The sequence below is a fragment of the Bos indicus x Bos taurus genome, chromosome 4 (assembly GCF_003369695.1).
Source record: "Bos indicus x Bos taurus breed Angus x Brahman F1 hybrid chromosome 4, Bos_hybrid_MaternalHap_v2.0, whole genome shotgun sequence".
Classification (NCBI taxonomy): domain Eukaryota; kingdom Metazoa; phylum Chordata; class Mammalia; order Artiodactyla; family Bovidae; genus Bos; species Bos indicus x Bos taurus.
The window spans coordinates 25989683-26110586 of NC_040079.1; the positions used below are offsets into that span (position 1 = coordinate 25989683).

Sequence of the window (120904 nt, forward strand, 5' to 3'; positions counted from 1 at the left end):
ACCTTCGGAGATAGAGAAGCTTCTGGGCTAGGTTCTTTTACATACTCTGCTGAATGATGGGTTCATCTTACTCCGTCTGAATGTCTTGCTCAAAGCAGTATATTCTCTGCAAACTTGTTTTCTTGCCTTTGAGAAGCTGCTCCTTAGATCAGAGGCTCCTTTGGTCAAGCTTGGCCCTGCCCTGGGGAGAGATAAACAGGCCTGAATACATTTCCCAGATTGCAAAAGTGGCGAGTCAGTCAGGGCTGAACAGCTGTGCCCTCGTAGCGCCACTGGTTGTCCCTGATAAGGAAGAACATGGCTCATTCTAGCGCACTGCCATGAGTGCACACACATAAACAGACACTCCCAGGCCCTGGTGTTATTTTAGAGTAAATTATTGACATTCTGAATAGCTGAAACCTTGGGGGGAAAGGTGAGCACAAACTTACTCTGCTCAAGAGGAGCTCCAGGTCCAGAAGCCAAAAGATGTCAAACCAGGGCTGTCACTTGGCACCATTTTGGAGCCACTTTTTGAACCTATGTGGTCAGGGGCGGGTTCAGAAGCCCTCTGAAGCTCCAGAAGGAGGAGGGAATGGAGAAGAAGTCAGAAAGGGAGCGGTGGATTTATGAAGGAGCAGATGGCAAAATGCCCAGAGAGAAACTCAGTAAAAATGTGAACATACCTTCACCGCAAAGATGGACCCTATGACATCCTTAAAACAATACCAGAAAAGGGAATTCCCTGGCGATCCAGTGGTTAGAACTCCATGCTTCCACTGCAGGGGCCACAGTTTCGATCACTGGTTGGGGAACTAAGATCCTGCATGCCGTGCATGACCAAATAAATAAATAAATATTAATAAAATTAAAAATACCCCGAAAGTGAATGCTTTTCTTCTTATATGACTTACATCATATAAGGAGTGGGGCAATGGGAGACTGATATTAATAATACCACCAGTAATATCGTCACACTTATAATCATGAAAAGCAATTTATAGTTTACAAGGGGCTTTCACATTAATCTTTTCCATTGATTCCACCAACCCACTCAAGTGGGTAGGGCATTATGAGCCACATTTTACAGATGAGAAAACTGAGGCTCAGGGAGGATATAAGCAATTAACTGAGGCATAATTATGGTCTGGGGAGGGGCAGGTTTGTCCTAAGTAACCCAGAGCTAAGATGCTTACTATGAAGGGTGATTCCTTTTCAAGGATTGCTCAGAGGCTAAATGCATTCTTAGGTAGAGCAGCCCCACCTTCCCTAGAGTGATCCAGAGCAAGCCTCTCTAATCACTCCCCTGATGATTTTTACTTAGTACTTAGGTCACAGCAGCATAACATCTGTGAAGATTAAAGCATCAGGGAAAATGTCTAGATCCACCCTATGCCCTTCTTTCTCAAATGTTCTACCTTTGACCAGCTCTTAGGAAAAAATACCTTCAGGTCCTCTATAAGCTTGCTAACTTGATCTCAGGTGGGGAAGAAAACATCCTTATTTACATAGGACATTATGGAAGCACAGGACCCACCTAGAGGGTCAGGCAGGTGTTTTGATAGTGCTGATGCCTATTGGAATCTTCCAGCAGTGGTTCTCAAACTTTGGCCTGCATCAGCATCATCTGGGGAGATTGTTAAAGACTTGGATGTCCAAGCCCCATCCCAGACCTTTGGAATCAGAATCCCCATGGGTGGGCTCTGGACATTTGTGAGCTTAACAAGCTCCCCAGGTGATTCTGAAGCACACCAAAGCTTGGGAATCACTCAGGTGAAGGGGAACAGGGAACCAGGTGGGGAGGGGAGGGAGCAGCAACGGGAGCCTGGAGAGCCTAAAGGAGACACAGTCATGAACAATTCCCTGCTCTAGCCTTATCTCCCTTTAACAAAGTGGTCAAATAAAGGGGGTTAGAAATCTCGTCATTCAAACATGTGTTCCTTCTGACAGAACTGCAATGTGCAATAGGAAAGAGCAATACAGCCCTTTTAAAAGCAATTAAAATAGCCTGTATTTGTCAGACAGAATAGAGGTGACCAGGCACTGCGGAGAGTGAGAAATAAGTAAGAAATGATTGTTTGATGGATACAGAGTTTCTGTTTAGAGTGATAGTTCTGGAGATAGGTAGTGATGATGATTGTAGTACACTGTGAATGTACTTAATACCATTGAATTTTACATTTTAAAATGGTTAAAATGGCAAATTTTGTGTTATGTATAATTAACACACACACGCAACAATAACGGGTCTTTTGGGGGATGAAATGATAGGCACACACAACATTCAATTTTAAGTGCTGCTGCTCCAGGTTCACGTGTGTGTGTGTATGTTTATGTGTGTGTGCATGCGAGCGTGCATAGGAGGTTACATAAGGGGACCCAACTCACAGCACGTGGTTTGACAGACTACAAGCGTGTTCATGGGGACAAGGGAATAGATAAAAATTTTGAAAATAGATGGCAGCGAAAATGTGATATAAATACAGGAGCTGCCTGGAACATTCCTTCCTGGCCCCTTTGCCTGGTTGACTCCAGGATTCCACATCAGTTCTTTTGGAGTGCCTTGTAGAGCTGCTGCTGCTGCTGCTGCTAAGTCGCTTCAGTCGTGTCCGACTCTGTGCGACCCCATAGACTCCCCCGTCCCTGGGATTCTCCAGGCAAGAACACTGGAGTGGGTTGCCATTTCCTTCTCCAATGCATGAAAGTGAAAAGTGAAAGTCAAGTCGCTTAGTCGTGTCCGACTCCTAGCGATCCCATGGACTGCAGCCCACCAGGCCCCTCTGTCCATGGGATTTTCCAGGCAATAGTACTAGAGTGGGTTGCCATTGCCTTCTCCGCCTTGTAGAGCTGTGTCTCTCAAACTTTACTGCACAAAGGAATCACCGGGGGACCTTGTTAAACTGCAAATTCTAATTCAGTAGGTCTGAGGTGAAGCTCTAGCCTGTGTTTCTAACAAGTTCCCAGGTGATGCTGACAGTCTAGATCTAGACCACACTGGGAGGGCTGTGTAAATTTAAAGTTCACCATGATATCCTTATGTCCACCAGAGTGATTACCACACAATGGGTGATCAATAAATGCTTACTGAATGAATGATGAAGTTATAGGTTTGCTCTAGGAGTTTGGAAGGCAGAACAAACTGTCCTAAACAACAGTATATTTGGGGTACTTCTGCTTCTTTCAGTCATTCACTTTGTGAAATCACCTCATACTGTGTAGATTAGAGATGTTACAACCAAATTGCCATCATGCTGTCTCAACTCTAATCATTGAAAAAATGACCCTATACACATGAAGGATAGCAAACCCTGGTTTGCAAGCTTGAAGAAGCCTGGGTATTCTCTCCTTTCAAGGTGGGAGCAGAGGGCAGGGAACCTGCTGGTTTAGGAATTTCTAGATTTTGGTGCCTGTTTGGGTTAATTGCCACCTTGGCTTCCTTAAATCAAATAAACAGACTTTTTAACAGTGTATGTGGGAAGGAGGTTCATTACCCTGAAACATGAATATGATGATACTGCCATTATTTAACCATTATCGTTTTTGATGATGACAACGACGCTGACAGTTGAGCGATTAAGTGTGTGAGGGAGTTGGGGGAGGGGGCAGAAAGCTGGGCAGGCAGGAAAAAGAGGAACTACAACTCCCAGAATCCCCTGCTAAAGCCCACGCCTCCGCCGCCGCGGCACCCCACCCCTTTCGCCAGCTGGGCCCGCCCCGCCGATGACGTCACAGAGGTGACGTCACGGCGCCCAGAGCGAGGCTGGGGTAGAGAGGCCGATTGAGCAGGAGTCGTCCGCTTGTCGTGGAGGCGGCTTGGGAGCCGGCGAGAGGGTGAGCGGGCGAGCAGGCGAGAGAGCTAGAGCAGGCAGGAGGGAGCGACGCGCGGCGCAGAGGAGCGCCAGGTCCGGGCCGCGGCGGAACCCACAGCCGGAGAGGGGCAGCCCGAGCCGTGCGCCGCGGGGTCCCCACCCCCACTCGGCCGGACAGTGCCCGGTGTTCCCCCCCGTGCGGGGGGCGGCGGCGGCGGCGGCGGCGGCGGCGGCTGACGGGACCAAACAGGACCGCGGGGGTGTTGCCACCTCCATCGAGGAGCCGGCGCGGCCGCGGGCTCCTCAGAGCCGGGGCCCGGGGCCCGTGACAGGCGGGCTGAGGAAGGGCGAGAGGCGGCGGCGGCGCAGGCGACGGGGAGGCAGCGGCGACACCATGTCATCCCCTAGTCCGGGCAAGAGGCGGATGGACACGGACGTGGTCAAGCTGTATCCTTCGTGGAGGGGGAGGAATTCGGGTTCTACGTGGGGGACGATATGGGGATGCCCGGGGCACCCCCTGAAACCTAAGCAGGGGCCCAGTGGCACTCCAGCCCACTGTCCAAGGCTTCCTCCCACCCCTCCCTCCTCCCAGTGCCTACGGAGGCTCCTTGGCACCTCCCAGGAGCCGAGATCCTTCTCAGCTCCCCCTTTATCTGCAGCACCCCGAAATGTGCGTTGTTCCACGCTCTTTCCGCACCCCTAGTCCCCGTGACTTTTCTCCACGACGTTTGGACTCCCAAATGGGTCTTTTTTTTTTTTTTTTTTTTGCAGTACCAGCCCTCTCTCTTCACCACCAAGCCCACCTTCTTTTTCCTGTTTGCTCGCTCTGAATTTGGGGACTCGAGATAGAAATTCCCTAGAGCGAAGCCTTTCTCCTTTTCTTGAGATGCTTTCATTCCCTCCTCTCACAGTGCTTCTTGAACTGGGGTAACTCAAGTGACCTCCTTTATCCCTAATTCCTTTCTATATTAGGAAGAGAGTAGTCTGCTCAGTGCCCCCCTCTTGTATTAAAGAGCTCTGAATATTTTAGATCAGCTACCCCTATTAAGCTTTCTGGTCCTTAGAAGAACCCCACTCTTTTCTTCCTACCGACAAGGCCTATCCCACCCATAGTATGTGGTGAGGACCCCCAGGCCCTCCAGCAAGCCACCCTCCATATTGTGGCTATGACAGCTGAGGGGGAAGGAGAAAAAGAGGATCTCCTTGACCAAATAGCCCCTGCACTAGCCAGTTAAGCAAACTCCCTGTATGAGAATAAGGTGCTCATAATAACTGCCCTGTTCTTGCCAAGTGACACCCTTTATTTTCCTACTCCCCCCACCCCCAACTTTATGTACTTTGGAGGTAGCAGTGGGAAAGCTCTAACTGATAAGAGTCCTTCAGGCAGTGGTTTTGGTTGGAGTCCAGACCGATTATTTCATGACCAGCTAGAGAAATTCGCGAAGGTTCCTGTGACAAATCGAGACATATTTTGAGGGGTAATTTAGAGAGTGATGAGAGAGAGGAGCCCAGGGTTCCAAAAGACTAAATCCCTCGGAAGAGGGGGAACCCAGGGCTGGAGAGTGGTAGTGTGTGAAACGCAGTTTAAAAAGTCCTGTCTCCTGCTTCTGTTTCTCCTTTACCCCCATCCCCCCACCATTTCCCCCTGTTGCTGGGTTTTGTTTATATAACTCAAGTTGTTTGGCTAGATTCTTCAGGTGAATTCCTTCTTTCTTCCTTTTATTGTTACTGTTTTTGATTGGATGTTTTACCCGTTTGTAGAGATCGATGATTATTGTTGAACAGTCACTTAAACAATTCGCTGAAGTTTTAAAAAAGTAGTTTTTTTCATTTGGTTTAGAAGTGGGGGATGGAAGGGAAGTTGCCTGGGCAAGTGATTCTTCTCCCCCACCCCCCCCAACTCCATAATCTTTTCAGGAATAAGATGTTTTTCTCTTCACTCAGTAAAACTTGATTAGAAATTAGAAACAGTACATGAACGTCTCAGTTTAGGGTTAGAAGTTTAGAATTTGGGGGAGGTGGGAGTGGGAATTAGAGGAGCAAGTAATAAAGTATATATTATGTACCAAATATATGTTTAGGCACAAGTGAAACTGACTCTTTATGAGCTGTTTGTGGCTATGATTGAGTTTTGTAAATGTGTGAATGATAGCCGTAATGTTGGCTTTTCATAAGGTGGCAGGAAAACTTGTAACTATGGCTGTGTGTACATTTTACACAAAGCAGTTTCGGGTTTTATTTTTGTTTAGAAACTAGGAAATGACATGGTGGCAGAATCTTGAGTTATTTTTATCTTGAATTGAGACTTACTGTCACACCTAATGCAAATTTCTGCCTAATGTTTAATTGGGATGGGGGTGAGAGAGAATTCCAGCTGTCTTTGATCAGTGTCAGATTCTCAGATTATATACTTCCATATATTTTTTTAGAAGGCTGAGGATAAAGAGGGTGAGGCCTTACTTGACCTGATGCCTTTTCCATACAGTGCCTTTTGTTCATTTAGTAGTTGTGGCATCTAGAATGATTACCGTATTTAGGAGTCGGGGTGTGGGGGGTGGAGAGGGGGAAGAAAACAGACAAAGAACAGCAGGGTGTCTTTCTTTTTTTTCTTCCCCTAAGTGGCTTATTTCATAGCTTATTTTTAGTAGAAGATGAAGAAAGGCAAAGATGCATTGGCCTTCTGTTCTTTCCCCACCTTCCTCCTCTCTGACAAAAGAAAGCAGAGGCGCTTTAAAATTGTACATGTCTGAGATAGGAGGACAACAGTCTCGGGATTTAAAAGCCAGAGGTTATCTTTGTTTCATGTTTGTTATTTTCTGGTCTGAGTTAAATTTTTTGTATTTCCTTTTGTTGTGCATGTGTGTTGGGGTGGGTGTGTGAGAGATTTTGTGGCCTCGTTTCTCTGTTGAATTCACATTAGTAGGCCCAAATGGAGACAACAGTTTTTTGAGCAAGGTATATTTACCATGAAATTTAAGCAAGGTGTATTTACCAGGACACTGCTAAAATGAATACAATTGTGTGAAACAGTTGAGGGTTGAAAATGAAAGATGGTGTGGAGGAAGTAGGAAAGGTCTGGAGGAATGTACTTGCTTTTTGCCCCTCAGTGCCCCCTTGATTTCTTTGGTGTGTAGGCTGATAGCTGGTTTTGTTGAAATCTCCTGTTTCAGCCCATTTTTGGATGTCTCCTGAGCATAATTATGCCACCAGGATTTACAGCCTGGCAGGGAATCTATATAGTAGGAAAGTAGTGCGTGGGGGTAGGGAAAGAAGAGGATGTGTAACTAATTGGCCACTGCCTTCCAGCACCTCGTTAGGTCCTTTCAGAGACACCGTCTCTGGTTGTTGTTTGGAGTCGGTTATATTTCTTTTGTGACGGGTTGGTAGGAGGAGAGCTGACTTCCAAGTTATGGAGGGAGTGAGTGTTTTGCACCAATGCACTTAATAGTCTGCTGGGCGATTATGTTCTGAAACTCTGACTCATTCATTGTTTCTCTTCTGATCCTTTGCTGAGGGTTGTGCAAACCTCTCCAGGAGCCTAGAAACTGATGTACATGACTTGAGCCCTGTAGGAATGTGTCCCAATCAAAAAACTTGCAAAAAGCCCAAATCCTGTGGAATGGTGGTTGAATAATAGTGTTGCCATTTGTTTTGCAAAGTGAGGTGGGTGGGTGATACTGTGCTGTTCTCAGCCTGGCAAGCTTTGAGGTTTCTATCTCGAACCGGCTGATTATTTAGATTGTCTGAGACCTGGGACTCTGGTGACCTTAAAGCGTGATTTGCCCTAAAGGAATATCGGTTTAAGTTCTCCTGGGTAGAGGAACAAACAAGCTCAGATTACATGGGTTTCCTTGTTGGTGGGGGTTACTCGTCTCACCCTGTTGCACAGCCTGGTGATCCTTTTATCTGTGAACCAGTGGCCCCTGCTGAAGGCTGGAACTGCTTGTTTTGGAAAAGCCTATGCAGGCAAAAGGCCGTAGGCACAGCTCCTCACAGCTTATTGGCTGCTCTGTTACTACCCGGAAAAGGAGGAGGGGCGGAGCTACCAAACAGCTGATGGGAATGTGTGACCAGTGTGTTTATATACAAAAGAAGTTGGAGCTGGGGAGGCCTTGTGAGTGGTGTCACAGGATCAAGTGTATTTTCAAGGGGTAAAAAGAGGAGAGGAAAACCTGACCTGTTAAGAGTACAAGAAATATTCAGGGTTAAATCAGAAAAGTGGATTGATGGTAACGAGAACTTGGCAAGCACTGTGTTTGTTACTGGTGTGAAATTTTGGAACTTAATTTTATAATACCAAGAGTTTTCAAAGAGTCCCTTTTTCAGAGGGAGTGTGGTAGCTAAAAACGGATAGTCACGACTTTAAATGTAATTAACCGACTCCTGCAGGGATTCAAAAGTATAGTAGAAAAGTAAGCTTCCCTTGTAAAAGCTTTAAGAGCAGTGATCAGAAAGGGCCAGTGTCCTATACTAAATTCATTATCAGCATTAGTGAATCTTATAGAATCCTAGTTGTCTGCCTTAGGGTTTCAGAAGCTTTCAGTAACAGGTTCATCCCCTCAGTCATTTCTGCACTTTTCTCACGCCAGCCTTGGGGCTAGATGCTGGGGGTTTCGTAGTGAAAAATTTGGTGTGTGCTTATGTAACTAAAACAGAAAAAATCAAAGTACGTGTTGTGTTATAGCAAGTGAGGACTGTATGTGTCACCTTTTTTTTTTTAATTTTAATAACTCATATTTACTTTCAGAATTGACTTTTCAAGGAATAGAAAGTTTAAAGCGAATTTTATATGATGGGATATATGGGGATCTCTCTCCCTGTTATTTAAAAGATTGATGTTAAAAACTGAAAAACAAATATTAAAATGTGTAGCCATTTGTCTTCAACTTGGGTGTTTTGCTGTTGATCCATAGTTATTCTGTCCCTAAGTTAGTAGTGTTTGTTGCTCTTTTATTTGTGCTAAAAGTGTAGACGGTTCTATTATCTTTTAACTAACTCCAGTGTCATTGGAAAAGTGTGGTTTGCCTTTTACTTCCTGTGATCTCTGTTTTAGTGAGATGAAAAGATGGAAGGTGGAACAGTTTTATGGTCTTCAAGCTAAAAGTTAAAGCTTTGGCAACTCTCAGTGTTCTGAATTTGTCTTCTCTGCCTAGATTTTGGTGACAAATATAACATACTGGCACTTTGGTTAAGCAGGAACCTGCATGAGTAAGCATTCACAGCTTCAGAACATCTGATTCCTGCACTGCAGTTCTAGTAAATTACACACAAGCCTAAAAATTCAGCTTTTAGGGGAAAACAATCTTTGCAGATGTGACCCATAAAAATCCCTTACCTGTTTGCGTGTGTGTATGAGTGTGTTAAAGGAACCTGGATTTGTTGGTTTTCTAGTATTGTGCAGTTTCCCCAGCACCTTGACCTGTACATATCTACATATATTATAGATATATAATTATATGTAATTTAGTATCTTGTCTCAGTCTTACCAGATTTTAATGGTTCCAAGAATCACTGGATTTTTTTGGCATATGATTCAGACCTGCGAAAGTGCTTATAGTGGAATAGCTTTTTAACTGTAGACCTGCAGTGTACATTTTAGTAAAATACTTAAATGAAAAAACTTTAATTGGATTATACGAGTAGTAAGATAATTGAGGAAAATACAGGTTACAAAAAGGGAAAGAAAACCATCTCCCATAAGCCTATCCTTTAAATAAATACTGGTTCTCAAACTTCAGTGTGATCTTAAGGACTTGGTGGTGGTGGTGGTTTAGTCGCTAGGTCGCGTCTGACTCTTGGGATCCCATGGATTGTAGCCCACCAGGCTCCTCTGTCCATGGCATTCTCCAGGCAAGAAAACTGGAGTGTGTTGCCATTTCCTTCTCCAGGAGATCTTCCTGACCCAGGAATCAAACTCAGGTCTCCTGCATTGCAGGCAGTTTCTTTACCGACTGAGCCATGGGGGAAGCCTACTTGGAGGGTTTGTTAAAATGGGTCCCACCGCTGAAATAGTGTGATTCACTCAGTCTAGAGTGGGGCCTGTGAACATACATTTCTGAGAAGTTCCCAGATGATGGTGATGCTGTTCTGTCCAGCAACCACAGTTTGAGAACCATTGTCCTGAAATGTTAACATTATATAGTTTTTTCTTATCAGTGCTTCCCCCCCCCTCCCAGGATATATTATTTTCAATCTGTTGATCATACTGTATGTGCCATGTTTTTGCTTAATATTTTTGCAGCTGTTTTTCCCATTTATAAATATCGGATATAATAGCTCATGTAATGGGCTATTATAAGAGCTAAACCATAACCTAAAGCATGCCTGTGCCATTGATTTAATTCTTTGCCTTTTTCCTGTGATAAATAAGATTGAAATTAACATGCATAAGGCTTTTCTTACATTTTTGGATTATTTCTCTTTTCTAGAAATGATATTCTAGATCAGAGAAGGTAAGCTTTTGAGTTAGAATATTTATTTAAAATCTTGAGGTCCCACACCCAGTGGATTCTCACTTTGTTATATTGTGTTTTAGCTGGTGTCCTTTCAGCACTGAAGCAGTCAGCCTGGCATAGTAATGAAAAATGAGTTCTGATCTCTTTGTTTAAACTTTCATGTTGTTTTGTGTGTGTTTGAAAATAGTGATTCTTACATTAGGGATACTTTTGTACTTCTCAAAGTGCCTTCTCTGAGTTGGTAGGTTGCACATAATATATTCATGAGCTGTCTGAGTGGTAAGAGCTGTAGAGTTTTGGTGACTTGATTATTTTTCCTTTTGTTTTTTATTGAGGTATAATTGACATAAAATAACTATACATGTTTAAAGTGATAGATTTGGTAGGTTTTCACATAAGTATCACTCATGAAGCCCATTGCCACAGTCAAGATCGTGAACATACTCATTTTCCCACAGTTTCTCTTGTCACTGTAGATTATTTTGCATTTTCTAGAATTTTATATGAATGGAATCATATACTGTATTGTGTGAATTCTTTCCTCATATTTTTTAGATCCCCCCTTGTTATCATGTAGTTTTTTTTAAACCACTGAGTAGTATTTCACTGTATGGCTGTACCATAATTTGTTTACGCGTTCACCCCTTTGTGGACATTTGGGTTGTTTTCCGCTTGGGGTTATTACAAGTAAAGCTGCTCTGGACATATGCTTCCTTTTCTTTTGGGTAAATATATTAGAGTGGAATAGCTGGATCATGTGGTAGATACAGATTTAACTTTATAATAGGTTGCTTGAATTTAAAAACGTAAATGAGGATGGTTGTGGCATTGAACTCTTGTTTCAGTTGTGTGTTTTAAAGGAGTCCCATTAAATAACATAAGTCTAAACACTGACTTCTGACCTAACTGTCAAAGCTAGTTCTGTGGCTGCCCTTCCCTTTCCCTCATTCAAAGTTAGTTAAATTTTCGTTGTGAAATATTTTTGTTTTGTGGCCCTTTGAAATGGTACTTCAAGAAATATGGTCACAAATAACTTTTATTTTTGCATTTGCTAATAAGACTGTATTTTTGTGAGATGGTAAGCACCCTCTTTGTTGATGGTACCTTTTTCTTGCTTTTTGTAAAGTATTGATAAGAATTTTTTTAACATTAGTTTTACTTAGCACCTCCAGTTTACAAATAATCACATAGGACCCTGTTAAGGTCTAAATTGGTCATATGGACTGTGTATGCGTTTAGTCGCTCAGTGGCGTCAGACTCTTTGTGACTGCATGGACTGCAGCTCACCAGGCTCCTCTGTCCATGAACTTTTCCAGGCAAGAATACTGGAGTGGGTTACCATTTCCTACTCCAGGAGACCTCGACCCAGGGATTGAACCTGCATCTCCTGCATTGGCAGGTGGATTCTTTACCAGTAGCGCCACCTGGGAAGCCCCTTCCTATGGACTAAAAACTCAGATAAAAAGAACCAAGAGGAACCTAGTGGCAGAACTGGAAACAGATTCTAAGAGGGTATCCCTTAATATGTTTTCCTGGAATCTTTTTTTAAAAAGTTAATATTTAGCAAAATAGTGGGGTTTTTTGTTTTGCTTTTTAACTTCTGGCATCCTATATAAGTGATTTGATAAGTTAATTAATAGACATTGCTATAATAATAAATCAAATGTTGCTTTACTAGCACATTTTTATACATTACCAACGTTTGAATGTATACTAGTTTATATGCATGTTGCTTAAAAAATTAACATCTTAGCTACTGACAACTGGAATTTTTAGCTTAGCTAACAAGAATAAAGACAGCCTGTTTTATGTTGGAGTCAGTGACAGTTTATTCACTGGGTGGACTTTGGTTCAGTCCTCAAACATGAGGATGGTGCTCTGAGCATATATGTTAGTATTATTTCCAGATTGCCAAAGTGTAATTTAAGTGCAATGTAGAAATCTATGGAAACATAGGCAAGTCAGTGTGTACTTTTGATAGGCTATTGTTACCTTGGTAATTCTCAGGTGTATGAGAAGAATTGTTATATTTTTATGGGGGTGGAAATGGCAACCCACTCCAGTATTCTTGCTTGGAGAATCCCATGGACAGAGGAGCCTGGCGGGCTACAGTCCCCAGGGTCGCAAAGAGTTGGACACGACTGAGCGACTTCACTTCACTTCACTTCATGGTTATTATAATTTCTTCTCTGTACCTCATCGGATGCTTGGGAACCTGGCAGGTTGTTCGCAGGCTGGTGCCTGTGGTGGCACCTGCCCATGCCCGACAGAACCCAAATCCTTAAGACCCAGGTGGTGGAAAGTCCCACGGGGCAGTTACATGCTCATGAGGGGTGAAGGATCCTTTCCGCCTTACCCTGCCTTTTAGGTATCTGGGGCATCAAGTGGGTGGTTTGAATAGGTGCTTACTGATCTTTTGACCTGTCCTGCAGAGCAGCCAGGAGGCATAGGAAAGCCATGTGATGTGAAGACGCTTGGCTGCACTTTGTCAGGACAGGCATGACTGGTGGGTCTGTCTTTGGGCTCTCAAAAGATACCTGGGCTGTTGCACTTGGAGGAACCATATTTAGGGATTCAGAATATTATTTAATTGATAGGAAATTGAATTGATAGGAAATGGAATGGCTTTGTTCAGCTTCCTGGTTTCCAACTTGTAAACCACTTTTAAGAAGGCGTATTATGTATCAGAGTAAGAGATACTCCCTATATGAGAAATTGTTATTAATATTGTAAATTGTGCATTTTGGCTTTAGTATTAGGCAAAATGTTTCTTTTTCTGTGTATTATGTTTTTATCATGCATGCTTTTCAAGGCTTCTTGGATGATAAAATCTTAGTTGATCAGTAATATAAACAGAAAATTAGATACAGTGTGTGCCTGGTTCATGTTACTTCAGAAGCAATTGGGTTACTACTCAGCTTAGTGAATATAGATTTAGTTGTTTCATTCAGATGGTTCAGTATAACTTTGGTTATCTGAATTTTGCTTTTTAATCAGTTGACTTTCTGTTGTGTAGATTAATTTGAAGGATTGATTAGTTCAAAGATTTGAGTAAACCTTTCTGTTGTAGTGTCTGTCTGTAGAAAGTTGACTTGGTGAGAACTGTGTTCATAAGAGATCACTAGGTATAATATAGTTAGATACATTGTTTTATGGTTTTACAGACTACTGAATGTTTAGTACCCTTTTGCTAATCTATTAATCTAAATCTGTAAATAAATTAATAAGTCTCCTTGGCAACAAAGCTTAAAACTAGGTCATACTTTTTATTTCATTCCAAAGGAAAGAGACTGAATTTGCTTTTTTCACTAACAAATGGTCACCTTGAGAGTCCTACAAGTGGGATTTGGAACTTGGTCACATTGTTAATGCAGATTAAGGCTCCGACAATGAAATCATCCCATGAATTTCTTGTACATTTTGGGTCTTTATTACAAACTTACATGAAATGGATAAAAACAGAAGAGAAATGCATTTTAAATGCTTGTGGTGTTTTCTTATGAGAGGAGTTTTAACTGTTTATCTTAATTTGGTGACCCATCTCAATGTTGCTTTTGAGTATATTTAAGTAAGTATATTAAAATGTAGAACATAATGTGTATTTGATAACAGAATCACTGATCTTGACAACTTGATTTTGGCATTATTAGCATCTGTTGATTTTACCAATTAATTCATTCAGTTCACCAGAGCCACCACCATCTTGATAATAAGAAAAAAACAAACCCTGTATTTTGCTTTTCTATTCATTTGTATCCTCAGAAATTAAAAAACATAATACTTTTCTTTTAAGTCAGGTTTATTTTATGAATGGAAGGAGGAGAGGAAGTAGACCTTTAAGTGTGTTCTTTAGTCTAATTACCTGGATTGCTGCCCATTTCTTCTGGTAGTGAAGAAAGGCCACCCTTGAATGCTGCCTTTGATTATCACAAGATGTATATTTGAGTATACCTGTATTGACTCATTCACCTTCTTGTGAACATTTACTTGCTTTCTTCTTTCTATAGGCTCTTAGAGTAGACAGATTCTATCAATCTTTGAGTAATTAACGTGGCTTTTCCTTTGAGTTTTAGCCAAGAGTTTTATAATATGTTAACAATGACATATCGGGAAGACTATTGGTGACTCAAAAAGACTAAATTCTTTTCATATATTTCATTCTGTATGTCTGTTTTCTATTAGTGTGCCTCTCTTATACTGTGACTAATTTCTAGAAATCAGACAAAAGAGTTGAATGTACTGGCAGGAAAATACACAAATAAACCTTTGGAGAGAAGGTATTTCCTTAATTAAAAGTAGAAGTAAAGTCAGATTATTTTTTCTAGAAGTTAGAAACTCAGAATATGCTTGGCCTATTTCAGTTTGTGCAATTTGGCATTTATTTATCAAACTTGAACTTACTTATGCTAAAAACATATAGTAGTAGTTTACAACTTTGATACCCATTCTCCAAAGGTAAAAATAGGCTGTGCCTTAGATTTGCCCTAACTCTGTTCAGTGAAGTTGAGACATGGTGGAACTTGGCACCTGAATCTTGAGTTCTTACACTTTAAAGATCTTCATCTCTCATCGCTATAGAGAATTTGGTTTTTCTAACTGGTTTTATGCAATCTGGCCAGTGTTGGAGATTGAAGAGCTGCTATTTTCTTTAAGTCCTCAAGGTAGGGAGTCTAGAGGTCTCTCTCAGCATCCTCCTGTGCTCTTCAGGCAAGGTATATGGGAGTCTCCTGCCCCTTGGGAGCTTACTCCCAGGTTTAAATTTTAGCCCTTTTACATTTTTTTCTTTTTTGGCCACACCACACAGACATGCAGGACCTTAGTTCCCCAACCAGGGATCAAACCCATGCCCCATGCAGTGAAAGCATGGAATCCTAACCACTGAACCTCCAGGGGGTTCCCCCCTTTGCATCTTGTAACTCAAAGAATGACTAACAAAATACCTATCTACTTGTGCTTATTCTCCATTTTGGGGGTTGATCTGATCTGTGTGCTTAAGCCTTTGAACTGGATTATCTTAGTTGACAAGAGATACATGTCTTATCTTTCTGCTTAATGGGAAATAGAAATCTTTTTTATAGAATCAAAAATTAGTGTATGATTTATGCTTTTAAATTGGGGCTTATTATTTGAAAGAATTGGGAAAAATGTAACAGTTTTAGTCTGTCAGTTCTGGCTGGTTTAGTTCTCACATGTCATTCTTAGAGTGTTTTGTCAGCTCTGATGAAGTTTGATGGCATTTTATTATTTGAAGTTAAATTTTAGTAGATGTTACACTTTCATAGATATTTTAACCTGTTGTTCTACTTGGAGTAAACTTGGAATGCAGATAATAGTATTACAGAGCCCTTTTTAAATATGAGGGCTCCTTGTAATTGAAAGTTGAAAGTAACAATTGTATTCTTTTTAGGGAATATCATTTGTGGCCTTAGGTAACACTTTGAGAAATACTAATGCTTGGCTGTACTACTTCAGATTTGGAGAGTAAACTCTGGTAACTTTGTTTTTGTTATTGATAGAAAAAATAGAACCCAAAGTTGATATAGGAATCTGTTTTTCATCTGTGACTTATAAAATCAGTTTTGCTACTTATAGTCACATTTATTACGTGAAAAATAGAGTTAAAGCTGTATATAGCCCAATGCGTCAGTTAATCCTATTTATGAATGTATCATAAAGAAAAAAATTGACTTAAATAGCTTTTAATATAAATGTTCTGATATCTCTTTATAACAGTAGATTAGATGGCATTGAATTTGGTATTCTTGAGATGTCTGAATTGTATGTGCCCTGTCAATAATTTTAGAAGAAAGTAAGCCTTGTAAAAGTACCTGATTTATGGAAGCTTTTATCAAGATAGAATGGCAGCATGCTGTTCCTTTCAAAATTTTATGTATTTAATTACCTGAATTATATTTCAGGTTTTAAAAGGTAAACTTAGGGAATGTGGGTATAATTGAGTAAAAGAATATGCCCAGCCGCAACAGGATCCCATAAGAGTTTGAGACAGTTCAGTATTTAAGCATCTAAATATTTTTTTACCTTTGTCCTTTTTTTTTTTCAGATCATAGTTTAAATTTTGACACAGAGATATTTCTGTTATAATGCCACAAATGCATTACTGAAATACCTTGCATTCTGCAAATCATGAAGTGGAAATAATAGTGCTTAGACACCTTTATGTCTTAATACTCTCCAGATATTGAAGATATATCTGTTGAAGAAAATTTAATTGCCAGCATTTTTATTGATATTTAAACTGAGTGTCTGTAGTGATTCAGTTTTGCTTTGTGTTATGGTAATTTTAATTATTAGTCTCAAGATGGTCAAGGATGTACAAACACTTTAGATGCTTAATTTTTTAAAAGTTGGGGTGATTTTAACAGAAGGCTTGGGATGTAAGCTGCCCTTCTTATTTTCTACTGATTTGCCTTAATGTTTTGATAGCTTTTATTTTTAAAGATAAACTTATAATTTTAGATTTACAGTACTTTACAGGTACTGCAAAGATCAGAGAGTTCTTATGCCCCACCTAATTCTCATTACCCCTGTGTTATTTATGTTACTGAGGCACGTGTTTCAAAACTAAGAAATCAGTGTTGGTATGTTACTATAAACTAAACTCCAGGCTTTATTCAGATTTCACCGGTTTTTCCATGAACATGTTTTTTCTGTTGCAGGTTTTCCGTGTTAGTGGTCACGTCTCCTTAGCCTTCTCTAGTCTGTGACAGTTTCTCTTTGTTTTGCGTGACCTTGACTGTTCTGGAGCACTGGTCAGGCAGTTTTTGGAGTGCTCAATTCCAGTCTATCTGATTTTTCCCCCCTCATGATTAGGCCTCATAATAGTGAGGTATTAAAATCTAGCCAAACTTCTTGTGGGTATTGGAAAGAATACTGCAGAGATGAAGTGCCCTTTTTATCACAAGTGGGGTGTGTATTGGGGGGAGTACCTATGTCCTCGTAACCTCACTGGTGATGTTAACTTTGATCCACTTGGCTTAGGTTGCACTTGCCAAGTTTCTCCACTGTAAAGTTACTGTTTTTCCCTTCTGTGTTCTGTTCTTCAAAAGCTAGTCATCAAGTGTGAAAGTGAAAGTTGCTCAGCCGTGTCCGACTTTTTGCGACCCCATGGAGAATGCAATGCATGGAATTCTCCAGGCCAGAATACTGGAGTGGGCAGCCTTTCCCTTCTCCAGGGGATCTTCCCAACCCAGGGATCGAACCAGGTCTCCCGCATTGCAGGTTGATTCTTTACCAGCTGAACCACAAGGGAAGCCCAAGAATACTGGTGTGGATAGCCTATCCCTTCTCCAGCTGGTCTTCTCAACCCAGGAATTGAACCAGGGTCTCCTGCATTGCAGGCAGATTCTTTACCAAGTGTTAGCTGACTTGCATGGAGAAAGCAATGGCACCCCACTCCAGTACTCTTGCCTGGAAAATCCCATGGACGGAGGAGCCTGGTAGGCTGCAGTCCATGGGGTCGCAAAGAGTCGGACACGACTGAGTGATTTCACTTTCACTTTTCAGTTTCATGCATTGGAGAAGGAAATGGCAACCCACTCCATTGTGCTTGCCTGAAGAATCCCAGGGACGGGGGAGCCTGGTGGGCTGCTGTCTATGGAGTCGCACAGAGTCGGACATGACTGAAGCGACGTAGCAGCAGCAGCAGCAGCTGACTGTCAAGGAGGCCAGAGGAGGTAGGCTTCACCTCCCGGAGGGAGTAATTGTTTTTGACTTCTGATTGTAACACAGTAGTGCATTAATCTTAGTTATTAGTGGATTTTGTACAGAACTTACTCTTGAGTGTAAATGGTACTGCCTTTTTTTAAAAATGGGATGTAGATATATGAGAATGTGGTCTTGGAGCACACAGATTTAGTGTGTTTGGTTATTTAGCAATTTGCATGGCAAATTTACCTTTCAGCATTTGGCTGTTTTTAGATCTAGAATAACATGTGGAAATGAAGATAAACTTAGGATGAGTTGCAACCTTAGTGTTAGTTAAAACCTTATAGTTCAAGAAATTCTATCATCTTGAGTTTTAGATCAGAAAGAGAACTTGGGTGTGAGATAGTGATAAAAGTTATTACATTCTGTATATCTTTCTGTTATTAACTAGTTATGTAGTTAACTTATAACAGAAAAAAATATATTATTAGCTGTGAATTCTAGCAAAGGGTCCTTATTTTGACCCATTGAAACATTTTATTCTATCTTAAAGGGGTGTATTTTTCACCATTTCAATATCTTTTTCTCTTGTTTTTTTGGCAGTTCTATTTGTAGTTTCAATGAAAACTTTGATATAATTATAGTTGACAGTTTTAACCCAGGAATTCAATTATTATGTAAAGATAAACTGCATAGAACTTCTTGAGAATTTTCAAAGCAAGTCTTCTTTAATTAAGAGAACTTGTTTACTCTGACAGTTTTTGGTGTATTTTATTTTGACTCTTCTTTTTTTGCTGTTTTCTCCTTTCTCCCTAGGAATAACACTGATTTTCATATGATAAAAGTCTTAAAGTATTTACAATACATTGTTTTCTTGAGCAGAGTATATTTATAATTGAGGTTATTGGGTAGGTGACTTCTGAAAAAGTAATAATGAGATATTAAAATTTGACCAAACCCATTTGATTTCTAGGCTCAAAAGTTAAGCTAAAATATTTAGCTCTCAGGGGCTTCCTTGAAGATAGTGAGGAAGAACAGTAGAAACTGAATGTTAATGGTAAATATCTTGCTAGTTATAAATATTATAATATTTGTAGTGGTAATAAATTGTTTAAGACTGTAGAGAATAGTTCAGAATTTGTGTTTTCAACTCATGAGGACACCTGGGTTTTTGGTATGTAAGTCAGAAGTGTTTGTAACCAGCTGTTTATTGTTTTAGTAACTCTGGTGGTGCATTTTTAGACCTTTGACCTCACGCCAGCACCTGCTTGTCAGGCCAGTGCTAAGAGTCAGTGGTGTAGCGCTTAGTGACATCTTACTGGTTTGATGACTCTGGGCAGATGTTCAGCTGGTTTTTTCTTTTGTACTCCTTTTTTCTTTGCTCACTTTCTCAAGTTTGAGTACCCTGGAAGGCCTTTTTTTTTTTTTTTTTTAAGTTAGTTTGTTTATTCATTCATTTTGGTCATGCTGAGTGGCTTGTGGGATCTTAGTTTCCTGACCAGGAATTGAACCCTCACCCTTGGCAGTGAAGGTGCAGAGTCCCAACCACTGGACCAGCAGGGAATTCCCAAGAATACTTTTTTAGAGCAGTTTTAGGTTCACAGCAAAATTGAAGGGAAGGTACAAAGATTTCCTGTATCCCCTTGCCCCACTCATAAACAGCCTCCCCTCTACCAGTATCCCCTTCCAGAGTGGGGCATTTGTTACAGTTGATGAGCCTACACTGACACATCATTATCACCCGGAGTCCAAAGTTTATACTAGGGTGCACTCAGTGTTGTGCATCTGTGGGTTTGGACATGTGTATAACAACATGTATCTGTCACTGTGGTATCATACAGAGTATTTGCACTGTCCTAAAAATTCTCTTACCTTGGCCACCTCATGCGAAGAGTTGACTCATTGGAAAAGACTCTGATGCAGGGAGGGATTGAGGGCAGGAGGAGAAGGGGACAACAGAGGATGAGATGGCTGGATGGCATCACCGACTCGATGAATGTGAGTCTGGGTGAACTCCGGGAGTTGGTGATGGACGGGGAGGCCTGGCGTGCTGTGATTCATGGGGTCGCAAAGAGTCGGACACGACTGAGCGACTGAACTGAACTGAAAAATTCTCTGTGCTCTTCCTGTTCACTCTTCCCTTCCCTATCACAGCCCCTGGCAAGTCCTTATCTTTTTTACAGTCTTAGTTTTATCTTTTCCAGAATCATACAGTAGGTAGGCTTTTCAGATTGGCTTACTTCACCTAACAATTTGCATTTAAGTTTCCTTCATGTCTTTTTTTGGCCCAATAACCGTTTCTTTTTAGAGGTGAATAATAATCCGTTGTCTAGATGTGCCACAGTTTATCCATTCACCTTGGTGAGCCATTTTTTTGTGACCAGAGCTAATAATAACTCTTTTAATTGTTTTTCCAGATTTGCTTTTGTGCTTAAAAACAATAACAACAAAAAATTAGTAGCAAGTAGCTGAATTTTATACAGCTGCCCTGTTCTATCCTCAGTTCTACCTTTCTTATCCCCTGATACTTGTTTTATAATGTGCTACTTCTCATTCTAGTCTGTTTCACATTTAGTCTGTTAGAAGCCTTGTGTTTTGAGATGTTATGACCCACTTTTTATGAGCTGCACAGATTGGTTGAAAGTGCTGAGATGATAGCATTAAGTCCTTCTAGTGACAGGTCTGGAGCCTGTGAGAGTTTCTTATGCTTCCGTCCCTTCTAGCACATATTCAGCTTTGCATATGAAGTAGGTGCTCAGGAAACACCTGCTCAATGAATTCTGATAAATAATATACCACAGGTTTCCACCAAGTCCTCGCTTAGATCAGTTTTAGACTAAACATTGTTTCTCCAAAGAAGCAATATGGAAATCTCGAGGAGAGAGGCGGATCCCCCTAACTTGAAGAGGACTGGAGTTCCTTTACGTGCAGGAGCCATCTGCCGTTTCTGCACATTGTTCATTTGTCCACATGTAATATGTATTTGTGTTCTGAGATTGTCCCAAATGGTAATACTTTCGTTTATTAAATGGCATTTTCAGGGGAGTTCTTCTTAAAGATTCTTTGATTGCTGGTTTTATTTAAGATCAAGGGAAATTTTTAAGATTGGGAAAAGAAACAGCTGAAACTTTGGTTATTCCATTTGTAAAATTGAATACCTTAAACTCATCATATCATTTAGCTTATTAATACTCTCATTTTGTACTTTATAAACTGTTTCACGTTCTCCCTTACAAATTAGTAGTTCTAGAGATGACTTTTACTGTCTTAATATTTGATACCGTGAACTTATTGGTCTGTTCAGGATTTCATTGAGGACCTTCATTTTGTATTTATTTTTACCTTTTACCCATACTCTGTGAGGAAAGAGAAGATTTTAAGAAGTGCTTTAACAGCTCACACATGCTATAAAAGTTATACGTGGCCTATTTTTAGTTAGGCAGAATCATGGAAGGAATACTTTGTAATAGGTGGATTTTAAAAGAATACTTTTTATTGAAGTATAGTTGATTTAAAATGTTGTGTTAGTTTCTGTTATACAGTAGAGTGATTCAGTTACATATTATGTGTGTGTGTGCTTTTTCATATTCTTTTCCCTTATGGTTTATCCCAAGGTACTGAATATAGTTTTCCATGCTCTACATAGAACCTCGTTGTTTATCCATACTATATATTGATATGGTAGTTTGTATCTGCTAATCCAAGCTCCTAATCTGTCCCTTTCCCCTTGGGTAACCTTGTTTTCTATGTCTGTGAGTCTGTTTCTGTTTTGGAAATAAGTTTGTTTGTGTCACACTTTAGATTCCACCTGTTAAGTGATGTCATGTATGCGTACGTCTTAGTGTCATTCTTCTTCTGTATGATGATCCCTAGGTCCATCCATGTTGTTGCAAATGTCATTCCATTCTTTTTTGTGGCTGAGTAGTAGTGTATTATGTGTGCCACATCTTTATCCATTCATCTGTCACTGGTGTTTGCTTCCATGTCTTTGTTATAGTGAGATATTTAAAATCTCATTTTGCAAATGCAGAACTTTAATGATATGTTTAAACTGTATATACACATGAGTATACTTTTTTCTTTCTGTGTGCATGCACAGGCTCTTAGGGAAGAACAAATTTTTGCTCCTTAGGTTTTTGGTAAGTTCTTCAGTCGTTTGAATTCTCTAATGCAGAGGTTCCAGAGTTGCCTGCAGGCCCCTGGGGATCCCCAGGATACTTTTAGGGAGATGATAAAGCAAAAACTTGTTTCATAGTTACATTAATTTTTTTCCCCTTTTCTGCTTTTTTTCAGTAGTGATGTTTTGTACTGATGATGCAAGGCCAAAACCAATAATGGATTAAACTATGAAAGCCTTGGGACTTCTCTAGCGATCCAGTGGGGCGCAGATTCAGTCCCTGGTGGAGAAACTAAGATCTTGCAGGCCACAAGCCACCAGCCCCCCACCCCCCACCCCACCACAAAGTACACCATCGAACCCGTAGCACACCAAAACCATATTAGTGGTTGTCATATTTTTTGCCACCATACATCTACAGTTTTTAAAAAAGGCAGTTTCACTTGAACATGCTCTTGATAAGGAGTAACTTATCAAGACAGGTACTCGAAATTTTGACAATTACTCAGAATTTTAATTCTCAAGTACCTGTCTCCTTACTATATTCTGTGTGTTAAAATGGGGAGCACTTTTCCTGCATACTGAAAGTATGGTGGTGGTTTCCAGAAAAAGCACATAGGTGACTTGCTGGCCAAACTAGCTGCTTTTTTTTTTTTTATTAATGGAACACCATTTGAACTTGAAAGTGTGACTGGCTGACAAACTGGTTATTCAGACTTTGATGTGTGGCAGATGTTTTCTCACAAAGGAACAAAGTGAGCCCATCACTTTAAGCAAAACTGATAATGTATGTTGCCAGTGATAATAATATAAGCTTTAAAGTGAATATCAGAATTTGGAAAAACTTTTATCTGCACCACATGCTTGACAGTTGTCTAATACCTAGACATTTCTGATGAGATCAGTGATGATAGTAATGTGATTTTTTTGATGTTGTGTAATGAAATGTGTCAGTGTTGGGAAGATTTATAGAAGTCAGTAAACTAGTATTTTCTAAATGGCATGATAGGAAGTCATGTGTTGGGTAAAAGATTTGTTTAAAATACAGGGTAGAGCAGTGGGTTTTAATGTAACTATGAAAATTTCATTTGTACTATTTCAGATTCCACATTGCAGGTAGCCTTTAGGAATCTACCACTTGTTAAGTTTCGGTGTGATACCAGAATGTTCAGAATTTTCTGAAAAATCTGTTAAACTACTCTTCTGTCTCCTAACTACATTTGAAACATATTGTACCAAGTTGAATGCAGAAGCAAATTTGAGAATCCAGCTCACTTCTATTAAGCCAGACATTAAAGAGATTTGCTAAATTGTTTTTTTTTGAAATGTTTTTCCATAAACATGTTAACATGCATAAGATTTATTAGTACTTTTAAATGGATTAATGTTTAAACATTTTTCAGTGATAAATATCAATAGATATATATACCAAAAAAGCTCTTTGGGGTCATCAATCTTTTTTTAATTAAAAAAAATTTTTCAGTTTCTTGCCTGTGCTGAGTCTTCGTTGCTGTACACAGGCTTTTTCGAGTTGTGTTACATGGGCTTCTCTTGTTGCAGAGCATGGGCTCTGGGGTGCACAGACGTTCGTATTTGCATCATGCAGGCTCAGTAGTTGTGGCACACAGGCTTAGTTGCTCTGTGGCATGTGAAATTTTCTGGGACCAGGGATCAAACCTGTATCCCCTGCTTTGGCAGGCAGATTCTTGACACTGAACCACCAGGGAAGTCCAGGGTCATCAATTTTATAAGTGAAAAGGGTGCTAAGACCAAAAAGTTTGAGAACTGCCACTCTAACAAACGTGTGTCAATAGAGAAGTTGTCATGTTATTATAAAGCCTAGGATGCGCTTTATTTGTACCTAGCATAGCGTTGGCAAAATAGTAGGTTCTTTAATAACATGTTTGAATCAGATTGAATTGAATTATACAGTAAACCATGTAAATACACATTTACCCAAGAAGGAAAATAGGTGTGTGAAGATTGCAAGTGTTTTTATATTAGTAAAGAATGCCAGGTTTACACCATGTTTCATAGATTCTAAGGCATTTTTTTCCCCTTAACATGTCTGAGACGTCTTAGAGTTGGTTGTGAGTCAGTTTGTCAGCTCTTTTCTCTCTTGGTGTGTCATAGATGTCATGAAATAAGATAGAGCTTGTGTGCGGATGAGGAAACACACGGGATAGCAGTTTACTTCTTGGGCTTCAGGGTATGATGCATTAAATGTTTTTTATCAGGCACCGAGTTGACAATGGGCAGTTGACAGTGGGTCCATTGTCAGAATATTCCATTCGTAAAGCACGTATCTTTATTCCGGGCTGGAAGACTATAATCCTTGAATTCAGGCTTTTAAAATAAAATGTAAGACATGATGTTAATTTTGTTTTTTATATATAAAGCTTTTTGTTTTTCTATTTAATCGTAATGTTGGACCACAGTGGTGAGTTATTTCCATTTCTGTTGTAAAGCAGGCTTTGGAAGGTTTTACTGTGTAGCTCTTAGAAAATGAATGAAGGAGAGTAGCAGAATTGAGGTTTTTTTAAAAAATTTTTTTCTTCTAATTAAAAATTTTAATCTATTTACTGAAGCTTGAGGAAATTTACAAGTTTACTTTTGGCACCTTTTTTTTTTTAATCGACATTTATTTATTTATTGGCTATGCTGGGTCTTTGTTGCTGCTTGGGCTTTCTCTAGTTGCTGTGAGCAAGGGCTACTCTCTAGTTGCCATGCACAGACTTTGATTTCTGTGGCTTCTCTTGTTGCAGAGCACAGGCTCTAGAGCAGGGCTTCAGTAGTTGTGGCTCATGGACTTGGTTGCTCCTCAGCATGTGGAATTTTCCTGGACCAGGGATTGAACCAGTGTCCCCCGCGTTGCAAGGCAGATTCTTAGTGACCACTGGACCACAAGGGAAGCCCTAGCATCTGTTACTCTAAGTCTGAAGACTGTTAATATGTATTCTGCATGATTTCATGAGGACCTGCGAGGTACAGATGCTTGTTTCTTCATCTTTAGAGCATTTTCTGTTCTGTTAAATAATTCTAGTAAAAGATAAATTACTAGGTTCTATTATTAACCTTGTGCCTCTGTTTGTGGTGGTTTCGTTGCTAAGTTGTGTCTGACTCTGAGACCCCATGGACTGCAGCCTGCCAGACTCTTCTGTCCAAGGGCTTTCTCAGGCAGGAATACTGGAGTAGGTTGCCATTTCCTTCTCCAGTGCCTCTGTTTAATTCTGTGTCTATAAATAATGAATAGGACCCTAATATGAAGATATAAAGATATTGTAGAAATAGGTATCCTTAAAAATAAGTTTAAAAAGAGAGAGCCTGGAAAAGTGAGGAGTTAAGTCTGTTAGAGAAGGAGGAAGCTGAATGTCATAGAGACCGGAGGTAAATAAGCAAAAAGGCGCCTGTGGGGACGGCAGGTGGTTGGTGGCTTAGATTGATGAAAGGATCAGAGGCTGTACATTTGTCACTGTAAATATGTATATATTAGAGTGCAGTGTGTGTGATCAGGATTATATGGTTGCTATAAGGTGAATAGGCTGAGCTTTTTTTTTTTTTTTTTTTACCTTTTATCATCTAATGGACGCTATGGAACCAGTAGTGTACACCTGATATTTGCTAGAGGTATGATCTCTCATCTTTAGTCAACCAAAGAAGGACTCTTGGTAAAAAGAATTTACACACATAGGTTGTTGAAATCTGATCGTGAATTGGCAGGATTTTAATGGTGTTAGTAGAAGGGAATGCATGGATTTTATGGCATGTTACATGAGAATGATTAAGGTAATGTTTTGAAATGCATATACTTTTCTAGATATGTACTACTTTTGAAAAATTACAGTGGGATGACTGTGGTTTCAGTGACATACTTGGATTTGCATCTGCATTTGGTTTCCTTATCCAAAAAATGAATAAAATACCACATTATAGAATTGCGTGAAGGATTATTTGAAATAATGTTTATAAATGCGTTTACTATGTATTTGCTTAGTTAACTCAGAAATTGTAGTTGGCTAAGGTGGCGCTTTCCAGTACTCTTGCCTGGAAAATCCCATGGATGGAGGAGCCTGGTGGGCTACAGTCCATGGGGTCGCTAAAAGTTGGACACGACTGAGCGACTTCACTTTCACTTTTCACTTTCATGCATTGGAGAAGGAAATGGCAACCCACTCCAGTATTCTTGCCTGGAGAATCCCAGGGACGGGGGAGCCTGGTGGGCTGCCATCTATGGGGTCACACACAGTTGGACACAACTGAAGGGACTTAGCAGCAGTAGCAGCAAGGTGGTGCTAGTGGTAAAGAACCCACCTGCCAGTGCAGGAGACATAAGAGATGCAGGTTCGATCCCTGGGTCTGGAAGATTCCCTGGAGAAGCGCATGGTAACCCACTCCAGTATTCTTGCCTGGAGAATCCCATGAACAGAGGAGCCTGACAGGCTACATTCCCTAGGGTTGCACAGAGTAAGACACAATTAAAGTGATGTCGCATGCTAGTAAAAGATCTAAAATAATATATCTGTAACATAGAGTTAGCAGGTTGGCAGATAAGGACAGGATTGATGTTGGCAAGGACCCAGCTTTCTTCTGTTTTTTTTTCCCCAACCGTCTTTGTGTGTGGCTCACTTCCTTAAGGGGTCTTTCCTATCATCACATTAATGTTTCATGCAAGAGGAAGAAGAAAGGAGTGAGTAAGGTGAAAGGGATATGAACTAGCTAAGACAGCCCTTCCCCTTCCCTCGACTTCTAAGGAGATTTTCTGAGCATCCTTTCCTACAAATTGCACTTCTTATATCCCAGGCACAAAATGTCAACTGACCAACCTTAGCTGCAAGGGAGGCTGGGAAACACTGCTTTTTGACTACCCTTAATAAAGTAAGAATTTTATTAGTAAGAAAGAAGGGGAGAACAGGTATTGGGCTGAGAAACCAGCAGTATTTGCCACAGTGAATGCTAAGTTGTTTTGTTTTTTTTTTTCTCTTTCATACATATTTGAGAGCATTATCATTTTAGGCTTGGTTTTCCATGCCTTGAGTTTTGGCTCACAAAAATTGATCTTTTAACCCTTATTCCATGTCTTCTAGGTTCTGCTTTGTTGGGGGACTGGGATTGTATGATAAATTATTTACTTGGGCATTAAAGGAGAAGGAAGAGCGTTCACTTGGCACTTTTCATTTATAATGTAGCTGGTATCTTCAAACTGTAACTCAGAGGACCTAATTTGGGAGTTCGGGTCACGGGAGGTTGGTGGAGAGGCAGCACGTTGGTGTGAAGGAGGACTCCCTGAAAGGCTTGCCCTTGGCTATGCTGCTGCTTGCTGTGAAGTGTACCTTTCGTGTTCTTCTGGGGTATATCTGTTTCCTCACCTATCAAAGAAGGAGTTGGCTTAGACATTTTGAGTCTTTGCAACTTGAATATTTTGATTTTATCTGAAGGCATTTTGTATATAACTCTTAATTGTATATGTATGTATGTATATATATGTAAAGGAAGTGAAAGACCTTCACAGCCATATGTATACCTGGCATTGCCTTCTAGGGACTAGAGAGTTGAAAATAGCTTTATAGCATAAATTTAAAATCTTATTTTGAATCTTACTATTTTTGCAGATAGGGGTAGCAAAAATAAGTAAGTTTTTGCAGTTTAGTACTTTCTTGGTATGAATTTTTACTAGGGCTTTTAGAAGTATAAAGTAGGAAACCCTGACATCTTCATTTCTGACTCTGAAATATGGTAGTAAAATGTTGCTTCATATTTATAAACCTGCATTAATGTTAAGTTTGTGTAGGAAAAGCCTGTTAAATGCTCTTTCATTTCTAAAAATGGATCCTTGGAATTAGTTGAAGTATTATGAAGGTATAATTATTCAGACTCTCTTCAGTGTTAACTCATCACCTATTTACCTGAGAATACAAGTGCTTTGTTTACCATGTTTAGGTCAAATTTTGACCAACTCTGTGAATGAAGCAGCTGTTATCATTATTGTAGATGATGAAATTGAGGCAAGATGTTATGGTCCTTCATTGATAATGGGGAGCAGCCAAGTTAAGAATACATTCTGATTTTGTCCAGGGGGTGAGTGTGTCTGTTCATTGTATGTTTTAGGAGAGAGAAGCTTGTGGTTACCTCATGTCTTGTTTCAGTTTTGTTTTTTGTGTAGAGTATGTTTTGAGAAGCGGTATGGTATAGTAGATGGGAGAAGGCCTGTGTTAGAATTTCTTGAAATAATGTAATTTCAATCAGTAAATTTCTTTCATCTGTGTTCTCTGATCCTTGGCATTATGAACAATATTTGAGAATGCAGCCGTGTTTTAGAACCAGTCCTATCTAATATAAATCAACTCAGATATCTGTAACTGCTTTTGTGGATATTTTCACTGATAGATGAAACCAAGGTATTAAATTATAGATCCTTTTACCAAATTTTGGCTTATTGGAAATGTTGTGATTGAGAAAATTGGTTGTCAGTTTTATGATTTTTCTAAATTGCTACATAACTTCTAATCACATAAAAAGAGTCTAAGCTTGTCCACGCTGCCTTAAATTATGACTAATAATACTAAGGAACCAATTCTAGGTTCTCAGTAATACTTACTGGTTAAAATATATTGGTATGCCTTGAATTTGGCTACATTGTAAATATTTTTTCTTTCAGCTATACATTTTTATGAATAAAACTACAAAAGCAGGTAAAACTTCATTATATTCTGGTTGTTAATTGATAAGGGTAATTCAGATAGAATTGCATGATGTTGGCAGTATTAAATTTGCACAGCAGGTATTGACCAGAAATTTTTCATTGTAGTTTACTGTGAAAAATCTCAGATAAACAAGGGTGGGAAGAATATAAATAAATTCTGTATATCTTCCTGCTAGACTCAATAATAAGTGTTTTGCCATATTTGCTTAATTATATATTTATAACTAATAAATATATAATTATATATTTAATATAGATAGATAACATTTTATAAAAATATATTTATATATAAATATGTAATTATTGGAGAAGGAAATGGCAACCCACTCCATTGTTCTTGCCTGGAGAATCCCAAGGACGGGGGAGCTTGGTGGGCTGTCGTCTATGGGGTCCGAACAGAGTTGGACACAACTGAAGCGACTTAGCAGCAGCGGGAGCAGCATGTAATTATATATATTTGGTTGAATCATTTCTAAGTTGCAAAAATAATGGCATTTTAGCTTAATTACTTTTAATATACATCCTCAGAGAGTCAGGACTTTTCCTATATAACCATAGAACCATTATCACATCAAATACTTTTAACAATAATTGCACTTAAATCATGTAACTTCCACGGAGGAAATATTCAAGTGATGAGACTGTTTATTCATTTTCAGAGTAAGAAAGCATATTTTCTTTTTTCTTTAAATAATTTAACAGTATTAAAAAGACAAAGTACCAAAAGAGTACTTTAAAATCAATGCTGTCCTAGTAAGGAAAATACTTTTCACACATTCTAATAATTTGTAAATTCAGCATTTAAATTAGAATTTAAATTAGCTGTTAAAGCTGCTTATCTTCTAAACATTTAGCAATTTACATAGAATGAACTTGACGTGTACCTATATTCATTGAATTGATTTTTTAAAGCAAAGCAACCAAATGGAGCCTAGATTAGCATTCATTCATTGTACATATATTTATTTTTTACAAAAAGCTGCAAAGGTAGGATACATTTTAGTAAATTTTCAGTTGTGTATGATTTTGGAGTAGATTCTTTGAATTAATTGAAAGTTGAGCAGAAGGAACCCTTTATTAGATATATTAAAATCTTTTAAAAATAGATTAATCCATTTTTCTGCCCTCAGAAAATGTGGAATGGTAAGTACAGTTGGACCCTCAAGATTAAAGACCAGAGGCAGCGATGCAGTCATCCTAATAAAAAATAATAGTGACTGGCACAGAGGCCATTGAATCAGTTAAGTGAGACTGTATACTTAAGGCTTATCGCAGTGTCTGATCTATAAGCATTCAAATTGAAGGAAAAATGTGGAATGTGTATTGATTTGAAGCTGTAAACCAGGACATTTACAAGATTGCCTTTTTTTTTTCCTTTTAATGTATTCTATTTATTTGCTTATTTAAGAATGTTTTTGAAATGATGAAATTTTTTGAGCACCACAACAAATATGAGGAATAAGGGAATGATAGTAAAAGAGAATCCGTTACCCAATTTTGTCTGATCTTAACATTTGCCTTACTGCTTCAGAAGGTTGATTGATAACTTGCGGGTTCTTAGTTTCCTTGACCAGGGATTGAACTTGTGCCCTTGCATTGGAAGCACAGAGTCCTAACCATTGGACTGCCAGGTAATTCCCCAGAAAATTTATTTTTAAAAAAGAAATAAGATCTGATTACTTTCACTCCCCCTTGGAATCCTCCTGGATTTCACTTCCCTCTCTCTCTCCATGAAGTAGAGGTAGCAACTTTCTTGAATTATCTTTCCAATCATTTTAAAAGACTTTCTAATATGTGTATGTCCATAAATATGTAGCATTATCTTGCATGTTTAAATGATATCAGTATTTACTACTTTTGAGATTTGATGTTGACAGGAGTAGATCTACTTCATTTGTAACTCATTTTTTTTCCATTATAATATTTATTACAAATCATCATTCTCATTTTTGGTACTTTTACCGCTGTTGCAGTGGGCAGGGAGAGGCAGGCATTTTTGGTGGTCTCCGGTAACTCATTTGTAAAAGTTGCATGCATTTACCATATTTTACTTATTCATTTTGTTAATGTACATTTAGGTTATTTCCAGTTTTTCACCACTATATATAGTGCTGTAAAGAACATTTGTGAAAATCTTTTTGACCACATATGTTTCTCTAGGGCACTGTTTATCAGGCTTTTTTGCTTACCGAACACAATAAGAAATGTACTTTACAATGAGATGCAGCATGTATATAAATAAAATGTATATATATATACATATATATAAAACAGAAACTTTCCTTTTTAATAATATTTACCCTGAAAAAGTGATTACTCATAAACCCTTGAGATACCTCTCTCAAAAAATGCTAATCAGGCTCTACATTTGACAGATAATGGCTCAGTGTATATAACTTGAAGCAGAATTGCTGCTCTTAACGGTGCACATCTTCAGCTTTGATAGACATGAAAAAATTGTTCTTGAAAGTGGTTGTACCAAACTTTACATTTCAGCAGCCTGTGAGACTTCCTGTTTATTCATACCCACACCAGCACTTGTCTAGCTTTCTAACATTTGCCAGTCTACTGGATGTGAAATGGTATCCCAGGGTTTTCTCAGCCTGTTTTCTAATCAAATATTTTGAGTGCCTTTTCTGTCAGACCCTTTGCAAAGCAGTAAAGATGCTACCAAAAGAAAAGACATGGCTTCTCTGTTCTGGGGGAGAGGGGTGAACTTTGCCAGCCTATGACTGACAGAGGCGCAGAGGAAGGAGCAGTATGCAGCCCACAGTGTACTGTTGTTGCAGTACAACAGTTGGCATGATCTTGAAGAAGTCTGACCTTGGTCTTGAAAGATGAGCAGGCATTTTCAGACAGCACATAAAAGTTGAAGGACATTCCAGGTGGAGAGGAGGGAGCTAGGCAAAGACACAGAGGTGTAAAACCAATCATTCCAAGGATTGACTGAGTGTTCATGATTGTGGAGAGTCCCAGAATTGGGCGGCCGAGGGAGAGGAGAAGCTGTGGACGTGTGGGCAGGCTGAAGGAGCTGAGCACTGCCTGCATTCACAGTTGTCAGTGAAAGTTTTAAGCAGGGTATTAAACAGGAATTGTGTTTTTTTTTTTTTTTTTTTAGTCTAAAAATGAATTTTTTGTATTTTAAAAGTTAATCTAGTTTTTGTTTTTAATTTCAGTTTCAGGCTCATTAGCTTGGCTCTTTATTTATTACTGCCTTTTGAAACAGATGATAGAAAGCGATATTTTTCCTCTGAACTGGAATTGGTCATTTGCTTTCCAAAACAGAAATATCTGTAGCTTTGCGTGTGATGCATTTGCTCTCATCCACGCTGCTTGGTTTTAAGTGGGACAGCAAACGGTCTTCATGGTATTTTCTTTCTATCGTCAAATGGGTATAGGTTTGCATAGAATTGGTAACTTTAGGAATTTGTGGTTCTGGACAATCTTTCATGGTGATATTTTCAGTCTTCATCTCTTTCACTGCTTCATAGCAAATATGAGTGTAGTTGAAAGAATTTCCTTAAGAAAGCTTGAGTGTTTTCTGTCAGTCAACTCTGTGTGTGTATAGATGATATGAGAGGTCTTTCTGAGGTCCTGTCTGCTTTTGGCATCCCTCAGCTGCCAGTTCTTTTTCATAGTAGCATTTCATAGGAGCATTCGTCTTGCTTTAAGGCCTGAAAGTTGAGGCCTGCCAGCACCTAATTTAAATAGGACAATTTTAGAGACCAGGTTGGAGATACCAAATGTGTTTTGAAATTCTCCATGCCTTAAAAGAATAAATGTTAAACATCTAGCACAGAACAGTTAGCACTCATAATAAATGTCACACTTGGCATTTGTTTTAAGTAGAGGTATGTTCTTTGAGATGCTGGGTCAACACTGACTATTGCATAGATGTTATTTTTAATTTAGGAAAATCATATGCAAGTAGATACCTAAAATAACTTTTCTAAACTTTACAGTGCAAAGTCTTTGTTGTTTTTCCTAGCTACTTGATACCCTAAAAATACCCATTTCCCTCCATGAGATCTCTAAAAAATGCTTTTTATTAGTTTAGGACTTAATCCAGGGAGAGCTATAATTGAGGGAATCATACTTGGGATTAAAAGAACTAGACAGAAGTTTGTGTTGCCCAGTTATCCTGCCTGTGTCTTTCGTCTCAAAACCCCCCACAGTGTTGATTCTCTCAGCCTCATCCTCCTATCACCCACCCAGCCTGTAACACGCACGTGAACACACACACATGCGCACACAAATACACACAGTTCATTGAGTGAGGGAAGAGAGGGGTGTGAGGGTCTGTCCTCAGGATGGGAGCTGGGCCTGTCCTATTTACTTTCTGCCTTTAGCAAGTATAATACATGTTAACACCTTGGCAGCAGAAGTAGGCTGGATCAGTTGGATACAAGGTGACTGTTCTAAAATAAACAAAATGAAACAGTGTAATCTTGAATTTGTGGGCAACATGTGAGACTGAGCAAAGGAGACTTTTGCAGATGGTTTGGCCATTAACTGTAAGCATGCTGGGAGTATGTTAGGCAAGTGGACAGGATGTTCTCTGTGTGTACTGTATAACCTTGAAATCTTGCATCTATTTCCATTTCCCCAGGAATGAAATCTAAAACAGAAAAGCTACTTCCCTTTAGCTTTCAAAACAAAAATCAGGTTAATAATCTGAACTAGACTATTTGCTTAGTGCTGGAGATGATGGCTCTGGTCTTGGAGTTGATTTTTGGGGAGGATTTCTCTTTTTAAAAAATTCTGTTAGAACTTGAGCACAGATAAATGGTTTTGGAAGAGTGAAAGGAAAGCCCCGGACTTAATCACTGTGCATATTCTGTAGAAAATGGCTGAGAAATATAAACCAAATCTGTTGAGAGCTGTAAAGGCTGAGCTCGTTGATTTCTGTGTTAGATAAAACCAGTGCTGTATCTGAAGACTGTTTTCCCATTTTTCTTAGATCTATTTGGAATTGGATATATTTAATGGCAGAGGATTTCTATGTTAAGCCAGTTATAGTGCCCATTGAAACTTTATGTTCAAAGAATGAGAGTCCTTAAAAAAAAGAAAAAGCAGAAGTCATTTGAAGGAAAATGAACAGGTGCAGCGCTATAAGCCATTTGAAAATGTAAAGTGCATCTGAGAAAGCCTTCTGAGAGTCAGAATGTTTTATGGATTTCTTCTGTCTTGCCATTAATAATTGAACTTGGTGTGAAAGATATATTTTAGCTGGATGGACTTACAAGACTGGTAAAGGACAAGGAATTTTTTAAAATTATAGTTTATCTTTGCAGTTTCTTTGATCTGTTTCTGTATCTTGAGCTAATGATTGAAAGAAAAATCTGTGGAACTCAGTATTTTTATGGCTTTTGAGATGGGGTGGGGCTTAAAGGGTACTGCGTGTTAGGGCGAGGGGAGTTCTGGGCAGGGGTCGTGGCCCACTCAGCCTGTGCTTCTGCTCTGGCCACAGGTGCACGCAGACTGTTTTACAAAGAGTTAAAGTTCTGCTTCTAACAGATGCCTTTCCAGTGTTTCTTCCTGGTGCTCTGAAAACCATATGTGGGGGAAGAGTCTTGTTCTGTTTAAAGGTTAAGGGCGTTGCCCTCCTGAAAGCACCAGTAGTATTATTTAATATTTATTTTAAGGTTTGAGGCAAGAGATGAAGAAAACTTCTCACATTTAACAAAATGGAGCCAAGCCATCGTTGGTTTTTTTTTTGGTGGTTGTTCTTGGGGGAGGGGGGGTGGCAGTGTTTTTTCTGTGACTCCTTTAAAGCTATAAAAGTTAATGTCATATCCTTAGGGAAAGATGTTGCCTCCCTTAGAGATCTGTTCTAGGAGAGTTGGAAGCTGACTTGTCATTAGGTAACTTAAAGTGATAAAAAGTGGGGTTTTGGTTTTTTTGAGTGTTTACTACATGCCGGGCATTGTGCCTGTGGCGCTTTCGATATCATAGTCCTCAAAATAACCCCAGAAGGAAATCCTACTGTCATTTTTCCTGTCACTGCCGAGAGACCTGAGGTTTAGGCTGCAGGCTTCCCTGGTGGCTCAGTGGTAAAATATCTACGTGCAATGCAGTAGATGCAGGTTTGATCCCCTGGAGAAGAGGAAATGGCAACCCACTCCAGTGTTCTTGCCTGGAGAATCCCACGAACAGAGGAGCCTGGTGGACTGTAGTCCATGAGGTCTCAAAAGAGTCGGACATGACTTAGCGACTAAACAGCTTATGCCAAGTTAAGTTGCAGAGCTGGATGATAAACCCAGTCTCTTTGACTCTGAGCCACTCAATTCTGTAGTACCGGTATTACCCCAGACCACGTGGAGAGATGGATGGTCTTATTTCCCGGAGGTTGTCTACTCAGAAAAGATAAGTAGTTTACTGTCATGAGGCTGGTGTTGAAACAAGAATTCAAACCTGGGTCAGTTTAAAGGGAATACCCATGTTCTTTCCATTAAGTGTATTGTATTACTTCTTAGAGTACATTATAATATCTGATTATTATTATTATATCTGATTTACTGAGATCTTTTTATTTCTTGTGTTGGCTGCCCTCAGTTTACACAGAGAGTTGATTAAAAAGTTCATTTGTGAGATGGTAGTTTGGAACTCAGAGTACGTTGTCTTCTGGCAACAAGTGTTGTACCTGGTTGTCTTTCCAAGGCCATAGCCCCTTAGGGCAATCGATACATTTCACCTTTTTATGCCTGTGATACCAACCTGGGTTCTAAGATCTTTGAGTTTCAAGAGAGTAAGAGAAGCAGATAGGTATGTGTTCCTGGTTGTTTCCAGGTTCCGTTTGTCCCTTTACAGATTTTATCTCCCTTGGTGTGGGTAACAGACTAAAAAGAATGGGTTTTAGGATAAGTCCAGAGCCTCTGAGGTCAGACCTGGTTCTGACTGGCCGCACTAGTGACCGGTTCCACCCACTCTCCACTAGGAGACTGAGATGAGGCTTTTACCCTTCCTCAGGCTGAGTTTCCTCATCTGGAAGATGGATGGGTACCATCGCTGTAGTGCTGGAATGAGAGACGAACAGGCATTGAGTGCTCAGCGTAACGTCTGAACATGAACAGTGTTCTGGAAATGATGGCAGTGGTGATGGAGATGATGCTGTTTTATTCTGCTTCTGTTACCGTCTCTTCTGTTACCAAAGGCTTTTGTAGCGGTGAATACTTTCTGGAGTAGACTGTGCTGTAACCTGAATTGGATTTAAGGTACAGTTTGGGATTCCGTTTATTTTGTAGTCATGGGAATCAGTAAATTGCTTTGTAATTTAAATACTGCATTCTTAAATTATGTGTTGTAAATTTTTATATACTTTAAAACCTTGATTTTAACTGGAAATACATTGGTTGATGAAAGGCTTTGATATTAACAACTTTTATGAGCCTTTTAAGTTTTTGCTGCATTTAAAAACATAATGTACTTTTTTCAAATGGAGAAACTGAGGTACGAAGTAGGGATGGACTCTTGCCGAAGGGCTGTTAACTAAAACAGGGATAGGCCAAATAGAAATATTCTGTAAAGAACCAAATAGTAAATATTTTAGGCTTTGTCAACCATACAGTCTTTTTTTGCAACTCTGCTCAACTCTGCTGTTGCAGCACAGAAGCCGCCATCAGCTATTTATAAGTGGCTAGGCTTGGCATGGTAGAGTCAAATTATATTTGTAGTAACAGATGATGGTTCATGGTTTGTGGACACCTGGACTAAACAAAAATGCTTGGTTCAGTCTCATTTTAAAGCCCTGTCTTGGTCCTACATCTCTCTTTGTAGGTTGATGTAGATTTTTTAAATGTTGGTTTTCCCATGGGCTTGATCCTCATTCTTCTTTTCACATAATTTTCCCTTCCATAAAATGATTCATATATATAACGCATTGGGCTTCTCTGGTGGCTCAGCAGTAAAGAATATACCAGTGCAGGAGACACGGGTTCAGTCCCTGGGTTGGGAAAATACCCTAAAGAAGAAAATGGCAACCCACTCCAGTATTCTTCCCTGGGAAATCCATGCGCATGCACACACACACCTTCAGCTGAATTGTTTCCCAAACTCTAGATTAGTATAGCTGCCTGCCTTCCAACTTCTCTCCAAGAATAAATATCCCAACAAGCCCCTTAACATTTCTGATACTGATTTTAGTACTGTATTCTTCAAAGTCAGACTGTAGTCTTTTTATGTGTGGTCAGTCATCTGTTTCCAAGTGGGAAACCGGAATGTTCCCTTAACTCCTCCCTCGTCCTGTTTATTCTGCCCCCCCTTGAAATCTTGACTCCCCCGTTTCTCCCCATCCGTACCACCACTGCTTTATTCAGCCTCACGTCATCTCCCTGGACTATTGCGAATCACCTCACTTCAGGGCTCCCTGTGTCTAGCCTCTGTCTCCTTCCAGTCTGCCTTTCATTTTGCTGCTAGAGTGATCCTGTTTTTAGTATTACGTCTGATCATACCACTTTCTGCTTAAAAACCTTCGGTGGTTCTTCAGTCCCTGTGGTTTAAAGCCTGCCCTTGGTGTAAAGGTCATTTCAGTAGAGCGGTATTGCCTTCCTGCTGTGCGAGTCTGAGATGCAGTGCTGCACCCGCTTTGCAGTACACCAGCCTTTGGAGAGGACAGTTCCTACCTTATCTATGTAGTTCCTTTCTCTTCTTTTGGCTAACTTTGGTTTATTCTTTTTTTTTTTCTTTGAATTTTTATTGTAATGACTAATCTTCCCCCCCCCCCCCAGGATTTTTTTCCTTAATATTCTCTCAAAAATGATCCAGTCTATGAATTCTTATATCTTTACTAAGAAGTCCTTTGCTGTCAATTTCCACTCCTCAAGTCTTGGTTCTTCTTCAAACGCCGCATCTCTGTATTTGCCTTAGATGCTTTCCTGCCTTCTGCATTATTTTAATAGCATCCTTTGTGTTCCCCTCAGTTTATAATCAGTTTGTGCTTGTATATCCAACTCCCATCTCTTTAAGCTGCTCCTTGGAGAACAGATCCTGAATCTTTTATACCTTTGTCCCCCTCTGCTAGAACTGTAGCTGGTACACCTGGGCTTGGACATTTTGAAGAATGGTAAATGTTCATTAATAAAGAGGTAGGGACACATGTACGTTTTTCTTTCCTTTTTGGGGAGTTCTTATTTCTACTCTTCCAAGGGAATTAAAAGCCTAAGGAAAGTGTCAAAAGGAAAGTTTCGGCTAGGGTCTGTGGTACAAAGAATGCTCAGTGAACAGGCCTGGGGCTTAGAACCATCCCCTTGTGTACTCTTCATGGCCTGGCAGCTCACTCCCTAGAGCAGTGGAGCTTCAAGGAGTGTGTGCACACGTCTGATGAATCCCTAGCCCCCACTGTCCCCACTCAGTTATCAGTAGGGGCAGGGGATGTTAATATCCTGGTAATTGTTATTTCTCCCACCTGATGTTTTCTCCCTGCTCCTTCCATTTCAGAGTTCTTCATGATGATGGTTCTATATCCTACTTCCCTTTTTCTGACAGAGGGGCTCTAGATACAGTGAGGTTCAAATAATGATGTTAGCATCTTAGTATGGATGTGTGTGTACTTTCCAATAGAAATGTTCGTATAGATGAGGATTAACAATTCAAAGTAAAATAGTATACTTCAGAGTTTCAGTTCAGTTCAGTCGCTCAGTTTTGTCTGACTCTTTGTGACCCCATGGACTGCAGCATGCCAGGCTTCCCTGTCCGTCATCGTCTCCTGGAGCTTACTCACTCATGTCCATCAAATCAGTGATGCCATCCATCCATCTCATCCTCTGTTGTCTCCTTCTCCTCCCACCTTCAATCTTTCCCAGCATCAGGGTCTTTTCCAGTGAGTCAGTTCTTTGCATCAGGTGGCCAGAGTATTAGAGTTTCAGCTTCAGCATCAGTTCCTTTCAATGAATATTCAGGACTGGTTTCCTTTAAGATGGACTGGTTGGATCTCCTTGCAGTCCATGAGACTCTCAAGAGTCTTCTCTAACACCACAGTTCAAAAGCATCAATTCTTGTGTGGAGAAAAGGGAACCCTCTTACACTGTTGGTGGGAATGCAAACTAGTAAGCCACTATGGAGAACAGTGTGGAGATTCCTTAAAAAACTGGAAATAGAACTGCCATATGACCCAGCAATCCCATTGCTGGGCATACAAACTGAGGAAACCAGAATTGAAAGAGACACGTGTACCCCAGTGTTCATCATAGCACTGTTTATAATAGCCAGGACATGGAAGCAACCTAGATGTCCATCACCAGATGAATGGATGAGAAAGCTGTGGTACATATACACAACGGAATATTACTCAGCCATTAAAAAGAACACATTTGAATCAGTTCTAATGAGGTGGATGAAACTGGAGCCTATTATACAGAGTGAAGTAATCCAGAAAGAAGAACACCAATACAATATACTAATGCATATATATGGAATTTAGAAAGAAGGTAACGATAACCTTGTGTGCGAGACAGCAAAAGAGACACAGATGTAGTGAACAGTCTTTTGGACTCTGTGGGAGAGGGCGAGGGTGGGATGATATGGGAGAATGGCATTGAAACATGTAAAATATCATATGTGAAAAGAATTGCCAGTCCAGGTTTGATGCATGGTATAGGTGCTTGGGGCTGGTGCACTGGGATGACCCAGAGGGATGGGATGGGGAGGGAGGTGGGAGTGGAGTTCAGGATGGGGAACACATGTACATCCATGGCGGATTCAAGTCAATGTATAGCAAAACCAATACAATATTGTAAAGTAAAAAATAAATTAAAAAAATAAAGATAAAAACAAAAAAAGCATCAATTCTTCAGTGCTCAGCTTTCTTTATAGTCCAGCTCTCACATCTGTATATGACTGCTAGAAAAACCATAGCTTTGACTAAACAGACTTTTGTTGGCAAAGTAATGTCGCTGCTTTTTAATATGCTGTCTAGATGGGTCATAGCTTTTCTTTCAAGGAGCAAGCATCTTTTCAATTTCATGGCTGCAGTCACCATCTGCAATGATTTTGGAGCCCAAGAAAATAAAGATGAGTTTAATTGGCTTTTATTTGTGAGAAATTAACATTCTGAGTTTTAAGTAATGAACTAAAGAACTTTTGAAACAAAACTTGTCTGTTCACTAAGGGCTTGCCTGCTTGGCGAACATCAACCTTTGCCCTTTGTTGTACCCCAGCTCTTTGTGGACCCTGATTGCTTAGCTTTGCAGGTGACCTAGGGGCTCTATGGGGCTTCCCTCACAGCTCGGTTGGTAAAGAATCTGCCTGCAGTGCACGAGACCCCAGTTCAATTCCTGGGTCAGGAAGATCCCCTGGAGAAGGGATAGGCTACCCGCTCCAGTATTCTTGGGCTTCTCTTGTGGCTCAGCTGGTAAAGAATCCGCCTGCAACGCAGGAGACCTGGGTGTGATTCCTGGGTTGGGAAGGTCCCCTGGAGAAGGCACAGGCTACCCACTCCAGTATTCCGGCCTGGAGAATTCCATGAACTGTATAGTCCATGGGGTCGCAAAGAGTCGGACATGACTGAGCGACTTTCACTTGCACATTCACTAGGGGCTCTATAGAAAGGCAGCCTTTCTTGGGAGGAACTCCAGGTTGGCCCCTGGAAGGTGGGTTGGAAAATAGGAAGGAGGTGCATGTTTGTACTTTCTGCAGTTAAATCAGAAAGGTTCAAACAATTATTTGCTGTCATATTTAGAGTACACTTTGCTCGTTTTGAATGTAAGCCTATGCAGATAGTTAGCTGGAGCCTCTAAAGAAAAAATCTCTTTATTCCTAAGTGACTGCTTAGTAATCTACATAACAAATGAGCCATTTTGCTTCAGAGATGTGAAATAGGCATCTATAAGTGAATAGTTTTTGAAACTAAAGTTGTTAAGACAAAGTTCATCTTTTCACAGTAGGGTTTCCCCAGAAAACCCTCTGAACTCTATTGAAATGCAACTAGTTTGAACTTGGAAAGCATATTCCAATAATAGGCCCATGCAATTAGCCTCTACTATATTGGAGTGAATGCTGGAATTTTTTGTGTATTATCATCATCAATTGGTGTTAGTCCCAGGGCAACCACATAATAGCTATAAAACCTTGATTGAGAGATGCAGACAAAGGTTTCTGTCTTACTCATAGGCATGCTTTAGTTCTTGAAACTAAATAAATGTTAGGCTTTTAAAATCTTAATACTTTTTTGGTAACCATCTGTCGATGGTAAGATTAAGAAATGGTGCTTCAGAACAATGTCATTATTTTGAATTAGACAAAAGTGTCAAGGGACTCTTCATTTAGTGCCATATTCATAGGAGACCTTGTGTAGAATTGACACAGTGGTGTGCTGGTGAATGCTGAACAACCACCCATGGGGGGATAAAGCCCTTATTTGTAGCAGTTACTGATTTTTGAGGTATAAATACTCCATCATGCCTGATTTTAGACTACAGATGGGAGGTCACTGAACTTGAGAAGAGATGCATGTGATCAGCAGGCTTCAGCACACTGTTGAATTCACCTCAGTCACTAAACGTTTGGTTTTACAGCCTGTACTTTTAATGCTTGTCTCATTCCTGACTTGGCGATTGTCCTTTGCTTTCCAAAAATTAGCATAGGGGATGTATAATGTATTAATACATACAATAAAATTTGGCAATTTCAAGTGTAGATTTGGTGAGTTTTGACAAATGTCTAGCTAGTGAGCTAGTGAATTCGCTCAGTCACGTCCGACTCTTTGCGACGCTGTGGACTGTAGCCTACCAGGCTCCTCAGTCCATGGAATTTTTCAGGCAAGAGTACTGGAGTGGGTTGCCGTAATGTATAACACACCGCAGTCTTGTTACTGTCTACCTCTTCTCCACGCAATTGCCAGATTGGTTTTTCCAAAAATCTTGCTTTGCATCCACCACCCATCTGTGCATAAAACCACCACTGGCCATATACTGTCCATAGGATAAAGGACATGGCCTTATGCTCAGCTGTCTTGCCACTTGTTGGCTTCTCTGGCCTTGTTTATTACGGCTCAACTACAGGAATCTCTTATTCAAAAAAACCAGAACCAAACAAAACCTGTTCAGCTGATTCCTGGCACGGTTCCTGCATCCGTCCCGTTGCTTGTATCTGTACTCTGCTTGTAGCAGTGCTGTAACTTCACTTTGCCTTTTTTCTTGACTGTCTTGCCTTTCTGTAAATCTGGCTTAAACCCCATTTTCTTCTTATACAATCAGGTCTTGAGTAATTATGCCCTCATCTGACTGAGTGTACTGCTGTTCGGCCTTTTAACTTTGCGATCTATATTGAAATCTCAGGTTTTTTATGGAGTAATTTGGTCTTGTCTAGTAAACTTGTTAACTGCAATAGGGTAGAAAATGTTGTATAGCTCAATTTTCAGCACATGGCTTTGCTTTAAAAAAAAAAAAAAAAAGACAATAAATTGTTCTTGTTGACAGTAAACTTTTCAGTGGCTCTTCAAAATCAGTCACCAGCTCAGTGACACTGTTGGGGTGAATAGTACTGTGCTGTATTATAGATCTCTTAGGGGATGAAAGTTTGATTTGTCACAGAGTGAAAAAAAAATGTATAAATGGACAGTCAAGTTTCTCAAAACCAGTGTTAGTCATTAAGATGCACATTGGCGCTTTTATCTCTGCCTCACACATTCATCCAAAGGTGGTTAGCATCATGGACTTTGAACTCTTGGCAAGACTTAAACATTTAAAGTAGGTCCCAAAAGAAAAGCCTTTGTTCCTTTCAACCAGCCTTATTTCACTTTTTCAAGTCCTAGTAAGAAGTCAGTAGGGTGTATCTCATTGATTTCCTTCCTGTTCCAGGAAGCCATATTATGGTATTCTGAAAGAACTTTTGTGTCTTTTTTAGTGACTTTACTATAAGCAATTTGTTTTACTTTATCTGTTTTAAAAAAAAAATCGCAGATGTGCTTGTTGAAATCTGACATTGAAGATAACCTAACAAATATTTAGGACAATTATAGGTGCCTTTCTCTGTTTCACAGCCTACCTTGCAGATTTCTTTTCTTCCATCCTTTAAATAATGGATGTATTCAGGTTCCTCATCTTTTGGTAGTTGGCATGCCTTTCTTGGGTGCTTTCATCTATGATTGCTCAAATACAAATGTCTCCAAATTTAAAAAATTCCGTGTCTCTCGCGTTCCAGTCTCGGATAGCCAAATGCCTACTGGACATCTCCAGTTACCTACCCTTCAGAGACTACAGATTCAACACGTCCTAAATGGTACATCGTCTATAAGTCTTCTGCCCACTCTCATGCTGTTGCTTTCTTGCTGAATGGTATCAACCATCCCCAGATAACTGAAGCTAAAACCTTGGACTCATCCTTAGCATGTCCCTTTTCCCTCACCTTCCCAATCAGTCAGATCCACCTCAAACATTTTCCTTAAATCCTTTTCCTTAACTCTGTTTGAAGATAGGCTAACCTCATGCTTTGTTGGGAGAGTCTTTAATTGGGGGGTGAACTAAGAGCAGATCCATTTCCCTGGCCTCAGACTAACCAAACTCGTGAGTCTGAAATTGGAAAGCTAGTATATAATTTTCAGTGTATTCTCTCCTAGACATAGCTAGAAGCCTATACCATAATTAGAATGTTATCCAAGAAGGAATCAGAACAAAAGCGATGCGATGAATCAAGTATTTAATGGCTTGTCATGATCAAATGATGCTACCGTCCGTCTCGTAACAAACAGGGAGATCCTTTGTGACCAGAAAACTCATCCGTGAGCAAAAGGTCCTCCTCTCCTGCCCACTTACTTCAGTGGCCCCTACCAGCTTTTCTCTTTTCCATTGTTCTTCAGTGCTTGCAGGGCAGACCCTTGTTGCTGAATACCTTGTTTCTTTCTTTCTTTTTTAAAAAAATATTTACTTATTTATTTGGCCTTGCTGGGTCTTAGTTGTAGCATGTGAGATCTAGTTCCTAGACCGGTGGTTGAACTGGGCCCCCTGCATTGGGAGTGGGGAGTTTTAGCCACTGGACCCCCAGGGAAGTCACTGAATACCTCGTTTCTTTACATATATAAGTACATATATATATGTAAAGTATATAAGTATATAAGTACATAATATATATATATATAGTATATAAGTACATAATATATGTAAAAATATATATATATTCTTTACATATATAAGTTTCTTTCTGGCTCTGCTTGAATCTTGTTACGCAGCAAACCAGGCTTTCTGTTTTAGATGGCTTGTGCCTCTCTCTTATTAGCCATTATGAGTTGATCTTGAGTGGAACTTTGAGGGCCTTCTTATTTCTTATGTTTAGAGAAAACTTCATTGTAGCTGCCAAGAGCAAAAGGCTCATCTCCCCTTGGGTTTAGCTAGCATCATTACCTCCTGAAAACACCTTCTCCGTTCCCCACCCTCCTGAATCTAGAGCATCCTCTGTGCTCCTCTGTAGCACTTCTGGGTAACCCTTACCGTAACATTCACTTATTTCACTACTTGGTAGTTGGTTGCCTGTTTCCCCACAAGAACTTGAGCTGTCTGAGAGCAGATCCCACTTTGTAGCCATGGTGCCTGGCGCTCACTTTATTTACTTTAACCAGTGTTTGTTGAGCACCCACCATACTCCAGACAAAGAATAAGTCAGATATTAGGTTCCCTGCCATCTTGGAACTTACATTTTCTGGAGGTTAGGGAGAATGAGATTAGACAAAATAGTACTATAGTAAGACCTAGAAGGAAACAGACCTTAGGCTGAAGTAAAGAATAGTTGGGGGTCTGTTGGGGTATACACTCCAAGTGATGAGAAAGATCAGTGAGTCAGTGGCATTTAAGACACAACATAAAGGATAAGAAGAAGCAAAGTATCTGTAGAAACAGGGAGGTTAAGGCTAGCCAGAAGTAGCCATTGCAGAGGCGCTGAGAAGGGCAAGAACTGGTATTGCAGGGAAATGAAGGACCAGCATAGCTTGAAAGGGAGGCAGAGTAGGGCATGAATGTGTCAGTTATATTACGGGTTTGGATGAATAAAATAAGACAGCTGTTGATATGGTGATTCACACAGGTTAAGATTTGTTTGCAACTGGATTCAGCATTATTTGTTAGAACTTGTGATTCTAGATGTTCTTTTTGTGTATTCTTTTCTGGAAAGATAGTTTTCACAAATAATGATTGGAAGAGAACTGAGAATTTCAGTCTTAACGTGTGAAACATAGCTTACAGTTGGCCAGACACTCATAGGAAGTACCTTTTTATGCCTAAATTTATCTCCCTAGGAACCTATAATACAGCCAGTTTAGCCTTATGTATCATTGAGAATTTTTCTCTTAGTCTTACTGACCATCATTATTTTCTGCTGGTCCACCTACTATTTCAGCACCAAGTCCTCTCTCCCCTCACATATAATTTGTCATAAAGTTCATTCAGCTCTTAGAAATCTCTTTGAAACGTGGCTTCCTTTCTGTCCTCCTGCTCCCAGTCAAGCTCCTCCCTGTTCTTGCTGATCAGATCCCAGCTGGCCTTCCCATCACTGGCTCCCAGACAGCTCTGCAGCCTCAGTGGAGTTAATCTTCCTAAATCAAGACAAGACTGAGCATACTCCACCCTTCTCCAAAAGCTCTGGTCTATATGCTGAGTGGCTAAGAGCACTGACTTGAATTAGGCTGCCTGGGTTTCAGCCCCAGCTCTACAACTTGCTGGTTGCAGGAGCCTGAGAGGGTTACTTAGCCTGTCTTTGTAATAACAACTCGTCTCCCTGGGCTGTTGTGAGGGTTGTAAGTACAAAAGGCTTAGAATGGTGCTCAGGGCATTGTAAGTGTTGAAAGGGCTAGCTGTTAATATTTGTGACTAAAGGGGAAGTAGCAATTTCTTAAATTGGGGAGGGGCTGCACCAGCATAGAAATTGGGCTGAATGCTATCTTTGGAACAAATTATAGGTTAATTATCCCCTCATTAGCAGTTGCTAACATCAATATTATTAAGGACCTAGGCATATTAAAGGTAAAAAGTCATTATGTGCTTAACTCTTCTCAAGATTGAAGAGCTGTAATTTCAGCTTTGTAGGTTAGTAACTAAGGTAGATTAGATGAATGGATGTACCTTGTTAAATCTGAGGTTACTGTCTTGGAAGTATTCATGATAATAGCAAATACTGAGCCTTAACCTTAATCCTACAATATTTACTGTTGCCTCCTTTGTGCATTGAGGGAAACGAAGGCACGGGGAGGTTAAGTGGCCTGCCCAAGACCCGTGTGGCATCTTGAGATTCACGCTAATGAACCCCCTCTCTAAGCACTAGAACTCCAGACAGTATTATTGTGAGATCTCTATTCCTGGAAAAGAGCCCTGTTCCTTTGGGGAACCGAACTCTGCAACCCAGTGATGTGGTGAAACTGAGTGGCAGGGATTGGTACGAATTTTCTGCCACCCTGTCAGTCTCCAGCCCCTGCCTATGCAGCCCTGGATTTTACTGTCTGAATAATGCTGATGCTGGATATTGTCTTTTGCTGTTAAAGTGATTGTAGTGGTTTTAATAGAAAAATTCTTCATTACACTCAGCAGAGTAGTCAGGTATTGGTCCCTGGGCGGCTTCCTTTCTGTCAGCTGGGATATTCGTGAGTCACCTTCCTTGGCTGTCTAGCCAGCGTATACTTGGGGAACACATGCCACCTGGTCAAGCCTGAAGAGTGGGGAAGGTAAGTTTTTGAGGGAAAACATTCAAATGCAAATACTCAGATACTCATCTTGATGGGTTTAAGCATCAGGAGACAGTCTGTTGCAGTTGAAGGACAAATAATGATAGATACATTTATTTCTTTGTTTGCTTAGTTTTTTTAGGGTGGTGATTATTTCTTTGGAAAAAAAAAATCCTGAAAAAATCTTATAGTACTTTGTGACTTCAGTTCAGTTCAGTCCCTCAGTCGTGTCCGACTCTTTGTGGCCCCATGAACCTCAGCACACCATGCATCCCTGTCATTAACCAACTCCTGGAGTTCACCCAAACCCATGTCCGTCAAGTTGGTGATGCCATCCAACCATCTCATCCTCTGTCGTCCCCTTCTCCTCCTGCCCTCAATCTTTCCCAGCATCAGGGTCTTTTCAAATGAGTCAGCTCTTCGCATCAGGTGGCCAAAGTATTGGAGTTTCAGCTTCAACATCAGTCCTTCCAATGAACCCAGGACTGATCTCCTTTAGGATGGACTGGTTGGATCTCCTTGCAGTCCAAGGGACTCTCAAGAGTCTTCTCTAACACCACAGTTCAAAAGCATCAATTCTTCGGCTATCAGCATTCTTTATAGTCCAACTCTCACATCCATACATGACTACTGGAAAAACCATAGCCTTGACTAGATGGACCTTGGTTGGCAAAGTAATGTCTCTGCTTTTTAATATGCTACCTAGGTTGGTCATAACTTTCCTTCCAAAGACTAAGCTTCTTTTAATTTCATGGCTGCAGTCACCATCTGTAGTGATTTTGGAGCCCCCAAAAATAAAGTCAGCCACTGTTTCCACTGTTTCCCCATCTATGTGCCATGAAGTGATGGGATCAGATGCCATATCTTCATTTTCTGAATGTTGAGCTTTAAGCCAACTTTTTCACTCTCCTCTTTCACTTTCATCAAGAGGCTTTTTAGTTCTTCTTCACTTTCTGCCATAAGGGTGGTGTCACCTGCATATCTGAGGCTATTGATACTTGGCTTAGCAGTGAGTAATATTTATATGCCCATTATTACAAGATCTTTCTTTTGTTTTCTGTAGTCGGGTAAACTGTGTCATTTAGTAATTTGGAGACTAACATAGTTCTTTAAATGTTGACTATCTGTTGTTGAGGGATTCAGTTCTGTAATTCTTTTGTGAGAATTCATTACTTTGTATGCTGTAACAGCAAAAGTAGTTCGGTCTAAGGAGAGCTATTTAAAATATCAGAAGCACCCAAGAAATAAGAAGTTAACATTCTACTTGAGGGGATAAGTAAAAGTATAAATGATTTAAGTATTTAGAGAAATAAGTAAGATACTACTCCGGTCATTTAACTGAGTGATGCCATGTTAGACTAAACTTGCCTTGTTTTCCGTTTTTTTTGCCCAACATGGTGGATCCTTTTCTTCTGGGTGACCCAGCCAGGGCCACACTTGAGTTGGTGAGAAAGAGCACGGGCCAATTTGAAGCGCAGATGGCAATTGGGGTAGTTTTTAAAGATTAACTTTGTTTCACTTTAAAAGCTTGAGTGCCAATTCTGGTGAGAGTATCAGGAAAACAGGTTGGCTCATATGACAGTGTTATAAAGTGATTGTACACAACCTTTTTTGAAGGACATTTAGGCACTGTCAAAAGTACACCAGGATTCATGTACTGAGATGTTCATTGTAACATTGCAATAGCAAAATACCAGCAACGACCTACTGTTCACTAATGGATGCTTATTTATTTAATTTATAGTACAGAGATATTTCACAAGCATTTTTTTAAGGGAGCTTAGGTCTGTATGTACTAATAAAGACGTTTTCTGTGTATAACCCAAAGAAAGGTGTTTGCAGAAGAGTTTACACCTGTGTGTCTGGGTGTGCATGATGATGTTAATGTGTGTATATATAAGTCTTAGTATAAACAGTAGTAATATCTGGGCAAGTGGGATTAGAGAGAGGAATGGGGATGCTGCTTTATGCCCCAGTCACATTTTAAAAGACAATTTTTTAAAAGCCTAAAACTCAGTGCTTCACCGCCAGAGATCATTTGGTCATACTATAAGGTGTTCTCAGAACTGCGCTCTGCCCTGTGATTTGGGGCCCGGAACACTGTCTCACTTAGTGGCACCTGAGCCTGTCAATCCTCCCTGTCCCCATGGTGTAAACACAGGAGAGGGAAACCTAATAGATTTGTCACCTTTTCAGTGCCAGGTTTTCTTACTATATATACACCCACTGTTGTGTATGTCTGGGTTTATTTTTTCTTGTTTTGCTAAATAACTTGATTTTTTTCCACATTGTTTAATTATTCAGTAAGTAATCCTTGTGAGAACCTTGATTTTTTAAAATTTCCTAGCAATGACTCATAGCAATACAGCCTTTCTTCTATTTACTGTTTGTATATATTTAAATGTCAAACCTCTGTTTAAATTATTATTAAGCTAGCTTCCATATCACTTACTTAGCATTCCCATGTTTCTTCATTGTACCCAACAACCCATTTCTTCCTATGCACTAACCATTTCTGTTGGTCTCAAGCTAGCAAGCTCACTAGCATGGCAAGAAAGCTTCCTCTCGCAGCTCCGTCACCTGCTCCTTGGACGGTGCTTTAAATAGCGGCAGCCTCCCTGTGGTTGTATCGCATTGCACACCTAGTGTACAGTTCACTTTCACCTCACGTCTCTTGACTTTCCAGGGTTTTCTACTGTTCAGTCATATTGGGGTTATTTTCTTATGGTAGGATGTTTCTCTAAAAGCAGCTCCCCCCCACGCACCCCCACCACCATTTTAAAGTTTCTTTTGCTTCTTTTCAGTATGGACTTTTTTTTAAAGCAACAGTCCAGTTTCTGTTGAAATTTTTTATCCGAGTTTTTTCATTCTAATTGTGTATAAAGGTAATAAATGAAGGCAGCTAGCTACTTGATCCTATCAAATAGGACATTTGCCTACTCAATACCCTTTTATATACTATGGTTTTTAAGCAGAATTTCAGTGGAGAAAACAATGCTATTTTCTATATCACTTTAGATTACTTTTTAATCCTTTTCTTCCCCATACTTTATCCAGGCCTTTATTAAATTTCCAACAGAGCTATTACCTCTCATAAGTCTTCCAAACGGGTAATGGAGACTGGGCTCAGCTGAACGAAGGCACATTCATTTGTTTTGGAATGCAGAGTTCTCTACATGGTGGATTGCACTTTAATTTAGCATCCTATCCAGTGTATGTATCTGTAGTTCTGCCTTTTTCAGTGTAAAGTCTTGACAATGATCTTGAACCTGTTACTTATTCCTTTGTTACATATATTGCTTTAAAAAGCCTGAGTCTGTGCTGCTCACTTCCAACTTAAAATTTTCATGAAATCAAGGTTGTTGTTAATGCTTGACGTCCGCTTTGCCCAGTGAACGTGGTGGAGGAGTAAAGGGAATGGCAGGCGTTGGTCATTCATGTTCTGGGAAAGCAGCATGGGGTGAGGAGGCTCTGAGACCAGGGCCATGGAGCAGTGATTTGTAAGAGCAAGCCAGTTGTTATCTTCCCCTCTTTCATCTGGGTTTACAGGCATTTGTTTTAATTTTAAAGAGCTTGCTTTAAGAAATTTTCCTTGAGATTATTGAAGTCATAAAATTATGATGGGGAAAAACTGGTCTCCAGAGACACAAGCTCGTAATTAGCCAGTGCTGAGAGGGAAGGAGGAAGAGCCATGACCTGGGTTGCACATCTAGATCTTTCCATCTGTAGCTCCATGACCTCAGGATGTGTTGACTGTTCTTCTTTTCTTTTTAAGAGATGACTGACTGTACATTGATACCTAAGATCTTCTCCTCATTTCTGTGATCCATTTGTTTTTCACTTGTCCATAATCTTCATCTCCTGAATGGGTACCACTGCTCAGTATTTATTAATTTCTGCACATCACTTTGCAGTTGTAATATACTATATGTCACTTTTAGAGTACAGAGAAAATATTTCCTTTAAAATGTCACTGCTTACTGCGAATGAATATGCCTTGATTAGAATATCTGTTATGTGTTATGAAACACATAACTTAATTTTATTTTCATTGATTGGCATTGTACCTATATGTCAGGTGTTAGGGTAAAAACTGCTCTGCTACATTTAAAACCAACAGGAAGTAGGTTGTCAAGGATTTTCTGAGAAGAGAAGAATGCTGGAAATATGAATATAAATATACTGCGTAGATATTCCATAAATCCATATCAGCTTCTTATTGAGAAGTTGCTTCATGATGTACATTGCCCTGCACTGTGGATGGCTTGGTGAAGTAGCATGCATCACAGAAGAGGAGGTAGAATGTGTTTTAAATAGATGTTTCCATTAAGATTTTGCAGATGACCACTCATGTTTCTTTATCATCTCTGGGGAAATTATACATTGCCTGTAACTCTGAAGTTTTCAGGTATTATTGTCATCTGTAAGGTTGTGATTCATGTGTTTTTTTCCAGCCTGCTGTGATTAGGTAGTATGCCTTTGAAATGACGGGGTTCTTTTTTCTGTTTCCTTCTGTGGCATGTGAAGCATGGTTTCATGTACCTCCATACTGAGGACAGGAGAACTGGAGATTGTAATTAAGTACTGGTATCTTTCAGTACCTGCCAGGCAGAAAATGTGGGTTCAATCCTTGGGTCGGGAAGATACCCTGGAGAAGGAAATGGCAACCCACTCCAGTATTCTTGGCTGGGAAATCCCATGGACAGAGGAGCCTGCTGGGCTACAGTCCGTGGGGTCAAAGATTCAGGTACAACTTAGTGACTAAACTACAACAATAGCAATCTTTCAATGTGTCCTATCTCTAAAATTTTCCCCAGATTTTTTTTTTTTTAACAATTTATCTAGATCATTGGTTTTGATTTTCATTGTGGACTTGATGTCTCAGGAGTGTTCTGTGACTTGAGAATCTTGCCAGTCTTTTATTTTTTTCTCTGCAGTTCAAAGGTGTATTCCAAGTTTGCAGATTTAAATTGGACATTTGACCAGTTGATTTAGTTGACAGTGAGGGTCCCCTTTCCACAGAAGTATAGTGTAGTTAAATATATATATAGGCTTCTGATTTTAAAAAATGATAAGTATTGGATATTAAAAAGAAATAATTTAATTAAGATGTTCAAGTGTACACAAAACTAAAGGTTTAATGAATGCGCATTACCCAAATTGAAATTTTGTTAATTATCAATATTTTCTCCCACATCTGTTTCTCTTCTTTCTGAAATATTTTAGGGCAAATCCCAGACATTGTTACCTGCATCTATCAGTAGGCCCCTCTTAAAAATACTAATATTTTCTTAAATAACCATAATAACATTATCACACTAGGGCAGTGATTTATTTTTAACATGCTGTGAATCAAGCTGTAACAGACCAAACTATGAAAAATTTTATGACTTATTGAGAATCCCATGGATGGAGGAGCCTGGTAGGCTATAGTCCATGGAGTCGCTAAGAGTCAGACACAACTGAGCGACTTCACTTTCACTTTTCACTTTCATGCGTTGGGGAAGGAATTGGCAACCCACTCCACTGTTCTTGCCTGGATAATCCCAGGGACGGGGGAGCCTGGTGGGCTGCCGTCTATGGGGTCACACAGAGTCGGACACGACTAATGTGACTTAGCAACAACAACAAGCAAGAGTAATATACTATTAGGTAATACATTATTAATTTGTGTACATGGATTTATACATTTTTAGTTAATAATGAACAATGTGTTGTTGCCATAAAATAGCAAAGCATCAAAATTTGTAAAATAAAGTGCTGTTGCAATTTTATCAGTAGCCTTCTAAATATTTTTAGGTGGTTAACCTGAATTTTCACTTTTTAGAAAAGTTTCTAGTTTTTACAGCTTTTTAGAAAATGTAAATCTTATTTCTGTTTTGACTATATTTTCTTGGTCTCAAGATGGTATCATTGTTTTTCCATATTTCCCTTTGCTTTCTCTCACTTCTGCATCTGGGTCATCTCTGACTATTTGACTTTGTAAACCTGCTGTATAAAAATTTTTGTGGAGTTGGAGTGGGGCTTAGATTTCTTATGTGTCTTTCTGATACACTTCCTTTTTCTAAAACCTACCTCAAAAAAATTATTTTCCGTAACATATGACTCTTAATTTTTCTTTTGAGTTTTTTTCTTTATTATTTGTGAACTTAGTAGCGGAATAATGCTTCTAGGGAAGAGCTAAGTTATAATGATTTTCCCATTTAAAAAAATAACGTTTACTTAGGTCTTGCCAGTGTTTGCTTTGGTGTCTGACATGGAAGCTTAAAGTAAAAGCATAAACTTGAGAAGAAAAAAATACCCACACACAGAAAAACTCCAAAGGATAATGTAATTTATAGAGTGCTGGGTGGTAATGAACATGCTTGGTTTTTAACTTAATTTTTGGACTATCTTTGTTAAATTTAAGAAATCATTCATGTTACTTTTTACCACTTAGATAATGAGGCTTTCAGTGTTCAGTATATCATAGTAAGTTGTCAAATTTTTTGCTCTACTTACTTCCGGACAGTACATATTTACTTTGAAGAAGGTGTTTTTATTATTTTTTTAATTTTGGCTGTACCATGTGCCTTGTAGGATCTTAGTTCCTCAACCAGGGGATCAAATTGTGCCCCCTGCACAGGAAACACAGAGACCTAACCACTGGGCTGCCAGGGAATTCCCTGAAGAGACTATTTTAAAGTAAGTCACATCCCCTCCGATAACCACACATTGGGCTTCCCACCTGGCACTAATGGTAAAGAACCCGCCTGTCAATGCGGGAGACACAAGAGATGTGGGTTCGATCCCTGAATTGAGAAGATCTCCTGGAGAAAGGAATGGCAACCCACTCCAGTGTTGTTGCCTATAAAATCCCGTGGGCTGAGGAGCCTGGTGGGCTCCAATCCGTGGGGTTATAGAGTCAGACACAACTGAGCGCACATTTCCCTCCAGAGTTGTTTGGCTTGCTTTAAACCTGAAAACATAACAGGTAAAAATTATGTATTGGAGAATGTCTTACTTAGAATTACTTACCCTTTTTTAAAAAATAAAATTTCATGAACTTTGGTTATCTGATTTTTGTAAGCTACCATAGATCCATTTTAAGGAATGGTAGCCCAGTGACAGCTCTCAAACGTGGCTAAAGGAGGAAGAGAAACTAGGAAAAGAACCTGCCAATCTCTTCAGCCTAAGAGTATGGGAAATTTCTATTTCAGGAAAGAAGTATATTTCTTCAAGGGCATCATTGTATTTTGTAGTACTGTATAGCAGCAATCCTTCGTTTCCATAGCAAACCATCTCTCTGTCTACCTAGCTGCACTGTTTCTACTCTAAACTCTAATACACTTTATGCAAACTTTTTTTTTGCGTTTACTTGTACAGATCTTACGTTCTTTTGCTAAAATTTAAGCTTCTTGAAGGCAGGTTCAGTTTCAGAGTGGTTTTTATTTGCCTTGTGGTATATGTGTGGGAAATGTGTAGCATAACTTTCAGTAGAAATTAAAGCCTGTGATCTTTGTGAATTTAATAGATGCTAACATTATACTCTCCATAGCCCAGCTTATAGATTTCTGTTAAGTCATGTAGAAAGTGTAAGTATTTCATGGGGGGTGGGAAATACAAGGAATAAAACTGAACTTAAGAGATAAGGCCCAAATACATTGTTCTGGTGATTCCTCTTGACATTGTATTACACATTGTATTGTACATGGTGTGTGTATATTTCCCTCTTACTACCTTTCATCTTTTTTGCCCTATGCTTATTTTCTCAGTAGCTTTTATTTCTGCTATTTTTATTATTTCTCCTTTGAATAGAAGTCTCCCTTCCTCTTAACACAAAGAACACAAACATTTGAAAACTTTTTAAAAAAATTTAAACTTTCATCTCAACAAGGAGCCTTTGATATTACACATGACCCGTTTTTTTCTTATAATTTAAGCAAAGCCATGTCTGTAATTATTATTTTGCCCAGAGGCTATTTGTCATGAATATGCAGAAGCCATGCTCATCTTCCTTCATTGTGGTTAGATTTTTCTTAGACATCCTTTTGAATCCACTTAAATTTGATTCTTCTAGAATTTGACCGTCTTGACACAGTATTCTTCTCTTTCAGTATGAAGTCTTTGTTTCCTTAAGTACTAGATCACTTGCTAAATTTTTTGTTTTTGGGCCACACCACACGGCACTCAGGATCTTAGTTCCTTGACCAGGAATCCAGCCTGTGCTCCCTGCAGTGGAAGCATGGAAACCTAACCACTGGACTACCAGGGAAGACCTGATCATTTGCTAATTTTTTTTTCCTCAAACTAAATATTGGACCTCAGGAAAATATTGGATTATTTTGTAAGCCCTTAAAAGAGCTACAGTAGCTAAGTTCTTCTAACTTGTCATGCTTGTTAAATACTAAAGTTCTGATAACTGACTACATTAACTTTTCAGAACTTATAACAAAATTTCAAATGCGAGAGAACGCATAATGAACCCCCATGTACTGATCATCAGATACAGTAATTGTTGACTTAAGGTCAGTGTCCTGTCTTCTGTACCTCTCTCTCCTAAATGAGTTATTTTGAAATAAATCCTACACATATGTTTTAATTAATAAATATTTCAGTTTATATCTCTGAAGGAGAAGGATTCTTTGTAAACATAACGCCCAAAGTATTATCTTTGTTATTTTTGAACATTACTGGATTAATAGACATACCATATTTTTATCAAGAAAGCTAGGTAGAGAAAGTTGCTTAGTTTCTTGAACTTTCGGAATGTAGTTAATCTCAAGGAGAGTTGGAAGCAGACTGATCTGAACATGTAGATAGAAAGCCATGCAAATAGCTTTTACCTTCTTCACAAAAGAAGCCCATTCTTTATCCTGGTCACTTACTGCCATGGACACAACTCAGGGAGGTCACCATCTTTTATCTTAATAACTCATTATCAGCAAATTTAGGAAACCATGCCGTCTGAATCCTTGACCTGTTTAACAGACTTAGCCCTTGACTCGCTTTCTGGAGTCTACTCCAGAAACTACCCAGAACTACTAAAAATCATTTCTAAAATCCCAATAGACACGTTTTGCCAAGAATGTCAATTGTCTCTTTTTTTTTTTTTAAAGAATGTCAATTGTCTCTTGACAGTTTGGCATTAACCTTTAAATATTAGATTGTGTAATCATAGTGCCATTCAGGGAAAATAAAGTGGTGGGTGGCTGGCATTTTAAAAGTGAAATGAACTTGGGTTCCTGGGAATGTTGATCATTATTCTACTGAAAATGCTGATATTCCTTAATAGTGAAACACTAAGTAAGTAAAAAGCAGTATTTTACAAATAACTTAGAGGTGAGTAAAATGCGGGTTTTATGGATTTAACATATTTTTACCAGACCAGTATCTGAAGGGTGTCTTATATTTTCAGACTTTGAAAGTGAGACAGTAATGAAGGAACCTTCTAGTGAGTTCCCGCCAGGCTACTAGTCTGACCAGCACATATCCAAAATAGATCATTATTTTTGTCATTGTAACCTGCCTTCTCATTTGCCTTCCTCGCCCTTGACTTTACAGCAGAGAGCAGAAAGAAACTCATGGCCTGTACCGTAAATACACATGGTAACAGTAGTCAAGTAATTTTATAGTTTTTCTGGGTAAGTCATTCATTCATGGTGATGGAATGACTTATTTTTAATGCAGTGTTTTTCTTTCAACTAAACTTAAAAAAATTTTTTTTCCCATCTGATTTAGTGTCTGTGCCATTGCAAGGTAGCATAAATTTAGCACAGCTTCTTCGTTTTACCAACTTTGTAGAAGTGTTTAAAGGTTTCTTTCAGTTTACTTTTAGCTTTTCATACGAAATGGACTATAAGAACTCTTTAATTTACAGTATAAGTGTAATTAAAGACAGACCCAGTGTTTCTGGAATGTGGGTTATACCTGGGATCCTGGGAAAGAGGAGATTTGGAGCATTAATTTCTAATCTCGTTTTAATATGACCTTTTCGAAAGGAGAATCTTCTTTGGAAAATAGATAAAAGCATGAACTAATCCCAGACAGATCACAAAATGAAAGAAACTCACATTTACTGCATCCACCTAAAGGATAGAAAAGATATCTTCAAGTTTCTAGAGGGGACATTCATGTAGATAACATACTTTTAAATAATTAACTAACTAGTTGCTATAGATCAATGTCATTCATAGCAAATTAGGTCTGATAGGGAATGCTGCTTCTACAGATTTTTATAGTGTAAAATTAGTTTGACTTCTTTTATTAAACTCATTTAATCCTCTGCTGCTGCTGCTAAGTCACTTCAGTCGTGTCCGACTCTGTGTGACCCCATAGACGGCAGCCCACCAGGCTCCCCCGTCCCTGGGATTCTCCAGGCAAGAACACTGGAGTGGGTTGCCATTTCCCTCTCCGATGCAGGAAAGTGAAAAGCGAAAGTGAAGTCGCTCAGTCGCGTCCTACTCTTTGTGACCCCATGAACTGCAGCCCACCAGGCTCCCCCATCCATGGGATTCCCCAGGCAGGAGTATTGGAGTGGGGTGCCAGTGCCTTCTCCAATTTAATCCTCTACCTTACTCCATTATTATCCTTGCAGTTTTTTTAGTTGAAGATCTGAGATATCTTATGTGGCGCTACAGTATATTCATTTTGACTGTTTCTGGATGCCTCCCAATTAAACAGAAGTATATATTAGAGGAGCTCTAGATGGTGAGAAGGCACTAGTATACACTAATAGACACTAATAACAGCCTGTTGTATAAATGGCTTGTAATTCTTCAACCAGTTTCCTAGTCATAAATACTTAAATTATGGACTTCCCTTTCAGTCCAGTGGTTAGAATTCTGCTTTCACTGCTGAAGGCCTGGGTTCGATCCCTGGTTGGGGAACTGAGATCCCACAAGCCACGTGGCATGGCCAAAAGAAAAATTCAAGACAAAAAAATACTCAAAATATTCAAATTATTTTCATTCTTAAAATTTATGGTAAAAAAAAAATTATACATGCATCAGATAGTCTTACGTTTAGTAAACTTTTTAATTAAATAGATATACAGAAAGTGCACAAATCATTTTTGTAACTCACTGATAAATGGAAGTGTAAACGTGTAATCTGCACTCTGGAAATCCCCTTCAAACCCCTTTACAATGACCACAGACCCCACTAGCAGGTAACTGTCCTAATTTCTAGCATCTTGATTGATTTAGCCTGTTTGAACTGTGTGTAAATGGAATCACACTGTATGTGCTCTTTAGTATCTGGCTTCTTTTACTCAACTGTAATGTCTGTGAGAGTTCATCCATTTACTTGTAGTGGTGGTTTTTGTTTTTGTTTTTTTCTGATTATACTGTAGGGCATGTGGGATCTTAGTTCCCCCAGCAGGGGTCAGACCCTCGCCCCTTCCGCTGGAAGTATAGAGTCTTAGCCACCGGACCACCAGGGAAGTTCCAGGTTCAGTTTTATTGCTGTGTAATACTCTGCTGGGTGACTGTACCACTGTTGTTTAGTCGCTAAGTCGTGTCTGATTCCTTTGTGACCCCACGGATTGTAGGCCACCAGGCTCTTCTGTCCCTGGGGATTTCCCAAGCAAGAATATTGGAGTGGGTTGCCGTTTCCTTCTCCAGGGGATATTCCTGACCCAGAGATTGAACCCAGGTCTCCTTCACTCGCAGGCAGATTCTCTCCCACTGAGCCACCAGAGAAGCCCAGCTGTACCATAATTTATTCTTTTTATTGTTGATGAACTTTCGGGTTGTGACTTAACTTTTGGATATTACACATAGGGCTATATGAACATTCTTTTTTAAATTTTTTAAATTTATTGACTGGGCTGAGTGTTTACTGCCTCGCAGGCTTTTTTCTAGTTGCGGCAAGTGGGGGCTCCTCTCTAGTTGCAGTGCAAGGGCTTCTCACTGTTGCTGAGCACAGTCTCCAGGACACCTGGGCTTCGGTAGCTTTTTGGTTCCTGGGCTCTAGAGCACAGGCTCCATGATCTTGGTTTATGGGCTTGGTTGCCCTGAGGCATGTGGGATCTTCCTGGACCAGAGATCGAACCTCTGTCTTCTGCACTGACAGGCAGATTCTCTACCTTTGACTAAGCCACCAGGGAGGCCTTTTATGAACATTCTTAAACATGTATTTTGGTGAACATAGCTCTTCCTGTCTACTAGCAATAGTGCTGATGGATATAGGGTATATCTGGGTGCAGCTCACCGTGCCAGCAGTTTTCACGTGGTTGAAACTGTGTCACTCCTGCCAGCAGTGTTGTGTTTTTTTTTTTTTTTTTAAATAACTTCAGAGAAGTGAAATTTAAGTGAAAGAGTAAATTCATTTTAAGTTTTAGAGTATAGTGTTTAAATTTGTTCTCAGGAATGCTAATTTATATTCCACTGAACACTGGGTTTTATCCAGCTCCTTCATCTCTATCAATTAATAATGGAAAATATCTCATTTTTAAACTACTTTGATGAGTTGGGCTTTTTATAGCTTAATTTCAGTTTTCTTAACTTGGCTGTTCTGGCCTTTTCTTCCTAGTTTGTGCTTTGTCCTTGGTTTTTTATAATAAAGAAGTTTAAATGTGTATGTGTGCTTGCATCTGCTAGTTTTTCCCCCTGTGGTTTCTGCCTTTGGTGTCATTCTTAAACCTTTTTATCTCCAAAATTTTTTGGTTTGTTTTCTTTGAGAATGTAATTGTTTGTATTTAATTTTGTTTATTGTAACTAGATTTGACTTTTTCTTTCACTAATGCAAGGGAGCTTTTTTGGTTATTTTTGTTTTAAAGCAAGCACTTACTTTAACTTACTACATTAGCATTAGCTTTGAAATATTTGTAGAGGGGTGTCAGAGTGTGACTGGCCAGGAAGAAGTTAGTACACCAAAACTTACATTCATGTGTCATCTGACCATGAGAAATGAAGCCAATTTTCCAATGTGGTTGCTATTTGAATCCTTTCAATGTGCATGTTATTAAAAGTAGTTTTTGTTTAGAAAAGAATGAGATCAAATAGACTACATTATCTTACTTAATATCTCTAGTTGCTCTTAAGCAAGGACTTTGCCAAAAATACACCTGACCTCTGTTCTGTGACCTACAGGACAGAGGATTTGGAGAATCAAATTTCAAGCCTTAAAACATAACATTTTTCTCTATTTAAGAGATCACTTAAATTTTATTTAGCATTTTTCTTTTTGTATAATAGTACACATAATTAAAGTGTAATTTGTACTTCTGATTGAGAAAGATGAGGCCATATCTTCTTGTGGTGGGTTGTTTTTTTTTTTAATGTTCCAGTGGGATTTGAGAGTTCCCCAAAGCCCCCCACCACCTAAAATTTTTATCACTAAAGTCATTATTGGGGTAGACCACAAAGCAGAGACAAAACAGAAATTAGACCAGAAGCCCTATCATCTGGAAATGGGTTGTTTTGGTTTCTGTAACTGAATCTTAGGAGCTTAAAAGAATGAGTCTCAGGACACATAAAATTGACGAGGAAGAGAACACAGAAGTGCCGGTGCTCTGTGATTCGAGCCCCCAAACACACACAGAACTAGAGGCCAGCCTAAGGAGGATAGAGTTTTGTGAGTGAGGAAAAGAATAGCTGAAAATAAATACTACAGACAAAGTTTAAAAAAATATATATATATATATATTTTTTTTTTTTTGCTGTTTTTTTTTTGCATTTGGCAGTGCTACTTATAGCACAGTTATATCACTAGTCATTTCAATTATTCTCTAAGCCAGGAGGAAATTATCAGGACTTCCTTAGAAAATCTGTAATTTTAGGCACGCATTTCCAGTTCAAGAAAATCAGTGTTTTGCTGAATGCTTGAATTTGACTAAAGGGAACACTGGGTTTATATTAAAGGATCATTGGGGAGAGGTTGGGGTAGGGAGAGAACAGAGGGGAGAAAAGCTAAAATTAAGTTCCTGTTTTTCATTTACTTACATACACAATGTAGTCTTACACATATTACATACTTAACCCATTTATTCTTCACATAGGTCTGTAAAATGGTGTTTTCCTGATTTGCCAAAAACAAAAGGCTCAGGGAGTGAGTTTACATTATTTTGTCTAGCCTCAAACCCACCAAATGGCAGTCCTGGGATTTGAGCACCAATCTCTCTGAATCTAAAGCTCATTCATATTCTTTTCACAGGATTATATATTGCCTTTTAAACTACCAGAATTATTATCATATTTTATATTTTATTGGTTTCTTGTAGAATGTTGGTAACATTTTCATTGGCATATCTTAGGGGTACCATCTTTAGTTCTGGGTAACATAAAGCCTGTGTAATTTCCTTTACCTTCCACCTTAGTATTGAGAGTAAGCATGAGGTTACTATCCTAGGAGGACTCAATGAATTTGTAGTGAAGTTTTATGGACCACAAGGAAGTAAGTATATGTGTTGGTATGTGTTTTTCTATTTTACTTATATTCCTTAATAGACAATGTGAATATCAAGATAGATGGTGATATGTATAGTTCTTGAAAAGTAAATTTAATTGAATTCTAGAATCAGTAAGGAAATCTTGCTATTAGGATAAATATTCTGTATGCTTTTTCTCTTATCTCTGTGTTAGTGTGACTTAGTTACTTAGTCATGTCCAACTCTTTGCGACCCTATGGACTGTAATCTGCCAGGCTCGTCTGTCCTTGGAATTCTCTAGGCAAGAATGCTGGAGTGGGTAGCCATTCCCTTCTACAGGGGTCATCCCAACCCTGGGATCAAACCTGGGTCTCCTGCATTGCAGGTGGATTCTTTACCATCTGAGCCACTAGGGAAGCCCTATGAGACAGTATTAAACATAAATTGTGAATTCTGGGTTTTGTGGAAATGTTTTTGTTGTTTGGGGGGAGAGGTGGGTTAGGCACAGGATAGACTGAGATAGTTAGCTATTACTTACCAAATAATTGAACAGTGTTTGAAGAATCAGGTAAATTTGAGAGAGAAAATGAATCTATGCTAATTCTAGATTTTTTTTTAAAGGAAAGTATTACCTTTGAACATAGAGTACCTACTAGTTATAAGAGTTCCCTGACTTTTGAAGGAATTAATTTGCAAGATTCTCAAAAGAGATTAGAATTTAATGTTTAACTTACAGTTGGATTCTGTTTTCTAATTTGGAGACAATTCTGATGTTTTAACATTTTTGCTTTTATTTCAGCACCGTATGAAGGCGGAGTATGGAAAGTTAGAGTGGATCTTCCTGATAAATACCCTTTCAAATCTCCTTCTATAGGTATGTAACTACCCATTTTCTTTCCTTAGAGAATTTTGAAATGGAGGGAAAAAAAAAACCAAGCCTACATTTTATGGGAATTAGTTAATTCCAGAAGTATTTGCTCAACTGAATTTTCCCCCTTTTTTTGGCTTAGGTTATTTAGTAATTTTAAGGAGGGACTTCCATAGTGTGATAAAAGGTGTTTAAATATATCCTTTGCATGCTTATAATGACTGTAACTCTAGATTTTTCTGTCTTTTAGGGTCAGATTAAATAATTTTAAGACCCACTGTCCATTCAGGCTATTAGCAGTAAAATAATAAACATCTTAAATCTCATTTTAAATGCCAATTGTTGAAATGAATATTATATAGTGCCTATTCTAGTTCTGTCATTTAAAAATCCTCCTTATTCCCTACTTTTGTTTTTGTTCACTCCAACTCTGTGTACCTTTTTCCATTCTTTCCACTCCAAATCTTTTTAACCCTCTAAACGGCTGAAGAAAGTAGAATAGAAACAAACCTCAGTAGGGTTACATAAAATACCCTCAGTGGGGTAGTTTTTCCTCGCCTTCATCTTGTGCCGTAATTAGTGATATTAACTTATCACCCCCATTAAGGCATTGACAGTTTAGGTATTAGCATCAGATGCTGTGGGGATATATTTTGGTTGAGCTTGATACCTTTAAATATTTTGAGACTGTAGAATGGTAGTAACTTAGATAACTTAAGCCAGCTTTAAAAATTTTCATTCTGTAGATGATTTTTAGATATTACAAAGAACTGGCCAATTTTAAGAAGGAAGAAGAAAATAAAATTGGAGTATGTTTAGAGCGTTCTCTGTCACAGTGAATCACTTATTCAGAATTGTCAGAGCTAATGCCAAAACTCTTGGAATTTACACTTCTCCCTTGCCCCCGAAAAAGGGTTTTTTAAAAGAGGTGAACCAAAGACATTCTGAGCTTTGTGTTTTAATTCTAAGCCCCCATATTTCTGTCTGGGATAAATAATGTGAAAATGTTAGTAATTCCCAATCAAATGCAGTGACCTGTCCCCGTAGCATCTAGCTACTTTATATGTTTTACAATTTAAGGCTATAAAAATACTATAGAGCATCTATAATTCCTTTTTAGTCTGGGAACTCTTAATGTTCATTTTAAGAATAAACTGGTAATTTCCTCTGAAGGGCCCTTAGCTGAGTTTTAAACTTGGTAATTAACAAGATGGGCTTGCCTCTCTGATGGCTCAGTGGTAAAGAATCTACCTGCCAATGCAGGAGACACAGGTTCAGTCCCTGGGTCGGGAAGATTCCCTGGAGAAGGAAATGGCAATGCACAGCAGTATTCACACCCGGAAAATCCCATGGACAGAGAAGCCTGGCGAGCTGCAGTCCATGGGGTTGCAAAAGAATCAAACATGACTTACCAACTAAACAACAGTTGAGGAGATAGTTTATGGATAATTGAATTGGAAATCTCCCATTGCTATCAGAACCTGCAAACTGTAGAGTTATCAGATGGTGATATAGGAAGGGTACTCTGAGGTGTTGAATCTTTGAGACAATTCCTGAGTGTATCTGACTTAATACCTTAGCACAGGTGGGACAGCAGCTGTTTCTCAGTTCCTAGTGTGGTGGAATGTAGGTAGAATCTTTAAACCTTTATAAACAGAATATCCAAACCATATAAATTCATTCAGGTATATTTCATAAGTAACTATTTACCTATAGAACTGAAATTTTGCTTGCTAAATCTAGCAGTAAATTTAGTTTTGTTACCCTAGATTCCTAGTCAGAAAGGAAACAGTATAGCTTGATGAAACTGACAATGAACCGAGAAGTGCAATTACATATCCTACAGAAATGTAAGATTCTCAAATCTTAGCCTGTTTCCAGGTAACAATTATTTCATCATAACTTTCAAAGCAAAACTATCTGAACTTCAGACATTGTTTGTTAACTAGTGATGCAACAGAAGCCTCTGTACTTTCTTAAGTTAATGATGTAACATGAAATTGGTTAGGACAAATGACTAGGCTAACTTAACTTCTTGATAATTTTTCCTTTCCCTTTCTGTGTGCTTTTAGACCTTGATGATACCTACAAATGTGTATGTACCATCTTCTCTTAGGGAAGTAGATCTAGTTGAAATATTTTACAAGCTGTCCTTGTTTCCTCCAGAGGAAGATTGCGTAAGAGTTTTAATCAGTCATGTGGGGTGACCCATTTTCAGGTCATCAACAATGTAATTACTGTTGCAATGTGCTTTAAACATTTTGAGAGGTAGTGGGTCCTGCAGAGTAGGCAAGGGTTTGTTTTTGAATTGTATAGATAGCTGCAGAACTATACAGAAGAGGAGATAAGATAAATCCAACCTCACTGTTCTTTTTAAACCCTGCCTCCATAGATTAAGTGTTTTGATGATTAGGTCTTGCTTGGGGTTTTTAAATATATATCTATGTATACTTTTTTGTTTCATGTTGCTATGTATATTTTTTAGTTGTATAAATGCTCCTTATCTATAAGAATGTAAGAAGGTCCAGGTGAGCAAAACAAAAGAAAAACTAAAATGTCTTATAATCCTGTCCCTCAGTGGATATTATTATTTACATAAAGTACATAAAAATGTATTTTAAAACATTTTTCTCTAAATATTTAAGTGTATATGCAATGTACTTTTACAGGTAGACTGTAAACTCCAAACACAGTTTAAGGGAGTTTTCAATAGTTACCTGACTGCTTGACTTGTAACTGAAAAAGTCCTTTTAAAAACAATTTTCATCCTTAAGTAAGTAAATTAACTCCTTAATTTACTTACATCTTAACTCCTCTTTGGAAAGAGAAGGAATATTAACAGCCTCCTGGGGAAGTTACCAGCTTACTCTTACAAAGCCGACATTGTTCCAAACATCTTAATAAGCTCATCTTTTGGAATTTTACATTCTCTTTGAATATCATGAGTGATGGCAAGTCTTGATGCTTTGAAGCTGGATATAAATTTTTGAAATGGCTAAAGGTCATTTAATTCCAGAGAATAAGATGAATTGAAAAACTGAGTAACATCAGTTGAAGTCTATAATGATATATGATTATGAAACTGACTGAAGTTTAAGAGTTATGATTTACTTTTTAAACTGGCCCTTTGGGCTCTTTCAGAAAGAAATTCTAAAACTCCTTTAATCAGTTGTAACATCATTGAAATATTTGCATCGTTTTCCAGAGAGACTGCTTTGATATAAATCATGTTTGAATCACTGAGTTCTGGTCTGTTTGAAGGTCCAGACTTTGCTCTCCTTATTCAGAAACTAGAGTGAGAGCAGCACTGCTGGGCGTGTCCCCGTGTAGTTAGGAGGGTCTGATTGGTCAGTGGACGGGTTATCAGGAAAGAATGGTTCTGGCCCCAGTTCTCCTTGACTCTGGTGATACTTAGCTTTTTGTTTCCTCTTCTAGAAAATGAGATAATGTAATTAAATGGACTGTGCATGTTTGGTATTGATCGGTGTATTAAATATTCAGGATATATGATATATGGCATTCCACCAGATACTTAGGAAGGCTGTATATACGGCTTTCACCAGATGGGAGGGAAAAAATATCAATGTATTTAAAATATTGCATTTGCTCTAATGATAGCATTTCATTGCTTTTTAGAAGTGTGACTCAGCACCTCAATTGAGGAAGAGAATATATGGAGGAGATAGATGTTTACACAAGTTATATCTAATATATTGAGAATAGAGTCTTTACAAAGCTTCAGAGAGGTGAAGGTGAACATAAGGACTTTATAAATACTCTTTCAAAACTGCAAGTAATGCCCAGTCCATGAAGATTTTGTTCTATCCAAAGAAATTGCTGCGGAGACTGTCATATTCCGTACTTCTCTAGATTCACACTTTTCAGTCATTACACATGTGCTCAACTAAGAAAAAGCTTTTACCCATCTAAGGAAACAGACTTGCAGTTGCTGCCTGGGGGGAAATAAAGATGAGTGATCCCATGTATAAAGACGTCACATACAGCAATGTTTTCCTAAAAATGAAAAATAACCAATTAGCATAGGATACAAAATAGTTTTGTATCCAATCCAAAGAATGCAAAGATTGAAAAATGAGAAAATATATGACTTTCTAAATTGGCAAGTTAAACATTGTTGGCAAAGGTATTATGATACAGCCAACCTAGCAGTACATATTGATAGAATTTTATATCCTTTGAATGATTTTACTTAAAATAAGGAAATATTCAGACCTGTACACTAAGATTAATGCACAAGAGTATGTAAATTGCAGTGTTATTTTTAAAACTTAAAAGTTGGAAGCAACCTAACGACTCAGTTGATAAATAAAGTAGTTAAATTATGGTTCCTTTTATCCCCCCCCTTTCTTAGGCCACATAGCATGTAGGACCTTTAGTTCCCCAACAAAGGAGAGAACCCATGCTCCCTGCAGTGGAAGCATGGAATCTTAACCACTGGATACTGCCAGGAATGTCCAAATTACAGTACATTTTAATGGACAAAATGTTTTACAGCCATTACTTATATTTTAATATTTTTACCACTATGTTTATTTTTTATTTATTTTTTAATTGAAGGATAATTGCTTTACAGAATTTTGTCATCTTCTGTCAAATCTCAACATGAATCAGTCATAGATATACATACATCCCCTCCCTTTTGAACCTCCCCCGCCATCTCCCTCCCCATCCCACCCCTCTAGGTTGATACAGAGCCCCTGTTTGAGTTTCCTGAGCCATACAGCAAATTCCTGTTGGCTATCTATTTTACATATGGTAATGTAAGTTTCCATGTTACTCTTTCCATACATCTCACCCTCTCCTCCCCTCTCCCCATGTCTATAAGTCTATTCTCTGTTTCTCCATTGCTGCCCTGTAAGTAAATTCTTCAGTACCATTTTTCTAGATTCCGTATATGTGTTAGAATACAATAGTTATCTTTCTCTTTCTGACTGACTTCACTCTGTATAATAGGTTCTAGGTTCATCTACTTTATTAGGACGCAGATGCGTTCCTTTTTATGGCTGAGAAATATTCCATTATGTATATGTACCACTACTTCTTTATCCATTCATCTGTCAGTGGACGTCTGGTTGCTTCCATGTTCTAGCTATTGTAAATAGTTAACACCATCTTTAATGAAAGAACACACAAGAGGGAATCCTCTGGTGGTCCAGTGGTTAGGACTTGGTACTCTCACTGCCAGGGGCCCAGGTCAGGGAACTAAGATCTTGCAAGTTGCACACAGCACAACGAAAAAAAAAAGATAAAATAGTATAACTATAATTTTTTTCTATGCAAACACCAAGTTTGAATGCCAAATTTTGGCTATAGTTATCCATTGCTGTTAAAGGAATTAAAGCCATTTTCCTGTAATTCCCAAATAGTCTATACGAAGTTCCCTTTTATTATAAAAGTAAGTATTTAAGAAACTTATGGCAAGTGTGTGTCTTTCGGATGTCCTGTCTGCATCTTTGTCTGAGTCTGTGCTTTACCTGTCTGTTGTTCCAGAAAGCCATCAAGCAGTCCTTGGTCAGAATTCTCAGTTTGCTAAGGGCCTCCTGGCCCCCATGTTTCCCACCACTCCCCTTAATTTTTTTCCTTCAGTTTTAATTACTTGTGCATGTAAGTGTGACACAACTGAAGCGACTTAGCAGCAGCATGTAAGTGTACATACTGTGTCCTTTGTCTCTCTCGCTTCAGTTTGGTTTACTCCCTCTTGGAGCATCTTTGCACCTTTCCATGTAACCATTCTCCACTCCTTTCCTCTCCTTTTGGCCTTCCCCTTTTCCCTTCTGTCCTGTTACTTTGAGCAGTTCTTACCTGCTTTTTTCAGTCTGACTCTTCCACTTGTTCTCCTTTGTTCCATTTTTCTCTTCATGTGAACCAAAAAGACCCCTTTGTAGCTATTAATAACAGTAATCCTTTGATAAACCTAACCCAAGGGGTAAAAATTATGTCTTTAATAAAATATGACATAAAATATTGGATTTAAGGCTTTTAGCCTCTAAAGGTCTTGAAAAGGTCACTTCAAGATCTGCCTTAGTATCCATCAGATCTACCTATGTTACTTGAACAATAGCATTCTAGAGAATATTTTAAAGTTGTGATTGAACCTTATTTTTAAATGACTACTGGCTAATATATTAAGAGACATGCATTCTACTGATTTCAGATAGAACTATAGAGTATTACAGAATCTTTTGTAAGTAACCTTAAGACAAGCTCAAGAACTCTGTCACCATTGATACTTTTCTTAAAATGGAAAACTGTATTGTAAGAGCCAGCTAACAAGTCAAGAAACTGAGTACGAAGTACTACATGTGTGTATCTCCATGTGAACAGTGAGGAGGACCTTCTCCCAGGAGCAGGCTACATGCACTGTGTGTCTGGACTGTAATTTGATGATACCAAAGCTGACTGTGTAAAAGGAGTGGTTGGTTGAGAGCAAGATTCTGGAGAGACCACATCATGGTTTGCCAAGTGTTGATAGAATGGCTAGGGGAAAACCAAGCTCATTCCACAGTATAATTGATGTCAATAGCATATGGCAGGAGGTAGTCAAATCCATTTAAGTAAATAGAAACAAAATGAAAGTCATGGGCAATAACAAAAATTAGAATGCTATTTTGAGCCACACCAGTGGCCTTTACTAGTTCAGACTATCATCTAAATAGAATGGTTTTAGGTCATTCTGTTCCAAAAGGAAACTAGACTAGATAACCTCTCAGACTTCCTTCTGAATTTCCCAGTCTGCTGCCAGTTCTTAATTAAGGTATTCTGATGATCAGTGTACCATGTTCTTTTTACTTGTGCCAGTGGTTAAGGGAAATGGTTTCACCTTTTTCATTGACAGATTTAGGAGACTCTTCTGGCATAATACACTTTTTATTTCACCATGGCCAGAAATTACCTCACAGTATTTTTGGAATGGAGTTCTGTAATATGGTGTATGACTAACTGTAGAGCTTAGAATACTTAGCATTTTCCTTTGCATCTTCCTGGTTGGAAACATTGTATAGTTACTTCCTCAGGAACTAGTGTGAGTGACTTTAAGTGAGTGATGTTTAGTCAGGAGTGGACCAGGATTTGAAATAGAGAGGAGTGTCATTCATGAGAGGTTTGGGGTCAGTCATTTAACAAAGACTGATTTGAACCACTGTATTTCCACAAATGGAATGAATTCTTAGACTGAGGAAGCTAAAGTCCATTAAGATCACCAGTATACTTCTCTACTTTTATAACTTTGGGTTTGAATGTAGTTCCTGTTTAAAAATAGTTACCTAAGTGCTACTGTGTAGTGATCTATATTTTTTGAATTCCAATAGAAACAAGGTTCTAGTAGAAGAATTTCCTTAAAAAAAATGTTAATGCTATGAGACCATAAGCCATTGTTAAAAGCTCTCTTTTTACTGGTGTTGTGAAAATGAAATTTGGGGGATATGATTTTGAAAAGATTATGTTTGGCATCTGAGGTAGAACCTACTTTCTCATAAAATGGATACAGCTTATATTATTTCTTCAAATCAGCTCCACAAATTTGTCAGCTACCAGCTATGTGCAGGGCATTATTCTAGGTGCTAGGGACCCAGAAGTGAACAGATTGGTCTCTTGACCCTTAAATCCTTTTGGGGAAAATGAGGATGGGGGGCTGATAAAGCAAAATTTTTAATGTCTTGATAGGTTTATTTAGAGAATTGATGTAATAGAATTGACAGTCATGATAGCTGTCTTAGATTAGGTGTTCAGGAAAGGGATCTTTGACAAAATAAATTTAAGCCGGGGTTTAAATGAAAAGGGGAAAAAAGCCAGCCCTAATCTTCCAAGGTCAGAGATAGAGCATTTTAGGCAGAAAAACTGTGAAGACAAAGACACTAAGGCAGGAACTTAGCTGGCATGCTCAGGGAAGAGAGATGAGGCTGGAAGGCTGGGTAGAGAGCGAGATACGAGAAAGGGTCCAAATTGTAGGCAGGGCGAGGCCCTATTAGGACTTCGTAGGCCAGATTAAAGGGTTGAGTTATATTTTTAATGTAATGGAAAAGATCATTGCAGTGTTTTAAACAGGTTCAGTGACCACTCTGCTGTTGTGGGGAAATAGTAGAGGTACTAGTGGGTTGGATCAAGGTGCCAAGGTTGAAAATCTGTGATGTAGACCCACGTGACTTTGAAGAAATCCATCTGTATTAAGTAAAGCATACAAAGGAGGCTAGTACCTAGAGGAAGATAAAAGGAAGGCTTTGCTTTCTATTTCTTGGAGATTTCAAAGGATGTTTATATGCTCATTGTAGGGAGTTGTCTAGAAGAGAGGGAAAGCTTGTTGATGTTTGAGGTCAGGAGGAGGATGAAGGAGTGGTGCCTTTGACACTGTAGGAAGGGACAAGATAGGACTGGTACTTGAGAAGACCATGGACATATGAGCAAGCTGTTCAGACAGGAGAAATTAGCATGGGGGGTTGTTGGGGACAATGAGGGGTCCTGCTGATTAGCACCCACTTTCGCATGAAAAATACACAGGGCTATTAAGTCCTATTAAGTGAGAAATGGAGGACCAAAGGGAAGGAGAGATTTGAAACCTACTGGTAAAATGTACAAGTCATTGGAGGATGGGGGAGCAAGCTACTACAAAAAGGAGAGAGGAAAATTATAGGGAATGTTGAGTCCACAAGAGATTATAGAGTGTATTTTTAAAAACTGGTACATTTGTTTACTTAACATCTCTTCTCCCTGCCAACCCAGTAGATACAAACTCCATGAAGACAGTCCCTGGGTATGGTTCACTAAAAATCTATCTCCCCAACTCAGGACTTGGTGCATTGCCTGTTCTGCAGAAGAATATTGTTTGAGTCAGTGAGTGAATGCCTATTTAGTGGCATCCTCAAGTCCAAGTATAGACAGTTGTGAATGATTGGTGTCCTTCCATTGTAGACGGGCATTTTGGAGGGGAGAGGGCAGGGAATTAGTAGAGTGCTAGAGAATGATGATGGTGATAGCTTTTAGACTTAGTATGGAGAAGGAGTGAAAATAGGGTGGTAGGTAGGAAGAAGGCTACAATCCATAGGGTTGCAAAGAGTCAGAGATGACTGAGCACATGTGCATGCGTGCACATACACAGGTAGAAAAAGGGGAGGGCCAGTGGATTAGAGTTCACAGGCCAAAGAATTGTTCATGGGGGTGGGAAGCACTTTGACAAGGATAGGAGACTGTCATTGGAGAGGGGATGTCTGAATTTGTGATTTTGAAAGTGAAGCCATCTGTAGGGATGACAGACTTCAAAAGCATGTCCTGGGAGTGTGAATGAGATAGAACTGAGGAAAGATCATTGAGGAGAAGCTGAGATAACTGAAAGGCTAGGGTATGATGAGGATGGTCTGTATAGGCAGTTGTATCACTAAAAATGACAGGAGTTGATGGGGGAGAAACTTGGGGGCCAAGTGCTGAAGTTCTCAGTGATGGCAGAAGTCAGTTGCCAAATTGGCCCTTTCATTGAAAAACCTGTTGTGCACAGTTTGCAATATCTAAGTCCACTTAGCTTCATCTTGCTGTATAGCCAGAGTAAAAATAGTAGTCGGTTTCATTTCCCTTTCCCATGTCACCTCTGAGGGGTAGCTTTGCTTTTATTCTTGCTTGCCTCTGTGAGAAGATTTACCCATTTCCTTCCTGAAGCTGGCTGATGTCAGTTTTAATTCTACCTTTGGCAATTTATGATTATATAGTCTTTCCATTTGCTGCATAGAAATCCTACCTCACTCACTGTTTAGGTCAGGTCCTACTTTAACTATAGTAGATAACCTCTAGCTTTAGAGCTGATTAGTTATTCTGACATTTTCTGGGCATAAAATTCACTTTCCCTTTAGGACTGGTGGTCTAATGAAAACATATATTCTTAGCTTCATTTTTCTTTAGTTAAATGAAATTCATTTAAAACTTTAAAAACTAAATAATATCTTGGTTCCCTTGGGAAAGCTTGTTCATGCAGTTGAAGATTTTGTTCATATTCTTGTGAATACCATGGTTGGTGAAAACCACATTGCTAGAAGGAACTTTGGTGTTTTATACCATCCAGTTCCCTTATTTGAAAGATGATAAAAATGAGACCTAGGAAGGCAGAGATACAGAATTGCTGACTAGTTGCAGAGTCTGCCTTCTAGCTTCCATTCCAGTGTTCTTGCCATATGCCAATGCAATCAGAACAGTCTTTTTAATAATAAATGTTAGAGTAGATGTATTTTCCATTTCCAGTGTGATAGGGTTATTAAAAAAAAACAGACTAATATCCCATAATCAAAATACCTTCTAATGCGCTTGACAATTCCTGAAGGATTAAGAGAAGGTTATATTGGGGCAGATACTTTCATTTTTAGGATGAGGAAAGTGATATGAAATTATGTGCCTGAACTCTGTCAGCTAATAGTAACATTACTGAGTACTTACTGTGTGCCAGTTACTGGTCACATGCTCTGCATATATTCATTAAATCTTGGTGACACTCCTATGATGTGTGGATACCATTACTTAACCCAGCTTTATGAACAAGGAGACAGAAAGGCTAAGAGATTCAGTAGGTCTAAGTGGAACTTAGGCAGCCTGACTGGAGCCTGATATTTTAACCCCAACTTTGTATAGTAAGTGGCAGAGACTTGAAATTAAGTCTTGAAATTTCATGTCCAGGATGTTCTGCTCATACTCCCCTGCCTCTGACCATGAAAATAAATCCTGCCTGATTGAGTCAGTGTGGTTATGAGTGACCAGGAGAGTGAAAGATAAACTGTGGAGACAGGAAAGAGAAGGCGATCTTCCAAAAAATGGAACTGCCAGAGAGTAGGTTTTGGTAATCTACTAGGCTGGTAGAAGAGTTGTACTGTTGAAGGATAACACTTCACCTTTTCTTAGTTATAAATAAACTTTTCTTATCCATCCAGCCCATTCCTCAGATTCTATATTATCAGAGAGAAAGGAAGAAACAGAAAAGAGGACCCCTTGTTGAGTTTAGATCTCCTGAACACACACAAGATCAGTTCAGAATTTCCCATGACACAGGGCAATGAGAGTGAGCTCCTTGCTTGGTTCCTCACCCAAGAAGAGACCGGCCCAGGTCCAGCTGTCCTGAGTAGGAAAGGCTCAGCTCTCGGAAGAGACTTCTGCCTGGGTGCAGGCTGCCACGGGCTGGGCCTGGCTGTCTGAGGTAAGCTGAAAAATCTATCTGAGGATGCACTGATGCACAAAGCTGGCAGCAGAGCTGTCGCCATGAAGCTGGCAGCATCCACACCCCTTTTTCAGCTGGAGCATCCTAATTCCAGTTACCTCCTGCACGCTAGGAATGAAGACCCAAGTTATTGCCCTTAAAAATTTATAGTCTGAGACACTGCTAGGGAAGATAGGATTTAATCTTTAATAAATATATTTTAAATAATTCTATCTACTTTAAAAATAGAGAATTGATCATTTTTATTCTGAATGGTCTACTTTATGTGGGTATTTGTCCTGAAGATGGAACACCAGAGTAACTTAATACTTTCTCACAGAGATTCATAAGCTTATAATTAAATTGTATCAGCCACAGCTGCCCATCTGAAGTCCAGGTTCATTTCTTCTCTAGGATAAAATTCTCATTTCTGCCTTTCGTGCTTTTCACCCATTTACCTTAGGGTGGATTTACCTTGTTTCATGAGTCACCTTGTTTGACCTCTCATTTCAAGATTATTCTGGATGCAATTTCTGAATAGGTGATTGGCCCTTGGTATTTCATTCTATCCACAAATTTGATCACTAAAAATATCCCCACGAATAAAAGGAACAAAGATGGAAATTTGGTTAATTTCTGCCTCCTTTATTTACATATTGATCCAGTATCAGTTATTTGAAAGTGTGTACAACTTTGTACAGATCCCCTCCTGGGATTGGATACAGAAACAGTCTGAAATTAACAACAAAAAAAACGTTTTCAGCATGACTCGGCACGGTATTATTTACTTTCTCTGCTTATTAGCCTGTGGGTCAACTCTAGAGCAGTTGAGTGTTGGAGTGAGTGAAACAAGCAAAAGCATGGCATATTTTTCTGTTTTAATAATCTGTGCTTTTATTTTCTAAGATGTGTAGTTTTGCATCAGCTTAGCATGGTTTGGCTTCCTCCTCCAGAATTACAAATCTGATTTCCTTCTGATAAAAGATAAGAGGACAGAGGGGGTAAGCTGTTCAGCTAAACGTTTGTACCTGTTGTCCCCCTTTTTATAAGTGCTTGAGCCATACCAGAGAATAACTGTCCAAAAAATTGGAACGAGTTCTGAATTTTATCTGAACAAATCACTGAAATGTACCATTAGAACATGTCTGGTAGTGAATAAAATCTTACGTGGATTAAAAATGACTTGCTGCTTCCACTTGTCATGTTTCCATAAAAGCAGTTTTCAAAACATGTTCTCTTAAAATATCTTCAAAATAGTTCCTGGTCGAATGGAAACAAGTGTTGGGAAAATTCTGTTGTTGCAGACAAATTCATTAGGGTGGTGATAGCTTTGCCAAAAGGAAGGAAAACGTGCCAGGGCAAACACGCTCAGTCCTGAGAACGTTCCTTCCCTGAATTCCTAGCTTATTCTTTATCCGTCTCCTCCCCTCCTTGTGCAAAAGTTCCACTGTTGCCATCATTATCCCGAATGTAAATAGCTTTGCCAGAAATGCTTCCCACAGCTTGTCCAAGAACAAATGTAAAGGACGTGTGTGTGTATATATATGTATGTGTGTGTGTGTGTGTGTATATATAGACACACACACATACCCCTTTCCATTTATTTGCATCGGGTAATTTTTCTAACAATAGAAAAAACTGGTGTAGGAGGAGATGACTGTACTGTGGAAATTGTTTTTTTGGTAGAGTTGGTCTGGCTGTGCTTGTTTCTCAGTGGCAGGGTTATAAACGCCATTTCTGCCTACTTTGGAATAGTCAGCAGGTTTTTGTATCTCTTTGTGGTATTTTAGCATGTTAGAAGCTTTGTATTACATTCTCCAGAATACTTCTGTACCTAAAATGTGCCCTCACAGAATTAATTTCCTTCATGGACTTAACCATTGGCCATTTGTCTTTAAGTTCTCTGTTCTCAGAGCTCTGGCCATTGTTATTAAATCCTAGATTTTAGAACTGATCGTCCTTTTACAAACAGAAATAAGAGTAGGGGGTTTGGAGATCATGTCGTCCAGCTTTCTGTCTTTGCAGGTAAATAAACAGGCCCACAGAAGTGTAGTGACCTGATCAAGGCCTGCAGTTAAAAGGCAGAGTTGGGACTAGAAGCCAAGCCCCTATTAGCACTTTGACCCTTCCAGTCAGGTTCTGCTCTCCACATCACACCTAGATGGGGTTCAGCAGGGACAATGGGGACTGGGCTCCAACCCATTTGTTACTGAAGAATATGTTTACTGAGCCCTTTTTGGTTCTCTTTTTTATGTAGTTTTGAACTCAACCAAGCCAAAATCTAGATTTAATTGAAAAACAGTGTGGAAACTGTATTGATGCCAAATGTCGTCTCCAGACCTTGTACAAGGAGTCAGGCACCTTATTCTTTTAGAGACAGTTTTGATAAACAATTCAGGCTTGTTTCACCATGGCTGTTGCCTTGACTTACACTTTTGAGGTCCCCGGTGACATCACATTATTGAAGCTTCATTCTTTTATTTTTATTATGGAAATATAGTTAATTTACAATATGGTGTTAATTTCTACTGTACCACGTGATTCAGTTATACATATATTTTCTTTTTTTAATACACTTTTCCATTGTGGCTTATAGGATATTGAATATAGTTTGCTATCCTATACAATAGGACCTTGTTACTCTCCATCCTGTGTATAAAAGCTTACATCTGCTGACCCCAGCCTTCCTTTGGCAACCACCTATCTGTTCTCTACATCCATAATTCTGTTTCTGCTTCATAGATGGACTCATTTGTTCATATTTTAGATTTCACATATAAGGGATATCATGTGGTATCTATTTGTCTTTCTCTTTCTGACTTACCTCACTTAATATGATAATCTCGAGTTGCATCCATGCTGCTTCAAATGGCATTGTTTTGTTCTTTTTTATGGCTGAGCAGTATTCCGTTGTATATGTGCCACATCTTCTTTATTGCTTCATCTGCCAGTGCACATTTAGGTTGTCTCGTGTCTTGACTGTTGTGAATATGCTGCTGTGAACGTGGGGGGTGCGTGTGTCTTTTTGAATTAAGAGTTTTGTCTGGGTATAAGCCAGGAGTGGGGTTCCTGGATTAAACAGTGATGCTTTATTTAGTTTTCTGAAGGTTCATTCCTTCTAGCCCATTTCCATTGCTGTAGTCCTACTTCTGGTACAGAGGTGGAGGTGGTTTTTTTTTTTTTTTAGTTGGTGGATAATTGCTTTACGGTGTTGTGTTGGTTTCCGCCATACAACAGCAGGAGTTAGCCGTAAGTGTACATATGTCGCCTCCCTCTAGAGTCTCCCTCCCACTCCCCATCCCATCCCACACCCTCTAGTTTGTCATTAGCTAGCTGTTTTACTCTCGCAATTTGTCCCACCCTCTTCTGTCCTCTGCTGTGTCCACAAGTCTGTTGTCTGTGTCTGCATGTCTATTCCTGCCCCACTAATAGGTTTATCAGTACCACTTTTCTAGATTTCATATATGTGTGTTAATATACGATATTTGTTTTCCTCTTTCTGGCTTACTCACTCTGTGTAACAGGCTCTGGGTGTGTCCACCTCACTAGAACTTGTGGAGAAAATATCCTCACCCCTGAGAATGAAGCACTGTTAATATTTGTACATTTTTGTTTCCAGTTTTCTTATCAGTATGCACACTTTAAAAAAAAAAGAGCAAATAATATGTAAGCACATTATCTCTTTTTAGTATATGTGCTGCCAAAGCAAGCACCATCTCCTTTTTAAAGGAGTGTAGTTCTATAAATTAAATTCATCCTTGATCACTGTTCCCCATTTTGTTCCCCATTTCCACCATGACCTTGACCCTGCACCCTCACTAAAATAATCGCTCTTGTAAATGTGGTATATGCTGGTCCAGTAGAGTTTTCTGTTGTTGTTACCATAGAGAATATGCAGTGTTGCTTTGTTTTCATTTATCTGAACGGTGTCATGATGCGTATATATATCATCCTGCAGTTTTTTTGTTTCCCCTCAGCCTTGGCTCCATCCTAATTGATACATACCGACCTAGTTCATTACCTCAGCTGTATAGGACTCCCAGTACAAGGATGTGCAACATCTCTCCAGTCCCTGGGTGATGGGGTTGAACTTAGTTCTTGGTTTTTATACTACAGCAAAAGATATCCTCACGAGTCTTATTGTATACATGTATTAGTGTTTTTCTAAGGTTAGGTAGAACTTCTATCCTGCCTTTTCTTCTCTTAACATTAAGGCATGAATGTTTCCATCGGCTTACTGTAATCTCCGTATAAACACATACTTTGTGAATCTAGACTTGGAGACATCTTTAATGAAAAATTAATATGACATAGTAATTGGACACAAATCCTTTTGCATCAGAGTAATTTAAAGATTGCATGGACTTTCTTCATAGTAGGTAGATAAAGCATTAAGCTATTTTAATACCAAAGATTAAAGAACAAAAATCGGAACCGTGATTAGTACTTGGAGTGGCTTGAGCAAGTAAGGGTTGGAAGGCCTGGAACTTCATATAGTCTAATCCCTCTTTTCTTTTTTTTTTTTTCCATTTTCTAAGTCTAGAGAAATTTCTTAGATTTTTGGCGCTGACCTCTGTCACTCCTCATCCTTGAGAATCCTCCTTTGATTCCGCTTGTCTTCCTCTTTCCTGTAATCTTCCTCTCCTCATGCATGCTTCCCTGTCACCTCTTTGTGCATCTTGCAATTATTCTTCATGTCTCCTGTCCCATTGCTCCTGTCTCGTGACCTCCTCAAGAATAGTGTACTGTCTGTATTTGGTTTTGTACCCTAAATAAGCACAGTGCCTGATACACAGATGTTGAACAAATATATTTTGAATGAATGAAAGAGGTGAATGTGAGCTATGGGGTGAGGGAGGGTGGGATTGGGACGTGGTGATGCTCACCTTAATAAGGAACTTCAATTTATTGAAACTAGGGAACTGAATAAGGAAGTCTTAAAAGGAAGTTAGGCGGTAAAGATGACAAAATGACAGCTTTGACAGTGGCTCTCTGCTCTAGAGGACTGTCATTTGCTTGTATACATATTTATTAAATCACTGGTTTTATGTTAGAAAATAATTTCTTTTCAGAAGTTAAATACCAATACATTTGTTTAAAAGTCTGTACCTACTTGTTTTTCTAGGAATAAATCAAAAAGCTTGAATCCCCGACAAATACAGCCATCTTACAGAATTTTTTTAAACACCTTGCCCAATTTCTTGGTTGCCCCAATTTTAATCAAAACTGGGTTTCCTGGAATGAGTAGACTAAAGTTAAAGGCAATATTTTGGTCACTGTTCTTATGAAATCCTTTGTGGTTTGGAAGCAGTACTCCTTCAGTGTTTCAACAGCTTCATTCATGTTCCGCACACTGTAGCACAATGATGCCAGTAACTGAGCTTCAGAAGGAGAAGTTCAAATGCAGAACCTCCACATTTAGAAATTGAACAATAAAACTTTCGGGGAGGAAAGTCAGAGTAGCTTTCTTAACTTTTATCATGGCACTAGTTATAAACCATTTAATACTATACATTTTCTTGGCAAGTATCATCATAACTCAGAAAATTCTTTTAATGATTATTAGAAGCTTCACTAGATTATTCTAATAATCTAATGATTATTAGAAGCTTCATTGCTCTCAAAGTTTGCCCATTTGATTAATAGAACACTGATATATTTTAAGTTATTGACACTGTCAGGAGAATATAGTCTAATCAGTAACCAAAGATCTAAGATTGAAAGTAATGAGTTATCCTAATACTGAAATTATTTCCAACACTGAAATACTTTAATTGTTCTCTGGATACTTTTTGCTGCTAATTAACATCTCTTTTTACAGGATTCATGAATAAAATTTTCCATCCCAACATTGATGAAGCGTAAGTAACTATTTTAAAATGTTTAAATCTTAGCAGCAACTGCTCTTGATTAGAGTTTATGTATTGTAAAAAAGTCTCAATTATCTTTTTGGATTTTATCAACAGATAGGACTGTCAGAAAAGTCACTGACACTATAGAATCCAAGAATATGATATTCTAAACCACTTAGTTCAAAGTCTGCTATTGGACTCCTTGGTTTTTTCCATTGTCACAAACGAGTCCTTCATTTCCCTTGATATACAGCTAACATTTGTACTATTTCACATCTCCATCTCTTTGTATAGACACAGTCCAGAGATTGGTCTTCATTGTACAGAGTGTATTATTTTCAGCCCCTGAAGTATTTCTCAGTTCTTGAGAGTAAAGCAAACAATTAATCAATCACAATTACCCCTTTCTTCCCAATATTTTCTTAGTGGTATTTTAAAATGTGCTAAAAGTGCCTCCTATTTTCTACTTCCAGGGCAATTTAGAATACTGTTTGTCCCACAGTTTTTCCTTGTCATAGCATTAAATTTTGATATTACGTATATACACACGTGTATACATGTGAAGTATTCTGAACTCTGAGAGGTTGTATGTATATATATGTGTGTGTGTGTGTGTATCATGCCCCATTGTCTTTTAAAACTGTCAATCATCCTAATAGGGATAGTCTCATGTAACTGCAATATAGTCATAAGATTCAGGAATATGAATATTAATGCAGTACTTTTTCATCTACTGCCATATTCTGGTAATGTACTTTTTAGCACCTTTTTCATTCATTAAAGGATCCAGTCTAGTATCATCTACTGCATTTAGTTTTCATGTTTCTTTAAAGTAGTTCCATCTGAAACCATTCCTCAGATTTGTACAGAATTGACATTTTGGAAGAATAAAGACCAGTTATGTCATAGACTGTCCCTCAATTTGGGATTGTCTGATTTTCCCTTATTAGGTTCAGAGTATGCTCTTAAGACCGGAAAACCGAAAGATAAGATTGTGTCCTCCCCAGGGTATTCCATTTGGAGGCACACAAGTCTGTCTACCCTGATTACAGTGTTAATTCTCATCACCTGGTTATGGTGTTGTCTGGTTTCTCCACTGTATAGTTACTGGTTTTCCCTTTCAGTCTGCAAAGAGACACTTAAGACTTTATGTATATTCTGCTCCTCATCTTGTTTTTACCAATTGGGATTCTTTGGAGTTGTTTTTTTTTTTTTTTCCAATGATCTATTAAAAATATTCTGATGATAAAATTAGTTGTCTGATACATGCAACTAACTTTCTGATTTTTTTTTTTTTTAATGCCATTCTTTCCATCTGTTTCAGGTCAGGAACTGTGTGTCTAGATGTAATTAATCAAACTTGGACAGCTCTCTATGGTGAGTTTGGCCATGGAATATTTTTTAGAGATGTTGAGACAATGCCTAAAAAAAATTGTTTGGATTTTCTTCTCTGGTTTAAGATGTTTTGTTGGGAATGTGAAGGGATTTTGAAGGCCTGGTGGGAAAGTTTAATCAGTGAAAAAACATATTTTCTCATGAGTACAGACTTGGTTTAGCAGTGAAAGTTTGAAATAATCTTTAAGATTCTGAAGTGAAGGTATACTGATACTCACATGTAGACACACAAATACAAACAGAAACATATATGTGTTATTCTGAAGCACATTGTATACATGTTTATCTGTAATGCCTTAGTTTTGGAAAAACCCTTAGGAATGTCCCTTTGAAATGAAATGATGTAATTAGGTTTGGGAGATCATCTGTTTCAAAAATCAAAACTTTGTTATGAAGCAAAGAATCATTTAGCCTTACCTTCATTGCTGAAACTGACATCTCTCACAGTGAATCTGCACGTAAATTGAGGTCACAGAGAGAGAGTATCAGGTCTTATTTCCCTGAGCTTATAACTTGGTTGGGGAGCTAAAAATATTTTAAAATATATTTAAAGCTAATTAGGGAGACAACAAATCAGTCTGTGTGTTCTCCCCACATGACCAAGTTCTCAGGCTTCCCAGAGTCTCCCTGTTCTCATGCCCCCACTTCATCAGCATCCCCTGATGCTCCAGCTGGAAGTAATCTTTGGACATGGCTCAATTTTACAGCTCTTTTTTGGGGGCGGGGGAGGGCGGTGGTGCTGGCTTTTGCTTTCTACTTAGTGTTTGTTGTTTGCCCCGACATTGTCTGTGCTACTGGATTATTTGCTGCCCTAAGGGCTGGCAAGGCACCCGTCCGATTGGTCTTTTAAGTCCTGGCATGCCTAGCACAGCGCCTCGCACCAGTGTGTTTGTAAGAATGAATGGTCCAGACAGCAAACACTTACTGAGAGGTGCAGAGAGGGAAAGATCACATCAGGCATGGGTTAAGCAGAGACGGCCGCCTCTTGTTATGAGACCTTCTGGTGGTCTGAAGGTGCACAAGACCCCTTATTCCAGGGGTTTTGGTGACTCCATCTGCGAGTCACCTTGCACTGACCTGGTGATAAGAACCACAGAGGTTGGTCATCAGCAGCACAGTTAATCCTTCTTTTTCCCTCCTCCCGATTCTTTCAGAAATAATTTCCTCTGCCTGGAGTTGTCCTCCCTGATCTCTGTGTGGTTGGCACCTTCTTTTCTCATCTCAAACATGCTTCCTTAGAGAAGCCTCCTTTCCTGGCCACTTCACCTAAAATAACGTCCCTCCATAGTGCAGCACCCTCTATTTTAAAAACCTTAAAATTTGTTTATTGTTCATCTTGTCCTATCAGACTGCAAGCTCCACCAGACCAGGGACTTCGTCTCGTGTGTGTATGCACATAGGTACAAGTGCCTAAAGCAGTACCTCGTGTACAGTAAGGGTTCAAATATTTGTTGAATTAGTCAGTGACTTAACCATGCCCAGTTCTGTTTAACATGAGAGTTTAGGGAAACGGCAGCTTATAAGGAGATGAGGCAACAGGAAAGAACATACACTCTGAGGTTTATTAAATGAATTCCCTTCAAGATGGATTTTTTGGTAAAAATGTCTCATGGCAGGCTGCCTGGAATATCTGATGTAATGATGTGTTGTCTTAAACTGCATTCACATTTTAGAAATGTACATAACTAAATACTGCAAGCTGGTTCCAATTACAATAAAGTAAATTGGACTTCAGTTTGACTAATTCTTTTACTATTGACCAGAGGAGCTTTGGGGAAGAGGTTCGCTGATTCTCAAGCATCTCACATCTCAGAATAGATTTTTTTAAATAACTGTTTTATTGAACTTTAATTCACATATGTAAAATACATACATGTAAAGTGTATAATTTGATAGTTTTTAGTATATTCACAATTATTCACTACACCACTGCCACGTTTTTATCATAGAATATTTCCATCACTTCAAAAGGCAATCCTGTACCCTTTAGCTATCACCCCCTCATTTCCTAGCCCCTCCCCCAGCCCTAGGCAACAACTAACCTACTTGTTGTTTGTATAGATTTGCCTATTCTGGAAATTTCTTATAAATGGAATTATATTAATATAATATATGGTGTTTTGTGACTGGCTTTTTCACTTCTTGCAGTGTTTTCAGGATTCATCTATATTGTAGCATGTATCAGTATTTCATTCCTTTTTATGGCCAAGTAATATTCTACAGCACAGATACCATTTTTATTTGTCAGATGATAGACATTTTAGTTGTTTATGCCCTTTAGCTATTATGAATAATGCCTCCATAAATATTTGTCCACACATAGTCTATGTGGATATGTCTAGGGTGATACAATAACTTTGTTTAACCATTTGAGGAACTATTTTCCGAAATAGTACCATGTTAGATTCCCACCAACAGTCATAATATATGAGGTTAATAATAGAGTTTGAAGCATAAGGCCAATATGACTAAGGTTTCATCACATCTACAAAATTTTAGAATATGTTCTTGTATTACCTTGCAAAGCACTTAGTAACAAGGATTAAACCACATTGATCAAAGCAAATTTTGATTTCCCAATCACATGTGTATGAGTTACCTTTAAGTGTTCCATAATACAAGAACATGAACACATAGGTAAGTGTAGGAAACCAGGAAGGAAATATTTTTAGAGTACAGTCAAAATTATACTTATCACGGGAGAATTGTTTTGACATTTTGCTCAAATCCAAACTATTCCTCAAGAAAATCCAGCATTTCTTCTATGAAAAGTCTTATTAGGAGCAGGTAACTACAATTTATGTATTTAATAAAAGTACTGGTAGAAAGGATTGGTTCAGGTGACCTTGAAGTTTCTTTTAGGCTTATCTGACCTTGAGATCTGAACTGAATTTGTATTACAAACTGCTAAACCCTCTGGCTGAAGGTTAGTTCATAATTGGTAAATTCTGAATCACTCAGTCTCCTGCTGTGATTCTTATTCTAGTTCAAAGGACAAAAAAAACCTAATCGAATATGAAACAACTAATAGGAGAAAGTTGGCAAGTTAACATGGATGTTCAACTGAAAAGCAAAAGGCTTAGCTTGGTAACCAAAACTTGTTTCAGCACCTCTACTGTATAATATGGTAAGGAGCAGGGAGGTACTTGTGAAATTTCCTGCAATTAACTCTGCCTTGGGTATGTACTGTGCAATATGTATACATATTTTTATTGCAATGGCAATTTCTAGTTGAAATTTCAGATTTATACTCATCATTACCTAATAATAAACTGTTTATGTTGGTAGCAAATTTAGTCCTTTATTCCTCTACCACCGTGACTACCACCTTCAGCCCTGCAAAAGAAAACTGGTTTCTGGCAGCCCATTTGACTTACCGCCTCTGTTCTCCTCCTGCTTTTCCTTTACCGAGTGTGCATGCAGTTTGTTCATTCAGAAGCTCAAAATTGGTATAATTGTAGTTGAATCACCCAGTCATTTTGAATTTTATGTACTTCACCAGAGAACGAATTATAGTAGGTAATATGGTTAATTTTCTAAAGATGCTGCTTGTCATCAATATGAAGTTATCTGACGAGTTTGGAGTTACTATTGTCACTCTTTGCAACATCAAAAGGAAAGTAGCATATGCCATCACAAGATTGATTTCATTTTGGCGTCCGGTATGATAGCATCCTTTTTTTATATCCCTTTCTGCTCTTGCAGGCAGCAGTGATAAAAGCTTGGAAAACTTACAATTCAGCCAAGGGAATCTGGATTTCAGTTTGAAAAACAACTGTAATTTTAAAGACTGGTGAAAGGAAAGTTCATTAAGCCGTAGGTAGCTTTCTTAGCTCCTCTTCTGTTGTCCAGTCTTCCTTTTTACTCCAAAATATATTTTATCCATCATTGTATTTTTAACCCACACTCCTGGAAGGTCAGGTACCTTTACTGCATTATACAACTTGAGTTTCTCTCTCACTCTTCTGGCCCATGCATACCTGATCCTCGCAAATTATGTTTCAGTCTCTAGCCTTCCTTTTACTCATTTTTCGACTGACTTGATAAATTACTTATTTGTGGATTAAGTGTGAACAAGTAATGTGGAAGACAATTTTCTTATAAAATTGGGCAGTTTATAATTTTATTCTCACCCTTAGGGTTGCTAGCCAATGGGCTGGATACTCCTCTTATTTTGCTGGTGAGAATAATCAACATTTGGGAAATTACTTCCCCTGGAGTCATTTGGAGAGTCAATAACAGACAAATGAAGTTGACTACAATGAAAGGAGTACTTCGGGGACTTTGAGATTGGAATTAGGCAGAAGAAACAATGCTTCTTTTACTAGGCATTTAGAAAAGTTTTAAGTCATAAATTTACTTAATAGTACTGTGCTATAACTTAATGACTTTAAGCTGCTAAGTGAATTTAAGCCTTTCCATATTGGACATACATTGTTGTTACACCCCTGTTTTCAATCAGGTAGTCTGTGAATCTTTCCAAACTACTCAGATTGTACCTGAGGGTAACTGTATCTTACAATAATGCTTTAGGCTGCTTTAGAGTTTTGCTTGGTATGTTTCTAGACATTTTAGTGTAGTTGTAGAGATAAGAGATACATTTATCTGTCTGCATGGATGATTGACTCACCAACAACTACTGTTTGAACAGGCTTGAGAGCTCAGTATTGATCCGTGTTGGAATCACAAATGTCATCCTGCTTTTGGAGCAGCTGGATTTCATTATGAGTCTCCTAGACTGAGGCCAGGTAGAACAGTTTGTTTCTTAGACTAAGGGAGAAATGTCACCTGCAACAGATATAAAAGAAATATGCTGGCGTTTGGGATTTGATGGTTTCTACAGTGCTAGCTTCATGATCCACCTCCTTTGTGTGCTTGTAGATATTTAGATTTGGTGTTGGCCTGTGGCCCAAGAATTTAATTAGCTATGCACAGAAAAATGGGGCCTTCTTGGGTTGAACAACTTAGCAGAAATTCATTAAAAACACCACATTCACATCTGCTGACGGTCAGCATTAGAACCATGGAGTAGTCCAGGCTTTGTGGATCGTGGGACATGAACCAGGCTATGGTCCTGAAAGATAGCCACAGCCATGTTCTTTCTTTGGGGCTATAGCTGCAAAGAAAGTGACTGTGACTTTATAGATTTGTTTTCTCTTTCTTTGCTTGTGATCACTTTGTCTAGGTAAAATTTTTCCCCATCCATGGCCACTTACCTTATAATTCCATGAAGTTATCTTGTTCTTTTCTGACATTAAAGACAAACTAAATTATTGCCTAGTAATTTAAAACTTTAAAAATGAGTTTTAGTATGACTGTAAGAATATCCAACTAGCTGCTGCTACTGCTAAGTCGGTTCAGTCGTGTCCGACTCTGTGCGACCCCATAGACGGCAGCCCACTAGGCTCTTCTGTCCCTGAGATCTCCAGGCAAGAATACTGGAGTGGGTTGCCATTTCCTTCTCCAATGCATGAAAGTGAAAAGTGAAAGTGAAGTCGCTCAGTCGTGCCTAACTCTTAGCGAGCCCATGGACTGCAGCCTACTAGGCTGCTCCATCCATGGGATTTTCCAGGCAAGAGTACTGGAGTGGGTTGCCATTGCCTTTTCCAATCCAACTAGCTAATTATACATTAACTGCCCTCATTTCTAGAAGGCTAATAACAAATCCTATTACCATGTTTTAGCTTGCAATCTTTTAAGGCAAGCAGGGTCATGCCAGGTTTAAACTAGGATGAATGACCTCTAAAGAACACCCAGGTAAGGTGGAAAGTGTTTCGAGATTGATATGACAACAAGGGGAATGTTTTTGTTGAACGAGGGTCTCTTTTATTCCTTCTGATCTGTGTAGTAGCATTCATTTCATTCTGCAGATCTCTGCAGTTTAAAGACATTATTGGGAGGGGATGTAATTAGGCAGTGGATGAAAGATGATTTTCTAAGATAGCAGAATGCTTTAAAACATTCCATGTTATAAAACTACACCTCTGATCGGTGACCTGGTGATCTGACACTTGGCAGAATGTATCTGGTATTCCTCCAGGTTTTAATTAGCACCCTGTGTCCTTGACATTGCTCTTTCCCACATATGACAGGAATACTTGTTTTTAGCTTGGAATACTTAAAAGTGTAATGCTTTCAATAGTGAGATTAAGTATATCATGAATATTTCAAAAATTCTTCAAGTGTTTATTAATTCTTACTAATTCCTACTAATTCTGTGTAGAAGGTATGAGGAGGGAAGTTGCTTTTTTGCATGCATGAGACCTTATTCTATCTTTAAAATATCCCCATGGACTAACATGGGTTTCCCTGGTAGCTTAGCTGGTAAAGAATCTGCCTGCAGTGCAGGAGTTTGGGAAGATTCCCAAGAGAAGAGAACAGCTACCCTCTCCAGTATTGTGGCCTGGAGAATTCCATGGACGGAGGAGCCTGACGGGCTGCAGTCCATGGGGTTGCAAAGAGTCAAACATGACTGAGTGACTTTCATTTTCATGGTCTAACACGAGAACACGCATAAATGTTCAGACCTTTCCTATTTATCCACACAGGAGACCCTCTCAGTAAAGTGATTGGATACATTCTTGAGTATGTCATCTAGCATTTTGGTGTGTCGGATATAGTATTCCATTAAAGCATGTTAGCATTTGGTGTACTAAATACAAACCTTGTGGCCAGCTGGTTCTGTGCCACAGTACCACAGCAGGTCTTCATAGTAATCTGCTTCAGTTTGCCACATATGTGCCCTCAAACAGCTATAGAAATAGGCTTTCCATATTAAGTTAGGTTCGTGTTAGTTAGAGAATGTTTCATCTTAAAGCCACTTCTTTTTTCAAGTCCTCCTACCTATCTGAGGGCATTCCTCCTGATTGGCGTTAGTATTCACAGACTGTAAGCAGAAGGAAAAGTTTAAAAAAACTCAAATCCATCATTAGTAGTACAGCTTCTTAGGAGCTGACAAGAGTAGAAAAGTAAAGATCTATTAATTAACCCCAAATTCTTAAATAACCTGAGGAAACCTGGAAATTGTATTTGCCCTGATTCAATCTTACAAACGTTGACTATCTGTATGTTAGTGTGTTTTTATACATACAGATACCACCCACCTATTCCCCCCCCCCCCCAAAAAAAAACTTGAGTAAGCAAAATGGAATTTTATGGTTGGCTTTTTTTTTGAGCATATAACTGTAAATCCATAGCTTACTTAGCAATATGTTGAATTAATTCTTCATAAGATAAGCAGAGTCAGTCAGTGGGGTTTTAAAAGGTCAGCTGCTGATTTTCTCTGGCAAATCAAGGATAACATAGCTTTAATTCCCTGGTGATCTCAACTTATTTAGCCATCAGCTTCAACTATAATGGCCTAAAGCCATGGAAAGAGGAGGTCACAGAGTCGAGAGTCCTAAGCCACCAGGAATCTATTCCCTGTTGCTTTTGCCCATCTTTTTACCTCTCTGATTGTAAGGGGTACTTTTCCTTTTTGACTCTTCTTTTAGCCCTGCTTCCTATTGAATTACAAAACAGTTAAACACCTTAGGGAGTTGTGGCTAACTCAGTGACTCTCAGCTTGGGAAGCCAGGGGTCCTTCTCTTGGAGGGAGAGGGTCAGTAAAATATAAGTTTGTTTGGAGAACATGCTTCTGAAATACAAATTACTGTAGGAAAAATGAGAGGAACTTGCTCTTGATGGGAAATAACCTGAGTGATTGTTTTAAGGACATGTTCTCTGGTTCCAAAGGCTAGCGTTTGGAGACTGGAAGATTGAAGCCAGAGATGGTTGTCCTGATGCAGATCTAGAAAGATAGACTGGGAGACTTCCCTGGGGGTCTAGTGGTTAGGACTTGGCGCTTTCACTACCATGGCCCGGGTTCAATCCCTGATAAGGGAATTAAGATCCCGAAACTGCGTGGTGTGGCCAGAGAGATATATTGGACTTGATATGGTTACATGCCAGGGGAGATAGAAGAGGAACTAGAGGCATTTCATTAAGGTAAATAGTGAGTCTGGAAAATTGATTGAGTACATGGAATAAAGGGGGAAAACCTAACCAAGGTCCTTCCAGAGGTTTAGAGCAGTCAACGTAGGTATTAGGAGAAAGGCATATTCAGGGAAATAATTGTAGGCCATGTCGAGTTTAAGACCAGAAATGTAAAAGACTGGTTTGGTAGTTATCAGCATAGACTTAATTTCTTTAAAATTGTGAGATGATGAACTTCCTGGAATAAGAGTGTAAAATACACGCTTTATATTAATACAAAGACCACAGAATTCACATTGCTGTGCAGGTGGCTGATGTCTTTCCAAACAAGTTTTTCTGTGTGTTGTTTGTTTAGCTTGAATAAGAAGGAACCCAGGGCCTTGGGCATCTGAAGGATGGTGAGAAAAGCGGGCATGAGAGGTGGCATTGGAGAATGGAGGCGGGCTCTTACGGTTGGTGGTACCTGTCCATGACTGTGCTGTACAGTGGTGGTTATTTTCTGAGTCACAGCATTTTGGATGTTAAATATGAAAAACAGACGAAGATTATGACGTTTAGGTCTCTAAGAGGACTGCCTGCTTGGTAATTGTGGTTCCTGGTGGGGCTGACCACGTCAAGCTTTGGCATCCACAGGGTTTTAACCTGAAGATAGCAGCATGCTTTACAAAAGTTTCCATTTTAATGTTCAAAGGAAATAGAGGCAGAAGAAATAACTTATGGTCACTGGTTCATAAACAGCCAAGAATAAAACGTGAGATACGTGATTCATCCTCTCCAGTGTGTCTTCTGCCTTAAGCCACGTACCCATCTTTTTGTGAGTCACCTGGAGTAGGGTGGCTTTACTTTAAGAATTGGTACATTTTTGTGCGTGTGATTCATTTTAATTTTTAATACGTATCACTTGAGGGATACAGGTAACTGAAACTTCTTCTGGGAAGATGGCATATTTGTATTAATATTTTAGTCTAGAGCGAGCTAGAAGTCCCGGTGGCTGGCGCAGCGCGCAGCCTCCGCCCCGGCTCGGTGCGCACGCCCGCGGCCCCACGCGAGCCCTGTCCGTCCTGCGCCGCCGTGTCCCGCGCCGCCGAGACCATTAAGAAAAAAATATATATATATATTTTAGTCTAAATTAATATTTTGGTGCAGTTCAAAGACTATTTTACAATCATTTTTAGAGATGTGCTGGGGTCCAGCCCTGGTGGATCCAGGGAATCGAAGCGGGGACGGCATCAGCGAGGATCAGGAAACAACTGCTTAATTAAATGTTAATTAAGGATATAAAGAGTAATAGAATAAGGATAGCTCAGTGAGGAAATTCAGTGGAGAAAAGAGGCTGAATAATTCAGCCAGAAGGTGAGAGAAAGAATGACATGGGGAGACCAAGTTTCGGTGAACAAGGCCCGCACTTTATTTTCCAAAATAGTTTTTATACCTTAAGTTATGCATAGAGGATAATGGGGGAAGGGGTAGAGTCATGCAGCAAGCCGGGCTTTCTTCCTGCAAACTTATCATATGCAAAAGCTTAGGTGATTTGCATCATCTTCTGGCCCGGAGGCCTGTTAACATTTTAAGACCCTTTCTTCAGAAAACTTTTTTTTTCTCTAAAGGTGATAAGTCAAGCGCCACCCTCCAAAAGCATTAGATAAAGTTGCATTCCTACAGAGCAAAGGTGTGGTGGGCTATAACAAGAAAAAGAATTAACTCAAGTGTCCCAGGTTACAAACATTAAAGCTACTATTTACACCAATTATATTAATCAATACACTGCCAGGGACACAGCAGGTAAGGGATATGGAAACTTAGCAGCAAACATTGGCCCAAAAAGTGAAAATCCTTCGCCAATACAATTTCTAATCACTCTTTTAATTACTCAAAGGAATCTGTGTTTAGACAGTTTAGAACATCTCATGCCTCTCACAGTTGGGAGGCTCTGAGCAATCACATGTGGCTGGAAAAACCTATTCAGGCAGGCTAGAGGATTTCCAAAGGAGTTTGTAGGTTGAAACACTGTCACACCCAGGAATTAACTGGAGCTGTAAGCTAACTTTTGTTTCAGAGAGAGGTAGTGGGGGACAGCCCCCGTAAAGTCTGAGGGTGTAGGTGAAAGCACAAAGCAGAAAGTAGGCAGACTCTGGTTTTGGGGGTAGATGCTCGAGAATTTCCAGGGAGACTCCTGAGGCTTGATCCGGCCTTTGCGTATGCCAAGCCTCCTTCCTCAAGACCTTTGCCCGGGGCGGAGCTCGCTCCCCGCAGATATATATTTCTTGTAAGGAATTGTGGTATTATACTTCTCTTTTTGCAGATGAAGAAATTGAGATGCAGAGAGGAAGAGACCTGCCTTTCCTACTTATAGTTTTTGGAATGCTTCCACTTGGAGGAAGTGATGGTGATAGCAGTGTGCAGGGAAAAAAAAATGATGAGAGGGTCAGGGAGGGCCGCTAAATTAGAGCCTCTGCAGCAGCTTAGCTGCCAAGACCTAAACATTTTCTTGAGCTGAAGAACCCACCAGCACATAACTGTTTTCATTTGGTCATTGCGGGTAGGGTAGGTGGTGCATTTCTGTACACATATCACACACATGCTGATGCCAACCAATCCTAAATCAGAATCCCTAGGGTACATAGGAAAAACTCCATGGGTAATTCTAATGGATGAACATCCAGGACCTAGACTCGCTGAAGAATCATTGCTCTAGACCAAGTTGGGTAACTGCTGCTTTTGGTGAGAGATCAGTATGATTTGAGTGTTTTTAATAATTCGGTTCAGTCACTCAGTCGTGTCTGACTCTTTATGACCCCATGGACTGCAGCAAGCCAGGCTTCCCTGTTCATCACCAACTCCCAGAGCTTGCTCAAATTCAAGTCTGTCCTTCAAGTTGGTGATACCATCCAACCATCTCATCCTCTGTCGTCCCCTTCTCCTCCTGCCTTCAATCTTTCCCAGCATCAGGGTCTTTTCCAATGAGTCAGTTCTCAGGTGGCTGAAGTATTGGAGTTTCAGCTTCAGCATCAGTCCTTGCAATGAATATTCAGGACTGGTTTCCTTTAGGATGGACTGGTTTGATCTTCATGCAGTCCAACGGACTCTCAAGAGTCTTCTCCAACACCACAGTTCAAAAACATCAGTTCTTCAGTGGACAGCTTTCTTTATGGTCCAGCTCTCACATCCATACATGACTACTGGAAAAACCATAGCTTTGACTAGATGGACCTTTGTTGGCAAAGTAATGTCTCTGCTTTTTAATATACTGTCTAGGTTGGTCATAGCTTTTCTTCCAAGGAGCAAGCACCTTTTAATTTCATGGCTGCAGTCACCATCTACAGTGATTTTGGAGCCCAAGAAAATAAAGTCTGCCACTGTTTCCATTGTTTCCCCATCTATTTGCCATGAAGTGATGGGACCAGATGCCATGATCTTAGTTTTCTAAATGAGTTTTAAGCCAGCTGTTTCACTCTCTTTCACTTTCATCAAGAGGCTCTTTAGTTCTTTTTCACTTTCTGCCATAAGGGTGATGTCATCTGCATATCTGAGGTCATTGGTATTTCTCCCTGCAGTCTTGATTCCAGCTTGTGCTTCATCCAGCCTGGCATTTCTCATGATATACTCTGCATATAAGTTAAATAAGCAGGGTGACAATATATAACCTTGATGTACTCCTTTCCCAATTTGGAACCAGTCTTTGTTCCATGTCAAGTTCTACCTGTTGCTTCTTGGCCTGCATACAGATTTCTCAGGAGACAAATCAGGTGGTCTGGTATTCCCATCTCTTGAAGAATTTTCCACAGTTTGTTGTGATCCACACAGTCAAAGGCTTTGGTGTAGTCAATAAAACAAGTAGATTTTTTCTGGAACTCTCTTGCTTATAATTAAATATGGCTATAAACCATTAGTTTATATGCCTAAACTGAGCTATATGGCTTCCCTGGTGGCTCAGATGGTAAAGAATCTGCCTGCAGTACTGGAGACCTGGGTTCAGTCCCTGGCTCGGGAAGATCCCCTGAAGGGAATGGCTACCCATTCCAGTATTCTTGCATCAACTCAATGGACATGATTCTGAGCAAACTCCTGGAGATAGTGAAGGACAGGGAAGCCTGGTGTGGTGCAGTCCATGGGGTCACAAAGAGTCGGACATGACTAAGTGACTGAACAACAGAACTGAGCCTATGAGGGTAGTAATATTGTTTACATTAATACTGTAAGATCATGCTGAAGACTCAGTCCTAATGGACTGCATTTTGTTAAGTGCTGATTTAGTTCAAGGGAAAAGGAAAACTGTTTGCTCATCATAAACCATACTTCTCAGGGATCTTGGGACTTGCTTTAAAAATTAAGGTATCCAGTAATGGAGCCAGATGACTGTAATCTCTAGATTGGGTGATCCATGTCTGGCTCTCTCCCTTTCAAAAAGTGAAAGGTCAGTGTTTTTTGAAAGACTTTGGAACTGATCAAAGTTTTTTATTATTAACAGTTCTAGGGGAAAAAAATTTTATTATGATGGATTTTTCCAAAGATGAGTATCTTTATTTGATACTTGGTTTATGGTTTATGTCTCTCCTGCCAAAATATTTATCTTGAAGATATTGTGCACATCTGCATGTTTGAGAGATGTTTCTTTGGGGAGGGCCCTCTCAGTGGTCAGCCGCTCTGACAGCCGCTCTCAGGAGTGCTTTGCTGCTTTGCAGTGGCCGTGGCCACAGCATCTTGGCCTCCAGAAGCTGCCATCGTCCCCAAAACTGGGCTGCATACTTTCCTTTTTCTTTTCTTCTGTCTTTAGAGGTGTGACTAAGCATCTCTGTAAAATGGACCAAAAGTATATTAATATAGGAAGACAACAGACAGAAGAAGGAAAAAGCAGTAATTGTTCTTTTATTTGTTTGGAACAAATACATAGGCAAAGCCATCTATTGATAGCTTGCAAAACTTTAAAAGTAGTGGGGAAGGGTATAAAGTCTTTCCTGGAACACGTGAAACACCTAGTTATATGAGACATGTTGTCTGCAATATTTCTCAAGTCCTGAAACACTTTTGAACTTACAAAGAGTAAAATCTCCAAGATTTTGTTTTGGTTTTTTTTTTTTTTTCCATTTGATAGGAACATTCAGCTGTTACTCTTCTGGGGGCGGCGCCTAGAATGCTCATGTGGCAGGAGAGGCTCCCAGTTTACTATGTGTGTGTATCTGTGAGTGGCCATGACTCCTTCCTGGGGCTAGGCTACTCGAAGAAACAGCTGACAGTTCAACCAAGAAGCTCCTGAACATTCTCTGCTTAGAGACCATCCTGTTGGCCTTGAACATACAAGAAAGAAAACCTTCAGGGAGGGGGATGGCCAGGGATGTAGGGAGCTTGTGCCATCATGGTTGAGAACAACGTTCCTTTAATCCACTAACAGAAGCAGCATGGTACAAAAGCCCAGGTTTGAAACCCAGTCCCATGGACACCTAACCCCTCTCTGCCTCATTTCCCCTGTATGTAAAATGGAGATGGTAATGGTGCCTACCTCATTGGCTGTAGTGAAACGAAGAGTATGTATGTAAAGTGTTTACAGGGCCTGGCTTGTAGTAAGGGCTGTGTAAGTGTGAACTCTTACTGCCCGTACTATTACTGTTACTATCATTAGTGTTATTGTAACTCTTCACTGTGCTGGGATCTTGTTTAAGCTGTAAAGCTCGGGGTTCACACCCCTTGTTTTTTTTCCCAGTTTGCTTGGTGCTAAGTCACTTCAGTTGTGTCCGACTCTGTACGACCCTATAGGCTGCAGCCTGCCTGACTCCTCTGTCAATGGGATTCTCCAGGCAAGAATACTGGAGTGGGTGCCCTCCCTCCAGGGGATCTTCCTGACCCAGGGATCAAACTCACATCTCTTATGTCTACCTGCATTGGCAGGTGGGTTCTTTAGAGCACCTCCTGGGAAGCCCAGTCCAGGGGATCTTCCCAACCCAGGGATCAAACCCAGGTCTCCTGGGTTTTGCAGATTCTTTACCATCTGAGCCACCAGGGAAGCCCATGAATACTGGAGTGGGTAGCCTAGCCATTCTCCAGGGGATCTTCCCATTCCAGGAATCGAACCAGGGTCTCCTGCATTGCAGGCAGATTCTTTACCAGCTGAGCTACCCGCAAAGCTACCCTTAATTTGCCTACCTTTTAACATTTTCTACCATTGCCTTGATAACCCACCTACTAAAGGATAAAGAGAGGAAAAAATTTTTCAGATTTGTCATATTTTATTAAATGTTTTAAACATATGTAAAAGTAGAAAGTACATATTTTAGGCAAATGGCTATTTTTAAAGGTTAAAAAAAGGTAAAGTGTTATTTGAAGTGTGAAAAGTAGAAATTACAAGCCTGTTGTAATTTGACATAACTTTAAAAATATTCTTGTGCATCATACTGAGTACCTCATTGTAACTCTAGAGAACATAATATTCTACAGACTTTCTCTATTCAGTATTAGAACATAAGCATTTTTCTCTGTCCCTGAGCTTTACAAATAGTTTTCAGTGATTTCGTACCATCAGTTGGTTTATTAAATATGTTGCTTCCTTAAAAAAAAAATAAAACAGCAGTGAAAAATTCTGCTGGACGGTTGGGGCTATCTTGGAGGATCATTTTGGTTTTCTTTTTTGATTAAGGATATCCACATTTGTTTTCTGGTATGTGAGAATTGTACTGTAATGTGGTTCTTTGGAAAGTTAGCCTCATCAGTAATACCGAGTCCCTAACTTGGGGTTGAAGGTAAACCTGCTCTGCGTCACTGTCTGTACATGAGAATAGGACTGTGCTAGGGGTTTCCCTATTGGCTCAGATGGTAAAGAATCCGCCTGCAGTGCAGGAGACCCCAGGGCCAACCCCTGGTTGGGAAGATGCTCTGGAGAAGGGGATGAATGGCTACCCACTCCAAAATTCTTGCCTGGAGAATTCCATGGACAGAGGAGCCTGGTGGGCAGGGTCCATGGGGTCACAAAGAGTTGGATACGACTGTCTGACTAATACACTTGGCCATCATGGGACTCTCCATAGATCACTCTCCAGACCTGAGTTGTCCAATATGGGATCTACTAGCCACATGTTATTTAAATTAAGGAGAATTAAATAAAATGAAAAACTAAGTCCTCACAGTCAAACCAGCTATATTTCACGTGCTTAGTAGCCACGTTTCTAGTGGCTACCGTATTAGTAGCAGATCCAGAACATTGTCATCATCGCAGAGAGTTCTGCTGAATAGTGCAGTTATAGGCTTTGTTTTGTTTTTCTGTTTCTTGTTTTATTGCAGTATAATTGACATATGACATTTCAGATGTACAACATGATTTAATGTTTTTATACATTTGAGAAATGATGACTGCATTAAGCCTAGTTAATGTCAGCCACCATACATACTAAATGAAAGCATTTTTTTTCTTGTGATGAGAACTTCTAAGATCCCCTCTCTTAGCAACTTTCAAACATGCAATCCAGTACTGTTAACTGTAGTCACCGTGCTGTGCATTACATTCCCAGGACTTGTTTACTCCATAGCTGAAAACGCATGCCTTTGACACCCTTCGCCGTTTTGCCCGCCTCACCTCCACTGTCTCCGGCAGCCACCAGTCTGTTCGCTATTTGTTTCTTCCTCTTTCTTTTTTTTTTTGAGATTCCACATGTGAAACCATACAGTATTTCTTTGTCTGAATTATTTCACTTAACATAATGCCATTCCAGTCCATCCATGATGTCATAGAGTTTTTTGAGTGCTCAGCTTTTTAACCTTATAACGACAAGGACAATCTGCTTCTTGTAGGATTTTTCTAGAGCAGAGGTCAGCAAACGTTGGCTGCCTGATTTTGTATGTAAAGGTTTATTGGCACACAGCCACACCCATTTGTTTATCAGTTATCTATGGCTTCTTTTGTGCTACATGGCAGAGCTGAGTGTTGAGTAGCTATGACTGACCAAGTGTGGCCCACCAAGCCTAAACCGGTATTTGCTCTGGCCCTTTTTGAAAGTTTGCTGACCCCTTTTATCTAGACCAGGGTGTTGCACTGTTGACATTTTGGTCCCAGATAATCATCGTGGAGGGCTGCCCCGTGCACTGTATTGTAAGACGTTTCAGCAGCATCCCCGGCCTCTGGCCACTAGATGCTAGTGGCACCCCAGCCTCCCCTACTTCTTCCCCCACACAGTTGTGACAACCAAAGATTTCTCTAGACATTGCTAAAGTGGCCGCTGGGAAGCAAAATCACCCCTGGCTGGGAATCACTAAAGTGACATGGCTTGACAAAACATTCACTTATAATACTGCATGAGAGCGCCCACTCTAAAACAAAATCCATGAAAAGAGCAGAATAAATTGAAAAGTAGTTCTTATGCTACTATTCTTCAGCATTCCCTCCAGAAACAGAAATGTTTTTTATAAAACATGGTGACTAACTTAGAGTGGGCAAAGAGATGGAAGTGCTAAGGTTCCACAGTCCACTGTCTGCTAACTGAGCAGCAAACAGGATGGAAGTCAGAGCATCTCTAAAGTTACGTGGCTGTGCTAAGAAGTTTTCAAGGCCTGCTTCCTTCATAAAGCGCTAGGTAACCGCAGGGTTTTGTTGCTTTTGCTGTGTATGTAGATGTCATCCGTGTACACCCAGCACCTTATGCTGAATCTGGCAAGGAGAGAGTTAATAGTGTTTATTTAAGTGAGTATTAATAAAAGGAGGAAGTTGGTACTTACCTGTCTTACAATGGTTTATGATTTTAAATGGTCCATATAGGTTCCTACCCTCATTGCCCAGAATAATTGAAAAACTGATTATATTTACCTCCATTAGAAGTTAGGAGAATTGAAGTAAATGTCAAGGCCCATAATATTGTATTCAGTTTTTATAAGACCTGGTGCTTGAATACTTTTCAGAATGGGGATTTCCAAAATCATAGAAAATGTCGATGCTAAGAAATTAACTGCTCACTTTGTAAGAATGTAGAGTGCTTATACGGTGTTGGGGTACAAGTTTTAATAAACCTTGTAGTATTTCTGAATTCACAGTTTACAGAGTGGAGTGAATTAGAATTGGGACAGTTGCCTTTCATAGAGAATATCAAGTGTACCTTGATCTGTTTCTTCAAATTAAATTTTAAAATTGGTGTTGAAACGAATATGTAATATAAGTCACATGTAATAGACCACAGTTTTATGGAAAATTTCCATGTAGTTAAATATGTTGGAAGGTAAGAAGCTTTGACTACTGAAGTCAAGTGAATCTTAGGTGAACTTGGCATACTTGACGCACATGACATACTTCTGTTTGTTTTTCAGATCTTACCAATATATTTGAGTCCTTCCTGCCCCAGTTGTTGGCCTATCCCAACCCCATAGATCCTCTCAATGGTGACGCTGCAGCTATGTACCTCCATCGACCAGAAGAATACAAGCAGAAAATTAAAGGTAAGGCAAATAGCTTAGCCTGGAGACAGAAGAACTTAAGTCTGTTAGGTGTTCATCATTAAAACCCCTTCTTAGTTACTCATAATTTTTCTCAGGCCTAAAAAGAGACAGCTCTGGGCTGAAGCAGAGCTCACTAGCCTCTGTAGCTTCAAGGGCCTGAGACACCTTTAAAAAGAAGAAGGTTTCAAAGAAGAGGAGAAAGCAGAGTAACAAAGGATGAGGAAGTGGAGACTTATCAGTTGGGTAGAAGCAGACATAACCCTGCTAGAAATCCCTGTGACCCCCTATTGGAAAGAACTTTTGCCTTCACTTGCTTCTTCTTGTCTTGTAATTTAGAAAATTTACTTGAGGGTAAAGTATTAATTGAAAGGCATAATCTCACATTTTTGAAATACATGAAATCATCTTGGCCTTTCAGGACATCAGTTAACTTTGAGAGTTGGGGAATAATTATTGAATTCATCATTAGACTTTTTTTTTTATTATATCATTTTACCCGTTGATTAAAAATTACCCAACTACCCAAGAACTCTTTTCTTGTTCCCATACTGGCTTGCTTGCATTTGGGGAAGTTTACATCTAAGGTACTTTTCTCTCTGCTGCAGGGATTTGTCCCAGTGCTTTGGTGCTGTGGATTTTTCTATCAAAACTTGAGAATGTGCTGTTGAAGCTGAGATCTGTGCCAGTGGTAGTGGCTCATCCTTCAAGACTTAGAATCCTGTTTTCCCGTTCTTAAGCGTACGTGCGAACGGGACACGAGTCTCATTAGAATGAAGGTGGGGTTGTGAGAGAGCCGCTAAAGCGACACACTGGGTTACTGGCATTCATCACATTCTTTTGTCTCTTAGATGTTTGAGAACTGTCGTAGTGGAAGGTCTAGATACATAAAGTTCTACAAGAAAGGAGAGGCCTTCAAAGTCCATGAAAACAGGCTCTTAACAAATGGCAGGCATTGGTTTTTACCCAGTTTTTAGCTTGACTTGTTCATCTGCAGAGCTGCTCAGAATAGGAGCTTCTGCAAAGTGGCCAGCCCCTCTGAGTACATTTGCAAGCGATGGCAGTAGAAATAATTTGAGAGCCCAGAATGCATAGGTCTTCAGTCTCAAATGTGAAAGTATGAGACAGATGGGCTCATCTGGGACTATTTGTTGAACAGTATTTTTCCTTCGTTTTCTCATTCTTCCCTAGTCTCTTAGGGTATTTGGTACTTTGTGTTGAAATAAAATACAAATAAATCTACTCTCATTAACTTACCTAAGTCTCAAGTGCTTTGCCAATTAATATCTAATTTATGTAGCCAGAATATTGACATAGCCAAAGAAACATATATTTCAAGAAAACATGTTTTTCCTTTTCAACCAGATAAAATTCTGTTACGAGACTGTATTATTTTGACATAAGAATCACTTAGTGTCTGCAACCCACAGATATCTCTGCAGAGCATATTTCTATAGTTCTTACAGTCATTATGCCTCTCTGTTTAGCACTTTTCCTGTTTTAGTACATATCTGCTATAGGAACCTAACTTCCTTTTTTTATCTTTGAGCAGCAAGCTCCAGCTTAGGGGGCTCTAGATCCAAAACATTAGTCTCACTTTGTGTTCCTTAGTAACCTGAGAAGATCATGACTACCAGACCTGAGCGCACCCCAGGTTCCTACTGTACCTTCATACATATATATATTTAAAGGTATATATTTATAGGTATATAAATTTACCTTATATATCCCCATCTTTTCTGGTTCCTCCTATAGGAAATAGGAGATCCTGTCTTATTTCTCAGACCCAGTCCCCCCACCAACATGATCTTGTTCTCCATTTATCCCCTTCCTCTTAGCACTGTTAGTCTTCCTCCTCCTCCTGGTTCCCCACCATCCCCAGACTGTCAGAGGTCTCCCCGTGTCAAAAGCCTTCTTCTGCTCCTGTGGACTCCTTTAGAGTCCTGCTGTTTATTTCCCTTGATTTTCAAACTTCTCGGTTCCTTCCCTGAAACTCATGGAGTCTAGCTTTAGCTTCTCTTCCTCTCTTCTGCTGAATCCGTGACCTCCTCTCTTCTTAATCATTTGGGTTTTTCTCAAGACACATTTTCCTCCCTGCAGCTGTGGTATTTTTACAAACCCTTGCCTTTCTGAGAACTTTTCCCATCCCAGACTTCCATTCGGTGTCTCTATTCACCGCTCCACTCCACCTACCCATTAGGAAGCTAATTCACCCCTTACTGCTTCAGTGTCAGCGTAGGTAAGTGTAACCTTTCTTACTGTGTGCATGATTCATAGTTAGTTGGTGCTGTTTTATCTTGTAGATACTGAACTGTCTGTAGGACGGGGCACCACTGGAGCTTTCTGAAGAGTTTCGGATACCCAACTGTATCTGCTTCCGTAGTTGGTCAGAGAGTTTTCAACCATGCAGAAAAGCAGAATAACTTAACTATGTACCCACTATCCAACTGTAGCAAAACCTGTACCTTTTGCCTTGTTTGCTTCAGATTTTTTAAAAGAAAAAACAAACGTAGTTCTGTCTGAATGTGTCTCGACATCCCCGCCACTTCCTCCTCCCCATGCTTGGGGCGGGGCTGTCTACGCCTTTCCCCTGGGGTGGCATCTCCTGTGCTGCTTCAAGGAGCTGCTTGAAAGTTCAGGGCAGATACTGCCTTCCTGACTCTCCAGGACCACAGTCCCTTCCTCCCGCATCCCTTTGCCTGGCACTGAACCCCCTACCTAACTGCTTTTTTGTGTGTCTCCTGCTCATCAGTGACCTTGCTCTGCATTTCTCTTGTCTCCTGAAAAGCCTCCTCCCAGTAAGCCCTTAATACAGGATGGTCTCCTTGAATGCACTGATGGTGTGGAATTACAGTGTCCGAGAGCAATGTCACTATGCAGCAACTTCTTTCTACAAAGAAACAAAATAGCCAGCCCATCAGAGAGTAAAAATAAAATTTCTAAGACTTTAGTAAACGTTTCTCTCACACTAAGAAGAATTAAGGCAGATTCCTACCTAGCCAGGGGCTTTTGAAATCCTGTTTTCAGCGTAAAATTTCATTGTAATGAATCTGCAGGGGTGTAAGTCAGAACCCTGCAAACTTTTTCTGTTAAGGCCCAGATTTGGTCACATACGGTCTCTGTCACATACTCTTCTTTCTTTTCTTTTCTTTTTTTTAAAACAATCCTTTGAAAATATAAACAATACTTTTCCCTGGCCCTGCACCGAATCATTCAGACTTGGCCCATTTACCTTCTCTCCTCACCGCCACCACTCCGGAGGGGGAACAGCCAGCGTACAGACGTGAGGACGTGTTTTTCTGGGTGGGAGTCTGTCCTGCCCTTTCACATTATGTGTAGGCTGTTTACTTGAAAACCGTCTGCACCTGGAGCTTTTAGGAAAAGTTTGTTTATTCAAACTTCTTAACATTTTTTGAACCAGCAGATTCAGCCTAGGCTACAACAACGTAAATCTTCAGGTAAATAAATGAATAAGTGGTGAAGTCACACTCAGGCTCTCTGTGTCCCCAGATAGCAACTCATTCCTGAGCAGATCGAGAGACTGTTTTCACCCACTGCTTCAAAACCTGACAGGCAGGATCTGTTTAGACTAAAACCTACTTCTAAAATAATAGATTTGGGCTGACTGTAATTACATAACTGCAACCCTAAAAAATGATGGGGGATTTCCTTATACATGACTATGAAATCATAATTAGCCCTGTTCTGTCCGGGGAAGGGGGGAGTGGTGAATAGTTTTATGAATATAGGAAGTAAAAAGAAAGTGTGGGGTTTGCATTTCCCTGGTCCACCAAGTTTGGAGGAGTACAGCCATATCAGTAGACAGCAAGGAGAGAGGGAGAGCACCCTGGCTGGAGGACAGGGTCCGGGACGTGTGCCAGCTGTCCTGAGCCTTGCTGCCGATGCCAGCGGTGGTCAGCTGTCTCATACATGCCCACGGGGGAGGTGATGGCCCACGGGAGACTTGAGGGTGGTGGTGCAGTGTCTGTTCCCCTGCAAATCAAGTGTTCAGCTCTGCCTCTCTCACCAAGGGGGCAAAATGCATAACATCCAAAGACATCTCCCTGTGCAGTTTTCCCCTTTGCTTATAGTCTAGTGACTATAATAACTGTCATCTTTGTCTGTCCCCTCACCCCTGCAGCACAGGGAGAGCGTGAGGCTCCCTTGGACTCGGCAGCTTTGGGGGTCACTGAAGCACATGCCCGCCCGCTTACTGTGTTTTCTCTTCCCCACCCCCTGTGCAGAGTACATCCAGAAATATGCAACGGAGGAGGCACTGAAAGAGCAGGAAGAGGGCACTGGAGACAGCTCATCGGAGAGTTCTATGTCTGACTTTTCGGAAGACGAGGCCCAGGATATGGAGTTGTAGTAGAAAAAGCACCTGCTTTTCAGAAAGACTATTATTTCCTAACCATGAGAAGCAGACTATAATATTCATATTTAAACAAAGCAATTTTTTTTATTACTAAACAAGGTTTTTATGAATAATAGCATTGATATATATATATTATATATCACCCTTTAGATCTTGATTTCTTGGTCATTTCTCAACCTGAGGTGCATAGCATATTCCCACATTCCATTTTGGTAGCAATATGCGGTCCGAATGCATGCATTGATAAGTCCATTTGGCCAAGTCAGCCTGTGTGCTACTGAACTGTCAAAAGGAATAGCCGCTCTGATAGATAGGCCTGAGTCAAAATAACAGGAAAAAGTTGCTTCTTTTATTGATGGTTCCAAAGAAACAAACCAAAACCAACCAGCTCTCGGACGTGAAGATAGAATAGTGCTTTTTCAAAACGGAAAGGAAAAAATTGGGGAGGAAAAGGCCTGCTGTGGGAGCATTTAGAGCCAGCCACGTTAGGATCAGAGCTGCTCCTTCCTGTGCATCCCAGGTGGCCCCACTTCTGTGGAGTAACAATATAAAACAGGGAGCTCATTGGAGTATTGAAACTTAAAACGATTTTTTTCGACTGGGATTTTAAGTACATTTTTATATGTAGATTTCTGCCCTTCTTGCTACCAGGCCCTGCAGCCACAAGTGTTTTGTGTTTTTTTGCTTTGGAGAACCTTTTGGAAATGGTTTTGCTGAATCTGATTATTTTTTCTTTGGGGTAGAACTTATATTCCAGACCATTTTTTGAGAGGACAAGACAGGAGGAGAAAAGTGACTGGGAAGAAGTTTCCTCTCCTGCGGCAGAGTCTGCCCTCATCGTGCTGTTGGCCACTGTGAGACCGCTGCCCTGGACTAAGAGCTTTAACTTTGAGGGTGCTCGTGGGGGGTTTTGTTTCAAGGTTTCGGGTTGTTGGTGGTGGTGTTTTTTTTTTTTTTTTTAAATTTTGGTGTGTGTGCGTGTGTGTGCATCGTGCTTAGGTTGCACATTTAATCTTCACCTTCCAAGAGATGGCCTCCCCCTTGGACAGCCGCTCAGCGGACTGTTAGACTCGGGAGAAGACCCTGCTGGCGGCTGTGCCTCCTGGGTCCTCTTGCTCACGCTTTGACTTTGTGTTCCCTTCTGCTGGCACTCTTGACAGTAGCCTGGTCATCATCTGCCTGTGGAAATGGGAAACGGGTATTGTAGACCCAGCACACATTCTAAATTTATAATGAGTAATAATTGGAACAAATAAAGGTTCTTGTACCCAAAGTGACTCTCCATGGGAAAAACAGCTTTTTTTTTTTTTTTCCCCTGAGTGAGACTGAATAGGAGGAAAGGATTCAGAAATACGACGTAGAACAGGTTTTTAGGGAAGAGAATTTTCTCTCCTGTGTATGTTAAAAGGAAATCAGACAGTTTCAATGCCTGCTAATCAAATGTTTACTCAGCTAACCATGTGTCCAGGTTGCTGGCAGAGTTTCTTTCAGATCCGAGTGTTGCCTGCTGAATTTGGAGAACTTCAGACAGTAGCTCTGTGGACTTTTGTTTTTTGCCACAACCAATAGGACAATAGCAGAATCAGCCAATCCTAAAATCTTCTAAAGATGATTTTTGAATGTCCTACTGGGAAAATTTAATCTTTCTTTTTGATGTGTGTTTTTAGTTTTAGAAGTGCTATATTCCACAAGATATGAGTCATTGAGGTTGGAAGATACCCTATCTTTTTTATTCAGAAAGCACAATCAGTCTTTTCTTTGAAAATCTATATAAAGTACAACCTGCTTTTAGCATGATTATTTTCCTGAATAAAAAGCAAATAATTTACTTACGTTAATTACGGGCATGAAGCAAAAGGTTTTCTTTAAAAAAAAAAAAGTGCAGTTAAGTAGGGCTGTGGTTAGTTCACGTACTGAGTTCTCTCTCTAGCATTTGTGGCTTGTTGGAAGGGTAGTATTAACTATTTAACATGTAATGGTGTACTTTAACTCTTATCTAGCACGTTGTCTTCTCATTACTTCGGGGGAGGGAGGGTCTCTGCTGGCACTAACTTGCTTACCTGCTGAATTAGCAGTTTGCTTGTGCTATAACCGTAATCTGTAGGTGCGACTTAGGGTAGGCTTAAAGTGCTGGGTGGTGATTTGAGTTCAAACAATAAAAAATTGTATTTTTTCAATATTGTATAAACAATAGTGTTCTAATTACCTTTCGGAAAAAAAAATAATGTCCAGATAAAAATTGCTTTTAATCTTGTCAGAAAACAAAGAAACAAAACTAGCAGAAGCAAGTTTAGGGAAGGTTCGCGAGCAGTGCCACAGCTCTCCTCCCCAACTTAAATCCATGTTGATCTAACAAAAAGACACCAGCTCGCTGCACTCGAGAGCACCGGCACTAGGAGTCTGGTGGTGCAGAATTTCCCAGTTGGAGATTTGTTGGGGGCGGCTGCAGGGGTTCAGAAGCTGGTACGAGTATGGCTGCAGTGTGTGTGTGTGCACGTGTGCGTGCGCGCCCACCCAAGTCTGTGTGGTGACGGTGCCCTTAGGCTTCTCTGTGAGCACTGGAAGCTCCTGGAATAGCTGCCCGCGTCACGCTGAACCCCCCCGCCTTCTGTTCAAGCCTGTGCTTTCTGGGCACTAACCTGGGTCCCGTGCATGTGTTGGGCTCTGTGTGAAGCTTTTCCTCTCCACGGGGAAACTGCCTTTTGATAAGCTGAACAGACTCTCTTTTTACACTAACTTTTGTCCCTTCCCAGTGCCTGAGAGAGGTAGGAGAGGAAGCTGGAAGAGGGTCTGGCTGTGATTCTGAGGACTCTAGGTCCCCAATAACAGTTGGTCAAGTGAGTCTGGAGCAAGGGGTGGTATGACACCAAAAGCTTTTTTCCACGTTGTCCCATCGCAACACTCTTGAGAAGCATCCAGAGCCCCTCAGGAAGGCTGCACATTTTTAAAGGTGGTAGTGGTAGATCAGAGCTGCTTCCGGCAGGTTTCCCTCCCCTTCTTTAGTACCCCTCACTTTTGAAATCCTACCTGGTGGTTTATCAGCACAAAGCATTCTTTGCCCCTGTTCAAATGACCGAGCTCCATCTCTCACCAAACACAACAGATGAGATGGCCTCACCACGGCCCACTGCCCTCCAGCCTCCCCAGCACCGGGGCCTCACGGGCTGCATTTTATGGTAGCCAACCTAGACACTGGCATTTATGCGTTTTCGTCAATTGTATCGCCCTCCTTGAGGTTACTGTGCAGGTTACCAGCGTTTGATATTAGTGAGATAATTATCAGAAGTTGCCATATATCTCTCCAGTACCTAACATTTTTCTTCCACTCCAAAAGCGGTTCTAATTGCCAACAGGCTGATCTAAGCTCCAGAAGAGTGTCTCCCTCTGAAGCAATCTTTCTTTCCCCCTCACAAGGCTCCCAGAAGCCCTAGTTGGCCTTGACCTGACACTTCCTTTTTATTAGGCGTCCTGTTGGGGTGGCTGAGAATCATGAAAAACAGATCCTCTGCTAGCCTCCATGATGAAGTTGTTAGACACCAGCTTTCTGGGAACTCGTGTTTGATTTTTAAATGGCATGTGACCCTTCTGTGTTCTGGGGACTCAATCAGAAAGGTAAAAGCCATTAACAAAAGTTAGTAAGAGTTTTATTCATCTCATATCTTCCTGCCTGGGTTCACGGCCTTACTGACTGAAATAAAATCATTTCTGATTGGACGCAGACCTGCGTTTCTTTGGACTTCTGAATCCATGTTCATATTTTCTCTGGCCACTGAACACCTTGGAGATTCCGTTAGGGACTGGATGGAGTGGAGGCCCATTGGGGAAGGGGTGCAGGTTCTCCACTCACCTGAGGAAAGGCCAGGACTCTCTTAAGTCAGCAAATAATTGTCTTGGCTGTGGGCTTGGGAAGAAATGGCCGTTATTTACTGATTGTATTTGGTACATATTGTGTGATACTTGAAGAGATAAAAGGGATTTACCAGCCCTTAATTGAAATCTAAGCTTTTTATCACTTATTTTTTCCTTGCCCCCTGTCCTCCCTCCCACCTTTCTCCTTGCATTGTGATGATCTAGTGGGCACGTCTGTCAACAGGACAAATGCCTCTTCTGACTATAACCTCTTAATAGTTGTGTATAATGAAAAACTGTAAACTTTTTTTAAATAAAATGTGTATATACCTTGGCAAATGGCTGGACCTTGATCAATAAGATAATAGCCCCTGTGATTACTGATCCCAATTTTTTAAAAAACATCTGCCCTGTTCATCTGGCTCCTTTGAGCAGCAGACATTGACTTTTTTTTTTTTTTTTAACTGAGAATTTCTTACAAGGCAGATGACTGGGTTAGTTTGGGAAGGGAGGGTCGTGTGTAGACAGTAGAAACTGCCTACAGAGCCCTGTCCCTACGCCTGGAGTGGCAGGTGACTGCCGGCTATAAACGGGGCTGTCTCTGAGGCTTCTCTACTAACGTCTTGAAAAACCATCTATTCTGTAGGCTGGAGGACCCGGCCTAACCCCACGTGATTCAGCAGGCGTGGCTCCTGTGTTGCTCTTCAGCCCAGACCTCTAGACCCTGTTAACTCATGCTGAGCAAAAGGCACCCCCTTGGCGTGGAGTTCACAGGCAGTACAGCTTCCTGCCAGGGCTCATCTGCCTCAACAAGGAAGGGAGGAAGCAGTGGGTGTTGGGTCGGAAGCTGATCAGTGGATTAGCCGGACATTTCAGCTCTTTTTCTACAGCACTTGTCCACATCGGCCAGCAGGTGGCGATGTTTCCTCATTTGTCCTATGCTGGATTAAGTTCGAAGACCCTTCAGACAAAGGGAAGAGTTTTCCTTTGGTGACATGCCCTTGTCCCCCCAACTCTCTTGCACTGTTTTCTCCTTACTCATCTCCCCCACACTTCTTTTTTTCTTCACTGCATCCCAGTGCATTCAACTGTAGGCACAGCTTTTTATCTACCAGAGAGGAGGGCAAGACCACCTAGGAACCCTGCTCTGGTGCCAGCAAGCATCTCCAGCTCCCCTGGCTGCTCGCAGTGCTCAGAGACAAAACAGTTGACAGCCGGCTCTGACAGCTCGCTAACTTCTCAGCCAGGGGAGTAGGGGACCGAAGAACTGGACCAGCTGTGAGTCCTGGTCCCATCTCGTCTGTTGAAACCAGCTCTGTGGCCTTGAGCTCCGTGGACCTCAGGTTCATTTGTAACATCAAGTCCCTAAACTAATAGGCTTTGACTGACATTTTATGACTCACAACTCCATCTGGGCTCTGAAATGATATCATATCTTAGTATCCTGAGAGAAGAAGATGTCTCGACCTGAGAAAACACCAAGGTTTCAAGACCAGAGGTTAGAGGTTTTGGACCTAAAGACCAGGAGTTCAGAGCACCCATTTTCGAGCTGAAAGAATTAAGGGTGATGTGAACCAGCATCCTGTTGATAACCACACAGGCAGCTGCTGTAAAAAACGCCACGAGGAGAGTCTCAGAGCGTCCAGTGCTGGGTCCCTGCCCGCCATAGTCTCACCCAGCATCACTTACTTCTCAGCCTCAGTCCAGTTGCTTCCTGAGTGGCAGGGGGCTCTTGGTGCCTGCCTGAGGCGCTGCCCCTTTCCTGAGAAGGGAATGCCGGGTTTCGGAAGTATACTGTCCTGGAACAGAAAGTTATGGGCTCAGAGCCCCTTATGCTTGCTTTAAACTCTTATCTCCAAAGGCTGCTCTCTGCCTCAGGGAATAGATTTCTGTGACACTGGACCCTGGTGTTTTCTGCTCTCCACCTAGTACCACAGCAAAGGGCATTTGTCTGGCTCCCACAGTCCTTGGATCTGCAAGGTCCTGCAGTCCTGGGAGCCACTTGACAGACCAAGCAGCCTTGTTTAGGGGGAGCTCACAGGCTTCTCAGGGATTCAGACACCCCAGTGAGCCTGGGACAATCTACCTGGGGCCAAGCCTGCCCCCCAGTGCCTCACGTTACAGGGTTTGTGCACTCAGAACTGCAGTTACACACACTAGGGATTTGTTAGAAGGTAAAAGGAGCCGGATCATGTCCCCTCTCACTGTGTGTGTGGGGTGTGTGTGTGCAAGTGTGGGTGTAGACCCATATAATGAAGGATGTTTATTTTTCAAAAGGGTCGGGGCACTTCTGTGAACCTGGGCTCCTCAGAGCACTTTGGGGCTCAAACTTGGCTTCTAGTGTCAAATGACTCGGGGTGGCAAGAACAGACTTGACCTCCCTAAAAGAAAAAATTGGCCCTTCTTGCCACCCTATCATTGATGATTAACTTGGGAAGGGGCGGCTGGACTGCTGGTGGGTTCTGGCCTTCCGATCTCACTCAGCTCCCCTTCCCTCGGTTCCTATCACCCAGGTCAGCCAGCGCTGAGCAAGCAGCTCGCTTTGAGAAGCTTCAGGCCAAATTCAGTTCTCCCCAGCTCTGTAAACAGTGGGTCAGGTACCTGCGAATGTGCAAGTAAAAGTGTACATTAAAGTAAAGCTAAGCTTTTAAAAGATGTACTTCTACAGATTTCCTCCAAAGAATTCTGTGCTGCTAACAAAAGGACATTCCAGAGACCCATGAAGGTCTTCCACAGCGCTCTCTTGCAGAGATAACCACCGTGAGCTGTGACCCCTGGGGGCTTCCCCATGCCATCCTCACACTGGCCCTAGAAGCCTCTCAGAAAGTAAACCAGGCCTTGGCCCCACTTTGCACTAACTCCTTGTGAGGTGCCAAGAGACCTGGGCACACAGTGTGTGGCATGACCCATGCTGGATGGACCTATATCTTCAGGTCATAGACAACTTTCTGTGCTCAACTGGGTCTGTGGGCACCTGGGTCTCTGTGAGCCTCATCCTGCCACCTGGGGCTCCTTCAGGATGCCTCCTGGTTGACCCGGTGAGGCTAGCTGACCTGTCCAGAGACCCTGTGGGCTTGATCCGTGAGGGTCAGGGACTTTCCCCACATACATCCCCGTTTCCACTGATAGCAGTGTCCCCAACCTCTGGGCCCTGGAGTGGAGTCAGGAAACTCAGATTGAAACCTAGAGCAGAAATATAAAAATAGAATACCATCTACATCAATAATTTAAATTTTTCTAGTAGCCACATTTCTTTTATAAAAAAAAAAGTAAAAGTAATGTTTTACTTAACTCGATATATCCAAAATATTATTTCAGTGTGTAATGACTATTTTAAAATGCATGAAATATTCTGCATTCTTATTCCGGTGCTAACTCTTTTTAAATACAGTGGGTGTTTTACACAGCACATCTCAACCTGGACCCTGCTGGTTTTGAAATAGTTAATTACAATCAAATAAGACGAAAAATTCAGTTTCTCAGTCACCACCTGGCACGGGCTCAAGAGCCACAAGTGTCTGGTTGGCCACCCACTGGACCGCGCAGCCCTGGACGGCTCGGGGTGGAGAAGGAATTTTTAGGACAAGAGAACCAATCACAAGAGAGACTTCAGGGGGCGCAGAACCCAGACCCGCACACCCAGACCCGCGGAGAGTGTTTTGGGATCGTGCGGACCCCGCAGCGGGATCGTGGGCGAATCATAGCAGCGGCCGGGGTGGAGGTCGGGGTCGAGGTCGGGCCCGCGGCCACGGGTTCGTAGTTTCCAGGACGTGAGGGCACCCCTGGCCGTGCGCCCCGCCGCGCGCTGCTGGCTGGAGCCTGCGACCCCAAGCTACAGTCACTCCGGGGGCTCGCAGGTGTCCCCTACGGGGACGGAAGTGCCTCCTCCCTCCTCCTCGAGTCTGGGGACGCTGCCGCGGGCCGGTTGGGGCGGGGGTCCGAGGCCGGCGCGGAGGGGCGCGGAGGGGCGCGGCCCACCCCGGGCCATTTTAGCGGGTCCCGCCTCCGGCACTAGAGGGCGCGCGAGCCTTGCGCTGCGGCCTCGGCTTCGGACGGACCCGCCCTTCAGGCCCTGTACCCGCCCAGCTGGCCGGGGTGGGACCGGGAGACCCGCGGTGCCCTGAGGTTGTCAGGAAGAAAAGCAGTGAGGTCACCAAATATGAGCCTTGGATATGGCCCTCCCCACCCCCCGGTGTTCCCCGTTGGTGCCACAGAGGCCGCCCCTGGCTCCCCTTCCCTGGCCTGGACCGTCCCTGCCCATCTCAGTAGGAGCCGGAGCCTCGAAGCCTGACTGTTGCCTTAGCCGTGGCTCCTGGTGGTCAGCGACAGATGAACGTGCTTAATAAGTAAGCAGCGGCTTGTTGGAATGTCAAGGCGGGACCCCAGAATTCCTGGGGGGCTGTATGACCAGGTTTGGGATATGAGAGGAGCTGAGGGACTTTGGAGACCTGTCCTCAAGAGCAACCCGGCCAGAACAAGTCCTCCCTAACAAAAGGCCCGGCCACGCGACCTGGATCTAACCATCCCTCCTTTCTGCATCACCTGCGGAAGACAGAGAAGCCCCAGCGGAAGCCAGGACCATGTGCTAGTGGGTGGGGGCCCAGAGGTAGGGATATAAACCTCTTCAAACGTGATCCCTGTAGGGAAAGAGCCCCCAGAGCAGCCAGGGAATTCAGCACAGAGGCACCAAAAGCCAGGTACCTACACTACCACTGTGCCAGCCACTCTCCAAACCCTCTGCTACTCTCCGCCTCTCCAGCTGACCTTTGGGGCAGGGAGGAATAAAGCTTTCCAAAGAACCACAAAGAGGGGACTTCCTGGAAGAGAGGATTTGATCCATCCTGGCTGGATGGGGAGGGATTGTATAAAGAGAGAAAGGCCCAGGGTGGCCCAGGTAAGGAGTGACCAGGGGTGTCTAAGGAGATGGGAATAGATATGGGGGGAAGATAGAGGAGGTGTCTCAGAGCTCTGGCTGGCCTTGAGGTATGGAGCGAAAGGAGATTGAATGGTGGCTTGGGGCCAAGTCAGCCATCAGAGGCACAAAACAAAAATACAGAGGAGACAGAGAACAGTGGACAGGGGCCTGAGGAATTCCCCAGCAGCAAGAGGACTGGGCATGGAGGGACAGTGACACAGGCTGCAGGGGCAGGTGGGGCTAGGAGCGCTGGGGGCTGGAGGATAAGAGAGGCTTGAGGATGTTACTTCTGAGACTGAGTAGACCACAGCCTCCGCCTTGAGTGCCCTGTCTTGCTCTGTCTTTCCATCTTGGCCCTCTTGCTCTGGAGGAGCGGGGAGTCAGCTCATGTGTTTTGAGCTGCGCTATGGAGAGACTCACGTGGTTGGGAATTGAAGCCCTAAACCAGAGGCTCCTCCAGACCCAGTCAAGCTAGGAATGACTGCAGCCCAGGCCTCATGAATCCCAGATTCCTGACCCTCAGAAACTGAAAGACAGAGGCAGTGTTTGTAGTTTTAAACTCCTAAGTTTGGGGTGGAAGTTACACAGCCATCAATATCTAATACTCTGTGACCCTGTGGAACCACTGTGTTAGCACTGGACTGCTTGTTCAAGACTTACGTTACATGAGAGAGGAAAGTAATTTTTATCATATTTAACCCATTGCTTTAAAACTTTTTGTTTTGTTTTCTATGTTTTACAACTGGACCTGATGTTAAATTATGCTATAATAAAGACTAGGAATAACAGTGAAGTGGGTTCCTTGTCTCTTCTCTGTCATCCTCACTTTGGCTTCCACTTTTCATATGTCACCTCATAGTCCAAGATAGCTGCTGGAGCTTCAGAAATCACATCCCAAGTTCTAGGCAGTAGGAAGAAGGAAGGAGAGAAGGAAAAAAGGTCTTTATCTCCCACCTGACAACTCTTTGAACAATCTTAGGGACTTCCTTCGTGGTCCAGTGGTTAAGAATCCACCTTGCAATGCAAGGGACACTGGCTTGATCCTTAGTCCAAGAAGATGCCACATGCCTGAAGGCAACTAAGCCCAAGTGCCACAACTACTGAGCCCACGGGCTGCCACTCCCGAAACCCGAAAGCCCTAGAGCGTGTGCTCTGCAACGAGAGAAGCCACTGCAGTGAGACGCACGTGCACCAGAACGAAGAGCAGCGCCCGCCTGCTGCGACTATGAAAGCCCACGCGCAGCACAGACCCACCACAGCCGAAAATAAATAAGTCTTTCAAAGAAAAAAAATTATGAGACAATCAGGGAAGTTTGAACAACGAGTGATCATATTCAGTTCAGTTCAGCTGCTCAGTTGTGTCCGACACTCCGTGACCCCATGGACTGCAGCACGCCAGGCTTCCCTGTCCATGACCAACTCCCAGAGCTTGCTCAAATTCATGCCCATCACATCAGTGATGCCATCCAACCATCTCATCCTCTGTCGTCTCCTTCTCCTCCTGCCTTCATCCCAGTATCAGGGTCTTTTCAGATGAGTCAGTTCTTTGCATCAGGTGGCCAAAGTATTGGAATTTCAGCTTCACCATCAGTCCTTCCAATGAATATTCAGGACTAATTTCCTTTAGGATGGACTGGTTGGGTCTCCTTGCAGTCCAAGGGACTCTCAAGAGTCTTCTCCAACACCACAGTTTAAAAGCATCAATTCTTTGGCACTCAGCTTTCTTTATGGTTCAACTCTCACATCCATACATGACTTCTGGAAAAACCATAGCTTTGACTAAACGGACCTTTGTTGGCAAAATAATGTCTCTGCTTTTTAATATGCTGTCTAGGTTGGTCATAGCTTTTCTTCCAAGGAGCAAGTGTCTTTTAATTTCATGGCTGCAGTCACCCTCTGCAGTGATTTTGGAGCCCCCAAAAATAGAGTCTATCACTGTTTCCACTGTTTCCCCATCTATTTTCTATGAAATGATGGGACCAGATGCCATGATCTTAGTTTTCTGAATGTTGAGTTTTAACACAGCTTTTTCACTCTCCTCTTTCACTTTCATCAAGAGACTCTTTAGTTCTTCTCTTTCTGCCATAAGGGTGGTGTCATCTGCATATCTGAGGTTATTGAGATTTCTCCCGGCAATCTTGATTCTAGCTTGTGCTTCATCCAGCCCAGCATTTCGCATGATGTACTCTGCATATAAGTTAAATAAGCAGGGTGACAATATACAGCCTTGATGTACTCCTTTCCCAATTTGGAACCAGTCCGTTGTTCCATGTCTGGTTCTGTTGCTTCTTGACCTGCATACAGATTTCTCAGGAGGCAGATAAGGTGGTCTGGTATTCCCATCTCTTTAAGAATTTTCCACAGTTTGTTGGGATCCACACAGTCAAAGGCTTTGGCATAGTCAATAAAGCAGAAGTAGATGTTTTTCTGGAACTCTCTTGCTTTTTCTATGACCCAGTGGATGTTGGCAATTTGATCTCTGGTTCCTCTGCCTTTTCTAAATCCATGTTGAACCTCTGGAAGTTCTCAGTTCACGTACTGTTGGAGCCTTGCCTGGAGAATATTGAGCATTACTTTGCTAGCGTGTGAGATGAATGCCACTGTGTGGTAGTTTGAGCATTCTTTGGCATTGCCTTTCTTTGGGATTAGAATAAAAACTGACCTTTTCCAGTCCTGTGGCCACTGCTGAGTTTTCCAAATTTGCTGACATATTGAGCGCAACACTTTCACAGCATCATCTTTTAGGATTTGAAATAACTCAGCTGGAATCCCATCACCTCCATTAGCTTTGTGTTCATAGTGATGCTTCGTAAGGCCCACTTGACTTCACATTCCAGGATGTCTGACTGTAGGTGAGTGATCACACCATCATGATTATCTGGGTCATGAAGATCTTTTTTGTATAGTTCTTCTGTGTATTCTTGCCACCTCTTCTAATATCTTCTGCTTCTCTTAGGTCCCTACCATTTCTGTCTTTTACTGAGCCCATCTTTGCATGAAATGTTCCCTTGGTATCTCTGATTTTCTTGAAGAGTTGTCTAGTCTTTCCCATTCTATTGTTTTCCTCTATTTCTTTGCATTGATCACTGAGGAAGACTTTCTTATCTCTCCTTGCTATTCTTTGGAACTCTGCATTCAGATGGGCATATCTTTCCTTTTTTCCTTTGCCTTTAGCGTCTCTTCTTTTCTCAGCTATTTTTAAGGCCTACTCAGACAACCATTTTCCCTTTTTACATTTCTTTTTCTTGGGGCTGGTCTCGATCACCGCCTCCTGTACAATGTTACAAACCCCCACCCATAGTTCTTCAGGCGCTCTGTCTATCAGATGTAATCCTCTGAATCTATTTCTCACTTCACTGTATCATCATAAGGGATTTGATTTAGGTCGTACCTGAATGGTCTAGTGGTTTTCCCTACTTTCTTCAATTTAAGTCTGAATTTGGCAATAAGGAGTTGATGATCTGAGCCACAGTCAGCTCCCGGTCTTGTTTTTGCTGACTGTATAGAGCTTCTCCATCTTTGACTGCAAAGAATATAATTAATCTGATTTCAGTATTGATCACCTGGTGATGTCATATTGGGAAATTATTATTATTTTTTATAGGTGAGAAATGTATTGTTTAATACTGTGTGTATATATTTGTTCAAAGACTACCTACCTTTTAAAAATACATATTGAATTTATGGGTGAAATAATATGATTTTTTAAATTTGTTTTAGAATAACCCAATCATGGGAGGGCATGTAGTAGATGAAACATAATTAGCCCTTTATTAACAACTTCTGAAGCTAAGCTGAGTGATTGGTACATGGGAATTCATTAGACCATCCTCTCTACTTTTAGAAAGTCACTCAGTCATGCCCAACTCTTTGTGACCCCATAGATATACAGTCCATGGAATTCTCCAGGCCAGAATACTGGAGTAGGTAGTCTTTCCCTTCTCCAAGGGATCTTCCCAACCCAGGGATTGAACCCAGGACTCCTGCATTGCAGGCAGATTCTTTACCAGCTGAGCTACCAGGGAAGCCCAAGAATACTGGAGTGTGTAGCCTATCCCTTCTCCAGGGGATCTTCCCAACCCAGGAATCAAACTGGGTCTCCTCTCCTGCATTGCAGGTGGATTCTTTACCAGCTGAGTAGAGGGAAACCCTCTCTACTTTTAAGTACTTAGAAGTCCCTTTAAAGTTCTGGGACTTCCCTGCAGGTCCAGTAGCTAAGACACCGAGCTCTCAATACAAGGCTTTGATCACGAGTTTGACCCCTGGTCAGGGATTTAGATACCACATGCCACAACTGAAGATCCTGTGTGCCGTAACTAAGACCCGGCACAGCCCAATAAATAAATAAATAAATAAATTTTTTAAAAAGAAATTTCTTTAAAGTTTTGCTATTAGGTAAAAGCATTGATATTAATATTTTAAAAATTTGGGTTCTAAACCCTTGGAGCTCTATTAGTAAGGAATAGATCTGGGGACACACAGCTTAGCTCAGTTCCCAGCGTGTCTTATGCTCTAATGTCCCTCCAGGCATGACACCTGCTAGACACTCCCATTGCCTGGTACTTACTGGATCTTTCTGTGTGCCTAGATTTGTATTATGGGTCGGGGAGGATAGGGGTGTCACTGAAGGCATATGAGGCCTAGGGCCCGGTCTCAACAGTTTGTGATTTATTTGAGCAGACACTGCCAATTGCAGCAGCACCCACACTGCATAGTCACGCCAATATAGGAGATGGATAGGTGGCAAACTGTTCTGTGTGTGTTCCTTTGGCAAGAAGCATGAGGCCAAGGTGTGCGGGAGGGCTGCGTGGATGAGGAGAAGGGGATGAACTGGCCCTTGATTTGACTTGATAAGGAGAGGAGGCCCATCTGACAAGAGGAGCATGAGGTCTGGAAATGGACCATGACAATGATTGCAGAGGATGAGATGGCTGGATGGCATCACCAACTTGATGGATGTAAGTCTGCGCAAACTCCGGGAGTTGGTGAAGGACAAGGAAGCCTGGCGTCAGACAAGACTGAGCAACTGAACTGAACCGAACTGATGGTTTCACAACTTTGTGAATGTACTTAATACTACTGCATAGAACACTTCAAAATTGTTTAAATAGTATATTTTATATGTATCTTAACCAGACAAATGAATAAAATACGAAAAAAGAAAGAAAAGGTAGATACCTGATAAACACACAAGGAGAAGTATATATACAGGTGGCTCAGATGGCAAAGAATCCGCCTGCAATGCAGGAGACCCAAGTTTGAACCATGGTCAGGAAGATCCCCTGGCGAAGGGAATGGCAACCCACTCCAGTATTCTTGCCTGGAGAATTCCATGGACAGAGGAGCCTGGTGAGCTACAGTCTGTGGATTTGCAAAGAGTCAGACACGACTGAGCAGCTGACACTCACTTTTAACACTCTCATATACTCCATACCCTGGTGGAAAAGACAGACCCAGGACTGGACAGTTATAAACTCTGCAGAAGGGGCTGTGATAGAGACACAGCTAGGGTGGCCTGGGCCATGGTAATCAGGGAGGACTCCTTGGAGGAGGAAGACTTGAGCTGCATCTTTTGAGCTGAGTGACAGCTGAGGAGGCTGAGGGTGAGGGTGATGTTCCAGGCTGAGGAAGAGGCATTTATTTAAGCCTGAGGGTAACATACTGCATATTGATCCTGCTGTGTGTGGCGAGGTGGGGGTGGGCAGGAGGGTGTTGGAGGGGGGGTGAAATGCCTGGAGTGGAGGTACAGGTGGGACCACCAGGGATGGGGTGAACCCCGGTAGGAAGCAGGATTTGATCCTAAGACGTGGGATGCGGATTTCGCCTGAAGCACGGGAGGATGTGAGCAATCAAGCGCAGAGCAAACAGTGCCGTTCTGCAGGCCGGAGCCCAGCCAGGGGCTGTCAGAGGTTTCAGGATGGTGTTGACTTGGACCAGAGTGGAGTCCAGGCAGATGGATCTCATAAAAAGCGGTTTCTGCGATGGAATTGGAAAGATTTGATAATGTGAGACAGAGGAGAGGAAGTGAGTGACTGAAAATCGCTCAGTCATGTCCGACTCTTTGCGACCCCATGGACTGTAGCCCGCCAGGCTCCTCTGTCCACGGAATTCTCCAGGCAAGAATACTGGAGTGGGTTGCCATTCCCTTCTCCAGGGGATCGTCCCATCCCAGGGATCAAGCCCGGGCTTCCCGCATTGCAGACAGATTCTTTACCTGTCTGAGCCCCCAGGCACAGAGGAGAGGGAGAGGACGGAGGCAGCTGTGGCAGGGTCACAGCTGTGGGGAAAGCAGGGCTGGAGAAACAGGTTTCGACCTAGTGAGGGGGCTGATGAGACCTCGGCGGTGTGGAGGAGCTCTGGGGAGCCCAGGTGGAGGGCTGAGGGGCTGGCAGTTGGCCTCCCACAAGGAATCAAGATACCCAGCGTTGCTGAATTATTCAGCAGCTGCCTCTCAGCCGTGACTGTGTCCCCTCCAGGGCCGTGGCTGGTGCTGGAAACCCAGGTTACTCTGGGCTGCCTGGGAAGTTGGGGACAAGAGTGCCCTAGGTCTCCAGGGAGAGCACACCTCCCCTGCTGCCGGGCCTCTGAGCCTGGCCAGGCTGGGGCATCGTCTCTCTGACACCCTCCCTCCTGCCCAGGGGCCTGGTGTCCTGGGTGGGCCAACGAGAACCAAGCTCCGAGGGTGGGTTGTGTCCTCACCTTGGCCCAGGGCCTCAGGCCCCACCATCCGTCTGCTGATCCCTCTAGTTCTGCCACCAGGACCCCCAGGCCCAGGGTGGTAGCACTTAGGTAAGCTCTAGGTAAAGTGGTCACAGGGGCAAAGCTAGGCAGGTGCCACAGCCTCTGACCCCCAGAGCCCGGTGTTGGGCAGTCGGTTGAAGCTCCGGGCTCTTGTAAAAGCTCCAACCAGAAAAGACCGCTCTGGTCATTCTGCCCTGACACCCGTCTCTGCCCCCAGCCTCCGCCCTAGTGGACCCAGACATCAGCCTCCGCACGTAGAGGCAGCTCTGTTTGGAGCAATCTCGAGATACGCCCTGGGCCACGGGTGGGTGAGCAGAGGTGGATCGACGAGGGTCACGGTGGCATTAAGGTCGCACAGCTGGTCCCCTACGGAGCCTGGGCTGGCCCCGCCCTCCCGCTTCCCTCTTGTCTGCACTTTCTCAGTCTTTGGGCTGCCCGAGCCCCAACTTGCCCACCTCCTCCCCCAAAGTTTCCCCTTCCTACGCAGGCCTATCCATCCCTCACTGATGGCCTCCTTCCTGGAGGTGTTCTTTCCCCAGTGTGATGTGTTCAGGTTAGGTCAGACACGACTTAGCAACTGAACAGCAACAATAAGAACAGCAATGCCTGGTCTCCCACGGGGGAACTACAGGACTCCTAGAAGAGGCATTTTAGGGTGGCCAGAACCTCCCCCAACCCAAGGACAGCTGTCGGAGCCAGGCCACGGGCCCAAGGACAGAGCTGGGGATCCTTGGGGACACCCCCGAGCTGCTGTGGGGGTGAAGGGTGGTGCAGGGGAGAGGCAGGGAGAACTTCGGCCCTGGGAATGGAGGAGGCCCTTTCTGCAGGCCCAGGGTGAGAGGAGCGCCCCCAAAGCTTCCTTGCTCCCTCCTGGGCCAGAGGACAGTGGTGTGTGAGCAGTGCCTCCTGGACCCCGCCTCTCTCCTTGAATCTTAGCACCCTCCAGACCTGCTTGGTCTAGGACGCCCTCTCAGGAGCCTCCACAGCTGGGCTGCTGCTGCCCTTTGGCACACATACTTCACCTGCTGTGGTCTGACGGTGGCCCTGCTGTGTTCCCACCACCCACTGCGACCCCCATTAGGGCAGGAACCAAATCCCAGGGTCCCTGGAAGCCCAGCCTCAGAACAGAGATGAACACTGAACAGTCCACGTGAGGAAACTGAGGTCCAGCCTGGGAAGGACTTGTACCCGAGCCGAGGTGCCCCTAAGAGGCCTCCCAGGTCACCTCCTAACTCTTCCACCTTGGACAAGCCTCTGAAAGAAGCAACAATATGAATTCGGAACGTTCAGGATGTCGGAGGAAAAATAGCATCTTTGCTTTCCACTCTGATGCGGAGATCAAGGATCAGGAAAAGAAGAGGTGTCCGATAACCCCACCACAGGGAGGAGTCTGGAAAGCAGGGGGCACCTGGGCTCCGGTTACTGTCCCCTTCTGGAAACAGGGTGTGGGGCCAGCAGGATCAGTGGCCATTACTAATGCATGTGCTGGCGGCCAAGCGGCCCTCTCAGCCTCTCCAGCTGGGCCCGGGGAGCCTGCGGGCTGGGGGTTCAGGAGCCTGTGTTCACCTGGCTCTGGCCCCAGAGACAGCCTTGGGGAAATGCCAGACTGGTCTGTGAAAACAGCCAGCCCCCATGTTCTGAGAGCTCAGACTGGCAAGAAAGAGGGTAGAGTCTCTGAGCAGTGCCGTCATGTGACAGAACCGTCCACACCTGTCCCCACAGCCTCCCTGGACACGTCTGTGCCCAGCTGTCTTCCCTAGACTGATACAACCTGAGATTTGAATTTCGTTTTGCAAGGGAAATAACCTGCGATTCTGGACAGACAGTCCTAGCTTTTCCTGGGGTGCCTGGCACCCCACAGGCCACTCTGTCCCACAGAGCACCCCCACACACTCCAGGCAGCTCTCTCCCCCTAGAGCCAGGGTCAAGATGTTCCCAGAGGGACTTCCCTGGTGGTCTAGCAGTTAAGATGCCACACTTCCACTGCAGGGGGCATGGGTTTGATCCCTAGTCCGGGAACTAAGATCTCACATGGAATCCATGTGACCAAAATAAATAAACAAATAACAATTAAAACAACAATCCTTGGGCTGGGCCTCACTGTCCACCCTGCACCCAGATGCCTTGGGTTTTTTTGGTCTGTTTGTTTATACTCTGCCTTGGAGAAAGGATTTCAGGCACAGACACTTTGTACCTAGTAACAAAGTTACTTCGTCCTGAGAAACGCAGAGGGTGGATTCCTGCCCTGTGGGACTTGAGCAGCCACTGATGCTTCAGCTCAGAGTTTAAATGACTTGCTTAAGGCCAAGCAGAACCCATCCAGTGTCACACACCAGCCTCCTTATAGATAGCCTGGGGTTCTTTCCACTGGGCTCTATGCCTTCCCATGAATAATTCGTGCCCGGCTGGCAGGACAGTCACCAGCCACATCCCTCTTCTCACTTTTCTGGAACATCAACACTGGCCTCTCTGATCTCCCTCTGGCAGCTCCCCATCCACACCTGGGAGCTGGAGGACCCACGTGTTCAAAAATTCTTAACTTCCTTCCCCTCCAAATACTGTCTCCTTCCTTCTCGTGTGAGCATCTCATCTCCTGAAGCTGCCTGTGTCATCCTGATAAGAATCTCATTCATAAAATCATTCATTTAGTTCTGGCCCATGCAAATACGAGACATTCACACACACACATACACACACACTCTCTCCATCAAGCACTTTGCAGGAGCGCCTACTATAAAACATTTCTAATTCATAATTTGACACTTGCGAAAACAAGAATTAAGAGGAAATGTACCTTTGTACCCTACATGCAAAAAAGCATTGTGTAAATAAGTAGCATAATTGAAGGCGGAGGTGGGGGGCAAAGCCTTATTTAATATCCTACGAGAATTACACACACAAGGTTCTTCAAGGTTGCCCTTAGAGTTCAGGGCAGGGAGACTGGCTGACTGGAGAGTGTCTCCTCAGCTGATCCCTGGGTCCTGAGACTCCTCTGAAGGAACAAATCCCAGGGCCATTTGGGTACAGCTGGAGCACTTGTGACCTTCCTCTGTGTATGCTAAAGGAATTCCTTCCTGAAACAGAGGCTCTGATTGGATCCTTGATCACCTTCAACGTGGACAGCCCCAATTGGGCCGCCAGGGAAGCCCAGTGTGTCTCCAGAACTCCTCAAATGTTCTTGGCTTCCCTGAGGTCCAGTCTGTGGTCCAATGGGTGGCTCAAGCCTCTATCCTTGGCCCTGGACAGGCTAGTGAGGGGGACTTCTCTGAAATCTGGGACATGTTCTGGAAAGAGTGCCTGGTGGCTTCTACAGAACAGGGCCAAGGGTACAGAACCTCTAAAAATACCAGACTTGACTGTTTCCAGGTGCCTCAGAAACAGACGTGACAACTATTTGTAACGGCAAAACATTGGCCACCACAAAGGAGCAATGGAATAAACCATGATATATTTACATATTGCAATGGTTAAAAAATAAAAGGCATGAAAAATGTCTCTACTTCCACAAATGGATATAGAGTGACCTCCCAGATATATTAAATAAAACTTTAAAAAAATTTAAGGTAGATCTCTTCTTCTTACTCTTATTTCTTTTTCTTCCCTTTCTGAACAATTCATTCCCAAAGCCATGAAGT

General features: G+C 41.0%; 1 protein-coding gene across 1 annotated transcript; it reads left to right on the top strand.

The window, feature by feature from the left end:
- Positions 1 to 3727: 3727 nt before the first annotated feature.
- Positions 3728 to 105947, top strand: UBE2H (ubiquitin conjugating enzyme E2 H). The gene is made up of 7 exons (XM_027539005.1): positions 3728 to 4235; positions 60663 to 60739; positions 61513 to 61587; positions 78585 to 78624; positions 79940 to 79992; positions 97264 to 97392; positions 101634 to 105947. The coding sequence occupies exons 1-7, from the start codon at positions 4183 to 4185 to the stop codon at positions 101756 to 101758; spliced, it is 552 nt and encodes a 183-aa protein (XP_027394806.1). The 5' UTR covers positions 3728 to 4182; the 3' UTR covers positions 101759 to 105947.
- The last annotated feature ends 14957 nt before the right edge of the window (positions 105948 to 120904 follow it).

Coding starts and splice junctions, on each gene's coding strand:
- UBE2H (XM_027539005.1), top strand. CDS start 4,183: ATGTCATCCCCTAGTCCGGGCAAGAGGCGGATGGACACGGACGTGGTC. Junction 61,588..78,584: donor TTTCAAATCTCCTTCTATAG/GTATGTAACTAC, acceptor CTCTTTTTACAG/GATTCATGAATAAAATTTTC. Junction 79,993..97,263: donor AACTTGGACAGCTCTCTATG/GTGAGTTTGGCC, acceptor TTTGTTTTTCAG/ATCTTACCAATATATTTGAG.